This window comes from Meriones unguiculatus, chromosome 5 (genome assembly GCF_030254825.1).
Source record: "Meriones unguiculatus strain TT.TT164.6M chromosome 5, Bangor_MerUng_6.1, whole genome shotgun sequence".
NCBI lineage: Eukaryota > Metazoa > Chordata > Mammalia > Rodentia > Muridae > Meriones > Meriones unguiculatus.
The window spans coordinates 3,264,280-3,408,458 of record NC_083353.1 but is presented as its reverse complement, the minus strand read 5'-3'; the positions used below and the strand labels follow the sequence as shown (position 1 = coordinate 3,408,458).

Here is a 144,179-nt window from a genome sequence, read left to right as displayed (position 1 = left end):
AAAGCAGCGGCTGCACCTGCACCAAAGGAATGACTCCTAAAATCTGACCACATTCAGTTTAAAACTCGGTGTCACCCTGCCCCTCCACAGCCCACCCTCCACCAGGCGCAGGGGATCCTTTCAGGCCTCTCCCAACTCATTCCACACTGCAGCTCATTCCCGCCCCACAGAGCACAAAATCCAAAATCATTACCAGGATCAGTAGGCGCCAACTTAACCAGACCCCAGGCCCCTGGGGCTCTGTTGTTCTGGAGTGGGCCCTACCCCAGGGTTTGTGTCTCAGCCCTTGCTGCACTTGAATCTCTTCTCCATGGTCACCTTCTCAAGGAAGCTTGCTGCCCAGAATCTGATGTATCTATGTGTCACTTTCTTTCTCTCTCTCTCTCTCTCTCTCTCTCTCTCTCTCTCTCTCTCTCTTTCTCTCTCTCTCTCTTATCTTCTTTGTTTCTTTTATCTGATGCTGAGGACCAAACCCAGGGCATTGAATTTGCTGGGCAAGAAATCACCACTGAACTAAATTTCCAACCCATCAATTTGGTTTTTTGCCATGGACTTCTCATGAAAAAAAAAAAAAAAAAAAAAAAAAAAGACTTTGGTCTTTGTATTGCCAATGCCAAGAACTGTGCTTTCTAGACCCAGGCTAAACTGGAGTCTCAGCCAAGGAGGGCCTGAAACTCCAGATCCTCCTGCCTTCACCTCCTGAATCCTAGAGTCACTGGCATGCAGAAGCACACTCAACTTATGTAGGGCCAGAGATTGAACCCAAGACTATGCATGGTAGTCTTGGAACTGCGAACCAACTCCAGCATTTCACATTTGAAATAAAGAAATGGCTGCACGCAAAAATTCAGTGAGTGAATTCCAGGCAACCATAGTCAACAGTAAATCCAGTGATTAAAAAAAGTTTGAATCAGAAATGGCCCCCAGAGGGGCTCAGAGGTTAAGAGCACTGGCTGTTCTTCCAGAGGATACGGGTTCAATTCCCAGCACCCATATGGCAGCTCACAACTGTCTGTACTACAGTTCCAGGGGATCTGACAGTCTCACATAGACACACAAGCAGGCAAAATACTAATGCATGTAAAATAAAAATAAATGAATCATTAAAAAATAAAAAGAACTGCCCCCCAGAGGACATGTATGTGAACACGAGGTCCCCAGAGGGTGGCATTGTGTGAGAAGGCTATAGAAGCACAAAGGGTGGAGATGTGTAAGGGAGGCCTATCACAGCAGTAGAAGTTGGGGGTTTGTAGCCTGGTCCCACCTGCCATGCTCTCTGCTTCATGTGTGTGGATGAAATGTGGTCACTCTGCTTCCTAACTGCCAGGTCTGCCCGTAGTCCTGCTAGCACACTTTCCCCTCTGTGACAAACTCTTGTCTGGAACTGTCCTCCAAAATAAGCCTTCTCTCCCTCAGCTGCTTTTGTTAGAATGTTTTATCACAGTAACAGAAAAGTAATGAATACACAGCCTTACTTCAAGCTGTTGCAGTGCACCCCAGCCAACCAGAGGAAGATCTGGTTCCTCAGCTACTCACATCTCATTCTAATGACTCCCAGCAACCAGGGACCACCGGTCCTGTGGTGAATGCCTGGAGGAAGCAAAATACAGGGAGATAACTTGGAGAAGTTATATGATATATAATTGGCTAAGTCATTGCCAAGGAGCAATGCTGAGTGAGAATTATTCAAATGAAGCCTGCAACTCAGGTTGACAGAGCTCCAGTCTCTGTACTATTGGTATGTCCTGTTGTTCTCAGACTATCCTCTGGACTCCAGAGTTCCCAGAATATGACAAATGTGACATTTGGTATCTTGTTCCATAGCATCTTCAACTTTCTACCTGGAATCACCTGTTTCCCTAGGCATGCTAGGACTCTGAAGTTTCCTGTGCAAGAACGACCAGTGTACCTAGGGAATTCATGTAGGCTGTCTCCATGGAGATAGTTTCTGGATGTCAGGCAGGTACGGATGGTCCCCATTGTCACAGACAACATAATTGTGACCCAGCAGAGAACAAAAAGGAAAAGGAACAGATTGGAGAAGAGGGTTAGTGGATGGAGAATATGCTAAGTGTGGGAGTTTGTAGGACACGGGTGGGCTATGAGAATCACAGCAAGTGCACACAGTGAAAATACAGATGAATGGAGGGGGGAGGGTGAAAACGGTGCCGGGCACATGAAGCAGTTTGAAAGCCAGTCTGAGGATGGGGGGACTTGGAAGGAGATTTTGATGCAAGCTAGTGATGCAGGCACTGATCTGAAAGGGCTGGTCTGTCTTTCACATGAAGGAAATACTTCACAGTCAGCAATGCAGGAAGTGCAACCACTTAGCACACACCAGATAATTTAGAAACCAGGTGTGGAGAATCCAAAGTTCAAGGACATCCTCAGCTATATACCAAGTTCAATCCTATCTCACATAAGAAAGAGGGTGGGGAGGAGAAAGGGAAGGAAGAAGAAAGGGAGGAAGAGAAAAGGAAATGGGAGAAAAGAGAAAGGAAAGGAAAGAGGAAAGAGACATATTTTATAAGAAACTGCTCATGCTGCAGATCCTGGAGGCTGAAAGAAGGGAAGGGTGGAAGGAGAGAATGGTTTTACATCTCTGCTTTGGGAATCATGCAGATGGTGATGCTATGTATAAAGATTAGCTGCATACATAGCACTCATAAGCATACATACATACATACGTGCAAATGCATGCAATACGCATATGTGCACATATATTCACACACACCAAACTCAACTCGCCCACACTTACCCACAAAAAAATTAATGTTAGACTAAACTATTGAAATCCTTGCATTTATTCCAATTTTGACTTCCCATGTGGTACTGTAGAATGATGACTCACAGAATCAAAGACCAACCCAATCAAAGAGAAAAGTCTCTTTTTCTAAGTGATGGTGTGACCTTGAAGTGACCTTGCCCTTCTGAGACTCCATACCTCTACCTGCAGAGACGGAGCGCTGAGCTGGATCGGGGTACTGAGGCTGCTTTGCACACTGCACTCTAAAAGTGTCCAAGGCAGGGACCAAGATCATCAAGAACACCTTGCACTAAACTGGCAATGATGGCGCAGGCAGGAAGATGGGAATGCTCATCATTTGCCATTTCTGAACTTCTGAGCTACAACACCCCTTGGCTTGGTAAGTGCATTATCGCCCTGCACACGTCACAACTTTGGCCCAGTAAAATATTCTGTAACCGTGCTTACCCCTCATTGAGTCAGAGCCCCATTATCTTTACCTACGGAAATGGGATCTGGCATCACTTCTGTGGTTTTCTTTTCAAACACAAGGCTGTTCATCTCTGTTTATCTCTCTAATAAGGCTCCACGTGAGTCGGTTATAAAACAACTGGTTATAAAAAGGATCTTCACATATTTGGATATACATTATTTAATGGCTACATCAGGACTACACTGTCCAAAATCTAACCTGGGGCAGGACTTTTATTTTTTAATATAGTATTTTTATTTATTCCTTGAAAATTTCATGCATGCGTAGAATGTATTTTGAGCATATTCACCCCTGTTTCTTCCCTTCACTCCCCCCCCCAGAGCCAACCCCTTCCCAACTTTGTCTTTTCTTAATAACCGTCCAGTTTGTTCTGCCCATACACATATGGATGTGGGGCCACCCAGTGGAGTACGGTTGACTTAAGAGAGGCCACACATCAACTTTCAGAAGTACCTCAGGTAGGAACGGGGACTCTGAATCGCCTCTCCCCTCTATGCTGGAATATTGACTGGCTTGTCTCAGGCAGGTCTCGTGTGGGCAACCACAGCTACTCATGTCCACGCGTGCAGTGGTCCTGTCGTGGTCAGTGAACACACTCTGGCGCTCCTCAGCCTCTGCTTTTCACGGTCTTTCTACTCCCTTGAACTCATTTTCAAGCCATGTACATTGCTTGTTTTGCTGAACCCGTGTACGTACCTACAGCATCTCTAACCCCAAAACCCATCCAGTAGTCAGTGTCTACTGCTACCCAGGCTCCACCACAGATATGTCCACCAGCCACTCCAACCCCGGTACCCCGACTGCGCTTACAGTCTCCAAGGCTCTTCTTTTCTAATTGGTTTCCATAAATATGGTGCTGTGCCCCCTGACCCTTACCTTAACATGTGGCGTGTCTACCTCAACCTAGCGCTGCACATCTGCACATAGCGCTGCTCAGACGCTCAAATAAAATAAAACTAAAAGCCCTCTGTGAAGGCATTATCCGTGTGCCTGGAAACGCTATTGTTGCTATTTTTAATCTCCTCACTAGCATAGAGGACTTAAATAGAGAAAGGTGAGGCCATTTTATGATCACAGATGAGACTAACACAAGGTCAAGGGACCAGAAAAAGAATCCATGAGACTTTAAGCAAAACACCTTCAGTCTAACTCACAAAAATCAGGGCCAGGTGGATGGCTTAGTGGGAAGGAGCACTTTCTGCACAAACATGAGGGTGTGAATTTGATATTCCCAGCACCCACATAAAAATCTGTGCACGGACAACGTTATTAACCCCACAACTTAGTTATGTTTCTATGGTTGTGATAAGACATTAAGACTAAAGGCAGCTTGGGGAGGAAAGGGCTTATTTCAGCTTATAACTCTCAGGTCTCACACACACACCGTCACTGAGAAACATCTGGGCAGAAACCTGGAGTCAGGCACTGAAGCAGAGGCCATGGAGGAGTGCTCCTGACTGGCTTGCTCCTCGTGGCTTGCTAAGCCTGGTTTATTATATAATTCAGGACCACGTGCCAGGGCATGGCACTGCCCACAGCCACATAGGCCCTCAGTTGATGCTCCCTCTCCTCAAATGACTCCAGTCTGTGTCAAGTTGGCAAAAAGCTAACCAGGACCCCCACCCCATGGCATTCTGGGTGGAGGATGGAGACAGGAGAATTGCTGAGGCTTGCTGCCTGCCCATTTAGCTCTGGGTTCAATAGGAGACCCTGCCTGAAGGGAGAAAGGTGGAAGCCACAGAGCAGAACACAGAGCATCCTCCCCTGGCTTCTTAATGTTGCACATAGTATGTGCACCCAGGACACATGTTCATACACAACACAGAGATACCAAAGTCACACATGCACACAAAGAAAGAATATCAAATGTTTTCTTCCACATGTGGTCTAAGTTAGTTTTTATTACTATGAAGATATCATGACCAAACTTATAGGAGAGACAGCTTCTAGGGGCTCGCAGGTCCAAGAGGAAGGTCCATGATCGTCATGGCAGGGAGCCTGGCAGCAGGCAGGAAGGAATGGTGCTGGAGCAGTGGCTGAGAGCTTACATCTTATGCACAGGGAAAAGGCAAGGAGAGCTAAACAGGCTTTTTGAAACCTTGAAGCCTGCCCCCAGCGACACATACCCTCCAACCAGGCCACGCTTCCTGATCCTTTCCAAATAGTTCCACCAACTGAAGAACAAGCGCTCAAACATCTGTGCCTATCGGGGCCATGCTCGTTCAGACACACACATGTTGAACCTGATGTGGTAGGAATTATTTTACGTAAATCAGACATAAAACCATACGTGTCTATGACACGGAAGAGGAAGCAAGGTTATCTGAGGGAAAGAAAGGGCCTAGGGAGAAGGAGGAAAGAAGAAAGGGAGGGCATGGAAAACAATATGGTAAAGATACCTGATGCAGAAAGAAAATGGACAACTGGAAATGCCCCCATGTAGCCATCATTGCACAACAACAAAAAACAGAAAGCTTTCAAATTCCCAAGGTTTTCAGCCAGTGAGCTTTGCCGTGAATATCCATCATATTAGTGGCAAGCATTTTTATTTTCCAGGAGAGGTTTGCTTAATGTGAGATCTTTGCCCCACCCCCTGCCTCTGTCCCCCCACTCCCTTTGTACCCCCTCTGCCATGTGCCTATCCTTCTGGTACTGGTCTGTTGGCTGGAGGCTGTTGGTGCTTTCTGAGGCTTGCACAAGCCTGCCTACCCCACCCCTACCCAGAGCCGCTCACTAACACCTCCCTGCCACTCCTATTTCTATGTCATTGCCTTCTGCACGCAGACTCTCTCAAACTCCTTCTCCACATGACTGATGCAATTCTTTACAGATTCTGCTGAGCTTCTTACTCCTAATACACTTTAGAGATTGCCAATTCATTTCTTTTATTTCAAAGCCATCATGCTAGTTTCCATGTGGCTTCTTTGTATTTTTGATGTTTCCAGGAAGCAAGCTTCGTCTTGCTACTTATTGTCTTATCCTATCTTCAATCTCATGTTTCCTAGAATCCAGGCTTAGCTGCCTCTGACTGGAAGGGCAAGCTGATGCTGCTTTCAGTCACTTGTGCTTCCTGCAGTCAGTCTCTGCCTCCTGTGTCGGTGCCCCTCCTCCCACAAGCACTGTTCTTTAGAGCCTCAGATTTTTTTTCATGGGCCCCACACTGATGCAAGTGGGTTTTTCCTACAGCTACTCATCTTCAAAAATGAGAATTCTAGATAGTCCTGAAAACCCCACCAAGAAATGGGTATAATGAGAAGCTAAAATGATATTGTTTTTAGCTTTGACAAAAGTTTCCAGTTTAATAAGGACAACCAGGACACCTGCATGGACAGGGGCCAGAGTGAAAATCCAGGGCCAGGGACTTGTTTCAGACTTTTTACTGTCCAAGATGGTGAGAAGAAAGAATTGATACACTCTAGGGATCTTCTGGGTGAGGAGCCCTGTGAACCTGAGAACATAGCATGTCCACCAGGTACCCAAAAGTCAGTGAGAGAGCCCCCTCCGCCACAGCGGGAGGCTGGGCCACACAGCTTGACTTGTAGCAATAGGTACAGAATATTTTCTAATCTTTCCCTATCTCCCCACTGTGTTAGTTGCTCTTATCATATCCAAATAAAAACATCTGACAGACACAGTCTGCATCCTGGAGAGTTTCCATTGGCTCACCGTTGCCCAAAGGCGTTGGTCCACCCTGAGAGGAATGGTGTGTGGCTGTGCCGAGAAGGTGCTGACTGTAAGCAGACCAGGAACAGCAGAGTCCTTCAAAGATCCCCTCCCCAGTGATGGCCTTCCCCAACCAGGCCTCACCTCCTAAAGGCTCCAAAGCCTTCAATATAGCACCACCATCCAGGGAACTTCAGGACATGAGCTTGGGATGGCATTTCCGTACAATTCATAACATTCAACCCAAAGGTCTGAAATATTGAGGCTGAGGGGGCAAAATAGAGAGCTGGAAGTCGAGGAATTTCTCCGGAGTGGTGGTTACAGCCCTCTCTTCAGAAGACATGGCTTAGGGGAAGACTTTTACTTGGGGGGGAGGGGGCTCTAAGCATAGACAGTGTAGGAGCAGCCTATTGTCTTTCAGAGACACCCAGGTAAGTGCTCCCAGAGGGAACTCTCAGGGGGTGAGCTGAAGCACCCCAGGAAAGATCTCAGATGGGCTTCAGATGCCCATCAGATGGAAAGGGTACCCTGATTATATGGAAGTGGAAAATTATAGAGAAACAGAGCTAAGGAAGACGCAAGAGAAGAAGAGACTGAAGGAAAAGAAAAGAAGAGCCAGACTAACGAGGTGGCTCAGTGGGGAGAGGTGCTTGCCTCCAGGCCTAAGGAATTGGGTGCCATCCTGGCGCTCACAAGGATAGCACAGAACTGACTCCCACAAGTTCTTCTCTGACTGCCACACACGCGCACATGCATGTGCTCAGGCAAATACACACACACACATTAAAGTGTAACAGAAATGAAGAGCCTCTAAAACAATTTACAGTGAAGAGTTTAAGAGCTTCTTCTTGTTGTTGTTATTTTACTCAAGATGTTTGAAATCAAGAATCCCAGGGACAAATATTTACATTAATAGAGAAGACTGTTCATGGTTTGTTAGAAGGAAAGAATGGAAGAGAGAGAGATGGGTAAGGAGAGTAAGAAGGGGGAGGGAGAAGACAGGTAAGCCAACCACTTCTCACGTTTCTGAAGAGTGATGCACCCAAGAGGAGTCTCAGCCATCCTGGCAGAAGCTGCTGCTCTGTGCATTTCCCACTCCCGACACCTTTCATTGAGGCACGGGCTAGAGGCAGGATACGGTGGAACTGATGACCTTGACTCCACAGAGGTGCAGCCAAATGTGTCTGTGTTTTAGTTGTTAGCAAAATAGCTCTAAAAATTAAAAACTGAAACTCAACAGCCTCGTCAGAGTGAGGTTATGAAAACAGGATTTCTGTATGTCTGCTCCCTGTGTGTGTTAAGCTCAGCATTATTACAACACTCAAAGGGTTGACTGAGTTATTCAGATATTTCAATAAGGGCTGGAGAAATGGCTCACTGGATGAGCACTCGCCATGTAAACATAAGGTCCAGAGTTTGGATCCCAGAAACCAGTCCAAAGACCCAGCAGGTGTGTGGCACGCCCGTCACTCTGGCCTTTGGGGGCAGAGGCAGGAGATCCCCAGAGCCAGCTGACTAGCTAGCGAGCACTAGTGAGCTCTGAGTGAGACTGAGGCCCTGCCTCGAAAGGCAGGTGGAAGAGCAATCAAGACGGCTCCCAGCATCAGCCTGGGGCCTCCACGTGTGCCTGCACATACTCACACACACCTGAGCCTACACAAACGCAGACATGCGTACACACACATGTGCTCACCACACACACACACACACACACACACACACACACACACATGAAAATGGAATGAGCGAGAGTGAGCTAAGGCTACTTTTTACTGAAGAAATGAAAGCACCGTGTAGTGGTGCCTCCTAAGCATACAGTGTCTGTGAACTCCAGCCCTTCATCGTTCAGCAGTCCGTGGAGGGTCACCAGAGCAACGTCCCCTCCTGCCGGCCTCCGCTGGCTTTACTCTTTGCCTTTTATAGCACGTTTTTAGTCTATCTTTCCTGTTAACACACAAATAGTCAGTGTTGTGTTCCGACTGCCAGCCACGGCAGCACAGTGAAGTGTTGTACAGGTTTGTGACCCGCAAGCAGCACGCGAGGCCCACCTATCCTGGGTATGAAGTAAGCTAGACCATCCAGGCGCTGTAAGTGTGGTACGTTCGCACAATGCCGACATCACCTGGCAGTACATTTCTCTGAAGGCATCTCGCTCTCTCAACAGTGCACGGCTGTGCTTGAGAGCAGCTCAGGGCCAGGGAGTTCCCAGCTGCCAAGAGGAAGAAGGGTGTCCTGAACACAGTCGCTTTGGTTCTGGGCCTCGTCAATGCCTACCTGTTAAATGCACGTTGTGTGGAACCAGGAAATCCCTAAGTGAATGTGGGCCGTTTGACACAGGTGGGGCCATGTCAAGGAGCAATGCCTCAGACCCATACGAGGAGGAATGACAAAGATGTCCCCATTTGAGTCAGCTGGGAATGGTAAAGCCATGTACCCTGATCTGAGTATGTGCGTGGGGACAATTGACTAGTGTGTGCACAGTCCAGCACTGCTGCTTCCTCCTCCCAGATGTTCACGGATGTGAGACTGCTCACCCACAGAGACCTCTCCCCAAGACTGGCTAACCCCTCCATCTGTGCTGTACCTAATAAAGGCGCTGAGGATCCAGATTACTGTGGCAGTTGATGGCGCTCCATCAGAGTGCACACAACACACCTGACCCCAGCTTTTCTGTCAGTCTGTCTGTCTGTCTAGCTGTCACTTCTTCCTTCCCTCAATGCCTCAATCTGGGTTCAGGGACCCAAGCTGTGCCAATCACAATGCTGCAGGGTTTGTGGGTCTTCTCAGCTGCCTCTTGTTTACTGGACAGAGGATCCTTCTTGAGCCTTAAGATTGTCTACCACTGACTGAGATCCAGCTCCAAAGAGAGCAGGGGGCATAATAAACCTCATGTACTCCTCAGTCTGGGGTAGCTTCAGGATTGATGCTAAACCAAGGAAGACATCCAGTGGCCAACTCAGGAGACATTCCCAGCTTGCCATAGTACTGTTCAGCCTACCAAACCAAACCGACCATCACCCATCCCTGAGTCTCAGGAGTCCACAGGCTTAGGAAGCAATGCCCACAACAGCCCACTTCAGCAAAAGCTTCCTCTGATTCTGTCACGGAAAATCTTGATGGAAGTATGTGGGTGTCCAAAGAGTTTAGCTGTTGAAACGGCACACCACTACAGAATGCCCACATAAGGTGACTGTTTTCAACTTTTGTGTGCATTTTCTTGAGCAAAAAGTGTCTGCCACATCCTGCCCCTCAACCCACTCTACTGTTCATCCCAGTCCCTTCTGCTCTGAGGTAGAGCCACAGTGATAGATGACTTGATTGTCAGCTTGAAAGGATCTAGAATCACTTGGGAGACAAGCCTCTGATACCCTAGACTACCTGAAAAAGAGAAAGTAAGGTGAGCACCGTCATTAATCTCTTCCTGCTTCCTGACTGAAAATAGAACGTGACCAGATACCTCAAGCTCTTGGCACAATGGAGCAGACTCTGAAACTCTGAGGCATGATATTTACACACACACACACACACACACACACACACACACCAAAACAACCTTCTTTCTTTAAGTTGCTTTTGCCAAAATATTTTATGTATGGCCATTAATGAACTGGTTTAAACTATTGGATCCCAGCCCTGGCTACAAATAAAATGGAGGGGTTAGGGTAGCTTTTTTTACATTTATTTATTTTACTGGAGAGAACACATGCCATGATGTGCATGAAGGGGCCATAGGATAACTTGTGGAAGTCAATTCTCTCCTTCTGCCAACTTGCAAATACCAAACTCAGGTCTTCAGGCTTGGTACTGTCTGAGCCACCTTAGCAGCCCTGGGGAATGTTTAAACACCAGTGACTAGGAAAGCCCAGAACCAGACACCACAAAACAGCTGGGGAGGGAGGCTAAGGCATCGGCGTTCACATTACTCTCTAGGCAATTTCAATGTGCAGCCAGGGTGACACAGGCAATTCCACTTTTGGTTCAGTTCAGTGTCATGTTGCAGAAACCCCTCATAGCCTTTGGCATGTGGGTGACAATGTTTCCCATTTTTCAGTGCTGACACGAGCGGGTTTTTCATATTATTATATTGAGATCAATTCACATTTGTCTGCAATGCAAGAAAGACTCTTCCAACTGTCAGTGTTAGGAAATAACTGTCTAACTGAAGGGAAATATGAAATCTTTCTCCTTGGAGCTTGTAAAAACAAGCTAAAGCCATCTTATTTTCTGCAGCTGTTTATATGGACAGAGCCTGGGCTCTGGCCTGTTTACTGCTGTGGGTCCACACCAGAATCCTAATCAATCATGAAAGAGTTTTTCATCATTAAACATTCTCCATGGTTGATCCTTTCTTAGCAACAGAGCAGAAATGAAAGGTTGTCCCTGTGAACGATAAATAAACAAATCCAAACATCTTTGTGATCCAAATCCCGAAATCCCTCCAGAGTCAAAATACCTCATTGATTTTTTTAATTTGAAAAAATGCATTGTTTATTATGAAAGGTAGACTCAAGACTGTCAGAAACTTTTCACAGAGAACTAAAGCCGATCATGATGTCTGTCCTCTAAACATTTTAGCATGCAAAAATCACAAAATGTATTTGAGCAATTTTCTGTGTCCCAGTTATCTTTGTCCATGATCTTAATGTCAGCAGTTATCATCACTATTTTTTAATGAGAGTTCTCTCTTGTTTACCCCTATGTGGTGTGTGTGTGTGTGTGTGAGTGTGTGTGTGTGTCCAGGAACATATCTCATGACATATGTGGTGGTCAAAGGGCAACCTTTGGGAAATGTTTCTCTCCTTCCAACTTGTTTTTATTGGAGTCTCCTTTACTATTTCAGATGCTCTGTTCCTCTGCCTCCCGCCTCCTTGAATTACAGATGCACAGCACAAATCCAGCTTTTCATGTGGGCTGCGGGAATCAAACTTACAGCATTCAGCTTGTGAAAGTAGGCTGTGCCATCTTGCTGGCCCCATTTGTCTACTGCTTTAGTGACCAAACACGTGTTCCCTGCAGAGTTTCGCTCACCCCTGTTTGCCATCAGAGTTTACGTGGGAATGGCATGCACCGTTCAACCTATCTGTACACTGCAGCCCTTCCATCTCCCAGTGCAGCAAGCAGATGGCTGTGCTCTGGCCCCATCCCGAGCCAGCACACAATCCAGGTGCTGAGCACAAGAGGCATTGAATAAATGATGAGACCAAGTTTTAGCTGAGAGCTGGCTGTGTCCTATTTGCATAGGCATAATGTCAGATTCATTATTCATGAGCATATGCTATAATGGCCCTCCCCTTACAGCTCAGTCCTCTGCTGCCTCTGAGTCTCCGGTGTGCAAGATAAACCATCTCTCCTGCAGCTTGCAGCAATTTCTCCTTTCTGGGTACACAGCAGAGTGACGGCTCTATTTTTTATGCAAGTGTGCCTCCTTAGATGCATAACATTTACAACCTCCCATAAAATAAACGGAAGGTTTTGATAGTGAATGTTGAAAGCATATTGGGTCAACAACAACAAAAAAAAAAATTAAAGAGAAGCCAACAACTCCCCATAGAACTCTGCTGCAGGAAAGAACTTGTCTACCCATGGACAGAAGAGGTAAAATAGGAAGGTGTGTTGGAGGTCTGTTGGAGGTCATGTTGCAAAGCTTTGCCTAAATAAAAATCTCTCTGGCTGGGAGCTGGTAAGATGGCTCAGCAAGCAAAGGTCCTTGTCACCAGGCCTGAAGACCGACTTAATTCCCAGGGACCTACGTGGGGGAAAGTAAGAACAGACCGAAAGTTGTTCTCTGACACACACACACACATAAAACATTTTTAAAATCTTCTCTAATTAGAGATGATGGTTTCTTTTATGTATCAATGTGACTGGGCTAAGTAATGCCCAGTATCTGATACAGCATTGTTTCTGGATGTTACGGTTTATCCCCAAATGTCCCCCATTAACTCAGAATTTGTCCTCCCCTTGCTGTGTTATTTTGGAATCCGTGGAGCCTTTAAAAGATGGGGTCTGCCTGATAGAAGAACGTGACTCGGGGCTTTCCTGCTTCCTGCTATATCACCACGTGCTCCTGCCGTCATGAGTCCCCATCGTGTACCGCGCTGCAGGGCCTCACTTTCCCACCATGATGAACCGAACCTCCAACAACATGAGCCAAAATAAATCCCTCTTCCTTCAAGTTGCTTCTGTTAGGTGTTTTGTCAAAGCAAAGAGAAGAGTGACTAATATCCTGGGTAGGCCATGCAGATGATTCCAGAAAAGACTGTCATTTGAATTGATGAACTAAATGAAGGAGAAAAACCTCCTCAAATTTGTTGGGCAGGATTCGATCTATTAAAGATACAAAAATAACAAAGGAGCAGAAAAAGAGTAAATTTTCTCCATCTACTCATCGAAGGATGACGTTGAGCAGGGGCTAGAATACATGTATGGCACACACAAGACCCTAGTTCCAGTCTCTGCACGAGAAACAGGGACAGACAGAGAGAGACTGCTTCTACACTTCCTTGAGTCTCAGTGTGTCTTGGGACTTCTCTCCGCAGTGAAATGAATGGAAATGAAACAGTGACTTCTACCACAGAGAAAGCCTGGAGGCTTCTACCCCGGCTTCTTGGAGCACTTGCTCCTGTGATAATCCCTCTGTGGAAACCCAGCTGGCCAACTGACAGAAGCCCAGGGCGCAGGGCACAGCCCTGGGTATGTTTTACAGTCTGCAGGGCTGCTGAGATCTGAGCTAAGCTAGCAGAGAATAGATAGCCATCGAGTGCCAGCCGAACGAATGAGCCATCTCAGAGGCCCAGCCCCCCGGCCATCGGGAGACGCAGCTTCCAACACCTGACAGTGCTCCTGGGCGAGACCTCAAGTGAAGGCCACCCTGCTGAACCTAGTCACACCACAGAACTTCGACAGGCAACTAGAAGTTGTTTCAAGCCACTGAGTTATGCAATGTCTGTAGAGTTGACTTTAGGTTGGAAACGGCCATCGCCACCTGGGAGTAGAGCGGCTGTGACAACTGGCAGGAGAGCTTCATGAGATTGGCTCTTCATGGAGGGAGGGAGAGGTCATGAGGCTTGTAAGACCCCTGTCTCAAGATTACCTAAATAGTGACAACTGTCTGGGTTGGCCCTCTTGAATGGTGTAGCCTGTGAGTTACCCATGCTCCTGTAACCCTTAATCATCTCTGTTGCTCACTGGTCCTTCACAGGCTCCTCTCTGAGTAAATAGATTTCCCTTTGTCTCTTCCAAAGAAATTACATGCAAACCAGTCACTGAGAAGGACCCTATAGTCAGACTCTTGCCCCAGACCCATCAGTCCTCTGCCTGGTCTAGAGTAGCACGGAGACCCTGCTCCCTTGAAGTACGTACAGTTTGCTGGCTCTAAGTACCTCGATACACTTCTCTGGACCTGAGTCCCCCTTTGCCACAGCTAACGACACTGTACATGAAATACAGTCCAACTTACCTCGCATTTAGAAATTAGGTAATCTTTCTGCATGAGGAAAATCTCAACTCCGTTTCCCCAGTTTTCCTTGCATATTGTACTCATTTATGAAACTTTGTAAAATTACGTGGCTCTTGGTTCTTGCAGCCATTCTCAACTGAGCTTTCTAGAAGATGGTTACTCCGTCATGAGGGGCTGTCCACTGTGTTACAGGGTGCTTGGCAATCTGGTTTCTATGTTCCATAGATCAGTAGCACTCTTACAACTATGAAAATCAAATTGTCTGCAGATATTACCAAATTTCCACTGGGGTGGGAGGGGATGACTCCCAAATGAGTACCAGTGGTCTAGCCAGGGCTAGCTTGGATACTTGAAGACTCACCAGCTGATTCTAAAATCAACAAGGGAGATGGCTGATGATTTTTAAAGACGTGTGTCTCCTACGTAAGGAAGCAAGTGGACCACTTCAATGACCTGGACCTCATCACGCCCAGACCTAGTTTCTGCATTTCTGACGGGCTTCCAGTTGCACTGCTATGGCTCTCAGTACACTAACTAAATGATAGCAAGACAGGAGACTCATTTATTTGCCTCAGGCCTGTACTGACACCTAGAACCTCTATCTGGGTACCCCAAGTACCCTCTGCTAACCCCCACCCCTCCAGAGGAAAACAGCTACTGGTGACTGTCAAAATATATATATTCTCCATGACTGGCCAATATGCCTGAAAACACGGTAGCAGGGAAATTACTCCAAGTAAATTATTCACTTCTTAGGGATCAGTGTGCCGCAGACTGCATCTTGCACTGCAGTAAGGCAGAAGTGCCAACAGATTAAGGGAAAACTTCCCTACAGTTTGCTGCAAGCTGTTGCCAAGGTAGAAAGCCAAACAATGCCGTGAGCTTCCAGCCTTTTCCAACAATGTGCTTCCTGCTGCCAGCCGAGAGAAGCTGCAAGTGGGACCTGGAACTCTCCCTGCCTGGCTCAGCCACCTTCAGCGTCGGAAAGTCCACACTTCCACCATATGTGGTAGGGGTTAAACAAATGAGCCAAGGGAGCACATTTTCAGTTTGAGGAGGGATTTCTGGGAGTCAATTCTTGTCCCTGCAGGACGGAGGTCAAGCTGCAGCGCCGTCAAGATAGACTAGCCTTCTGGAATTTACACAGAACTGTGGAAAGGTTACTGCTGCCCCCACTCATGACTTGGGAGCACAGAGATTTGTATGACTCGGTTTTGCTCTGGCTTTCCTCCAAGAAAAATGTTCTTGTTTCACTGTGCTGGTATTTGTCTGCACTGAAACACTTCCAAAGGCTGTCCACTCCCACCTGCAGATTTTGTCAGAAATTGGAAGCGGATGGTGGCTACGGAGTCTTTGGGACATGTTACTTACATCCTACTGGTTCCAAAAGAGACAGAAGGTGCCAGGCTATGTGGGAATCAACAATGAACTGTGGATGTGTCAGTGTCCCTGACTATCCAGAGAAACTGTTTTACTTACAAGAATGCCTCAAACGTAGAAATGTATGACAGACATCTCCATCAGTCCTTAAGAGCAAATTCCATGAACCTACACACTAACTCTGAGCAGATTTTCTTCTGTGAAGTCCCTATGTGCTCATTACAGAATAGGAGGCTGATAACGAGGAAGACTGGCTGGCCTTTACTTCTTCCCGAGGCTTCCGAGTGCTCCCCGCTTGGATATGCCAGGGCTCTTCTCTGTAATTTAACTGAGGCCAATAGTGGCTCTGGAGACACTAATCAATGCCTGTATAGACACCAGCCATCATCAGCCCACGGTGCCACTAACATGCCATGGATGGAGCCCAAGGCTGCCCCTAGATGCCCTAAAAAGATGAAACTATTCCCATGATGAAGCATGCTCTGGCTCAAGAACATGCCCCTTTGTTGAGAAGCTCAAAAGTTAGCTTCAACCCGTAGTTGCTGGAGATTGCAGGCCTGGTCACATAAAAATCGAATATATCATAAAAGATGAATATAAAAAGAGAAAGAATACCACCTACGAGTGATTCCTTTCTCTTTCAAATTAAGCAGAGGCTCATGCCTGCACCTGTTGTGGTTGGAGTGTGAAGTGTCCCTCAGAGGCCTGTGTTTTTGAAAACTTGGTCCCTGACTGCTGGCTCTGATTTAGGAGATGAAGCCTTGTTGGAGAACGTGTCCCTGGAGGCTGTGTAGCCCCACCCTACCTCCCACTCACTCCTTTCTTCCTGAGTGCAGATTCGAGACAGCCAGGCACCTTGCACGCTTTCCCTCACCACGCTTTCTCCACCACAATGGGCTGGCGTCCCCAACTGTGAGCCTCAACAATCCCTTCCACCCCCAGCTGCTTTCTCTCAGGTGTTTTCTCACACCATGGGGAAGGAAACTAGGAAACTCTCAGCCCAGAGGGAAGCAGTGACAGACCCACAGGGGGACTTCAATAAACACTTACTAGGGCAGGAAACGGCGACTGTGCTTGCAGTCTCAACACTTCAGGCTATAGCATGAAGATCCTAAGTTCTAGGACACCCTGTGATATATTGTGAGTTCCACAAACCCTGTCTGAAAAAAAAAAAAAAAGGAAATCAAAGAACTGCCTAAGTCTCAGTTCTCAGTTGAGCAATGCCCTTATACAGGAAAGAAGGAAAAAGAAAGAACAACAGAACAACAGTAGCTTTGAAATTAGCTCTCTGTGGCCAGCCTAGACCACATAATATTAATGAGCACGTGAGTAGCCTGGAGATCTTGCTAAAATTTCAGATTTGAATTCACTGGCTATAGGAGGAAGCACAAGAGCCTGTGCACCTGGCTTCCAGATGAAGCTGGCACAAACCACACAGCTGGAACAATTGTAATCTCAGTGGCAGGAGGCTGAAATGGGAGGTTCCCTGGGGCTCATCAACCAGCCCGGTGACCTGGAGATGAGCTCCAGGACATCGAGAGAGACAGTCTCAAAAACCGTGTGAATGACTGCTGAAGAATGACACTCAGTGCTGACCTCCAGCTGCCTTCCACATGCATAGCACGTCTGTGCACACACACACACACACACACACACACAGGGAAGTGGAGAGAGGAGGAGAGACAGACAGACAGAGAGAAATTGTGTCTGGATTTGATCAGAACACTACCCAGGTATCTTAGCCTCCATGGCCTGCTGTAGAAAACAGCCAAATATCACAGCTATGCCCACATCAAAAACCATCAGGATAAATAAGTAAGAAATTAAATTTTAATTATGCCCTCACAGGACTTTATCAAGGATTTCAGATATCATATCAACTAACTTATTTGTGTTTAAAGAAAAAAAAATGCTCAGAGATTTTTTTGTTTTATTAAATTTTTTCATTTTTATTTTTATTAATTACAGTTTATTTACTTTTTATTCCTCCTGTAGTTCCCTCCCTCCTCCTTCTCCACCTATGTCCCTCCCCAAGTCCACTGATAGGGGAGGTCCTTCTCCCCTTCCTTCTGATTCTACTCTATCAGGTCTCATCAGGAGTAGCTGCATTGTCATCCTCTGTGGCCTGGTAAGGCTGCTCCTCCCTCAGGGGGAGATGATCAAAGAGCAGGCCAATCAGTTTATGTCAGAGACAGTCCCTGTTCCCATTGGACACTGAGCTGCCATGGGCTACCTCTGTGCAGGGGTTCTAGGTTATCTCCATGCATGGTCCACTCTCCCAAGATCTTGCTGATGATTGATTGGCTATGGAGGCTGGACCAAATCCCTCCTCCTGCCCGGCCATACAGCATCTCTCCCCGCATTCTTCTGGCTGCACAGCCTGCCTGGTAAGCAGCACTGCGAGTCGGGATGCTGTGTTCTTGGCTGTGCTTTTCCACAGTACTCTTGCATAAGGCCTGGCTCAAAATGAGGCCTCCATTCCTCCAACTTCACCTGCCACTCCATCACGGATTGGCCACATCCAGTCAGAACAGTTCTCCGGTGCCACGGCCCTGAAATCAACTGCGACACCAGACTGGCTTCTCCGATATGTGAGAGAACAGAAGCAAAATAAATGAGAGAGGGGAAGAGAAAGAGAGGGAGAGGGCAAGAGAGAGAGCCAGCCAACAGAGCAGACACAAAGCTGGGACTGAAACACATTTGGATTCCCTGTGCACATTCCAAAGCCTTTCAGACAGAGCACAGCCCTTCACGATTTGCCAGACCCTCATTAGCCCAGCAGCCTGTTGTCTTAATACCAAAATCCTGCTCAACGATAGCAATTTAGATGAAGGAAAATTATATTTAAAGACGAATATCCTATCATTTATAGGTTCCGTTTAAGAATCCTGCCCTTCAATAGTTTTGGAATGATCTCGAGGCTGTTATTATTTTTATTTTTTTCCTACCAGTATATAACACTGCTCTGAGACTCAAAGTTGGATCCCTATCCTGGGTCTTCTTGGCTCCCAGCTGAGGTTTCCCTTGGTCTTACGGATTTTAAGTGCCATCTAGCGGTGAAGCTTCAAACGTCAAGACTAACTTGAAGTTTACTTTAACAAGGAAAGGGTGTGGCTAATCAAGAGCTAATCTCGTTACCAGAGAATCACTGTGGACCACTCACATGCAGATTACAAATATACAGAAATTATAAATACAGTTTTACAGTTAATCCCAAATAACAACATGAGCAACACCCAGCGACGTCTCAATCAAAACTGTGAAGAATCTTTACGAGGACTTTTTCTGCTGTGTGTTAGGGAAACAAGTTTCTACATAGTATTTCTAATGGAAAGAATCTTAGCACTTGTGTTTCCCACCTGCTTTTCCATTTGCTTTGACAGTTCTACCCATTTTTTCCACTACGGGGAAGAACAAGGACTCCACGGGTTCCTCAGCTACGTGTCAAACCATCTATAGATGAAAACCGCATTGTTTACTAAACATGTATATGTTTTCCTGTGCCATTATTTTCTAAACAATTTAGTATAACCACTTACATAGTAGTTACAATGAGTTAGGAGTTATAAACACTATAAAGCTGATTAAAGTCTATGAAAGAGGTTGTGCACCTGTTGTAAGCTAATGCTGTGCCAGTCTGCATACAGGACTTGAGAATTCTTAGAATGGGGTACCAGAGAGCTTCCTGAAGCCTGTCCCCACAGATGCTAAGAAATGACTGTGTTTATGACTCACTCCTTAGAACGGAAGGCAAGTGGACGCACTGGCCCTCCCTCCTCCCCAGCCCCACACAGAAGCCATCAGTATCATTTCTTCTTGGGTTTGAAATCTCACAGCCCCATAACTGAACTTGGGTGAAGCCCACTGAATGGTTTTATGATTTGTTTCTCTGTCTTTGTTCTGTAGAAGAGCAGATATACCTAGAGGAACAGAGATGAGGGAAGGTGTCTGCAGAACCATCACCAGATCCTAAAAGATTGCAGTTCCAGACAGAGACTTGTGGATGAATGCTCTGGCCTCAAGATCAAAGGTGAGTCAGGGCAGAACTGCTTTTACAAAAGCTGGCTCCGTACAGTCTGAGAAAACAGATACAAATGAAAGGCTGTCAGGAGGTGCTGAAACACATAGTCCTCCTACTGCACAAATGAGGAGTTCCACAGCAGCGGTCATTTAAAGTGGTTAGCTGTCCTTGAGCTGAAGCTGCCATTAAATCCTACCTCACTACAACTTACTGGATTTTGATTTTGATAATATTTATTTCCTGAACAAAAATGTTAACAATAAACACACAGACAGAAGCTTTCATCCATTTATCCCCTTTGGATATTTTTCCCTGTATGTGCCAGAAAATAAAAGGATAGAGATTGGGATAATAAATATGTGAGGTTTGTTAACCTGACTTTTTTACCTAATATGTGCACCTCCTCATGCCATTCAGCTCACGAATATATCTTGTGTACCATAATTAAGTGAAAAAATTATTTTGAAAGGCATTAAATCATTTCTAAATGATTGTCCTTATAACTAAATGATTATGAGATTAGAACTCTTCAAACAAACAAGATAACATAAATATTTACAGGTGGGTTTGGGGGTCTCGAATTACTGCTCTGGTTGCAAATGTGTTTAAGTTTTGTGGTGCACAACAAACTGACAGTAAAAATGTAGCCACTGATCAACACTCTTGCCAACACCCTTCAAGAGTCCAGCGGTGACATGCTCTTTGAGGAGAGAGGCTGCCATCTACCTTTCCTCTCCTCAGCTCTTTAGGGCACAGAGTCATAGTAAGAGAGAAAGGCTCAGCTTCTTGATCTTACAACGTGAGGGTGTGACCCCTTTGACCATCAAAGCTGAGTGAACATCTTCAGAATCCACCCAAGGCCCTCTCACACAGGGTCTGAGCAACCCCAAGGACAACTGCCAGTCTCTCAGGCAACTTGGAAAAGTTGGTCTGTCTTCTACTTTTAAAAGTAAATTGTGTAAAGTTCTGTCTGGACTTTGCAATCCCTTTCTCACTTTCTTACTGTTGTAGAGTAATTTCCACAAAAGCTTGCTATGACCCAGCAATTTCTAAAGGAAGCTTGGCAAAATTTGGGATATTCTAAGGAGAAATAGGAAATAAACAAACCAGGAGTCTCAAGAAGTCCCTGAAATTGACCCGAGTCACAAGCCCCTCCATCCTTAAGGTTACATAATAGTAAAGGCTGCTGAGGAGACAGAGGCCGGCCCAAGGTGTCTGGAAGCGGCAGATGCTGCCTAGAAGACAACGTCCAGTCTGTCAAGTGAGTCTTTCAGTGATCTCTAGGCTCCCAGCTTTCCGAAGCTATCGCCCATGCCTTTGGGTCATTCTTGCACCTGTAAGTGACCCTTTAAAGCTGGACTTTGGTGTATCTATACTTTGTTCTATCATCTGTTCCCTATCCTACAGAAATTTGTTCATGTTTGCCTGGGAATAGCATCACCCAACACTTACACACATTACTCTGATAAATACCCAACCCTAAAATTATACTCCCTTCTTACTTCCATCTGGGTACAAAAGAGCTGGTGCAACTGCTCAGTTTCCCTAACAACCTCCTGAAAATACTTGCATCCCACAAACCAGAGTTTCTGTGGGCTCAGCCACCTGGAAACAATAGTATTTTGTTTGGGGCTTGCAGTTTTGTGGGGGGGGGGTCATTGTTTTCTCCTTTATAGGGTTGCACTTCCCTGTGGCTTCATGCATGCTAAGCAGCTCGGCAGGTGCATCACCCCTGAGCTATAGGCCCAGGCCCTGCCTGGGGAGTAACAGAGGAAAGAGACGTGGTTCTGCGACATTACGTCTGAACTCACTGAACAGACCATTCCATGACTGACAGCTTTTAAAACCATAATTAGGTTTCCCAGCTTCCTACAACATTCTTATTTTCTGCATAATATATACAGACCTTTCATTCTCTTTAATAAAAGAAAAATGGAGCTGGCAAGGTATGTCCATGGGTAGAGTTGCTTGCCACAGGAGCCTGGTTACCTAAATTTGAGCCCTAGACCCTACGGTAGAAAGAAAAAAAGGCCCTCAAAAGTTGTTCTCCAACCTGCACACATCCCCATGACACAGAAACGTATCACATGCCTGTGTGTGCACATGTATGCATACACAGACACACACAGCAGTAGTAGTAAATAAAATGATATTTAAAAGGGAAAAAAGTTGAAATGTGTCAAATCATGTACCAAAATAATTACAACTGATAAATTTTGTCCTTAAATTACAAGCTAAACAACAAGGAAAACAGATGGCTTCCGTGTGAAAATTTCTGTTCCTCCTGTGGTAGTTTTTTTCAAAAGCAGGAAGCTTTGTTTGTCTGCTAATCTGTGTCGGCTCTAAACTCCTTCTCTTCTCCACAACACTGTCTAACACACAACACTTGAGAATGCTCGAATCCAATTCTACTTAGGATGACTGCTATGAAGTGCTCAGCATTTGGCTGTTTTTTATTTAGATGGAAAAGGACAATTTCATAGGCTATAAGCCAATAAAGCAACCTAAAATTGCCAAACCCCAGATAGACAGTGAACAGCCAACTCTTAACATCTACCTCAGTGTTCTCCGGGAGTGGACACATTGAGTGGCAACATGGGGCATCCACTCCAGCCCCACCCATCCTCCCTCCACCATCCTCACTTCCTGTGTCTGTTACAAAATACCTAGAATGAGATCAAAGAAGACTGCCCTTCATGACAGACAACCCTAGAAAGGAGAAGCTTCCTGAACCCCACCCTCCATTCCTACCCACCTGTCACCAAGAACAGAAAGCTTCCTACACCTCTTCTCCTCTACCCCAGGAAAGGCACTGGGAGACTCGCGAAGAGAAGCAGCTTCGTTCGGCTTTGGCTGGGCACCGCAGGAAGCGTGGACAGTATCTCATAACGAAGTGAAGTAGACCTTATTGTAAGCTCCTTCGTGCCTCCTTGAGTTCCAGATGTGAACCTCAGAGGGGTGCAGGATAAAGTGGTCCCTGGAGGAAAACCTGTGGATTCCTCACCCAAGGCAGAGGTGGGTCAGTTTCACTTTTACTCGTAGGCACAAATACAAGGTGGCTGACAAAACAAAGAGAATCCAGCAAGACAGGAGGTGGAAACTAGGCAGTGAAAAATGGAGAAGCCAGTCACATTGCCAATTGAGGCAACTATTCAGCCTAGAGGCCTTCTAGCAAGGGTCCTGGAAGAACCCATAGGATGCCGAAAGAGAAAAGCATCTAAACACACAGACACCACACACAACCATAGCGTGTCAGGAAGAATTACACTGACAAGAAAATGAGTGCAAAGGCCTGTGTTCTCTGCACACTGTTCTAACAAGAGTGGGTGGGAGAAGTGAAAACACTGCACCCACCACCTCCCGCTACGAGTCGACCTAGATGCAGAGCAGCTTGCTACGTTAGACTTGGGCTGGATTGAGTTTCGGCATCTCCACATGCACAAGATATAGTCAAGAGTGAAAACCAAGCTGGGCGTGGTGGCACACGCCTTTAATCCCAGTACTCAGGGAGACAGAGGCAGGTGGAGCTCTGTGAGTAGGAGGGCAGCCTGGTCTACAGCCATGACTGCACAGAGAAACCCTGTCTCAAAAAAAAAAAAAAGAAGAGAGAGAAAAGAATCAAAACCAGAGCATAGATGACAATGTATGGAGAAACGGGTTTCTCTGCTGGGCACCAAGCACGGACCCCATGGCGAGCCAGTCACACTGTACCTGGACTGATGAGCTAAGTAGAGTTTCTGGATCTTGCTAGCTTCATCTGCCACAGTTCAGCTTTTACGGGATAATTGAGTTCAAAAACAAGTAATCACTCGTTTCGATTGTAATGGAGAGGAAGAAGAACTTTCATCTGGAAAGAGAGCATGTCAAATTAAACTATAATATAATTTGCAGTTTTGTTTCAGCTCATCCCTGTCAAATAGAATGGCTAAGAGCAAAAACAACACAATCCAAACAGCATTATCAACAGCACCAAAAACACATTTGGTTTATTTGATTGCTGGGGTGTAGAAATGTGAATATAAGCCCAGTTGGAAAGATGAGTCACTTGGTAGGAAGCTTGCTATGCAGACATAAAGATGTGATTGCCTTCAGATCTCAGAACCTACAGAAAGAAAGAAAGGAAGAAAGAAAGAAGAGAGAGAGAGAGAGAGAGAAAGAAAGAAAGAAAGAAAGAAAGAAAGAAAGAAAGAAAGAGAGGCACACAGACAGACAGACGGACCCTTGTGGCTGTGCATGCCTCCAGGGCTCTGTGAGGTAGGAACAGGATTCCTGAGACTTTCTGGCCACCAGTCAACCTTGCTCCAGGACAGCGATAAAGCAGGACACCCTATGGCTTCTTCTGACCTCTTGCTGCTATGCCTTGGCTACTCCATGTTTGGCCCGAGCCTCTGGAACTGTGAGACAAAATAAACCCTTTGCTTTGATCAGAATAGTCTATCACAGCAACAAAAGAGAACTAAGAGAGTTACCATTCAGAATTGCATTCCGTGAGATTGCAGAAACTGAAGCCAAATATAATAAGGCTACTTCACACTGCAATTCTCCAAGGTTGTAAAAGATTTGAACTGCTTTGCAGATTTTTGGCAGAACCTAGCCACACCACAAGGTAAAAGTCAAAGGACATTATTTACTTGTTAGGAGAGACGTGTCTTTTGTTAGAATCATTAAACCCAAATATTATTCTCTCTGGGTCATTAATTTGGAAATTTTCTTATGAATGTTAATAATCTACTTAGCTTCCTGTGAGACCTTATAACTACATCAGTTATTTTACTTTCTTTGCCTTAAGCATTTAGGATCTCAGAGTCTAATATCTCTGGAAATTTACGAAGCTTGTCTAAAGAGATGGCCATAGTGGTTTAACTTAAGTGTTAAATAGAAATGACATTATGGCTAATTTTTCATTTCTGTAGAACTTCTTGAACTTCAAACTGCCACATATCTACCAATCTTCTATGAGAAATCCCTGCTTTCCCAACACTTGAAGCAATGGTGCTTCTTCAAAGCAGTTTTAAAGTTCAAATACCACACATTTATAACCATCTGCTCCTACAAAACTCCAGTGGATATTTCAAACATTAGCACATTCTTCTGTCTCCTATAGCTAGAAGCAATGTCTGCATGTCCTTTGCATTAGGTAAGGCTTCTAGGTATTCAGCGACATAGAAGTAACAAATATATAAGAAAGGCATGGAATTTATGAACTGTTTCAGAGATAGAATTTATAATTCTGTTCCTTGAAACTCAACATTTTCATCATATTCTGTATGTTGCTTCTCTGATATTGTGGTAAAATACTGTGACTGAGGCAACTCATAGTAGGAAGAGTTTATTAGGCTTAAGATTCTAGAGGGATTAGAGCGCACCATGGCAGAGGGCGTAGCAGCAAGAGGCAAGCATGACAGTAGAAACAGGATGCTGAGCGCCCTCAACAACTAGCACAAAGCAAAGAGAGGGAACTGGGTACAGAGTAAGGCTATATGCTCTCAAAACCCACTCCTAGTGAGGCCACACTTCTTAAACCTCCCCAACGGTCACCACCAACTGGGGGCCAGGTTTCCAAATTCCTCAGCTGGTGGGGAAACCTTTCTCAATCTAACTCCACAGTATCTCATAATATGCTAAAACTCAACTTTGAAGAAACCAAACACAGGTCGGAGCAATGGCTTAGCAGTAAAGACCACTCGCTGCTCTTTCAGAGGAGCCAGGTTCAGTTCCCAGCATCCTTATGGTGACTCACGGTCACTGAACTCCAGCTTCAGGGAATCTAATGCCCTTTCTGGCTCCTTGGCACCTATGGGCACATGGTACACAGACATATATGTAAGCAAAACACTTATACACCTAAAACTAAAAAACAAATGATCTCTTAAAAACATAAAATATTTATCACTGCTGTAAGCCTCAGAGCTCCTCATTGCTGTGACCAAATGCCTACTAGCAGCGATCTAAGGGAGAAGGGAAATTTTAGATTCACGGCTCCAGAGGGCTCAGCCTCTTCTTGCTTGGCCCCAGACACAAAGAAAGACCATCATGGCTGCGGGAACAGGTGGTGGAAAACTTTCCTCATCTCAAGATGGACGGGAAGGGCAAGACAGGCCTTGCAAAGACACCCCACAGTGGCCTGCTTCCTCCAGCTAGGTCCAACTCCCAACATTTCCACCATCTTTCAGAACAACTCCTTTCATTTACAACCAAATTTTCAACATGTGAGACTTTGGAGGACAGTTTATATTCAGACCATCCCACTTTCCCTTTGGGACACGCAGTCCTCTGGGGTGCTGCAGCTGAAGACTGTGAACCCAGCATTTGGTGTTCTTGGGGCACTCTGCCTAGACAGAACAGACTGCGTGTATTCTGTCATTCTCTGTGCAAGCTTCAATTAATAAGATTTTCTATGAATGATCTCTAATTATAGCCTTTCAGTAATCTAATTCAAATGCATTTCTCCTATATTAAGTACAAAATAGCTGCATTTTACTCTGTGTTGTGATCAAAGTAAGGTACAACCTATTTCCAGAACCAAAGTTTGTGGAACTGAACTGACCTGAGCCTTCTCTATGGCCTGAGGTGTGAAGCCTGAAAAATTATGCTTTCCTCAGGCCACATTTGAAAGCAAGAAGGAATTCTCTCTGAAGAATCAATGAGAAGCATGTCCTAGGCAGAGAGTTAGGGCCCAATGACAAGGTATCAAGTGTCAAACAAGAAAAAGAAACCACTTGGTTCCTGGAAATGAAGTCTGTGTGTGTGTGTGTGTGTGTGTGTGTGTGTGTGTGCGCGCCTGTGTCTTTGTGTCTGTGTGTGTGCACGCGTGCATATGTGCCTATGTATATTCTTGTGCGAGCCTGTGTCTATCTGTGTATGAATGTTTATGCTCATGTGTCTGTGTGTACCCCCGAGTGTGTGTGCCTCTTCAGCATCAATAAGGCTCATTATTTGCGGCTCCGTATTGTGCTCCAGATTTTTTTCATGCCCTGTAGTTATTTAATTGGCAGAGAAAACAAACCCAAAAGAGGCCCCTAAGTAATAACATTTGACCTCCTTGCCACCCAATAAATAACACCTCCTCTCCTCTCCTTCCTACAGATTCCTCCAAAATCTACTGTAAACTCAGAATGAAAATTTAAGTTCTCCCCCTAGCCCCTGGCTTGTCAGGTGACTTCATGAGAATGCACCGTTTGCTTCTGTCAGAATATGAACTACCCCTGCCTACAGCCCCCGATGGGGAGGAGTGTGCGGCCACTGGCCTGGTGACAGGTTAGCCTGTCCCTGGTTCATCCTGAATGTGCTTTTAGCGTGGCAAATGGATGGAGGAAATGGGTCATGCGGGTATGCCTTTCCAGGGTCTTATCTCGACCCTCCCTGTTCTTTCTCTCCACTCTCCGCCCCACCACTTGACAGTTTCTTGTTGTCTTGATTGGATGCAGAAAGCCCAGGGCATTCATGAGCGACACACAGCCTTAGGTGTACCTGTGAGAGCATTTCCAGAAATGATTAGCTGGGGGAGAAGAACACCCGGAATATGAACAGCACCATTCCACAAGCCAGCTTCCAAAACGGAAGAGAGGCAGAAGAAGAAAAAAGCTGTGTGACTGCCTCATCTCCCTCCTGATCTGTGGAGATGTGAACCGCCAGGCTTACTACGCTCTCACCATCAAGGAGCCACCTGCCATGCCTTCCCAGGCAGGACAGACTTTATCACCTCAAATCATGAGCCAAAATAAATACTTCTTCCCTGAAGTTTATTAATCACGGAGACCAAAAAAAGAGGAAGACCTGAGGTAGACGTTTCTCCTCGCCACCCCTCACACTGATCCTTCTGTTTGCCGGTGGCCTAAAAGGCATGGGGCCGGCTGGCCTCAGAGCAAATCTCTGAAGTGTAAGCCAAAACAACTCTCTCCTCCTTTCATTTGACTTTCTGTCACTGTGAGAGAAAGTGAAGACGCCTGTTCATGGCGCAGGGAGCACGGGCTAAGCACCCTAAGTGCTCAGTGCGCAGAAGGGCTGCGTGTTCTGAAGAGGGAGCCAGTCTAGCTGTTGACCGTAATTTTAATGATCTACTGGCCACAGAGCGGGCCAGCCTCTTTCTGAGTCCCCAAACCTTTCTTCTGAGCCAGTGGGAGATATCCATTGTCACTGCAGATTTTTTAAGTTTCACCACTGCTATTTTAAAAAGATTTATTTTATTCACTGTACATGTTTGTTTGTGCATTACACATGTATGGAAATACCCACAGAAACCAGGGAGGCAGATTCCTGGAGCTGGGATTATAGGCGGTTGTGAGCTGCCCAATCATGTTATCGGAACCAAACTCAGGTCCTCCAACCTGAGAGTGCTCTCCAGCAGTGAGACATCTGTCCAGCCCTGACATCTCTCCAACTACTGCTTTAAAGCCATTTCTTTTCACAGTTCATCTTTAGTCCATTCTACTAATATTTATTCGGTACCTGTTACCATAGCAGGCGCAGTATTAGACACAGGATACAATTTTACTACCCACACAGGATTCATAGCCTCATGGAGGACAGAAGAAAACTTATAAACACAAATACATAAATATGTGCTGAGAAGAACGTGGGCTAAGTTGCAGTAATGTACCGGGAGGTGAAGGGCTGGTGAGACAGACAGTGTTTAGGGACGGACCTTCGTCGTCTAGTTAAGACTGACCCCTGCCGTGAGGGACAAACTACGTGATATCAGTGACTTAACACGAGGAGAACGATTTCTCACTCACATATTGCCCAAGCTATTGTTGAGTCAGCAGCTTCCACAGAGTGATGCAGGCCCCCGGGGGCCTCTGCCCGTGAGTCACTCATGTCCTGGAACCTCCATGCCCTTTGTCTGCAGCCAGTAGAAATAGAAAGCTCAGGTGACAACCCTCCCTCGCCCCAGTTCCCGGAGCAAAGATAGGTGGGAAATACCATGTTTGACGAGCAGCCTCTTCCTAGAAATAATTACATAGTTGCGTGAGAATACAAATATTGGTGGAGACTTGGCGGTCTCTGCTGCTGATTCTCTTGGAAGAAAAGGCAACAAAGTAGGAATCTGAAGGGAAAAAGTCATGTGTGAAGCTATAAGGGAGTAGGTATCTAACCAAGAGGAATTGGATGTAGGAAAACTAACCCGAAAACAGGAAAAAAAAAAAACAAAACTGAAATGTCTGAAGGACAGAAGAAGAAACCATAGTGGACAAGGAAAAATAGTGTGATGATGGAGAGGTTAAAAAAAAAAGATTTGAGAATTATTGTTAAACACATTAAAGAGTTTAGGTACTTTTTTGTTTGTTTTTGTTTTTGTTTTTCCAGACAGGGTTTCTCTGTAGCCTTGTCTGTCCTGGAACTCACTTTGTAGACCAGGCTGGCCTTGAACTCACAAAGATCTGCCTACCTCTGCCTACCTCTGCCTACCAATTGCACCACTGTGCCCGGCTTATTTTTATTATTTCAAAAAGCTTTAACAACATAATAATATGTGGTCCAATTTGTGAGTAATATCTACATATATTTCTATATAACATATATATGTTGCCTTTTTCAATAAATTTGAAAAACCATTTATTTCATAATCTTTAACGATGTCACACTCGATGACTGGGCCATCCTCCTCAAACTTGGCCGGAAGCTCTTGGTTGGTACAGGTGGGACTGATGCTGCCCCAGTAACTTGGCTGAAGCTTTGCTCTTATTCTTGCTGGCTTCCACATTGACCTTCACTCCGTGCAGCTTATAGTGGTCCAGGCTGAGAATGGCCTCCTCAGCGGCCGTCTTCTCCTCTGAAAAGTCACATTCCAGCACCTGCCCGTACTGCTGGCACAGTGAGCGATCCCCTGCTCTGTGGCCTCCCGGGGCAGATGAATGGCTTCACCATCTCCACACAGCCACACTAAGTCGAGGACAGAGGTGCGTGTAGGCCGGAGCCCCACTCTGCCAGCCCTGATGCACAAGGGAGTCAGTTGAGTTTTAACAGAACAAAGGACCCAGAGGAAGAACTCGGAGTCTCTCCCCACATGGAAATCCGAAGGTGCTCCTCCTTGGCGGTGGGGACGGTTCCGACAAAGTGCTAAAATGGCGGCCAATATATATGTTTCTAAATATTTATTTGAACACATGGGGCTCTAATCTTTTGACAGAGTAACAGAACCTTATCTACAACGTGCTGGGCTACATTCATAACTATTCTAGAACCTGTGTAGCCCATATGCCGTAGATTGAATGCGCCTACTTAAAAAGCCGAGAAGCTTTGCAAGAGGGGAGAGACAAAATCAAGAGATGAAAAAAATAATGCTAATTTATTTTCTAAGCCTAAGACTGTTTTGCACTGAAGACCTGAGGAGTCAGTGGAAACAGAATGAACAGAACCTGATGACCCTGAGAAGCAATGGATCATTTGTTGACCATATGTATACACATCCTGCTTGTTGGGTGGAAGGTGGCGGGCCATGTCTAGAAGAGCTGGGATTCTGATGGCTAGGAAAAGAGGCTGTGAAATAATCTGGGAATTACAGAAACGCTGAAGGAGCAAACAGTAACCGGTGTTCATGTTTAGGGTGAGTCCTGGATGAGTGGGGGTTCCATATGTTAAATCTAATAACATACAATGAGGAAACAGACAGGTGACGCCTTTCACGGCTGTGGATAGGATGCAGATATCCAGGGCAGCCTTATTAAACCTTCCTGTCAGGCTTAGGCATTGGAATGGCTTCTCTTCATCCAGGCTGCTAGAAGACTGCTCTGGGCAAGAATTTAACATGCCTTTTGGTCAAGAGAAACGTAGCCCTTTGGGGTTCAGGACTTGGGTTTAGAAAAACATTAAAACACCAAAAGAGAGAAACCTGATCCTCAAAGGACCTGAAAAAAGGTGAGCGTAATTCTAAATTTAAGAAAGAAGAGTGTTGATGTGCCCACGTGAAAAACAGTGTGCATGAACGTTTGCATATGCGCTTGTGGAGGCCGGAGGTCAGGGTCCGCACTGAGTGCCTTCGTCACTTGCTGCACTCCTCATTGGGACAGCCTCTCTCACTGAGCCCAAACTCGGTAACCAGAACCTGCCTGCCTCTGCCCACCAGCACTGCGATTGCAGATGCGCCACCCTAGCTTTTATAAGGTCGCTGCTCATCCACACTCCCATCTTATGCGTGCAGGGCAGGTATTTTACCAACTGAGCTGGCCCCCTGACCCACAATCCCAAACGCTAAAGGCTCCGTGGAAAGGGCTTGTTTCACACAACTCAGTGTGTAGGACTCACAAGTTACTGGAAAGATTATCTGCAGGTTTAGCTGCTCCTGGTGACGATTCAAGAAATAAAAATAAAAACCCCAGCACCCTCCAGAAGCCCACAGGTAAACGTTCTCCACTGTTCCGTCCAGTTCTGATGTTCCAAGTAAGCCAAGATTCCACACGCCGGGTGCACATTGTTTTGCAAGAACATAGGAGATGTGTTTCTACCTTAAAGGGCTAAAGTATAGGCAGTGTGTCAAAGGTCTGCCTACTTGAGGTAAGCTGCGTGGAAATGGTAGAATCGAAAGATAACAGAGCTTTACCCAAGGCGGCAGCTGGCTGTCTAACACAGGAGCTATCCCACACACAGCCCTGGGAATAATGACAGAAAGAAAAAGAGCCCAACATTGTGCAGAAGGAAAAATAATCGTAATTTACAAAAATGCAGCTCACCAAGAAATGAGAGAGGATAAGCTCTCTGTGGACATTCTGGTAGGCGCACTCACTTAATTAATGATGTGAGCCCTTCAAGGAATTCCCTGGTAATTTTCATTAGCGCTTTTGAAGAGGATCAAAGCCATCCTTGTATGGACACGAGTACCCTCTGATTAAAAAGAATGTTAAATCTGCTTTTTTCCCCCCACAGCTTTTTGGCTTACAAGGGCTTCAGTCATTTTTTGCAAGAACCTTTGTTGAGCTGTTTTGGGAACAGACTGACTTGCCAAGTACAATTAACAACTGTGAAGGGCTGTAAAACACAGACATTTCCTTGCTGCAGTTTCCAAACTCCAAGCATAACGCAAAGACACTTAACAAAGAGAAATAAAGTCAACCTCCTCCTCCTCCTGCTCCTCCTCCTCCTCCTGCTCCTCCCCTCTCTCCCCCTCCTCCTCCTCCTCTACTCCGCCCCCACCTCTGGGGAAGGCTGCACCGCGTTCTCAACCTTGGCCCTTGAATTAGATGCCGCTATGTTGTGAGTGTTCCCTCCAGAACTCACACCGAAATCTCAGCGCCTTCGTGTGGTGGTCAGAGAAGGGTGACCAGGTCCTGCAGGCTCTCCTTCCTGAACAGATCAGCAGCAGCATCTCAAATTGTGCCATTTAGCGTAGAAGTGAACTAGTGAAATCCTGCTTTAAGATAACTTGAAGCCGATTTTCTCTGTGTTTCCATGGGTGGTCTTTTTGCCATGTTAAGGCATGTTGTATTAACTTTTTCTGGAAAGACGTGAAGAAATGTATACTCATCACCTCCCCATAAAGTACTGACAACAGACCAAAAGAATGTCTTTGTGAACCAAGGAGTTTGGGGGATTATTTACAGGAGCATGGCTGAGGGGTGTACTCACAGGAACAGCTTCATCAGCCCACTACAATGAGGAGTTCTCCAGAGCTTCATAAATGGAGTTCCCCCTTCTACTTTCTGGGTACTCTCGCACTTCCCTAGACCATGTGTGGTTGGGCGGGATTTTATCCACTGAGAGAATGGCTGGAACCCTAAATGAGGGTCTAATTGCCCTTCCCACAAGCCTTTTGTTAAAGCAGCAATAAAGGCCCATTAATGGAAAATTCCTAGTCAAGAGAATAGAACCTCCAGCCTGGGTGAAGCCTCACATTCAGAAGAGCAGGGTCACTGACCGGCTAAAGACCCGTCATTAGGAGGCAAGACCACCCCTAAGAGGGTGGGTCCACCCTTAGCAGAGTTAAGAAGATAGACAGGATAATTAATCCTTTAATGAGGTATTGCCCTTCCCAGGACCGCCCACAGCACAGTCCCAAAGAAGCCCAGCCAGCATGGGGTTCCTGAGGCTCTGCCTTCTGTTCTGAGGCTTGTCAGAGAAGCCCAACTTTCCCTTCACCTTCTTTGTCCCTTTGCTTTGAATATTAAGAAGAACCTAAGTATGACTTTCTTGAGATTGTTGGCTTCCTTCTAAAGCTTTCCTTCTAAAGCACCCACCACGTGGCTCCTTGTCTGTCCTTCCTGCCTGTTTCCCTAAGGCCATTCTTACCTTCACTGCTCCATTGTCTGCCTCTGGACGGTGACTGAGAGTCACAGCTTTCCTGTTCTGGAGTGTTTTTCTTATGAACTCTAATAAAATTCTTCCTGTGCTTCCGCTCGAGTTTGCTCTTAAATACTTTTATTAATGAGACTAAGAACCCCGGAAGAGGGTATCCTGATTCCCCCAATATCATTTTCTCCTAGGAGTGTTCCCAATTGGCCCAACCTGGATAAAAGTCTCTTGTGGGTTAGCACAGGTGCTCTGATTACAATGGCAATCGCTGATGCCCTCAGAAGACAGCATTCCACAATGTGGAGCAGAGGCATTCAGCAGATGCCAGGGCAGTGTTTCTGGAGGCCCAGCCTGTCTCAGATTACTCAGCATGTGGTAGCTGTCACAGCAGAGAACAGGCTCCTGCCAGCCCGAAGCAGGCAGGTGATTGTGGCGGAACACTTCCTCCTCTGAGCTGCACTGTCCCCAGACCAAAGGGAGGGCATTCCAACAGATGACCACTAAGCTGATCCTGTTCCGAGGTGGAGCCTCTCGGGCACAGTCATGGACTGGAAAGCCTCATGTTGAGTAGACAGGGCAACAGAAAGCACTGTTTAGGGTGTCCTTTGAAGACCCCAGCAGGCTTGGAGGTTTCCTCTGCATTTTGCCAGTGGCAGAGCCACAAGCCAAGCTTTGAGTTTCCATTCCAAGTCTCCACCTGCAGGTTGAAGCTATCAACAGTTCAGAGTTCTGTCCGACATCAGTAGAACTGTGTGCTCACATCAACAGCGCTGCCTGGGCTTCGGGGCCCTCCAGCATGAAGCCGAAAGGGAGACTGAGGCTGTGAGTTAAAACTTACCTTTTGAATGAGCCAAATTTGAATTGAGAAGGGATTTTTAAGAACACCTACTTGTATTGTCTCCCCGAGAGCACTTGTGCCTAAGAGAGGGAAATAAGATTCTGAGGATCCTTGGTTTGAGTGATCTCTCAAAACGATGATCTTGGGGAACGGAAGACTGCTAGTGTTTCTACGCTCGTGTGTGGCCTGTATCATCGCAAGATAATAAACAGGGATGTGAGGAAAGAGGAGAAAATGCAGAATCATTTTAAGGAATCATTTGTTCCTTCTTGTCTCCAGAGAGCATTTATAGCATTCGTCATACCCAGCACAGAGCTTTCCAAATGTCACTCGTGGAATTTCAACTGCCTCTGCCGTTCCTAATAGAAATTAGTTTGGTGATCAGCAAGACATCATCATTGTACAGTGCCCGCTGTGGGTTCGGGGGATGGCTCAGTGGGAGAGACTGCTTGTCGTACAAGCGCCGCGAAGACCTGAGTTCAAATCCCCAGCACCCACATAAAAAGCTGGTCATGGCTTCCTGTGCCTGTATCCGTGTGCTGGGAGTGTGAGGGTGGATACAGGAGGCTTGTGGAGCTTGCTGACTGATAATCCAGGTTCAGTGAGAGACCTTGTCTCAAGGGTGTAAGGTAGAAAATGACAGGGCAGAATGCTTGGTATCTTCCCCTGGCCTCTGCAAACACATATGGACATATATTCCCGTATATATAAGGCACACGCTATGTGCTTACAATACACAAAACAACAATAAAAAACACACAGTACACCAAATGTAGTGTGAAAAACTGAGGCATGCAGAACATTCCTAAATATTTTAGAGCCTTCTGGGGTGTGGTGCACCTTTAAATAGATAATGGAAAACATACAGAACACAACATGGAACTAGAAGATGCTAAATGACATTACTAGTTTATCTGATTCTCCAAGAAAGACTGTACTCAATCCCTAGCTTTTTAAATATCCCTTTGGGTACAGGAGTCATGGCAACTATCATTTACGAAGAATATCCCCATTCAGGATAAATTTTAAATATCTCATCTGTTCAACAAATGGTTGCTGATGACTTGCCTGGCACAGTGTGAGATACACAGCACAGCGTGTTAAGAACCCTCGCCACCTACACCCTCGGGGGCTCGGCATCCCAGCAGGGCAGGCTGGTGGCAGATAAACAAACTCATACGATATTACCAACTGTGAACCGCAGGGGTTTTTTTTAATGTTAAGAATATCTGAAAAGGAAATAAAACTAGACTTCTCTGAAGAGAAACTCTCCCTGAGTCAGTGTCCTGTGAGGCAAGACCTCGGAGTTTCTCATCCCAAAGAAGAGTTTTACAGTGAGGCACAAAAGCAAGGTGAGGGCTTTCTTGGCCCTCACACAGAAAGGATAAACGGAAGCTGAGGCTAACTCAGGGGAAGCGCAGCTAGTCACTGGCATGCTCGTTATTTTTCCCACCCTTGTGACCGACAAGCTGACGAGAAACAACTTCACTGCCACACCGCATGCTTCAGGCGGAATGCTTCTCCTCTGGGGGTGTTGCTTTTGAATGTGAAGTGAAGCTTTGGCTGTTTGACCATTTGGCTCAGCTCACAGTGCTGTTTGGGAGGTCTGTGGGTCTGTGGAACTTTTAGGAGATGGCGTCTCATTGCAAGAAGACTCACTGCAAGGTGAACCTTGAAGCGTTCTTTATCACAGCCTACTTTCTATTCACTGCGATTCACAGTGCAGATGCAAAGGGACCAGCCAGCCTCCTCCTGCTCCTGCACCATGTCATCCCTGCCTGCTGCTCTGTCCTCACCATGATGCATTCCCACCGAACTGTAAGGCAAAATCCGTCCTTAATGCTTTAAGTTGCTTTTGTCAGGGTATATTATCACAGCAAGGGCAATGGAACTAAGGCAGAGGTGTCAGAAAGAAAAAAAATAGAAAAGGAAAAAAGGGAAGGGAGGGGAAGTAAAAGGAAGAGAGAGGAAGTAAGAGGAAGGGAAATGGAGGGGAAGTAGAGGGAAGGGAAGGGAAAGGAAAGGATGAAAGGGAAGGGAAAGAAAAGAAAAAGGAAAGGAAAGGAGAAGAAAGGAAAGGAAAATAATCTATGATAATCTCCCCACATCAGGTAGACCATCTTACAACGCCTGGGAAAATCACTGTCGCATTATTCTGATGACTTGGCTCTCTCCAAAACTGCAGGCTTTGGAGCACAGCCAGTGGCAGGACACACGAGGTTCACTGAGCCAGAGGAACCATACCATAAATCTCAATGCCATTTTAAGAACAGTAAAAAGCAAACAACCCATAACGTTATAGAGCAAGAAGATGAACAAATATCACCTTCCTCCTGGATACGAGAATAAAGTGCATTAGGTAAATAAAAGGCTGACCATCAAATATAAAGGACGTTGAGAACTAGTGATAGAAAGCCAGGGAAGAAAATTAAATCCACTCTTGACTGGATAAACCAGGTTACACAGTAATGATAAGGTCTCAGGCATGCTAACCTCAAATATGCAGCCTGTCATATTGAATATTTTAAGAGGAAGGAATTTGAGAGTCAGCATGTGTGGAAAGGTTTCTCTGACCTTCCCCTGTCCGATGCTGGTCATCAGAAGCTTGTGTGAGAGGTGCCCTCTTATATCCAAGAAAAGGACCTTCCTTATGTCTAAGACAAAGAATTCCAAGAGGAGCCCTGAGCAAGCAGGCATTGGTTTTCTTACAGTGAACACATGTGTGTGCTTCTACCTGTGTACATAAGCTTGTGGTCAGGTGCACATGTACATTGGAGGCCAGAGGCCAATGCCAGGTGTCCTCAGGGCACAAGGAAGCTGAGGATGTTTATTTTATTTCCCCCTTGCTTTACATAAGACAAAGGCTGGCAGCCTTATTAAACCATTTCTTCAGCCCCTGGTTATAACTATGCTCACTGACAAGTCAGACCCTTACAGAGCTATACCGTTTCTGAGACAGCCCAAGGGAACGTTAGACACATTATCACATAGCTGCTTGAACATTCATCTTTATTATTGGACTAGTCACAACAGCCAAATGTGGAATTAGTCTAGAAGACCAGCAGCGGATGAATGCCAGAAATGGGTAGGGAATGGGAAGGTGGCTTAGCAGTTAGGAACACATACCTCTCTTGAAGAGGATGAGAGATCAGCTCCCAGAACCTGTTAGGCAGCTCTCACAACACCTGGAACTCTGTACTCAGGCGATCTGACTCCCTCTTCTGGCCTCTTTGGATACATACATACATTCAACTCACATGCACATACTCACCACAGACACACATGCATACAAGCATTTTAAAATAAAATAAATATTTTAAATGAGGTACATAGACACAATGAAGTTTTATCCATCCACAGAGAAGAATTAAATTACATAATCTGCAGGAAAATGAATGTAACTGGAGATGACCAAGTGAAATGAAATAAGCTAAATTCAGAAAGACAAACATAGTATTTTCTCTCTCCTAGATTTAAATATAGATGTGAGGCATATAGGGGTGTTTGGGAGGGTGAACTATGAGAGGAGAGAAAGAGAGAGAAGGGAGAAGAATGGGTGGATGAGAGATAGTAACGGGAGATAATGCCAAAATGTCACATGATTTCTCTATACGCAGAACCTAAACGTAACAGTAATATTAGCCACTTAACAATATATGACAGTATATGTGAATGTGACGTGCAATAAGAAGATGGATTATCTGGGGGAACCAGGAAACCAGTGAGGGAGAAGCGGGATGTCAGTAGGTTGTGGGGGCAGTATGAGCAAGATATCATGACATATCTGTATAACAATGTCATAATGACATCCTCTATTTTGCATACTAACTAAAATCCTCAACGTAGAAAAGAAGTTGGTGTAAACAGAATGAACAGAGCAAGGTACTAGGAAGAGGCAAGAAGACGCTCCAAATGGAGATGTTCCAGGCCAGTCTCCTCAAACTCTCAGGCTCTGGAAAAGGTGGATAAGATCAAACCCCAGATCGGTGTGGGATCTTAATCAAGTTTCTTACACTCTTCATGTTTTGTAAAGCAGAGACAACAGGAGTCCTGACTTCTCTTCTCTTCTCTTGTAGCTATGGCACGCAGATTACACAAAGCAGCACAAAGCATCTTTGAGACTCTCTGCAGGCCTGGCGTAAACATATACCTCCCAGGACTCGTGTCTCAGGAATCACAGTTGACTGTCAGTCCCCACCATGAGCCCTCTGGAGCCTCCACTGGATTTGTCCTGGGGTCACGCTGCGGGTGGCATTGCATTTTGTGGATAGCAGTGCCAGCCTACTTCTATGGCACAAAAGGCTCCTTTAATGTATGCCTTCACCCTTGGAGCCGCCATGCTGGCTATGGCTTTCTCAGAATTGTACTTAGTCTGAGATTCTCTCTTCTCTGTCTTCCTTCTTCCCGCCCTCCTCTTCTGCCTGAACCTGCTTCTCCTTCTTTTTGGGTTTCCCTCAGAGATCTCTTTCTGACATCTGCTTCCTGGAGAAGCTTAACTGGTATGTCTGGCTCCCAAAGGCCGCCCACGGACTCCTTTACTCAGAAATACCCTGTGAGACCACACTCCACTCTGGAAAATATTAGAACCTACCATTGCTCAGCATACCTAGAAGGCAAGGATTTTTTTCCATTTTATTTAGCGTTCACCCTGTAGGTTACCGGGGATCAAACTCAAGTTGGCAAGATTGGCATTAAGCCATCTCTCCAGCACACTAGTCACATTTTTAAAAAGTTTGTTACAGAGAAGAGGAAATGAAAGCAGAAAGTCTTCAGGATAATCCATACTCAAATTACACACTAACCAACCAACAAGGCTGTATCTGACATAGTAAACACAGTTTGCTGGCATTTGGAGACATGAGGTAATCTATGAGGCTCTCAGCCCTCCTCTGACCACGACAGTGACTTTTGCCAGGGAATCTACCTGGAACCCTCCCTGGCTGCCTTAAAGGGACATATCCAATCAATTTCTTCTGGGTATTGTGTGTGCTCAATTCCATGCTTTGCTGTCTGTCTGCCTGTCTGTGTCTCTACCTATCTTGCTATTTACTATTTTACTTTGTTGTGCTGTTTATTAGGTATGTTGTGCATACCTAATAAACACTCTCAGTCAAAGTCAAAAAATAAAAAAAGACTGAATTCATATCAGCTGATAACCTGAATTGCCTTGGTGAGCCTGAAACAAAGTGGGGAGTGGGGAAGGCGTGGACCACGTGATGCCAGTCCAGGCATCCAGCCATTCACTGGTTCTTTGCCCCATTCCTTCATCAGTAAGCAAGGGCTGGGCTCCTTCTCTGCACTGCCTTAATTTTTCAGCTGCTGAGGATCAAGCAGAGCTAGGCATGGAAATCATCTCAACAGTGTGAAAAGGCTGAACTACAGAAGAATTGCATAGTAGTTCTACAGAAGAACTGAGGGAAAAAGAACCAGTTCTGGCCGACGCAGGAGACTTTCAGCAGGACAGTGAGGTACATTCCAGGAGGAGAACACCTGATGCTCTGATTAGGCGTGGGAAGGAAAGAGCTGACATTGATCATAACAGAAAGAATCAGTTTGTGATGGACATAAAGTGTAGACAGAGAGAGCGCAGAGCCCAGCGAGCACGGCACAGAACACGGGAGCTACAGGCCAGTCGGACCTGAGGGCCTGATTTTGATCCACAGTAACAAATACAAAAACCAGACGTGGAGACACATGATTGTTTTCCCACCACTGGGAAAGTAGAGACAGGAGGATGCCTGGAACTCTATGGCCAAACAATCTAGTCAGCGTGGAGAACTCCAGGCCACTGAGAGAACCTGTTTCAAAACCAAGGTGGATTGTGGAGGTGAATATTATCACAATGCAAAATATATATATAGATATATGTGTGTGTGTATGATAATGTCATAATGAAATCTAAGATTGTTTAATTAATAAATAATATATGCTAACAGATAACACATGCTAATCTAAATTTTAAAACCAGGTGGGTGGGGCCTGAGGAATGACACCAAAAGTTGGTGCACACATGTATCCACATACTCACACACAAACACATTCCTGTTCGGGTTGAGCCCCAGCTCCGCAAGAGGAGAGCTGGGGGTCTCTCAACAGCGGGATTAGCCCAAACTATTGGTTGCAGAATCCTGATGGTTGCAAACGAAGATGCATTAATCAGATAACAAGCACACAAAATTATCCACAGCAATATTTGTTTTGTCCCTAGAAGAAAATAAGCCTGTTGCATTAAAAAATTATCAATACAGAACTGGTTTGAAGTACACATGAGTAACAGAAACACACACTTTCTTTTGTGACTTTATAATAAATTTAAAAAATACAATTTCAAAGAGAGCTGAGATTTCAGGGGTGGGGAAATTTTCTCACCAAGTCCCAGAATTAACTTTATTTCTCTACAAGAAGCGCAAAGCTCCAGATCTGAAGAATAGAATTGCAGGGCTCCTGTGCCATGTGACTGTTCTTCGTGCCCTCATTTCGCTCTGCACTTGATATTTTTTAAGTCCTCATTTTTTAAGGACCCATGCATATTTTATGAATTGAGCCTAAATGTCTCATCATCACACATCCCAGAGACTCTCTGCTCAGGATCTGATCATTAGTGAATTCATTTTGTATGCTAGTGGTTGTCAAAGGCCGTTCTGGAGGTGTTACATTGAGTTTTGACATTAATTGATGAACACTTAAGCTCATCATAACTCTGCTGAGATTCGGAGCAGCAGAAATTAGAAAGATGAATCTCAGGAGATGAATCCATTGAAAAGAAATGTGACTCCAGAGTAATTACTGCTGAATGCCTGTGACTTCGTGACAGCCTCGCAGAATACAGTAAGGGTTTCCAGCTGCTGCAGGGCTGAAGTCTCTTGTGGGGAGAAAAAAAAAGAGTTATTCTCCTCCTTGGAGAGGAGCTGTTGGCAGATAACCATTGCTGGGGGAGGAGGAGAGATTTTGTTCAGTGGTGTAGCCACTGGTAGGGAGTCTAGGTTTCTTACTCAGGCTCCCTTAAAGAACCCCAACCAAACTCATTGGGTTACCGAAACAGGCTGGCATCAAAATGGGAGGGAGTCCAGTAGGGAGAGGAAGGAGATAAGCAGAAATGCAGGTGACGAGAGAGGAGAATGAGGGGGATATGACCAAACTCTTTCATGCACAGGATGTAGAATGCCCATTGAGATGCTGGAAAGATGGCTCCATCTCCATGCTGTAGAGAGGTAAAGCGCGCTTCCTGCTCTTGCAGAGGACCTGAGTTCAGTTCCCGACCTCTAGGCTTCAGTGACACTCACAGCTTCCTGAAAGTCCAGCTCCAGAGAGAGCTGACATCCATTTCTGGCCTCCATAGACACCTGCACTCACATGGACACGCCTCAATACAGACACACGTTCATACACATAACTTAAAATTAAATTCAGTTTTCTTAAAGAGGAAAAATGCCAGATAAAACCCATTACCAAAAGCTAATAAAAATGCATGCTTTTATATTCTGCGTGTATCAAACAGAGCTGGCAAAAATCAGCAGTCCAATGTCACTGTCCTGCACTCTGGCATACCAGAGAACTAAGTTTACCTTCTTCCATTAACTGCTTAAAGATGCTCATCTCCAGGACAGGGGAAAACAATTTAGGTGGAAACCGTAAAGAGTTCTTATTTCTATTACTTCCAAAGGATTTGTAGAAATGGGACCTGTCACTCTTAAGCCAGCAGACAGGAGTCAGGGTCGTAGACTCCCATCAGCTTTGACAAGCAAGTATTAAGTAAAGACACTGAACGGAGAAAGAAATAACCGCCGTTTTCTGTGGCAGCGGTGACACCAAATGCGACTGAGTTTTGCTCAACCATTTGTATTTTGGGTGCTCGGGAAAGTTCTGGATTTTACAGAACCTTCTAAAAACAGGAGGGAAATGTAAAATAATGACTAAACAGATTCAAACTCCACGCTTATTCAAACTCTACAAATGAAAAATCTCAACTCAGGTCCACATTTCTGTGGGTCACACGACATCGCTGGAGACGAACTTGCGTCAACAGCGCTCTCAGGTTCCTTTCCCTTATGACTTAGAATCTCACGTGGAAATCCTAGGGTGGTTTACCCTTCTTCCTTTTGCTTTAACCGACAGCGTTTCGACGCTCAAAGGGTTCAGGGAAACACGGAGCGTTGGTGAAGATCTATCTCGGGGAAAGCAAGAAAGCAATTAGCTAAGCCTTGCCCAAACTGACTTCATTAAAATAATTAACAGCTATCCCTCCACCGGGCCTGACACAGGTTTGGCCTCTACACACTTTCCTTTCCCACGACTGCGGCAAGAGGAAACGATATAATTATCCCTAATTTACAAATGAATAAGCTGGGGCTTGAAAACGTCCTTTGAATTTTCGAAGTCATTTAGCTCGAAAATTGTGGCCCCGGGTCTCCATCCTAAGAAAGTCAGCACAGGTGCCAGTGCGCCAGCTAGAGAGACCCTGCTCACTCACCTGCGAGGTCACCGAGGACATGGGATGAGCCTTCGGGATGAGGGCGGAAAGTAAGTGTTCGCAGGCAGGCCGGCGGTGCGGCTGCAGTGCGCCCTTGATGGGTGAACGCGCGCTCCGCCGCTGGCACCCTGGACGCAGGCTGCGAGGGTTTGCGCGTGGGACCCACGTCCTTTCACTCTCCTCTTCTTGAGCAGGGATGTACTCTGGTTTGGGTGTTTTGTTGTTGTTTCTCACTGTTTCCTATGCAGGTTGCATTCACCTAACTGAAGCTCACGCCGAGAGGTGAATGCAACCTGCCCCTAGACATTTTATATCACTTTCAAACTGTCCATGATCTGAACGATGGATCTGCCGTGTTCCCTTCGGTGGTGGCGGTAGGGAAAGAAGCCAGCCCTTGAGCAAGCTAAGCACAGACGCTGGCCCGAGCAGTCTCCTCCAACACAGAGCGTCTCCACTGACCTGTGCCGCGGTCTTTATTACACAGCCATGGTCGTTTCATGACCATGTTCCTCACAGGAACTTCGCGGCCTTCCCCAGGGAGCCATTTGTCTACCCTCCCGGTAGGAAACTGAGTCAGCCTGACTGCTGGATTTGACTGTTGCGTTTACATGAATCCCTTGATACTGTGGTGGCTGGTTCCTTCAGCACAACCCAGCCCCTACACACAGAGTCACACGTGTGACAGTGCCCCTCTAGAATTTGTTCTTTGTCGATATCTCCTTGCATATTTTACTTACAACTGAAACCATTATTCAGCTTGGGCTCTTAAGACGGAGTCTCGGGAAGCCTACACCGGCCTCAGACTCACTGGGTAGCTAGATGGCCCTTGCTTGGATTTCTGACCCTCCTGCCGCCCTGTCCAACTGAGGGATTACAGGTGTGAGGCCCCATCAGCTGCTGTGTATTTTTTATAAGGACAAAGTCTAAAATCTTTCAAAAAGTATGCATTTCTTCTCTAAGCGGTTAAATTTTTTTGCTAAATAGAAATAAGATTTTAAAATTGTATGTGTCTTTTTTGGTTCTTTTGAGTTTTGTATTTTACTTTAATTCTTTTCCAAGCAACATTTCCTCCAACATTTTTTTTTCTGGATCATGATAATCCCATTTTACATATTCAAAGAGAAAGAAAAACTTTTTCCCTCGTTCTTGGGCTTCGCAAGTACTCCAGGCTGGCTTCAAACTGCTGATCCTCCTGCATCTACCTCCCAAGTGCAGGGGCTACAGGTGTGTGCCACCACATGTGGCCAAAGCAAATCAAAAAGTGATGCTTGAAAATATGAATAGATACAGTCGATGAAATATAACAATGTTAGGATCCCACTCAATGACAAGTACTAAAGAGTTAATCCCAAGAGTCATCAGTCAGTACTTTTCCTGTAGAGAAATATAAATTTTAGTGAATGAACACTTTGTATAATAAGGTTACACTTATTTTGCTTCACAAAATATTGTGATTCTATTTTTTTTATTTTATCATGTGAATACACCAAATGTGACTGCTTCCTGCTTTTACTAATTTAGGGACTCAAAGTTGGTGCCAACATTGGGCTACTGAAAGTGACAGTATAGTGTGGCCTGTCCTTCTCTGAACACATCAGTAAGGATGTCCAGATTCTAATGTCAACTGCTGTGCACATTACTTCTTCAGATGTTCCGTTTGTCTCCAGAAATGCTGAGTCCACGCATCTGTTCCAGATCCCATTCTATGACACTCTCTCCAATGTAGACATTGTCTTTGTTGCTATTTTACTGTATGTCTGTGTGTGCTTTGCCAGCATGTATGTAGATATACCACCAATGGGCCTGATACCCACAAAGGCCAGGTGACAGCCTCAGGTGATCCCCTGAATTAAAGTTACTGTCAGTTGCTGGGAATCGAACCTGAGTCCTTAGGAAGAATAGTCAGTGCTCTTAACCACTGAGCCATCTTTCCAGCCCCTAGACATTTTATTTTTAATTTTAAGGATATCATGACCCAGTTAAAATCAGAATTTTCCTCTAAATATTTTATTAAGGAAGCTGATCAATTTTCCATAGCATATTTGTTGAGAAACACGTTTTATAATAAACTACCAGCTTGTGTATTCTGTCATTTTTAATCCAAATGTTTCTTCACTGTGGGTGTGCCATGCCTTCTGAAACCATACTTACCCAGTGCATCGTAGAGACTTCAGGTCAATCCCTCATCCTTTCTCTTTTGTTTCATGTTTTAAAAACATACAAAATTATTTATGTGGTCATGTTTGTCACTCTCTTCCTACAACTAGTTTATTTTATTACTAGAGTACCTTGCAGAGAGATATTCTCCTTTCTGAGCTAAATCACTCCTTCCCTCGTCTTTAAGTCCTTCTGGTATTTTCCCTTGCCTGATGAACAGAATGACAACTTCCACTCCTCTGGCTTCTCCTGACTAAAGGCAATCTGATACCACCTTGGTCTCACCCTCTTGCTTCTAGGACCACAACTAACCCAGAACTAAAATAACAACTAAGTGGGTACCTCATGTTATTATAAAATTTAGAATCATGGTTGCTATGGAGAAGATCCACCTTTCTCTTGGCTAACTGAAAGTCATGAAGCTGACCAGTGTAGTCCCACACCGGAGAGAGGAGAGGAACTGTCTCATTGGTGCCATCTCCAGACTTGCGGTGTTCACGGCCCCACCACAAATCCCTGGAAAAGGTTTATAGAAGTAGTGTGTCTCTAGAGAACTAGGGCCCACCACAGGGCAGATAGGAGGGAGGACTGGGAAGGTCCTGGCTCACAGGCTACATTCGGTTTTTTGGCGAGCATCAGGTCATCTGTGACCCAAGTTCTTGTTGACTGATCGGTCCTCAGCAGACAGTGCCAAGGGCACAACTTGATCACTCACTGTTTCTGGTGATAGCAACATCTGGTCAGTTGCTCTTCTAAAAGCCTCTCTGCCTCCAAAATGGATGGTTACCTGATTTTGTATCCTTCCTTAGGATGGTTGATATCGATTGCCAATTTGATGTCTTGGCATGTCTGTAAGAAGGTTTCTAAATCAAGCTGACTAAATTAGGAAGACCCATGCTAATGGTGGACCATTCTTAGGAGCTGGTTCATGGCTCAACAGAAAGAGAAAAGAGGCTGAAAACCAGCATTCATCTCTCTCTGCTTTCTGTTTCAGTGCACAATATGGCCAGCTGCTTCCCATTTATGCTGTCATGACCTCCTGCCATGATGTACTAAAACCTTGAGCTATGAGATACAGCAAACATTTTCTTCTTTAAGTGCTTCTTCACATACAATAACTGATCTACACCTCACACAATCCACAGATACCCAACAGATGCTGATGGCTGACTGTACTTTTCAAAGGATTACTTCATGAATGCAAAGTCCATAAAGCAGGGGGTTCAAACATTTGATGAACCTGCTTGCATTAACAAAATGTTTGACCACTTATCACTAGTATTTCTTTAATACTGCTAAATCATATGTTTCTCTACACAAACTTTTTTCTGGTTTGATATATGACTGGGGTGTGCTCATTTGTTTGAACACTGGCATGTTAGAAGCAGGGAGAGAAAGGTAAGAAAAGAGGAAGGAAGGAGGAAAGAGGCCAGAGAGCCGGAGGATGTGTAATAGTGAGTCAACAGCTGAATCCTGAGGAGTAGGGACACAGGGCAGGAGAAAGTAATATGTCAGATGCCTGCTTCAACCTACAGCCACAAAATACAGAAACATTTCTTCAGTGTTGCCTATACCATGTTTACAAATCTGACATAATATCCCACGAAACATTTCTTTAAACTCATCTGGGAACTGCTGTAAGAATCTTGAAAGTCAAACCTGGACCTTGACAACCTTCCCTAATTGATACCTCCCGTTATGGTCGCCTGGCAACCTGTGTGTTCAAGGCTTGTGTGGAGCTGGGGCTAAAGAGATAGCTCAATGGTCAAGAGTACATACTCGCTCTTTCTGGTCTTGGCTCCAAGATGACCAAAAAAGGAAGAAACAACGGTCATGCCCAAAAGAGCTACGGCCATGTGCAGTCAGTTCACTGCATGAACCGTGCCTGGCATGTGCCCAAGGACAGACCATTAACAAGTTTGTCATTCGGAACATTGTAGAGGCCGCTGCTCTCAGGGATATATCTGAGGCAAGTGTCTGCGATGCCTATGTGCTTCCTAAGCTCTGTGTCAAGCCGTATTCGGTGTGAGCTGCCATTCATAGCAAGGTATGATGCAGGAAGGCCTGGGCATCCCCACCATGACTCAGACCTGCTCATGCTGCGCCACGACCGCCACCAAGGCCCCTGCAAAGACAAAGGCACTGGTGACAGAAGGACGAGAATAACAAAACACTCTGGACAAATCGAATGGAAGATACACTTAAAAAGAAAAAAGAAAAAGTGCATACTCCCCTTGCAGAGGACCTGAGCTGGGTTTCCAGCTCCCACATTGGGTGGCTCCTCGCTGGATGTAACTTCAGCTCAAGGGAGAACTCATAATCTGGCCTCTGCATTTATGGGTACAGTCACAAAGACACACAAAATAGTAATAGTAATAGTAGCAACATAATCTTCAGAAACACAGAGGTAGAGCTGGGGAAAAGATACGTCACCAAAGGGGCGCCCTTAAAGAGGACATTACAGGGCCAGTTCTTCACCTCCCTCTTTTCTTTCTGGCTGCCATGAGGTGAGAAGCTTCGCGCCATCTCGCCCTCTGTCATGAAGGACAGCCTCACTACAGTCTCAAAAATGACAGAGCCCACCAACCATGGGCCAAAATCTCTGAACTATGAGTCAAAGCAAGCCTTCGTTTATCTTATTTTGGACACTCTGTCATGGTGGTTGGTGTAGCTTCCTTGCGGCTTACATTAAACCATAGCACGTCCTGTCATGAGGAGCCCCAGTCGCAGTACAGGCCCTTCCCCCAGCTGAATTTTACAGTGTGTGATTGCTCGTTTTGAAAAAGGAGGACTCTGGCTTCCACCCCTGACTGACTTCATTCTCTCCTTTGTCTTGCTTTAGAGTTATTCCAGAAATATTATTATGACTTGCATTCATCATCTCAGAATGCCTCATTTGTGTAAATTTTTGGTCTCCTGATCTTGTCCCAGTAACATATCTCATGTCTAATTAGTTTGGGATATTTCAATAGAGGATGATAGTCTGGCTCAGACTAATTATGGCTGTTAATGCAAGATAATGATAGAGTGGTAATAAAAAGAGCGCATCCCTTTTCATATCTGGAGTTTACTATAAGCTCCTCTGGAGCTCAAAGAGGATCATGTTTTCATTGCTCATCCCTGTGACTAAAGGAAATGTCAGAAATCACATTTCAGTACACCATTAATATACTTTGCCCAGCTGGCTGTGTGGGCTTTCAGATTGCAAATCTAATCTGCTCTGCAAGCTTTTCTACTTAATTCTTGACTTTATCCCCAGATTAAATACTGAATGCTGTTTTAGTGTCTAATTTCTTTGGACAGACCAAAAGTATTGCAAAGTACAGGCAATGTTTTTTTCTTATTGGGGGCTTCAAAGGCCTTACTATTGTTTACAGTAAGGTAGGTAGGGGATTTTTATAATTAAAGTCTCCCCAATGTGCATGGGTATTTCCAAAGCTTGGAGACACATAAATTGAGCAGTAAACAGACGAATAGCTTGGCTACATTATGAGAAGGGGCAAAAAGATTGTTACTTATTTTTGTTGTTGTTTCAATTTTAATTTGTGCATGTGCAAGTACCTGTGCACATGTGTATAAAGGCCAGAAGTCAACGTTGGAAGTTTTCTATCATTCTCTACCTTGGGTTTGTTTTCCGGTTTTTGTTTTGTTTGAGGCACAGTCTCTCATTGGACTCAGAGCTTACCAGTGGCTAGGTTGGCTAGCCAGGGAGCTCTGGCAGTCTGTCTGCTCTACCAGCGCTGGAATACAAACTCAGCTTCTCATGTCTGCACAACAGGCCTGCTTGTGAGTGATGGAGACATCTTCTTAGCTCTAAGGTTAGGAATCCTTTAGCATTAAACTTAAAAACGAAAAGATGAACAAAATCAATCTCTAAAACCCCTACACCCGGGGCAGTTTGAATAAGATGGCCAAGTTTCTGGAAAATGTTCAACTGTGGTCACACTCAAGAGGCTGACTGGAGAGCAGAGAAGGTGACTGTCCACCCAGATTACAGTGTCCCCACAGTATAAAACAGGCTTACTATAGTTCTGAGATGATATGCAAATGGAAAAGAATGCCAAGGTTTAAAATAGTCTGTTGTTATGGTTTCTTATGAGAAATAAAGACTGAGAAATGAGAACTGAATTTAGCAAACTAAAAATGGAAAAAAATCACCAAGACTTTAAATAAGTGAGATCCAGGCCCCACTGCCACACACATCACCCATGTAGCTCTGGAAGAAGGAAAAACAAAGACCCTAAGAATGTAATGTAAAGAATTATTAAAAGCTATATCTGGGGACTGAGAATATATCTCCATGGGTAAAAGCTATGCAACTATAAGGAACTGGGTTCTAATCCCAAGCACCATGTATAAAAACTGGGCACAATTACATGTACCTGTAATCCCAGCATTAGGAGACAGACAGTTCATGAAGCTCACTGGCCAGCCAGTCTAGCCTTAGCAGCAAGCGCCAGTTCAAGCTCCAGTTCAAGCTCCAAAACTAAGACACCAGGATCCTTCCCTGGCATGTGGCATGGGTACATACCTGTACTCTCATGGGCATGCAACACACACACACACATGCACACAGGCACAAACACATACACACACACACACACACACACACACACATACAGAAGTAGAAGTAGAAAGGACCTTATTGTGCCATCAGGGTGCCTTAAGTTTAGAACTTCAGAATTCAAGAGACTGAGGTAAGAAATCTGTAAGTTCCATACCCGCATTACACATTCTCAACATAAGGAGGTCTATGACAATTACTAAGTGAAACCCTGTTGCGTGCCCCTATATTATTTTAAACAAGAACCGCTTCCAGCTTCTAACTCTAAATCCAGGCCTGTGACTCTCTAACCTGAACTCTAAACTTAACTCTAATCATAGGCTGAAAAAAGAAAAAAGGTAAAAGAAGTTTTTAAGTTACTGCTGAGGCTCTGTTCTTAGGAGCGCCGGCCCTTGTTAAACAGTTGCACGAACAAGCCAGCGTCTTTGGTGACTTGGCTGGCGGTCTCAGTGAAGCTAACCTAACCTGGTTAGGTTCTTACCAGCTAACCTTCCTGTCACAGTTACTGCTCTGTTGCCATGACGAGACACCGCAACCAGAACAGTGTCTAGAAGAAGCATCTAACTGGGAACCTGGTTACAGCTTCAGAGCGTTAGTCCGCTGTCATCGTGGCAGAGAGAATGGTGGCAGCCATGGCACTGCAGTAGATGAAAGCTCACCCCTGCTCCAATGTTGCAGACAGAGATAGAGTGATTTGGGCCTGGCAAGGGTTTTTTAAAGCTCAAAGCCTATCCTCAGTGATGCTCTTTCTCCAACAAGGCCACACCTCCTAATCTTTCCCAAGCAGTTCCGGTGAGGACCAACCATTCAAACATATGGGCCTCTGAGGGCCGCCGTCACACTCTCCTTCTGTCTCTGCATGTTCACGTGTGTGCTTGGATTACAGTGGGATGGAGACTGAGGTGAATTACCAGAGGTAAGCTGCCAGGTGCCATCCCAGACCACTCTCCACCTCATGTTTTTATTATTATTTCACCTGTGTGTGCATGTAGGCATGTGTGCCTCTGTACGGGGAGGAGGCTCACAATTGTTACAGCACACGTGTGTTCTTGTGGGAGTCACTCTCTCCTTCTACCATCTGGTCCTCGGGATCAAGGCTTGACACAAGCCCTTTATCCACTGAGCCAAGACACCAGGGCATTTGACACAGGGCATTCTTGCTGAACCTAGAGCTCACTGATTCAACAGGGCCCGCTGGCCAACAAGCTCCCATGATCCTCCTGCCTCTACCTTCTCAACAAGCAGAATTGAACTTAGGGCCTCACGTTTGCCTGACAATCACTTTACTAACTGATCTCTCTCCCCAGCCCACTGAGCTTTCATTCCTTTGAGGGGTTGGTTTCCTTTATTTTATTTTATTTTATTTTATTTTATTACATTGCAGAGTACAATAAAACCAAAGAGAAGCCAGCTTGCCATTCTGCAGGCCGTCCTCCATGACTACTGTCCAAAACATGGTCTTACCAGCAGCTGAACGCTCGGCATCCCGCTGGCCTGTCACTCTATGCCTCTCCACCAAGCATCTGCCCAGGGCTGCAAAGCAACAGCTCAAGGACATCCAGTTCAAGCCAATCAATAGTTCTTCTGCCCTCCTCCTAAAGCCAGAACCTCACAAGTGCTTTTTACCTCTGGGTCTCTTGAGTCACAATAATTGTGTATCCTGAAACTAATCTGAAAGGTAAAATATTTCTGCACAGACTTCACTTCTCCATCCCCCCACTTCCCCATCTGGACAATCACACTTGTGAAGTGTAGAAAACACAATTGGTACGGAGGTGGTGTAAATGAGCAAAGGAAATGACCCTGACTCTCCCAGGTTAGGGCAGAGCTTTATCTGTGAACTAATGAACAGCACCTGTTTTTGTTTTCATTGCACGTGGCTTGTTTGATAGAGAAACTGTAAGTTCAAGGAAGGATACAGTGTGGTTTGGGTCAGAATCTTCACAAGTCTCTCCATGATAGGTGTGGGCTCCCTTTTCCATCTCCAAGGGGAATAATTACACGAGTTTTGCTTTCTGCTCACCTGCCTCCCCCTGTCAGATTTGGCATCTCTATTGCAAGATAATTGCCTCCTGGAATATTCAATTAGCTTTTAATTAAATATTGCTCATTAATATAACTGCAAGACAATAAAACATATGTCATTTGATTAGCCAAAAATTCAAATATAAATTACATTCATTTTTATGCCAACATGCACTTTAGCTAATGACACATTTGTCACCCTGCTATAAAAAGATTGTGTGTGATCTTATTTTCTTTTAAAGATGTTTTTTAATAAGCCTACAAGCCAAGTTTTAAAATTAACCTGACAGTTCCTATTCTTTTCCTTATCTCTATAATCACTGTTTAGAGACAAAAGTTAAACACAACAGAACTTCTTCATAACAGCACGCGTTTAGATGTTGCCTTGGTCATCAACATTATTTCTTTTCTGTAACTTTAATATAAAATCTTGCAAATTAAAACCATCATCATACACTGAAACTAACTGGGCTCCAAGTCAGTATATATCAATGGACTTCCATAGAGTTAAGACCAGACACTCTGAAACTGTAGATCTACGTTGAATTTTTCACTTTCACGGCCTGGGATATTTTATGCGTTCAGTTTTAGATGATGTTATTTTGTGTACCAAATTTGTCTTTTTATCATATATATTGGGTGACAGTTATTTTGTAACATTTTTCTAAATAGAAAAGTAATACATAGCTCTTTAGAAATCTTTGAAAATACACAAGTAACAATTTGCTGTTGTATTTCAGCCCAGTTCTCTTTTCCTGAGAACCTTTTACTTTTTCTTGAGCTCTTACAAACTAAAATTATAGCGTATGTGGTCAGAGTTAATCCCGCTTTTTGTTTCGTTTACAATTCTATTGTAGCCATACTCCTGTCATTAACTATTTGGCAAATTTTAAAATCTAAAACGCTATATACTACATCTCACATGATCATTTCAGTCTTGATTTGAGGACATTGGGTTTCCCTCCGTTTGTTACTAGGACAGGGAAAAGGGAAACCCGTTGATGCAGAGGTCTTGACCACATCTCTGATTACTGCCTTCAGGCTGATTTGTAGGAAAAGAATCACTGCATGAGACGCACAGAGAGAACACTTCTACCCTCCGGTATCTGTGTCCTCACAGGGCAGGACTAGCCGGCCACAAATTATCAAAGGGTCTCTAAAGTCCCCTGATGGAGCGGGGCGATTGCTGTGGCCAAGCTCTAGTCTCCAGCGCGGTCTGTGAACCACGGCCACCTAGGCTCACGTGGCTCTGGATCACTGGGACAGTTCCTGAGGCACTGCCAACACACATACCCCAAAAAGCAAGGGCTGCTGCAGAAAGCCTCTCCACCTACAAGTAGTTTGGTGGGCAGGCGCGCTCCCGGCTCCCACCCGCAGAGGCTGCCCATCTCAGAGACAAAGCCACTTCGGGGAACAATGTGCCTTACCTCCTTCTGCGATTTCTTCTCACCTGTTCGCAGCCTGCTGCTCAAACTTAACCTCACTGTAGGCACAATAGCCGCCTTTGTGTTCTATGAAAATATCAGGGAGAGCTGCTGGCCTCCCCGCTGAGGGCTCTGCCTTGTGCCTTCCCCCGGGGGCTCTGCATTGTGCCCTCTGTAAGGATGTGGAGGAAAGCCTGCTGGCCCTCTCAGGAGCCTTGCTCCAACATCCTCTTCCCTCCCTTGCAAATCTGCTCACCGCCCCCCTGCCCCTCGTTCCACCTTCTGCTTTGCTTTTCCACCATGGCACCCAACTCACCGCTACTACAGACGGACAGCTTTCTGCTCGAATCTATGCTGCACAAAGCACGGATGTTTATGTCTTCTTCCCTGGCGTATCACCACACCTAACCCAGATTCCGGGGGCTAGAGGCAGTGTTTGGGGCCAGGCACTGTCTGTGGACCAGCTCCCTGGAAACCAGAGAGAAACAAGACCAAATTTCATACATCTCACCTTGTTTCTCTGACATATGCAGCCTTAACTAACATGTCCAGTTTCCATGCACAGGTCTGAGCATGAAGCTTGTTATTCACAAGCACCCTGCCTCTCCTGAACCAGTGAAATTCATCTCCAGCTATCTGTTAAGAGAAAGAATAGTGTGGAACCTGAAATTCTAAATGAAAAGAAACAGACTGTTAAATGAACAACTATAGGAGCCAGCTCCCCTCACACCCTCCGTGACGGGAACTTTAAAGGATGCTTTCAAAGAAGAGTGGGTCCACAGAGGTTTCACAGGGGACAGAGAGAACGGCAGTACAGAAATTAACAGAGTGCTTTGTCAAACATGGCTAACTGTCCAACATAAAACTCCAAAAGAAAAGAATGGGTTTTTAACTGTTTGCCAATTGCCTTCCTTCCCCCTCCTCATCCTTTTCCCCTCTCATTTTTTCCTTTCATTTGTCTGTTTGAGGCAGGGTCTCACTTTGACACCAGGCTGCTCTGGACATTAATATGTAAGCCAGGCTGGCCTAAACTGACAGGACTCCTTTGGACTGCTGGAATTGCATTCAGTGTGTGTGTGTGTGTGTGTGTGTGTCTGTGTGTGTGTGTGGCTGGGGATTAATCTAGGGTAGCAAACACTCTACTCCTTAGCCCAAATTAAATTTTTAATATTTAAAATTATGACTCTATAGCTCCAAAAAACAAAAATGGAAGCATTCCCTGACAAACATTATTATTATTCTTGTCCTAGTTAAAAAGTAGATGTTGTCTCCATTTCTTTTCCTGTCATTTTGAGTAAAAGCAAACAAACAAACAGAAACTGACAAAGTATGTGAAGAGATGGCTCAGGGGTTAGGAGAGCATACTGCTTTTGCGGAGATCCAAATCTAGCCCCAATACTCACGGCTACCTCTATCTGCAGGGCTAGAGGTGCCCTCTTCCTTAACTGGTAGTGACATTACGTTTTAAATCCAGTTTAGTGTATAAAACGCATGCCTATGTGAGAAGACAGAGAGCTGAATGGCAGCTGTGGGGGAGGGTCAGACGGTGACAAATGGGACTGTGGAGATGGCTGAGAGAAGAGAACATGCTATGCCAAAAACTGAGTTCAAATCCTCCAACTGGATGCAGAAACCTGTGTGTGGCCCTGAAATCCCAGCACTGTGGGGGCAGAGGTAAGAGAATGGGATTTCCTGGCCTTCTAGCTTCAAGTTCAGAAAGAGACTGTTTCAAGAGAACAAGGCAAAGGGGTAGTAGAGTAGGGAGCTCCCCTGACCTCTGGCCTCTGTGCGCATTCACGGACATGGGTACACATACACACATGTTCCCACACACCACACATCCTCACAGACACCCCAAAATAACTCCAAAGCGGCAAACTGAGCATATGAATTTGTTTATGCTCTATTTTTAAATCCCTATGAAAATGGCAGTTAGCGTTTTAAAGGTCTAAACATACGAAAGATGACGATAAAGAGACGTTGGCTGTGACATTTTGAAAGCTGTACAAAAGTGGATTCTTGGAACTGACTTGGATGGTAGGAGAGAGTCCAGAGAGAAGCAGGCCTTGCCCCACTGGAATCAGAGGGCTCAGAGCCGGCGGCACTGGGGATCGCTGGTGTGGGGTAGGGTAAGCTAATGAAAACTACAGACAAATAGAAAGAATTGCAGAACACGCTTAAGAAGCCTTCCCAGGTCACTCGGCGGGGCTGTCTGGAAGATTTTATGAGTGAACCATGTAAGGCCCGCTGAAGTGCGGGGCTAACTAAGGACTCTGTGCATTTGCTATGACTCCACAGTAGGAAGCTCATACGTAACTCTAGTTAGGTTTGGGGATTTCTTCTTTGGATGTGGAGGGCTGGGAAGATGGCTTGGTTGGTAAGTTTTTGGCCACATAAGCACGAAGCCCTGAGTTTGGATCCCTAGCGCCCACATTAAAGAAAAAACAAAAACAAAACAAAAATCAGTCATGGCAGCACACGGCTGGGTACAACGCTGTGACCCAGAGCTGGAGAGGAAGAGAGAAACAAAGCCACCTTTCTTCCCTGCAGCTCCCTGATGAGGCCGCCTGGCCAAGTCAACGAGAGTCTTGAAAAGTAAGCTGAAAAGCGGTTGAGGAAGACCCCCGCTGTGGGTCTGTGGCCTCCCACACAGGCACACCCACGTGGACACACGCAATGGAGGGTAAGCATAAACATACCGTAGAGATGGAGATTAGTAGTAAAAATTGTCCGAAATAACTTAAGCTTGTTTCGTATGGGTAAGGGTGGGTTACTTTTTTAAATAAGAAGTTCTATAGAATAATTGATTCCATGACTTTAATAAAAATAAAAACCTGAAGAGGGTAAAAGGCAGGGGAGCCAGCAGGTCTCCCGTGGAGTAACGGGAAGAAAGCGGGCTCTGTGGCGCCCACGTGTTCCTGCTCACACTAACCCCAGACCACCGTCTGTATGTTTTCTCCTCTCAGTTCTTAGAAAACCATCCGGGTGGTCTCCTGTTAAAGCAACCACATCACCAACACCCAGAGTCAGCAGGGACCCTACAGGCTTACAGGCCTGCCTCATGGCATGGCTCCAATCTCAGATGAAAGTCCCAAGTTCATTCACCATTGTGCAACTTTTCCTGAGGAGATGTGAGCAAAAGTCACCTCAGATCTGGCTCTAACAGCAGACCAAAGACTGCCTGAGCCCGGCTTAGAGCAGCAGTGAGTCCAGTGAGGCTTCTTAGAGGAGCGTGGGTCAAGGCTCCTTACTACAATGTGAATTCCTCACTCCTACCTAGTGAAAACTCCAAGAATTTCTTCCAAACAAACCCATGCTCCATGTGTAGCGGCTCCACCGAAGAGTCTCCAGGGCGATTGTTACTACTTCTATAACCTTGGGGAAAGGCTGCAAAAACTGTGCAACTCTGAGCTTCCCAAGACCTCGGGTGCACTGGCTTCCGAGATCTTCCGAGCGCCCCAAAGGAGAAAACGTTTCAATTCAGGAAAAGTAGTTATGTAACAGCTACCCCACACTTCTGAACATGCAGCTTTCAAGTCAGGGGCCCCATCTCGCCCTCCTTGCTTTCCAGAATTATCTATAAGCTAAGAAAATACTTTCCTGGCTTTTTCTGAAAAATTAGAACTCAGAAAGAGCCACATGAACAAACCTGTTTATATCTAACACATGGTACCCACATACATGATCTCTCTCTAGTCAAAGAGCTTCATGTAATGGAAGAAGAAAAGCTGTCCTGTCTAGGTCATGAGGATTTAAAACCCTGAAACTAGGCATGAATAGCCCGAGAAAAAAAATGTGTAGGTGAATTTCAACACATAAATGGAAGAATTTAAAATAAAGTCTTGCATGAAATACATAGGCAAAGCTCAAGGTAGAGAATAGTCAAGACACAGAGGTGTGGGGGTGCACGCCTGTAATCTAGCACTGGAGCGGTTAAGGCAAAAGGGCCATAAGTTCGAGACCAGCCTCGGCTGCACTACAGGACTCTATCTAAAACGTACGAGACAAAACAGAGAAGGACATCCAAATAATGTCAATGGGAAAGAGACAGACTGGTTTTTCAGTGAGGTAGCTGCTGGCAAGGGCCCCAAGCCCTCATCCGTGCTTCGGAAACCCTGTGAGACTCCCTGAATCCTAACGGAGACCATAAAAGCAAAAAGGGACTAGTTAGGCATTTGGGAAGAAGGGGGTCAGCAGGAGTGGGGGAATGGGAAGGTAACGGAGACAAATATGACCAAAACACATTATATGCAGATCTGAGAAGAACAGACTAAAACCTAGTATTGTAGAAGCAATATCCAAAAAAAAATTGAAAAAAATGAGAGATCCTAACTTGCTCTATCAATTTTTAAAACTTATGCTAGGGAGGGAAACTGAGATAAAAACAACCAAAATACATAATATACATGTACGAACTTATAGAGGAATACAGAAGTTAAGTTTTAAAAGCCTATTTAATCCTATGTTATTAGGCTTGAGAGATGCTGGTGCAGAACAGGCTAACAGACTCAATGCTTCAGAAAGTGTATGAGGTGAAATCACACCTCAAAGCAGCAGGCACAGGTGCCCTGCTCAGTTGATGATGTAGGCATAAGCTTATCATGTAATTCAAATGTTGATTTCTGTGCCCCACAAATCTGGTTGCAACCCTTGTTCCGAGAATCTCAGTGTTATCTAAACACTGCTCCCTAATTGTCCCCCGATATGCCAATAACGAAGCTGACAGCCAATCGCTGAACAGGGAAAGGAATAGGGCTGAACTTTCTGCTAGCCAGCAGAGAAGGAATTAGAAGAAGAAGAGGCAATTCAGCCATGGGAGAGGTCCAGGAGATATCAGGAGAGAGGAGGTGATTAGAGAGGGCTACAAAGGACAAGTATCTCTGGGATGTTTGCTGGGGGGGAACCAGATTAGCTTACAGGGTTAAGAATAGAGTAGTAACTGCTCAGTTATTGTGTTGTGAAGCTTATTATTAAACAAATATAAAAGAGTCTCAATTATTTGTGATAGCTGTGTTAAGAGAGAAACTGAGAAACACAGTTTTATACAAATAACTTTAACATGATGGTGAAAAGACCATGCTTGCATGCCCATTCTTTTAGCTGAATCACATTTCCACTTGATACCTACCCAAAAGTACACTCCAAGTTGCCAAAAAAAAAGCAAATACAGAAAACAAAGTTTTAAAGTCATGTAAAAAAATATTACTTTGTACTAGGGTTTCTTAAACGGTATTTTTTATTTTAATTTTTTTTTGAGGCAAGTTCTTGATAAGTTGCCCAGGCGAGGGAAGGATTTTCGGGCCTGTGCACCTGGGAGACGTGTGTCCAGACTGGTTGGAATTACAAGTATGAGCCACCGCGTCCAGCTGAAACAAGGGTGTGTGGGCATGTATATATGATATTCAATATGAGTGCACGTACGTATGGGTGCTGGATTCCAACTTCAGACGGCTTTCTTGACTGAGCGCCACTTTATTTCCACAGGGTCCCTTGAACCTTGTGCCTACCTTTCCATATCACTGGCTTGACAGCAAGCTTCAGGGATCTAACCTGTGATTATGGTGGTCAAAACACAAATCTGGCTCGTCTTGTTGCTCAACAAGCACTTTACCAACTGTCCCATCTCCCCAGCCCCGTTTAAAAAAAAAATCTTAAACAAAATTCTAAAAGCCACAAGCAAACCGATTGAAGTAAATATTGATAAATTTTGCTACCATGAAATGTAAAGCATAACACATCACATAAAATTTAAAAATACTTCCAGCCTGGGAGAAGATAGCTGTGGTGATAAAGCTTAACAAAAACATAGATGTGGGAAACATAAAATACCAAAAAATTGGCTTTGAAAAAACCCAGCAGAAAACAAAAATAATAATAATAATATAAAGAGAAAAAATAATAATGTATCCAGACCAGAAAGATCAATCATTGGGTTACAAGTTCTTGCTACACAGTTATGGTGATGAGAAATGAGATCTCAGCAGCCAGCCTGCCAAGCTGGGTGTCCCACACGGACCTGTAATGGGAACAAGCGGGCATAGACAGGGGGATCACGGTGGATTGATTGTTGGCTTCCAAACTGGCTGAGCAAACAAGGGCCCCGGTCAGAGAGAGACCCTGTCCTGAAGGGTTAGGCCGGAAGTAACAGAGGAGCACGCCTGGAGCCCTCTTACGGCCTCCACGGGCACATGCATTGGCACAAACATATGAGCATACACGCACACAAACACATACACATGATAATTAATCAATTTTTAAAGTACACACAAGAAAACAAAAGTGGCTATCGAGCCTGTGAATCAGCATTTGTCCTTACCAGTGATTACACAAGCACAAATGACAACAACGGTGACATCCATGTTCCGACCTGGAGAGCTTAGTTGGGTGACCGCAGGCATCAGGGGGAATATGGAACAATGGCTTAAATACCGCAGGTGGGACTGAGAGTCCGAGCAACCGCTTCGGAAGGCAGTTTATTAGCACCAGAAAGTGTGGGTATTCCCACCACCCAGCGGTGGTGCTCCTAGATAAACACCCTAGCCGTTCTCCATTCGGCGGGGGCCTGGATCTCAGCCCCGGCGGAACCCAGCTTCCAGGTGGAAAACGGGAGTTCCGTTTCTCTCAGGGGCAGCTAGAGAGCTCTAGAGTATGGCCCGTGGGCTAGGCTGGGGTGTGGAAAGGTTTCCACAGTGTTACAGTTTAGCTCTTTTGCCATGAGATCACTGGTGGCAATGGAAGCTGGGGCGATCCAAAGTCTGTGGTGATACCAAAGCGTTACAGCTAGCTCTTCGTCGAGCTGCTGTGCTAAGCATGGCAGGGGCGTGGGAGGGAGGTGTGGCCTTGCAGCCAAGTCACAGGCCTGGGAGGCCCAGGCCCAGCAGGAGGTGAATGACCAAGCTCAGGTGGTCATGGTGGAAGGCTAATGGTACCAGGCAGCCAGTAAGCACATTTATTTGAAATCAGAGATTTCTAAATCTTGGGCAGTGGGAGGGATTTCGGGTGTGAATATGTTTGATCCAACGGGATCAGGGGGTCAGGGATACTTGATATACAGGTAATGGTACAGTCCTATCACTAGAAGGAAAATACAGTCCTTAATTATCCTGGGGGTAAGGGGAGACTCTCCATGTACAGCTGAAGGTCACTGCTTAAGGCTAAGATCTCCTTAGCAGGGTGGGGCATTTCTAGGGATAGATAGTTAGCTGAACTGGTTTCCCTATCAAGAAAGACTCCGGTCTGTAATCTACCCTGAGGACTATGTGACTCCTTACAAGACTTGGGGTCACCCATATGGGGGGGAGCAGGGCTTTGCTGAGACACAGGAGCGCTCCATGGTAGACCATGTGCAAACAAATGGCTATCCAGAGGTGCCCGACTTCACCCTAACCCAGGGAAGCCGCATTTGTTAGGTGGCCCAGTTTAGCTCTCTTCTGCTCTGCTCCCTTGACCCTTCTAGAAAAGGCAAAGGAAACTCCAGTTTCTTAATTCCAAAAACTCGTCAAGGTAGCTTACAGTATTTCTTATATAAATAGAAAAGTGCGTACCCGGAAGTTGAGTCATTGCCCTACAGGACAAGTAGCTGTGTTTTAAAGTGACATTGTAGCAAACTTTTACTAACATTGTAACATTGTAACTACCATTTACTAACCAAACACAAATTTTGCTGCGGTGAGAAGGCACTGTTGGGGCCAGCAAGCTGGATAAAGGCTCTAGCCACCAAACCTGATCACTTAAGTTCAAGCCCCAGGACCTGCGTGCTAGAAGGAGAAAACCATTCCTCCAAGTCATGCTACTGTGCATTTTGCACACACACACACACACACACACACACACACACACACACAGGATAAATGTGAAAAAATAAATAAAAACCATATTGTCAAAAAAACATGTAAGTCATCTTTGAGTCCAACTATATTTACAAAAATGTACTAAATCCTTAACGGGGTCTGCAAGATCATCTCTCTGCATCCTCATGTCGGCCCACCCTCCTGCAGCTCTCTCCCTTCCTGCCACAGGAGGCAGCACCTAACATCTTTCCCTGCACAGTCCAGCAGGGGCTTTCACTGTCCCCTCTGCCTGAGAGCTCTCCTTCGGCCTCTGTCTTGCTAAGTCTCCCTCTGCTGGACAGCTCTTCCCTAGCCTCTGTCTCGCTAACTCTCCCTCTGCTGGACAGCTCTCCCTCAGCCTCTGTCTTGCTAACTCATCATCCACTTGGAAATAGCATTTCCCGGCAAACACTAAGTACTTGGTAAATATTTTTTTGTCTGACACAGACTGCTGAAATCCTCACATGATTTGTCTCTTTGACTTCGGGAGCTGAATGTACTGGGATGATGTGCAAAATCAGGCCACAGACAAGTTGCTGAACGCATTCCCAAGGGGACTGGCAGTGGCAAGGCAGAGCACCGGCTGCTTATCAGGATGCCAGTAGGAACAGGCACCGGATCAATACTGTGTGCCACCTCTGAACAAATGTTCATCACCCAAAAGCATGAGAGGAACGGGAACATGAAAGGGATATGCTGCCAAGGGGGGACCGTCAGAAAGGCACAGGGTGGTCCTTTCACAACAGGAGTCTTATTCTTAGCCCCGCAGCAAATGGCTTTTTAAAAGTGACTTTTTTAAATGACACACAAGCAAAAACAAACCAGACATCATTTGGATCATCTTTAGGGACTTGGCTGCCAGGTACCAAGATGGCACCGTCAGAATGTCTGGGCAAGGTGCCTAAGGGTAAGGCAGTCTCGCACCTCTGCGGCAAGATCGCCTATGCATTCCTCGCTGACCACTTTGCCAAGCACAGCCCTGATGCTCAGAACTATGTCACTGTGTGGGCCTGGCAAGCCTCAGACTGCTTGGACCAGAGAGCTCTCTGGGCCGTCTCTCCCTGCTTCAGTCCTCTGCTCTTTAGAGGCCAGGATCTAAGGACTCAGCTGGCTCTCAGTTGTCAGGTAAAAGATAAACTGTTCCAGTGACTCCAGGCCCTGTGTCTCCCGGATGGCTGTGACAAGCTTCGGTGATCTTCACGTTTTTACTGTGGCATGTCAGGCCTCCTCAAGGCAGGCTTCGTGCAGCCTGGGCACCAGAAACTGATACCTCCAGAGAGAACTGATTTCAGATGTGGCCAGATGTATGAAAATTTGGCACATGTGTCTGCAGAAAAAAAAAAAAAGTATGGTGCCTGGGTTGTTCATTGTTTCATTCTGAAAACACAAGCCTGCCCCATGAATTTCACAAAGCAATGTACTAGCAGATACTGGTTGTCAACCACACAGGACCAAGTCTCACGTAGGAGAAAATGCTGAGCATGTCTGTGAGGAATTTTCTGGTTTGTGTTAACTGAAGATCCACACTGAATGCACACAGCACCATTCCATGGGCTCAGGTCCCTGACTGCAGAAAAGATATTAGTATTCATCTCTGCTCCCCGACTTCACATGTGCTGGGACTGCCCACCTTCCATGCCTCCTGTCATGCCTGGACCTTGTACCTGGAGTGGGAACTAACCCTTCCTGCCTCGTGTCACTTTAGTCAGGTATTTCACCCCTGCAATGAGAAGAGTAACTGCGGTACATCTTTTCCTGTGACCAGAACAAGGGACCCAGTAGACTCTCTGGAGACTTCGCTTCTGCCAGGGGGGGGGAGGAGGAGCAGCCACCACAGATCCAGCCCATAGAGGGAATGGCACGTGGGTCACCATGAGCCCCAGTCCGAGGACAGCAGCCGGAGAGTGAAGGACAGGTTCCAGGGGTGTCTGATTATTTGCATTGAATGTCTCTATTCCAAAATCTTCCCGCCTCAAACCCTGGTGGCACTTCAGCCAGTGCGCCTTGACCCTGCTCATAGAGAAGCCCTGTTAGAGTCTGTGTCCAGGAGCTGAGCATCCTGTGACTGTACAGATTGCCTGGACCAAGCTGAAGGTCCGGGTTGTGTTAAAGAAGCAAACCAGAACTGAAAGCGAGGTGTTACTGATTTCTTCATTACCGGGCTTCAGCTTCCATGAAAACAAAAACAAAAACAAACCTGCTGCCTGCCATCTCCAGGCGCAGTGGAGTTAAGCAGGTCTAGTCAGCAAAATGAGAAAGTTCTCACAGAGCAGAGACGAACAAAGGCAGGGTCAATAGTGCCCCCGTGTGGGCAAATCATGTAAAAACTGCAAACTGCCTTGAATGGCCAAGCTGAGAGTGCATTCTTCACAGGCACGAGGTGAATCACACACTCACTTTCCAGGTACCAAGATGCCCGAGAAGCCAAATGCTACACAAGAAGCACTGCGTACAAAGGACAGATATTATTTTATCACATAAAATTCAAACTCACATTTGCTTCTGTGGTGTGGCCACTGTCATATCATATATACCCCAGTTACAACACACACATACAGAGTGCTCATGCAAGCAACCCTAATTAAACTCAGCGGGTCGTCAAAACACAAAACAAAACAAAAAAACAAAACAAAGGGAAAATAGGAGCAGACTCTGTAAAAAGAGTTTCAGCAGAAGTGGGAAGGGAACAAGGAGGGTAAGAGGGAATTGAAAGAGTCATCCACAAAGAATAAGAGTTTGTTAATGAAGTGAGCAAACTGGTCACTCAGATGCCCAGCCACACCCTCCTGGCCCATCTTGTTCCTCCAGGAACCAGGAAGGTGCTCGTCTTCCGTGCCACTGTAGGTGTGTTGCCGCTTCTAAAAATGCAAATACATCAGCATTGTCTCTGTGTGGCCTCCACACCAAGCGAAGCTATAGTGACTAAGTCTGTTTGTTGTTGTTCTGCTGAGTGGCCCTGTGCTTACAACAGTGCTCCCTCGTTCACACACTGATCACGTCTGTATCACTTTCTCAGTTGTCTAAAGTGAAGACGGCATTAATGGTCCTGTGAAAGACCCAGAAAGAGGCAGCCAGATTGCGTGCTTGCTGTGTTTACTTTTTAAGTAAAACAAGTATTTAACATTTTTTAAAAAATGTTTGGGCTGAAGAGATGGCTAGGCAGATGCGCAGCTCGCTATGGAAGGCAGAGCACTTGTGCTCCAGCCCGGAGCCCTCGTAAAGGTGGAAGGAGAGAACTGACTCCTCGAAAGTGTCCTCTGACCTCCACATGCACACGTAGACACACCATGCGCTCACACACACATTGTGCACACACATGCACATCACACACATGCTCACACACACACACACATGCACACCACACACACATGCTCATCACACACATTCTCACACACACATGCTCATCACACACACATGCTCATCACACACACATGCAAATCACACACATGCTCATCACACACACACATGCACACCACACACACATGCTCATCACACACACGCTCATCACACACATGCTCATCACACACACGCTCATCACACACATGCTCATCACACACATGCACACCACACACACACATGCTCATCACACACATTCTCACACACACACATGCTCATCACACACACACATGCACACCACACACACATGCTCATCACACACACATGCACATCACACACATGCTCACACACACACACATGCACACCACACACACATGCTCATCACACACACGCTCATCACACACATGCTCATCACACACACGCTCATCACACACATGCTCATCACACACATGCACACCACACACACACATGCTCATCACACACATTCTCACACACACACACGCTCATCACACACACACATGCACACCACACACACATGCTCATCACACACACATGCTCATCACACACATGCTCACACACACACACATGCACACCACACACACATGCTCATCACACACACGCTCATCACACACATGCTCATCACACACACGCTCATCACACACATGCTCATCACACACATGCACACCACACACACACATGCTCATCACACACATTCTCACACACACACACGCTCATCACACACACACATGCACACCACACACACACGCTCATCACACACACGCTCATCACACACATGCTCATCACACACACACATGCACACCACACACACACGCTCATCACACACACGCTCATCACACACACACACTCATCACACACACTCATCACACACATGCACATCACATTCACACACATGGGCATCACACACACACTCATCACACACATGCACATCACATCCACACACATGGGCATCACACACACTATTTTTTGGTTTGACTGTTTTTTGTTTGCTTATTTGAACTGTGAGGGAGTGAGCGTGCGGCACTCATGCACCATGATTTGCATATGGAGGTCAGAGGACAAGTTTCAGAGGGTTCTCTCTGCTGCCGTGCGGATCAGACTCAGGTCCTCAAATTTGGTGTTGGTGCCCACTGAACCATCTCACCAGCACTCTTCCTTTTGACACGGGCCCCACTGTTTATCCCTAGCTGGCCTGGAACTCACTGTGTAGACCAGGCTGGCCTGGAACTCACTGTGTAGACCAGGCTGGCCTGGAACTCACTGTGTAGATCAGGCTGGCCTGGAACTCACAGAGACACAGCTGCCTCTGCTTCCCAAGTACTTAAGTTAGGGACAAGTGCCACCACCTCTGGCTTTATCACTAATATTTTTATGTAATCTATAACTATTATTGTTATGTCATTATTGTCATTGTAATTATTATTGCTATTATATATAATAATTTTATTATTGCACCATTATTGTTATTATTGCTAAAATATTTCAACTCAAACACTTGTCTTCAAAACCAACCAACTCATTTTTAACACAAACAAAAGAAACCATGGCTTCTAATTACTAATTGGAAAAAAATCTTCCCATGTCGTTTCACAAAACAAAGACAAATTTTAAAAAGCAAAGGTAGTTGGAAGTCATGGCTAACTCTACTCTCCCTGGGGATTTCTTAATTCCACTGAACCCAAAGGCAAAACTACCCCGGGAAGACCGGCAGGTCCAGGTCTTTTGGTTTGGCTGTGTTCCGGGGTGGGCAGCAACCGTCCCTGAACAGGGACACCTGTCAGATCTCTGCTCTGTACCCTGAGCGTGGAGCAAAACTTTACCTGCAGCACAGGAGGGAGGGCTGCCTGGAGAACAAAGACAAAAAGAGGGCTGAGCTCCCGTATCCAGAATCCCACCCTGCTCTCCAGTCACTCAGCCAAGACAGGTGCGGGCCTTGTCAGACACGTGGGACAATGGTGTCTGAAAACCTACAAAGCCAGACTCTTCTCCTGGAGGGCCACAGTGTTAAATGATCTCCAGCACCCCGCTGCCCCCATTCTGGCGACGGCGCTCTGTACGTGAGCACGTAGGGGACAGAGGTCAGTTCTGGTGTTGCTCCTCAGGCACACTTTACCTTGTTTTTTGATGCAGGGTGTCTCACTGGCCTGGCACCTGCCGAGTAGTCTACCCTAGCCAGCCAGTGAGCTTCCGGCAGTGAGCATTTGCCTCTTCCTCCCCAGTGCTCAGGTTACAAGGCACACGCCACGCTTAGCTTTCTACGTGGGTGTGGGGAATCCAACTCAGGTGTTCCTGCTGGCGCGCTGAGCCCTTTCTCTACGGAGCCATCTCCCCGGGCCCTACGGTGCCTTTCCTTACCCAGTTTCATCTTGTTCCTGCTAAGCTTGCTCCTCACCACCACCACCGTTCCTCTCTCCTGTCCTGTGTGCTCTGCATGGGAACTTCTCCAAACCTCCCTTCCTCTCTCTCTCTAGTCAAACAGTCTGCGCAGCTGCTGCTTGTGTGCATAAAACCTAGCCTTGCCCAGCCTAAAATTCCACAGCCAGGAATGTATCAAATCAATGCCTTCTTCTCCCATCTGTTGATATCAAAGCCTTGCCACAAGCAATCTAATAGCCCGATGTGTAAGTCCTTTCAATCCGTGGGATGCAGCTCTATAGTTGACTTCATGTTTCAAGCTGACCAACTAAAATGCCCATTAAAGTAAAAATCAAGAGGACATGAAATTGGGAGGGATGCAGGATGGGGACAGCGGGAGAACGGTTGGGGGAGGGTTACGGTGGATGGACATGATCAGTACACATTGATAACTGTGTGAACCACAGAGAATATAAATGATTTAAAATGAATTAAAATAAACCTACTTATCCTAAAGTTGTATATTCCCTCCCCAAATGCCTTCTGTGTGTAGCATTGCCTCCCACTTCAAGAGGAAGCATTAAAATAGACATACGACAGAACGGTTCTCTCTGCTTCCTGATGACCAGCCAGCCACGCATTCGTGCTAACGCCGTCTCACCACCCTCAGGCTAACTGAGGGATTACACTCTTCATTGTTGAGACAGCTGCACTTGAACTCCTTGCTTTGGTTTGCTTGGTTTTATTGCTGTGTGGTCCTGGGGATAAAACCTCGGGCCTTGTTTGTGTCAGGCAAGCGTTCCACTGCAGAGTACATCACCAGCCCTTGGTTTTGTTGAGTCTTGGACTCAACTATGGCTGTGCGGCTCTAACCCGGAACGCTCTATGTGGCACAAGTTGACCTTGAATTCATAGTCCTCCTGCCTCTGCCTCTGCCTCCTGATAGAGTTATATACAAGATACACTCTGTTGAATGTTGTATATATAATCTATATGTGTGTACATATGTATATATTATGTTGTTTAATATGCAAATATTATACATGCTGTGTGTATAATATATGTAATAATATATTTTGTGGGTATATGTATACATTATGCATGTTATATTTATAAAATATGTAATATAGTATATATGGTACTATGACCTCATGGGCTCAGTTTGCATTAAATTATTACTTAATACAGTTGTAATCTTTGTGTTTGGGGCCTCTAGTGTACTTGGTTATATTTCATTACTGACAAACACCATGACCGAGAACAACTTTTACTTTGGTTTATGGTTTCAGAGGGTTCGTGTCCATCTGCTTTCTGTTACTGTGATGAGCACCTCAAAGAAAAGGGTTGTTTCCACACGACAGTTTGTGGTATATTACACAGCAAACTCAGGGCAGGAAGCTGGAGTGGGAACTGATGCAAGGACCATGAAAGAGTGCTTTCTCCTCTTGGCTTGCTCAGTCTGCTCTTGCACTCAGGACCCAGGGAAGCCCAGGCTGGTACCGCCCACAGTGGTCTGGGACCTCCCACATTAGTCACTAATTAAGAAAACGCCCCCAGGGCGCTGACTACAGTTTAATCTTATGGAGCCATTTTCTCAGTTGAGTTCCATTTTCTCAGATGACTCTAGTTTGTGTCACACACTATAAACCTTGCACAACTGCAAATACTTTTAGGGTATTTACTAATTGCTGCAAGCCATTTCCACAATTGTATTTATCACTCCTTCCCCAAAATAATCTGTGTATCCATTAACTCAGCCCTCTTTCCTTTCCGTACAGCCTTTGGAAAACGCCTTTAACTCTCTGTCTTTTTAGATCCCCCTTCTGAACATTCATATGTAGAGTGTACTCCATATTCTTCAGTGACTGGCTTATTTCACCGACCATCACATTCTGAGGTTTAGCTCAAACTGTCCTCAGAACAAGGTCTGGAGCGCTAGCTTCACCATGAACACCAGCTTTACAGCGAGAATATTGTTTTGTTTGTTTTATTTGAATGACTGATCCACGCGAAGCCACGGCCAAGCCACTATGTGCAGACAGAGGGGAGCTTCATTTCTTGATCTCTTCCTCCTTGGACAGAGTCTTGATGATCCTTCTTGGCCTGGCGGTACCTCTCCCGTGATTGCTTGGTCTTAGACCCATGAGCCTCAGCCTGGTCAGCCAGGAGCCTCTTGCTGGCCTTGTCTGCCTCCTGTTTGTGGATGTGCTCCATGAGAATTGGCTTATTTTTGAACACATTCCCTTTAACCTTCAGGTACAGGTTGTGATACATATGGCGGTCAATCTTCTTAGATTCATGGTATCCCTTGAGAAGCCGCTGCAGGATCCTTCTCATCCAGGTCACCTTTTCTGGCATCTGAGTGTTGACCATACCCTTCTGCTTCCCTATGCCTATATGCCTGCCCTTCCATCAAGCCAAGGTGTTTTTCTGGCATCAAACCCGGGAATGGACCATCACAGGCTTCCGATGATCAGCCCATCTTTGATCAGCATCCTGATTTGCTGACAGATGTTGGCAATGGCAATTTCATTGGTCTCGTTGAGGTCCAACCAGACCTTCTTTTTGCCACAGCAAGGGACACTAGAGGCAAACTTTTTCCATAACCTGAGCCTACTCATGGCAGCAGCAAAAGGATAGAGGGATAAATTCTTCCCCAAGAACTTAATGCCAAGCTTTTCCATGTTTCTGGAATTCTATAAATTATTCTTGGTGGAGTATTTTCAGCTCTTATTTTAGTAACCTACTCAAGCCTATCTGTTCCAGTCTCATTGTGTTATACTAAAACACTCAGACCGAGCTAAGGAGGAAAGGATCTGCTTGCATTGCCCCTCCATTATCAGTCCACTACTGAGGGTCTTCAGTGCAGGAACCTGAAGTCAGAAACCGGAGCGTGCTGCTTGCTGGCTGAGTCACTGGCTCGTGCTCCACTAATCTTCCTTATGTGTCCCAGGCCAAGCTGCCCAGGAACGGCATTGCTCAGAGTGGGCTAGAGCCTACTACATCAATTACTCATCAACATAATCTCTTGGAGACATAGCTATAAAGACAACTACTCAGCAGAGACTCCCTTGATAATTCTAGGTGGAGTTGAATTGGCAGTTGATACTAACTGGGATACTACCCACTCACTTCCCATTCCTCTCTCTAGAGCGAATGAATTTAAAAGCTCGCCTACTGTTTCCTCTTACCTCGGAGGAACTACTGCCGCCTTGAGTCAAGAGCAGCTTAGAGCTTCTCCTAACAGTGCACTGACCCCCAGACACGTGACCCCCAGACACGCGCCCTCAAGCTCCCACGTGTTATCAAATCACATAAAATCAGCAAAGTGAAAAGCATCGACTTGCATGTCTCCCCATCCCACAGACCACCACACCAACGCCGCTAAAGCCGGTTGCTGCTGTGAGGGAGAACTCCTGCCACTCTGAACCGTGACGCGTCACTGCAGAAAGACGTCAGCAAGCATTTGGTCTGTCTTGGGTGACTGACAAGGGCAGCAGCAGGGCTTTGCTGTGGAGCTGATGCTGTCAGGAAGCAGGAGCAGTTGTATCACTGAGTATCTTAATAAGGCTCACCGTGGAGAAGAGCAGCACAGTGAAGCTGACCCCACGGCTGAAAGGGAGAAGCAATTGTGCCTGTTAGCTGGGATAAGGGCACAGCGAGTCGTACCGTGTTCTGGACAGTTTTGATGGGCATGAGTATAGAATCGGCTGGGATTCAGTCCTGCTCCATCGCACCCACCTTGTATGAATGATCTAGTATGATGTCAGTGACTGGTGGAATCATTACTAGTCTGGCATCCTAGTTGAGGATGCCAGATCAGCATTGAGCAGTCGGTGAACTCCATGCAAGGTCAGGCCTCTCCTGGGCACCAGGGCCCACTTTTCCTTTTGCAAGTCTCCTTCTGTCCAAAGGAAGGTGAGAAGCAAGATGACACAGCAGCTAAAGCTGCCTCCTCCGAGCCTGATGCCCTGAGTTCGAGCCCTGAAACCCCATGATGGAAGGAGAGAAATGATTCCTGCAAGTTGTCTTCTGACCTTCACATGTACGCCAAGGCACACGCACACTTGCATACACAAAACAATAAACATTTAAAAAGAAAATGATTACTGTGCTGGAGGGATAGTTCAGTGGTTATAAGCGCTTGCTGCTCTTGCAGAGAACCAGCATCTTGTTCCCAACACCTACCTCGGGCAGCTCACAGCCACCTGTAACTCCAGCTCCAGAGGATATAATATTCTGGACTCCAAAGCCATCTGCGCTCACATGCTCACACACACACACACACAGTCACACACATATTAAAAATAAAAGTAAGCATCATGGCCCATGTCTTTAATCACAGCACATGGATGGAAGGCAAAGGCAGGTAAGATCCCTGAATTTGAGGCCAGCCTGGCCTGCAGAGTGAGTTTTAGGACAGCCAGGGCTACTTTTGAGAAAGTCTGTCTCAAAAAAACAGAAAGAGAAAGAAAGAGAAAGGAAGGAAGGAAGGAAGGAAGGAAGGAAGGAAGGAAGGAAAAGAAAGGAAGGAAGGAAGAGAGAAAGGAAGGAAGGAGGGAGGGAGAGAAAAGAAGGGACGAAGGAAGTGAGAAAGGAAGATAAATAAAAATAATTTTCTTACAAAAATAAAAGATGAAGACAGATTTTCAGTGTTTTGGTGCTGCTGATCAGGATGAGAAGGGAGTGCAGATAACAGTCTACAGCTGGATTCAGGCCCGTGCATTCTCCTCTATCCTGGATAAGTTGTTAAGTTATCTGGAATGAACAGTGGCTGGGCAGTGACACTCAAGACTGTGGACATGGGCTGAAAGGATGGCTCAACAGGTAAGTGCTTGATTGGTCTTCCCAAGTCCCCTTCCCAACTCCAGGGGATCCAAAACATGCCTTCTTTTTCTGGCCTCTAAGAGAGAGAGTTGAGTCTACATGACCCAACTCTGCCCAAACACACACACACACACACACACACCCTCACACACACACATAGTCACGCACACACACAGAGACTTAAGACATTTTTTAATACTGTGAACATAATTTGTTAGCCAACAGAAAGAAACAAATAAATAACACAGAATATATTATTCCCTCACCTTTATAATAAGTCTCAAGACGAGAGTATAGAATATAAAACCCAGATAATGAAAACATGTCCCCAGACCCGCCTAGGTCTATTTCAGGCAGTCAGGTAGATTCTAATTGTAACTCAGTCACAGACTCCTCCGGTTGCCCTGCAGCAAGCATGTAAGCACATCAAGAGGTGGCTGCTGAAGCACAAGTTTTTCCTTGGCTTGTTAAGAAAATCTAGGAAACTATGTGACGATCCATGATAGCTACCGCAAATAAATTTAAGCTGGCTTATCAAGTATCGAGAGAATAATTTGTTATAATTGGTAAGTTTTTCTAGGTTTAAAAATAAGCCTTTGACAACATTCTTCTGTTTGTGAGTCTGTTTCTGTGTGTGCGCACAGGCATGCATTTGCTTGCTTCTTTATTATAGATGCTATAGCCCATGTAATATGCATAAAGAGGGAATTAACTTTTCCAACAGGGAATTTTCAGCTTCTTGGCATTCATTAAAAAGGAGATATACTATGCTGGTACTTTTCAAGATCGACGTTAATTGTGCATATGTGCATGTCTGGGCACAGGTATGTGCACATAAGTTCTGGTACCCTCAGAGGCCCCGAAGCTGGCTGTGCAGGGGTTTGGGAGCCACTCAGAGTGCCTTGAACTGATTCTGATCCTCTGCAAAAGCTGTATGTGCTCTTAACTGTCCAGCCATCTCTCCAGCCCCTCTGCCTGAAACTTCTAAAAGCAGAAAATCTAACATTACCCTGAACATAAATGTTAACTGAGGATGAGGCAGAGAAGTACAAATTTGATGTTTCAATAAAAGTGATACTTCAGTGGGCACAGATTGCATTAACATTGTCAATATACCTTTCATAGAGTTAATTTTGAAACAGTGTCAGGTACCCCAAACTGGTCTTGAGCTCACTATGTAACCAGATATTGTCTTGAACTCCTGACCCTACTGCTCTCTGCCAAGTCCTGGGGTTTCCGGCATGTGCCTCCATGACTTGCCAAATGTGTAAGAATCCTTTGGAGTAAGAAAGAGGCAGGTTTCTTAGAGGGCCCTAAATAGTTCTTGTAAAGCAAGTGAGTATAACTATGTCTCTATTATGGATTATCTGGGTTAAGCTCTTCCTCCTAAAAGACAAGTTCTGCTGCAATGATTTTAGAGGAAGCCAGTGCGCGTTCTCAGACAGTTAGGAATAGTGCTACCTCAAGATCCAGCTCCACCACTCCTGGGAATGTATCTGAAAGATGCGCAACCAGACAAGGATATTTGCTCAACTATGGTCATAACAGCTTTATTCAAAATAGCCAGAATCTGGAAACAACCTAGATGTCCCTCAACTGAAGAATGAATGCAGAGATTGTGGTACATTTACACAATGGAAAACTACTCAGCTATTAAAAACAAGGAAATCATGAAATTTGCAGGCAAATGGTGGGAACTAGAAAAGATCGTCTTGAGTGAGGTATCCCAGAAGGAGAAAGACACACATGGTATATACTCACTCATAAGTGGATATTAACCATATAATATAGGATAAACATACTGAAATCTATAGTTCTAATGAAGCTAAACAACAAGGATGACCCTAGGGAAGAGGCTGAAACCTCATTCAGAAGTGCAAACAGAATAGACACTGAAAGCAGGAGAAGACAAGGAAACAAGACAGGAGCCTTCCACAGGAACCTCTGAAAGACTACGCAGGAGGTTATCAAAGTAGATGCTGAGACTCATAGCCAAATGTTGGACAGAGTATAGGGAACCTTATGGAAGAAAGGGAGATAGAAAGACCTGGGGGGAGACAGGAGCTCCATAAGGAGAGAAACAGAGCCAAAAAAAAAAAAAAAACCCTGGGCCCTGGGGGACCTACAGAGACCAATACTACAACCAAGGACCATTCATGGAGAGGATCTAGACCCCCTGCTCAGATGAAACCCATAGGCTGCTCAGTTTCCAAGTGGGTTCCCTTGGGAAGAGAGCAGGGACTGTCTCTGACATGGATTCAGTGGCCTGCTCTTTAATCACCTCCCCCTGGGGGGGTCAGCCCTGCCAGGCCACAGTGGAAAATGATGCAGCCAGTCCTGATTAGACCTGATAGGCTAGGGTCAAATAGAAAGGGAGGAAGTCCTACCTTAACAGTGATGAGAGCACAGCGGCGGCCACGTTATGCTGGGCTATGGAGTTCTGTTCTTGTCCACCCTCTAACACCCCTGAGCCGTGGAGCGGGAGAAACACACATCCCACTTAGAGTTCAGTCTAACAGGCAGTTACTCAGTTTTTGATTAATATATATATATATATGATAAAAACAAAAACTAACATCAGAATCAGACAAAACAGACAAACATAAAGAAAAGAGCCTATGAGAAGACACACAAAACGAGAAACTGAGTCCCACTCGTTCACACTCTTAGGAATGCCATAAAAAACAATAAACTGAAAGCCATGATACAAAAAACATGGTGCAGACCTTTGTAAGCCTGCGTGTGCAGCCTCAGTGTCTGTGAGTTCCTGCGTACCCTGATCCTGTAGACGTAGAGGCCTCTTTTTTTCTTAGTTTTCCACCCCCTCTGACTCTGACACTCTTTCTGCCTCCTCTTCTGCAGGGTTCCCTGAGCCCTGAGGGAAAGGATTTCATGGAGACATCAAGTTTAGGGCTGAATATGTCAAGGTCTCTCTCCCTCCCTCTTCCCCCTCCCCCAGTGTCTGGCTGTTGGTCTCTGTACTTGTTCCCATCTGCTCTAGAAAGAAGCGTCTCTGATGGCTAAGTAAGGCGCTTCTATGAACATAGCAGAATGAGGCATTTGTTGCTATTTTTTTAAAAAAGAACAGTATTATCTGGTTTTCTTCTAGGTCCCTGCACTACCTAGTATCAGGTTCTTGGTCATCCAAGCAGTGTCAAAGCTGGCTTCCATCTCATGGCGTGGGCCTTAAATCAAATCAAATGTTGGTTGGTTTCTTACAAGCTTTGTGCCACCATTGCCCTAGCCCGTCTTGCAGGCAGGACACCATTGTAGATCAAAGGTTTGGTGGTTGGGTTGATATTTATGTTTCTCTCTCAGTTGGTCTGGTGTTCTATTTATACAAATTCTAAATCCTGGGCCCCAAGATCTGGTTAAAGTCTGGATGTGGTCATTATCATGTACTCAGAACAATGCTGTGTAAACTTTGCTCTCCAATTATGTCTGATAGGTTAGTATAAAAGGCTGGATAGCCTGTAACTGGAAAGAAGAGAGGTAGGTGGGGCTTCCATTTCTGGGCTTAAGGTCTCAGGTAGGGACCACCAGGAGGGAAAAAGGAAGGCAGAAAGAAGATGGAAAGAAAGGACTTGGCCTCATGTTACAGTATGAAGAACCAGCAAGAACAGCCCCCACACAGGACCAATATTGGCAAGCAACTTGGCGCGTGTGGATGAGAAGTAGCCAGACTAGCCCAGAGGGTTAACATAAAAGGACCTGCCCAGTTATTGTGCTTAAAGCTTGTTGAATAAATCAATAGGTCTCTGTCTCAACTATTTGGGAACTAGAACAGGTAAATGGACAAAAACTACAGAATTTATAAATTTTCTACAATAGCATATGAGCTCACAGAGACTAAAGCAGCAAGCACAGGGCCTACATGGGTCTACGCCAGGTCCTCTGTTTCTGTGAGTATATATGTTATAGCTATTAGCTTAGTGTTTATATGGGATTCCTGACTATGAGAATGAGTGAACCTCTGACTCTTGTGCCTGCTCTTGAGACTCTATCCACCCTGTTGAATTGCTGTGTCCAACTTCAATATGAAAGTTCCTGATTCATCTTATTATTTTTTTTTCATGTTTTGTTGTTATCTCTTAGAAGCTTTTTATTTTCTTATCCTTTAGAAGCTTAGTGAGAAAAAGAAAGGGGGTGATGAAGTGGAAGTTTCTGGTTTCTTTGAAGACTGAGTTTCGTCATATGACGTTTTGCTTCAAGCTGGGCACATGCTGCTTTGTCCAGGTTGGCTTATGAGAGAGCAGGTGATGCTTTGCTGTGAGCTCTCATGTGTGAGGGGCAAGACTTTGGCCAGCTGCAAGCATCCATGGGTTGACTCTGAGGAGAGGAGACATCACTTTTGGGTCAACATCGCTGTGTGATCTTCGTGCTTTGACACTTGACTTTGCAGAGAGAAAAGTTCCAGAGAGTTTCTCCTGGCAATCCAACTGATTCTTGTGGCTTTCACTGATTTCATGTTGCTGCTTGGTGCTGGCCTTTGGACTGGACTACTGGTATTCTGAGGACTGAGTCTGGTAATCCCTACTGGGAGAAGACAAGAGAGGGGACTATAGCAGAGATACAAAGTGAATAAATTGTAATATGTATATAATTTTTAAAAATCTAAAACCAAAAACGAACAAAAAAAGAACACAACCCATTGACCCTAATCAGCTTGAAGTAGATAAAGAGGTCTACAGCCCTTTTCCCTGCTAATCTCCTACATAAGGTTATGGGGGCATTGGAAGGGAGGTAAAGATGCTTAAGAACCCTAAATAAAGTAGGTTTGGTGAAAAATCTAAGCCTACAGAGTGGATCCAGGAGGGAGAAAACGTGGGAAGAAACTGGGAGGAGTTGAGCGGAGGGAAACTATAACCAGGACATATTGTATGAGAAAATAATTTGTTTTCAAAAGAAAAATAAGAAAGCTGAATACCGTGTTTTGACCATGTGGAGCACACTGAAGAGACCTGCTGTGACTCCCTCATGTTGAACAAGTCAGTTTGCAACAACACATGACCTGAGGCAGGAAGTCATAACCAAGTGCATGAGGAACCTGGCCTAGCTCAAGCAGCATGTGGTTCCTGGAGTGGAAAGTCTCTACTGGCATGGAAACTAATAATAGAAATTTGACCCTGCCTATCTCAAGACTCTTAAGAGCTATGATTATTATAGTTCAGAAATATATTGAATTCATATCATTTTTTCCTCTAACAATAAAGGAGATTCTGAGACAAAGATAAGGATGGGTACGTTGGGGTAGCATGAGGCTCAGAAGGACTTCTGCTCACTCTGCAGATGAAGAAGTGGAGAGAGGGGTTGGGTGGAAAGAGGCAAACAAGGAAGATGTTCAAAGAACAGAAATGGAAAAACAGTCCACTTCCTACTTTACCCTCAGTGATACTTCCTTTTTTAACTATCATGAATTGGCCATGTTATTTACTTCCATTTGGATAAACCATTTATCAACTTGGGTAATAATTATCATAAATGGCACTGATTTTACATAGTTATGTGTAAGTATTTTGTGAAGCAATTTGTCATTATTGGGAATATTTCATGAACTACTATTTAAAAAGAAACAGTATACATGAGTGAAACTACCACATAATTCAATACTAGGTAAGAAGTTTCCCCCTTTAAAAGGTATTTCAGGAGATGAGGAGATAGCTCAAATGTTAAGAGCATTTGCTAATCTTCCAGAGTTCAGCTCCCAGTACCAACATTACAACCACTTGTCACCCCAGCATCAAGGGATTTGATGCCCTCTTCTGGCCTCTGCAGGCACTGGCAACCACTATGCAGTCATACACACACACACACACATACATACACACACACACACACACACACACAACTTTTCTTTGTAAAGTATTCTGGCAGGGCAACATATCAAAACATTATTTAAAACAAAAAAAAAAGAAACAAAAAAAAAAACAAGAGCAAAACAACAACCAACAAAGGATACAGATAATAAAGTTTAAAATGATAGAATTAGGGCCTACTAGATGGCTCAGGAGGAAAAGAAGCTTATTGCCAAGCCTCACGACCTGAGTTCAATCCCTAAAACCCACATTGTGGACGGAGAGGACCCAACTCCCACAAGTTGTCCACTGCCAATCACATGGTGCTTTAGCAAGTCTACATACATGCATGTAAACACACATACACATAAGCAAACAAACATTAATGTTTGAGATGACAGGATTAGGATACCACCTGCTCTGGTCATAAGTAGTAAAGCTATACGGTATCACACACATACACACAGACACAACCAGGTATTACAAAGCTTGATGGAAAACAACAACACTTTCTAGGAGACAGCCCTGTCATAAAGTTGAGCTGGGATCTTAGCAAGCACTTACTTAGAGAAAATATAGGAGATGGAGAAATGTGATTTAAATGACATTTAAGCCAGGCATAGTGCCATTAATCCCAGCACTCAGGAGGCAGATGCAGCAGATTCTGAGTTTAAGGCCAGACTGATCTTCATAGCAAGTTCCAAGAATGCCAGGGTGATAGACAGAGACCATGTCTCAAAAAACAAAAACTGAGATGGTGGGAATACAATCAGCAAAAGCCACCTTAGAACACTTCAGAAGCTTTGAACCAATAAATTACAGGGTGGCAAGCTGAGAAAATAAGTAAAGGAGGGGAGAAATCGTTACAGGTTTAAAAAAGCCCAAGGCTGTGAAGGCCACTCAGTCAGCAGAGTGCTCATGTAGGACACCCAGATGTAAAGTCAGGTGAGGTGTGGGGCCCTGTGACTGTAATCTCAGGAGAGTAGAGGAGCAGGGCGTGCATCAGAAGTTCAAGGACAGCCCAAGCTACATGAGACCCTGTCTCAAAACAAGAAATAGAAAAAAAAAAAAGACAGTTCAAATAGAACAATGGGCAAGCGACCTGGACAGGCAATTTACAAAACAATTATGGATGGTATATACATATATATATGTATATATATATATATATATATACATATATATGTCCATGTAAGATGTAGGAATATGTATATATCCATTCTAGAGAGACGTGCATAAAAAACGTAAACGTGCCCTCACATTTATATTTAAATCAAATTTAAAGTACAAGGAAGCAGGCCGGCAAGATGGCTCGGCGGTGAAGGTGCTTGCCATCAAGCCTAAAGACCTGAGTTCAGTCCCCAGACATCACACCGTAGAAGGCAGGAAGGAACTCCCTAACGCTGGCCTGTACCCTTCACACTGTGACACACACACCCATACAGAGCACACAGACACATTACCGTATGACAAGCCTAAGAGAGCGGCCAGTACTAAGCGCTGGTGAGGACGGAGGAACCACGGAAACAGAGCGCTGCTGGCAGATGTGGCTATGGAGAGCGACCACCTCGGCTGCGGCCAGTGCCAAGATTTTCACACCTTGTGATCGATATTTTCACATATGGGTTTACACTCAACAGAACTGTGTGCAGCAACCCCAGGAGACAGGTACTGGACTATTATAACAACATTTATAGTAGAGAATAAAACTGAAGATGCCAACGTCAATAGCCCTGGGATGGACAGACATTAGCACAGTCACACAGTGAAATACCACCCAGCAGCAAAAACAGATGACAGTTGTACAGAACCTGAGGAATCAGAACATATCAATCAAAAACACATCGGGCAAAAACACAAGTAGTTCCATTCACGTAAAGTTCAGAAACAGACAAAAGTATACAACAGTGTTGAAGCTGCACACTTAGGTAGTAAAAACATACTTGAAGAAAAAATAAGGGGGTGATTACTGTAATATCCAGAATGTTTGCTGTGGGAATGGGGAGCCTGAAATGGGTCCAGGCTAGGTGCTAACAGCTGCGGTTTTGACCTGGACGGAAGTCACAGATGGATTTGCTGTGCGGCAGGCATGTGGTGTGTGCTTTGGTTTTATGCGTTTTCCCATGTGCGTGTCATTTTTTCATAGTGAAGAAAATAAAAGCTCTCTGATGATGGTCCCCAGCAGACAGACTGCAAAATTCCTGGGATCTGAGAAAACAGCTTCATTATAACAAGAGGAAAATTATAGAACTACATAAAGGACTCATGAAAGTCATTCATGATTGCCTGGGACCTGGTAAAAGTAAAAGGCTGCCTTGTTCCTCTTACCAAATCACCACTCACACTGATCATAGCTATGCTAATGCTTGTAGTTAGTTAGCACTTTACGATTTATTCCACACAAGTCCTTGCAAGCAATTCCCACGGTGAGGAGCTGAGGAGATGGCTCCCTGGATAAGAGTGCTGGCTTTCTTGCAGAGGACCCCAAATTCAGTTTCCACAAACATTGGGCAGGTCGCAAGTATCTGTAAGTCCAGTTCCTGGAGAACCAATGCCCTCTGCTGGCCTTCAGATGGCCATGGCGGAGAACCCTCCAAACACCCACTTAGGGTAGCCTTAAGGCAACCCACAACCACCTACAACTGTACGCACTCACAGCTGAATCCTTTCAGTGATGCACGGTAATGCAGGAAAAGGTTTGCCTGGCAATTTCTCATTTGCCGCTTTGCACTGTGGGCTTCGCATTCTCCTGCCCAGGTTGGCATCTATGGTGTTACCTGCTGTGCTGGTTTTAACTCTGTGATTTGGCCCTCTTCCCCAAGCCTTTCTACCCCCATTTATGTTTACTCATTAGTTACCCTAAATATGTCTCAGCTATGTAAGGCACATAAAGTTTAGAACTCTCCTACATAATTTTCACCAACCTGCAGCCCAATAGGCCATATGCGGCAGAGTATAGATACAAATGTGGCCCAGCCCCAAATCACAGATGTACAGAAAACACCATGATGGGAGAAAATTTTTGTAGGAGGCTACTAGACTGCATTCTCAAACATAAACTCCATAGATTCGTGAGATATCTGCCAAGCCCCGCAGAGAGCCACATGATAGAAGGAGAGAAGTGATCCCCACAGGTTGTCCTGACCCCCCCCACACACACACTTTTTAAAAAGGCATTTTATAAGGAATACAATATGTTCACTGCTCCTGAGAGAGAAAAGAAGTACTGTCCAAGACGCTCTGACACAAGCCTCCTGCAAGAAGCACGTTACTCACTAGAGGGAGCTCAGCACCCCCAGCCCCGTCCACAGGTTGCCAGAGCATCCTTTCTCCTGGGAAGGAAACTGCAGGAGGGGCTCTTTTTCCCATAGTTAACCCTGCAATTCCAGCTCCTATGAGGATGGAACATCACAAGTCTCAAAGCGACCATTCCTGCCACACTGTCCTCTCTAGAACCAGTGGCTTCCTCACCCTTCCTCTAGATGGGTCTAGTCTCCACATTTTGTTGTTGTTCTTGAAGTAACCTAAGATTTACCATATTTGCCTGCTTCTCTTCAAGAATGTATTTGTTTCTTTCCCCTAGAGATGTGACTTGAACAGGAACCAGTCTTCAGTTACTTCCAATGATCTAAGAAGCATCAGTTGTGCAGTGAACTTGTTGCAGATACTGGAGAACACTCTGTGATTAAGCTATGCCACAGTCTTATCAGTGTTTCTTTTGATGATATGCGCTCCTGGCTGCATTAACAGAGCAGTATTGGCATGTCATCAGATCTTCCATCATCTTCATTGTGTGTTACAAACAGCTTGTCTTCTGCTCAATAACTTTTAAGAAGCATCCCCATGAGCATTCCCAACCCTGGATCCTCCTATGCACTAAACATGTGAGTGAGCTACTGTTGAGGGTCCTGCTAGGTCTAGCAAATTTCTGGTACTGACTGTAAGAAGATCCAAATCCCACCTCAAGGAGTTTACAGGGTGAGGGGCACAAAGTGCATCTAATTCAGCCTCACTTAGTTTAAAATTTGATGGGTCAGTAAACTGACTCCACAGCTCATTTGTCTGGTAAGGGGTGATGCTAAACCTTTCTGCCTACACTTCTCCACGTAATTATTTTGACTTATTACTAACCTGGCACCTAGTTCCATACCGGGGTACACATACTACGATGACAAGGTCAACAAAAATAAAGTCAGTCGCCACATTACATTGTTATCTGGGGAGAGACTGGAAATAATTTCAGGCATCTTCAGCTTTCCTAGTTTGTGAAGATGAGGGGCTTTGCTTTGCTGCCACAAGTATCTAAAATGGATCAACAATTTACCAGAGAGGAATCAGGAGTGTCCTGAACTCCATCCCTGCCTGAGGTAACTCTAGTCCAGCTGTTTATTTCATCATGATTCTTATGGACTGTATTTAAAAACTGACCCCAGGGGCTATTACAATGCAAAATATATACACTTTTAAAATTACAAGATGCCAAGATAAAGAGTTAAAATAACAATTATTGTGGGCAGAGTTTGGGGAGTCCTGCGAAAGACAAGGAGGGAGAGGGGAAAGGCCAGGAGAACTCAGCCCATGGAATCAAGTGACCGGGAACTCCTGGGGACTCACAGAGATCAGGGAGCCTGTAGGGCTCTGTTCTTGTTCCTCTTCATATATATTATGACTGAGTAGCTTGGTGTTCTTGTGGGAATCCTAACAGAGGTAACTGGGCTGTTTCTGACTCCTTTACCTGCTTGTGGAACTCTTTCCCTGTTACTGGGCTGCCTTGACCAGCCTTGGTGTGATGGTGTGATGGTGTGTGCCTGCTCTTGTAGCTTGTTATTATGCCCTGGTAGGTCGGTTCCCTGGAAGACCTGCTCTTTTCTGAGGGGAGGCGGATGGAGGCGGGGGAGGAGGGCAGTGGATCTGGGGAAGAGGGGAGGTGGCTTGGGAAACTGGGGGGAAGGGAAAGAGGGGAAATTGTGGTCCAGATGTAAAATATGAGAACACACACACACACACACACACAGATATATGTATCATGTTTTCCACAGTGCACAGGTATCCAGTTGTAAAGACCTCTTCTGAATCTGGCCATAGTTACACCTATGTCAGTACACAAGAAGTTGGTGCAGGAGGATTTTAAAGCCATCATAGGCTACATAAACAGACTTCCTCAGATCAATAAAGCAGTAAAGATATTATGCCAAACGTGAACAATCTCCTCAGGGGGTGGGAAGTAAGTGACTTTTATTATTGCTGATAATTATCAAAACTGCAGTGAACCTACTGATTCTTTTTTTTAAATAGTCACTTGTTTCAATTTTATTTTTACTTTTTATTTTAAATTTATTTTTTTCTAATTGGTTCTTTTTTTTAAAACAGGAATATTTCACAAGTGACTCTAGAAAATATGTGCAAAGATAGAGAGGAAGATTTATTCAGACCCTAAAGAGAGCTCAGTGGGAGGAGTGGTTGCCAGGCCTGTAGCAGTAGCTGCCGCAGCCATGAGTTTCACCTCTGAGCTGAGAACCTCTGGTCTTTGGGGAACATCTCAAATAAGAAGCTTGGAGCTGGAGTTGTGGCTCCGCTGGGAGATGCTTGCCTTTCAATCACAAAGCCCTGAGTATAATCCCCAGTACGTCCTACATGTGTTGTGGTGTACATCACTATTTTGATGGTAGAAGCAGGAGGATAAGGAGTATGGGATCATCCTGGGGTACCTAGAGAATGTGGTCCAGCCTGGCTCGCATGAAGCTCTCTTTTAGTATAATATTAAAAATCAATAAACGGGTTCAATGAAGGACATTACCATTTCTTAACTATACTTCCTTCTCTCCTATTTCAGGACTACAATCATGTTACCATCCTGAACAGCCTAGTGACATCACAGATTTAAAATGAGTTGCACCCAACACACCTAAATCGGTGGGAATTTGTGTTTGCATATGTGGGGGGAGGTGTCAGTGTATAGGTTACATATGTATCATGTATGTTCATGTGTGTGTGTGTGTGTGTCTGTATGTCATGCTGAGCATGTGCTCGGAGGCCAGAGGAAGACGCTAATGTTCTAATGTTCCAGCACCACCAGCGGAGCTGACATTCAGACAGGAAAATAAGCAGGGAGCTCACACCCCCTCTGTGTTGATTTTGTTGATAGTATGTTATTTAAAAGTTAAGATGTTATTTTCTTCTACAATAAAAGTTAACTTTGTTTTCCACTCTAGAATGATATGAATGATCAGGAATCACAAACACATTAAATGAAGGGTCTGATTGCAAGCAAATGGGCTTGGAGAGGTGCTGCACAAAATGTTGTCTCAATTCACCTTTAACTAGTCAATCAGTCTTAGGAAACTCCCTGTATGTCTATAATGTTGATCATTTTTAGGCTCTGTCTTCTTCCTTATCCCTATCCATTTCCCTCTGAAACCCTTATTCTCAATATACCCCCTTCTGATGTGTTTTTAAGCAGTTATATTTGGTTGGGTGTGCACACACTCTCTTTCTCTCTCCCTCTCTCTGTGGGGGGTCAGGTCTGTAGTGTGCACATGGAAGTCAAAGGACAACGTGCAGGAGTCGTCCAGGTAGGACACAGTGATTAACTTAGCTTGTCAGGCACGGTGGCAAGCACCTTTTCCCATGGATCTCTCTCTCACATGCTCCATTGCCTATACAAAACGACAACAAAACAGAGTTTAATCAGGCCATTTGGGCATGGGCATGGGCATGGGCATGGGCAAGGCCAACAGTGGCCTTGGTGTCCATGAGCTACCTGTGTCAGGAACAGGAAAGAAGCTTCTTCAGTTGTCCTTGGTTGGCCTCTGTGTCCTCTGATTTGACCTTTTCCAAGATGGAGAATTTTTGCAGTATCAGAAGGTACTAAGGTAAGCCATGGGATTACCTTGGTAGGATGAGAAGACTCAGAGGTGACAGAAGAAGAAATACCTTATGGCTTCATGATATTTTAGGGCTAGAAGGCGGCTGATTTGTTCTTCTCTGATGTCACCGAGGCCCAGGGCAAGTAAGTAACTTGAGTAAAAGACATGATCTTGCTGGGTATGCTGGCTCAGACCTATAGCCTTGGCACTTAGAAAGCTGAGTAGACCGTTACATGACTTTCAGGCAAGCCTGGGCTACAGAGTAAGACCCTGCCTTAAAGAAAAGCCATCCAGCCAAGAGGTGACTCACCTCCAGAGGTACTGCTGGTAAGACGGCACAGCTTGCACAGGTGCTTGCTTGGAAGGCTGATGATCTGAACCAAACTCCCATCTCACATGCTGAAAGACCTGATTCCCATTAACTGTGCTCTTAACCTCAGCATAACGTATCATTGAAACACGCACACACAAATACATGTTAAAAATTAAACCTTTAAAACTCAATAGGGTGAAAAGAAACTATAAATATACGTCACTATTATAGATGACTTTTCTCGAGTCACTGTGACAGAATGCCTGGCAGAAGCAGCTGAAATGATGAGACGTTGACTTGACTCATAGTTTTGAGGGTCCCTGTAGCTGTACATTTTCTATCTATTTTATTGGGGTTCCTATACCTCTTCCCCCTTCCAAGCCCCCAACACTAGTTGGAAGAGAAGGAAGATTAGAGAGGAAAGGGGCAGTGTATGTCTCTTTAACACTTCCTGCTGTTTAGGAACATAGCTTCCTGGGGCAAGTCCAGTTTTCGTAGTCAGGATATGCAGCAGTCCAGTAGTCCAGCAAAGCCAACAAACGAAGCAGCAGGACGAACCAGCATCATCTGCCTTCTTCCTTCTAGTGCCCCAGTTCCTCTCTGGGCTCTGGAATTTATTCTCTTTCAGAATCCTTAGAATTAAACTATCTGCAGCTGGCAAACACCATGCTCCTCTCAGAGAACGAGACAATCATAATTAACAGCTGTGGACAAACTAAAGCAGCTCCATATCCCAGACCTGGGATTAAAACAATATCCTGTTTACATAACTGACTTTTTAAAGAAACCAAAGCTTCCCCTACAGGTACCTTCCATCACGCTAGGACAGGCAAGGCCAACGGCTTGGTCAGTGGTGGCAGGAATGTGTGTCAAGCTGTAACTCCCCACCTTAGCCAATCCGGAAGTGGAGCACTCTGGTCAGAGGGTGTCATCACCTGCAAGACCTACCTCTAGAGAACCACTTTTGCCATAGTCCCAAAGGTTGAATAACTGTCCCAGACAGTGCCACAACCTGGGGAGCAGGTTTTCAAAGCCATGAACCTGTGAAGAGTGTTTCTGATTTAGGTGCCAACAACTATGTTTGGTAACTGTGCACTGAGCTTTATGAAGGTAGCCGTATGAGCTGTTTTGATGGGCAATCAAAGCCCTCCTGACAAACAACAGAAGGATGCTAAGCTGGATTCTGGTTGAGGTATGGTGCAGGTGGTAAGGCCGGGAGTCAGGTGTCTAAAGCATGGAATCTGACGCTTACGGAAGCAATGCAAACCCTTAGCCACAGCTCGAGAGGCCAACTCACCTTCTGATTTTACTCTCTAGACTGTCTGGGACCCATACAGGCGTGGGTGTGAAAACACAGCTCTCACCCCAAAGGGAGTTTGAGTTTGGAGGCAAATGGGTGACCGCGGCCCTTAAACAGATTTCTGCCTTTCCAAGTTGCAGAGTCAACATGGAAAGCTTACTGACGTTTTTATAGTAACAGAAAAGTGAAGTCACAAGCCAAAGCGTTTTTAAAATACATTGCCCGAAACGCGAAGTGAACAGAGTGCTGTGACGAGATCGCAGCCACGGGTCTCAGTTGCTGTCCGAGAGCATCCTCGCTCCTCTGACTGGCAGAACCCGGCTCTCCCCTGCAGCGTTCCCTCTGCTCCCGCAGTTCTAATCAGACTTCGCAGACGCTCCCCGGAATTCTCACACACAACGCGAGCAGATCTTACTCCGTCAAGTGGAACGCGTGCTCGAAGCCTCTCCGGCTGGGCTCGAACTGGGCTCTCGGGCTGCAACAACGGAGTCCCGGAATCCCTCCCCTAGGGCTCAGGTCTCAACTCCGGTCAGATCCGAAGCCCTGTGCCCTGAGACAATGATTTTGATTGTTTCTGAGCTTATATTTACGCTTAATTCCATTGTTTATCCCCCACCCACGTGTCTGCTCGGGGTGGGGGATTGCAGGCCCCTCCCGGACCTCGGCCGTAAGAAGTTCCGAGAAGGAATGGGCTCAACCCGCCGGTGCACTCGGAAGCGGGCAGCACCCGCCGGAGCTCTCACAAGCACGCATGCGCAGCCGCGGCGAGCGCGCAGGCGCGGAAGGCCCCGTCGGGATGCGCCAGCCTTCTCCACTATGGCGCTCAGGCCTCAGAGGACCTTCCGGCGGCGCCAGGTCGAGTCCAGCGACAGCGACGGCGACGGCGCGGAGGAGCGGAGCGCTGAGGAGCCGGCGAAGGCAGGCGGAGGAGCCGAGGGAGCGGGGCGGCCGCGCGGGGCCCGCGGCGCCCGGGGCCGCGTCTGGGCGAGTTCCCGGCGCAGCCCCGGGGCCGCGTCACGCGAGGACCGCGGCGCAGGTGACCGCGGCGGGAAGGGTCCGAGCGGCAGGGCCCCAGCCCCCGGGCCCCTGTGGCCGGCCGCATCGTGCTCTGCGAAGCCGGGGCTGCTGGGAGGCTCCTGTAGATAGTGGTACCACTTGGCAGTTTGCGCCCTCGGGTGACCCACGCTGACATGCACAGCCATGATGTTCACAGTGAACACAGATCCTCAGAGAGGAGTCGAACGGTTGCTAATGCTGTTAGCTGTTAGATGTAGATGAAAGTCATGTGCCTCAGCTTTCTAAGAACATCTGCCAGTTCATTAAAAGAATAAGACACAGGGTTTGGAACGTTGTCATTTTAAAAGTTAACTATCTGAAACGACAGAAAAAAAAAGTAGATAAAAATAATGTAAAACGAGGTGTTGTGACTGAGATTGGTGACACTATGAACTGTTGCATTTGTGTGATCAAATACCAAGTCTCTTGAGGGCTGGTGAGCCCGCTCAGCAGCTAGGAGCACTGGCAGCTTTTCCAGAGGACCTGGGTTCTGTGTCCGGCACCCACTGGAGGCCCGCTCTAACTAGGGGTTTGGAAGCCCTTCTCTGACTTCGTTGGGAACCAAAGATACACGATGTACATCTGTATGTACATACAAACATGCCTGCACGGGTATATGCAGGTAGAACATTTAAAACTCCGTTAGTGTTGAAGTCCTGGCTTTCTCCCTAGTATTTTTGGCCCCATTAAAGAATATTAGTGATTTCTTATATATGCTTACTTGAAAATGAAAATAGATATACTTAATAGTGTACAAGATGACTTGAAATATGTGTACACGTTGGGTTGTTTACGTGGATCTACTTCATTTTTTTCGTGGTGGGAACACAAACTCCTCCAGCCATTTTCAAGCAGAGCGTACAGCACACGGGTACCAACTGTGGACACTGTGTCATACAACAGATAACCTAAACTTACCCTTGTAAAATTTTCTGACTTTTGCCAACATATCCCCACGCCAGCTGCCATTCCTCTCTGTCTCTATTTCCTTCAAATTGATTAGATTCTACGTGCTAATGAGAACTAAACATATTTGTCCTTCTGTGCGTAGCTTATATCACTTAATGTCTTCAAGGTTTGGCTCTGTTGGGGCACCTGTTCACGTAAAGTTTGAATGGTCTTTTGAGTTTTTAAAAAAATGTGCCAGTCATCTGGCTCACCTTGAGTAAGTATACTGAGGCCAGGACTCATCTTCCCTTCCCTTCTTGAGCAGCGATTCTGGAACTTCTTTTGCCTTTAAACTCTCTTTGTAACTCTTAAAAAGAGAGGTCCTGCTGGGTGCGGTGGTTCACAGCTGTAATCCCGGCACTCAGGGAAGCAGAGGCAGACAGATCTCTGAGTTCAGGCCTGGTCTACAAAGTGAGTCCAGATAAATAAAAATAGAGGTCCCGAATGTTTCCCTGGGTTGTTTCAATTTTGTTACCTCTATCCTTAAAAAGATACGTACTCGGTTTACTATGTAACAAAATTAATAATTTTCATCGCTTCATCAACAAATGTGAATGAAACTGGCTTCTTTTAAGTCTCCTGCTGTGTGGTGATAAAGAGTACAATAACTGTCTGCAAGCTGGTATCACTGCCTTTGTGCTGAGGCAAGAACTTTCACCCACCACATTTGTGCCTTATGTTGCATTGTCAACACAGGGGAAGGAAAAATAACATGCGTGTCAGGATTAAAGTGATTTTGATTTTACACGCTCTCTGACAAGACCCTGGGGCCTGCCAAGGATTGACCGTGCTTTGAGAGTCCCTGCTGTAGCTAACTCCACCAGAAGTAGGCATGGGTGGCCGTTAACAGCAATAGCTAAGATGTGAGCTACAGCTTTATTCCTTCCATGTTTTATTATTTTTAGTTATTTATTTAACTATGCGTGTGTGTGTCTGCATGTGTGAGTATGTGCACATGAGTGTAGTGCGACAGGCCAGAGGTGCCAGATCCCCTGGAGCTGGAGTTACAGGACGTTGTGAGCTGCCTGACACAGGTGCTGGAGCTGGACTCAGGTCTTCTGCGAGGACAGTAGGTGTTCTGGACCCCTGGTCCACCTCCCAGCATCTTTACAATGTTTCCATGCTCCAGAGCATCACGTTGAATTAAGAGGTAATCTTAGGCATTGATGTTTGTTTTAGTTATTGATTCAAATATTTTGACTTTTTTGCTTCTAATGGTGTCCTTTTAGAATCCAGAAAAGCTGATCTCTCCTCCGATGAAGAAGAAGGAACACATCCCTTACTGGAAAGTAAGGATGACCAGAGTCCATCCTCCAGTAGCTCTAGTTCTCTGGAAGAAAAGGAAGTTTCACCCATAGGTTGGTAATTTTTGTCATTTTATGTAAATAACTTAACTAACTTCCTTTTTTGAGACAGAGTCTCACTTTGTACCCCAGGCTGGTCTGCCTTTTATTCTATAGCCTAACTATATCAAAATCACCATCTGCCTTCTGAGATTATGATGTACCCCTGTGCCCAGCTCTAAAGAGTACTTTATCCACCAGTAACTCTTACTGTTGATAAAACAGTAAAAAGTATGGAGCAAATAGGTTCTTATTTATTATATGATATGCCCAAGATCAGACAGCTTTTAACAGCCCAGAAAAGGCTCAAAGCAGGGAGTTTGTTCCCCAGTGTGCTCTTAACTCCTGTGCTTTCCCAGGAAGTTCTGCCTCATAACTAGAGGCTGGTAAGATTTGTCTGTGAGAATGTTGCTGATACCAGCTATAGCATGTCCTGAAGGAGGACAATATAATATGTGTATGATACTCATAATGACTCAAAGTGGCATAATATACATGATATATTTTATATAAAATATATATTTTATTTATATATAATTTATTGTTTTTACTTATATGTTTATTATATGTGTTTCGAATATGCACATACATGTAAACATATATACTTATATGTATGTGTACGTGTGTGTATGCTCTTTTTTTTTTTTAAGAAGGATTGGTTAGTTCAGATGTTAGCACATAACCACCTCTGGGTCAAATCTCACCCAATGCTCATTAATACCCTTTCAGATATTGATTAGCTAAGTCTGCATTGGCATTCCACTAGAAAAGTTAAGAAGTTATCATGGACCTTACTTTATGGCCCATGAAGTCAAAAATGTTCATCTGGCCCTTTAACTGTAACTGCGGCATTCATAACTTGTTTTCTGCTATCTAGACTCTTTTTTCAGGCCAGTGACACTTAAGACCCTTTTGGAATGGTGTCAGCGTCATTTCCTGGTAGTGCGAGATAGTGTGTTTTATATCTGTTATATTATTATTTTTTTCTTTATTGACTAGACTTTAAGCCATTTGTTATAGTCATGTAAATCTATCTGAACAGTGAAAATTTATGGTGCCTTTTTATTGCCTTGAATGCATGGAGCATGCTCTTTACCTTAGGTTTTCTTACCTCTTCATTTGTTTCAGTTAAGATCCCCGATGCAGCTTTTATTCAGGCAGCCCGCAGAAAACGTGAGTTGGCCAGGACCCCACGTGACTATATTTCACTGGATGTAAACCATCCGTCCACCACTTCTGACAGTAAGAGAAGCAGTGAAGAGGACCCAGAGAGTGATCCTGATGACCATGAAAAGAGAATACTATTTGCTCCAAAACCTCAAACACTCAGACAAAGAATGGCTGAAGAAACATGTATGTATTTAATTTACTTACCAGTATATGAAGATGACATTTTCATTATAATAGTGAAATTTCTGTTTTGTCATTACAATGTTTTCTGTTATTTCTCAGAAAACTGATATGGGAGCTGGGGATACAGCTCAGTTGGCAGAGTCTTGCCTACCGTGCGTGAAGCCTGTGTTCAAGCCCTAGCACCACATAGACCATTTGTGATGGCTCATTCCTGTAATCCTAGCACATAGTGAGAGCCTGTATTACCCCTCCCCGCAGACACACACTCAAAGTAGCACCTAGCTGAATCCCCAACACACGTCTCGTGTTGAGCGTTCGTATTGAATTTTATTATCAATTTGGTCCACAGTGTCATGGCTTTTAAGTGGTATGAAATTATCGTATTGTTACTTCAGGGTATGTGTTGTGATGTTTTCTGTTGCTGGATCACTTCCTGGGTTTTTGATGGGTAAAAGAACTGTACAGTCTTGTGTTTGAAACATTGGAAATTATTGCAGCCTTTAGATAGTCTTTTGGGAGCATGGAAGATTCTGCAGAATTTTAGGTTTCATGTGCTAAGATCTTCCCTACTATTATGAAACTTAACTCTTTCCAGCAATGCTTAGGTTGCAAAAGGCTGTGCTCATTTGTAACATGTATGCCTTACCATAGTTTTCTGCAGAATAAAACTGATTCCTTGTACTCAGAAATTTTTGTGTGTGTCTGAGACACCATCTCATGTATCTAGGCTAGTCACAGACTTACCATGTAGCTAAAGATGACCTTGAATTTCTAGTCCTCTTACCCCTATGTCTTAAGTGCCAGAATTGTATAGGTATGTGCAACCACATGAGACTTAACGCAGTCATGGGGCTTGAACTTAGGGCTTAATGTGTGCCAGGCAAGCATTCTGCCCACTGTGCTACATTTCAAGCTTCCAGAAACTATTTTTAAATGTTCGGTTCTTGGGTGTGAATTAAGTGTTTTGTTTTATGTGTGTGTGAGCTCACACAGGTGTAGTTGTGAGTGCTTGTGTGGGCATGTGTTAGTCAGGGTGCACATGTGTGAAGGTCCAGAGGACAAATTGCAGTAGTTATTTCTCTTCCATCATGTGTTATGGGTCCTGGGTTGGAACTCAGGTCATTAAACTGATGTCAGACACCTTTAGTCGTTGGGCATCTTGCTAGCCCTCTTTTCTTATTTTGTGTTGTGTGGATGTCTGAGTGTGGGCACACGCATACCACAGTGTAAATATGGAGGTCAGAGGACAAGTTGTGGGTGTTGGCTCTTTCCTTCTACAATGTAGATTCTTTCGGATTGAACCATGTTGTCAAGCTTGATGGCAAATGTACTTGCTGAGCCATCTCAGTGGCTCACATATGCCAAACCTTTCATTTTCCCCAGCCTTTTCCTTAGGGGAAGCAGGTGGTTAGAAAGGGAAGGCTGGCCCTGGTGTCTAGTGGCTACAGTTCTCACTGCGAGACAGTGCTCTGAGCAGTTATTTAGCCCTGAGTTGGATCTCCTTTTTAAAATGAAGGTACTTGCTCCCTGGATTATTATGAAAAGGAAACAGCATTTGAGGTGTTACTCAGCAGGCATGAAATAACCCCAAATCTAAGTACTTCTGTCAGACTGGGAAAATACTGAGTTTTACTGTGTTCACTTGTTTTTATAGCAATCGGAAATGAAGAAGCAAGTGAAGAGAGTCAGGAAGATGAAAATGAAGATATTTGGGAACAGCAGCAAATGAGGAAAGCAGTTAAGATCACAGAGGTAATTATTTCTATGCTGTATTTGCTAGCATCCTGAGAGTGCTGTAACAAATTACCAAAAACCCAGTGACTTAATTTTACTTTTAAAACTTTGTCCTTTGTGTGGGTGGTGGGGCCACCCGTGCTACAGTGCATGTATGGAGGTCAGAGGACAACCTTGTAGAGTTGGTTATGTCATTCCAAGGACAAATTCTGGAGAGCAAACTTAGTCTCCTGAGCCATCTTGCTGGCCTGAAATCTGCTTGTTCTCTCCCAGTGTGGATACTGCAGGGCTGCTTCCTCTGGAGGCCCTCCATGAAAACGACTCCTTGCCTTTTCCCAGGTCTTTGTGCACTGGGTGTTCTGCAGAATGGCAGTCCCGGCCTCTGCCTCCAATGCCTTCTCTGCATCACTGCTCTGTGCTGTGTTAGCATTTGGGCTGGCCCAGAACAGCCAGTGTATTCTCATCTCTAGATCCTTAGATACAACCACGAAGACTCTGCAAGCAGGACAATTTTAAGTCCTGTGCGCTGTGGGTAGAGCTTGGAAAAGCTTGAGCTCTACCATTCAGCTCACCACATCCAGAAGTGCATGTGATTAAAACTAAAAAGTGCAGGTAAACCTGTGACCATCAGTTTGGAATTTCTAATTAGATAACTTACCAATAGACTGTTTTTATAATTATGAAAGACTTAATTTATTTCTCCTCACTTTTGGCAACATCAATGTATCAAAAATATTTTTAAAAAATACTTTGAGAAGAAATACGACCGATTCTTACTCTCCAGCTCAAGTTTCCCAATTCCCCTGTGTTTGCTGCTCTTCGTTTCATAGACTAATTGTTCTCCTGATGTATACCAGAGGTTCCAGCTTGCTTTCTCATGGGGTACGTAATAGCACAGTGCTTGTCGCGGTGCCATTAACTTCATTTAGTAAATACTGAAGTCCAAAGAATTTAATGAGATTTATGCCCTGATAACTTAAAACCATCAGGAAAAGATAATGCAGACAAATTGAAGAAATGTAAGATGGCTTATCAGGTAACAGTGTTCACCACAGAGGTCTGGTGACTTGAGCTCAAGATGAGGAGAGAATGAACTCCACCACGCTGTCCTGTGACCACACGTGATGCCCATGTGTGTGCCCATCCACATGCATGGACACACAGTAATTTCACTTTAGTAACCACCCTGCTTACTAATGACAAGTGTGCTTCTGTTGCTGCTGCCTGACTCCTCCAGCGCTGGACTCAGTTTGGACACTAGGCTAGTTTCTGTATCCATCTTCATGTGGTATATTTTCCCATAGTCTGCCTAAAAGTCAGCTCCACAAATGTGGCTTCATCAGAGCTTGCAGCTGTAGGAACTGGAGGGAGAGCTCAGTGGTTAAGAGCACTGGCTGATCTTCTTGAGGACACAGGTTCAATTCCCAGCACTCACATGGTAGTTCACAAATATCGGAAACTCTAGTCCTAGGGGATCTGATGCCCTCTGGCCTCTGTGGGCAACACATGTACTTGGTGCACACACACACAGCTAAGACACCTGTACACATAAAGTAAATCTAAAAACAAAAGTTGCAGCTGTGAATTAGAGCTTGAAGTCCAGCGATGTTGGGTATGGCTGCTAGTTTTCATAAGCATGACACAGATCGAGTCACCTAGGAAGCAAGGACCTCAGTTGGAGAATTGCTTCCGTCAAACTGGACTCTAGAGAAGCCTGTGGACATTGACTTGATTAATGACCGATATGGGAGAGACGCCATCCCCCTGTGGGCAGTGCCACCTTGGCAGGTGGACCTGGGTTGTGTAAGGAAGCAGGTGAGTGAGCTCTAGAGAACAAGCCAGAAAGCAACAGTGTTCCTCCATAGTCTCTGCTTCATTTCTTGTTCGCAGGTTCTGGCCTTGAGTCTCCTTGATGATGGACTATTGTTTGAAACTGTAGATGAAATAAACACTTTCCTCCCCAAGTTGCTTTTGGCCAGTGTTTTATCACAGCAACTAAGAAGCAAACAAGGACACCCTGTTTCTGTCTAGTTACAGGTCGTTCCAGTGATTTCTAACAATCGCGAGAGTTCGCAGATCAAAATTGACTTGACCATCCTTTTGGTGAACATTTTCAGTAGCAGTATTTACAGTGGGAATTTATTTTTCCTATTTGCAAATAAGATTGTGATGGGAGATTTAAAAAATGGTTTATTGTGACCATGATACTGCAAAGGCATGGAAACCTTACTTAGTTTCCTTTGTGTGGTAAATGAAGTGTTTTTTAAAAATAATTTTTTACATTTTTTAGGGACAAAACATAGACCTTTCCCACAGCAGTAAATCTCAAACAGTGAAGAAGTTTGATACTTCCATTTCATTTCCACCAGTAAATTTGGAAATTATAAAGAAACAATTAAATAATAGGTGAGTAATGTTTATTCTGTAATTTACATCCATCCTAACGTAAATTATATAATGTACACTATATCCTAGTAGTAAAAAAGCACTAATGTTCTTTTAATTATTATTTAGTTATTAAACAGGTTTTTAGGAAAAATTAATCTCTTATTTTACCACACAAACAGCAGATTTTTCTTATTCTTGTGGGTCTTGACAGATATTCCTTTCATACAAAACCAGTAATTACATTTTTTAACTTAATGTAACTATAGGCATTTTTCTACACTTGTGCATTTTGTCTTTAGAGACATGGTCTTGGTTTGTGGCCCAGCTGGCCCTGCCCTATCCTCTGAGTTCCTAGGCTACAGGAACCTCCATGTGCTTCCACCACATTCCATCATTCTTCTCCATGTATTAAATAGGTAACTTCTACAGTATTGAATAGGTGCAGTTCATGTGTGTCCTACAGTTAATTCATTGTAATTCTTTCTCTGTTCTAAGTCTGTCTAGGTGTTGTTATAGTAGTGGACATGTTGCTCTGTTGTTGTTCTTTGGTTTTTGAGGTTGGGTTTTACCCTGTAGTCCAGGCCAGCCTCAGACTTGACTGTGTAGCTGTGGCTGGCTTTGAACTCATGATTCTCCTACCTTAGCATCCATACTGCTGGGATTACAGGTTTTGTGCAATAGTATTGGTTGTGTGTATGTGTACGTACGTGTGTGTACACGTGTGTTTTTTTTTTTTTTAATACATTAGCAGGGGAAATTAACCATGACCAAGAGCTTGTTTTTATGATTCTTGGTGTAGTGTCTTCCTAAAGCAAAATCCTTTTTTATATATTGACAATTACCCCAAGCAGACAGTGCTAACCTAATGACTACACTTTTGCTAAAATTAAGGCATGTCCTGTCAAAAGCCATTTTGTTTGAAATATTTTATTATATAACGTATGCAGAATCTAGTGTCTGCCAGTGCCTGTGTTTATGAAATAGTTATAATGGTCAGGGTTTGATTCACCTAAGTGAAAGTCTGGTACAAGTGTGCATTCGATTCTGCTGCTTTTTAAAGAATATCTTCAATTTTTTTCCAAGGTGTATGTGCACATACATACATGGTACATGGGCGGAGTCACAGCACAGCTTTGTGGAGTTGGTTTTCTTCTTCCATCTTTACATGGTCTGGAGATTGAACCCAGGATGTCAGGCTTATGCATTATTTCTGCGCCATCTCACTAGCTCAAGATTTGTTTTTTTCTTAACTGAGGATAAATTCAAATTTTCCTTACCTAGTATCTATAAGTCAGCTTTAAAGTAATTCAGTCACATTACAGAAAATACCATTGTATATTGTTTGCTTAAAGATATTTTTTACAAAAGAGACACTTCACCATATTACAGAAAATAGATTTGAAACCTTCAGGTGTGCGGCATGTAGAGTCTATTCCGTGGGGTTGGCTGACTCCAGCCACCGTGTTTGTCAGTTGCGCTTATCACACTGCTCTGCTTGAGTGTTTAGTATGTCTTGTGGGTATGTTGGTGATATAACACAGAACTGAGTAGTTGCAAGAGCAGTTCTGTAGCTCTAAAAGCTAAGGGTACTTGTGTCTGACCTGCAGCAGAATAAAGCTTGTCCACTCCTAAGTGAGTGTTCTGAACTAGTGATACTGAGTGACATCACTTCAGCAGATTCAGCGCTATTTCCAAGGGACATTCATTATTGTTCACTGGCATTTTAATTAGCTTTCCTTAGCATAAAACAGTCTTCAAGCTATTATATTTAGAAATATAGGTACACCAGAACCCATATGGTGTTTCTTGAGGGACTTTGCTTAAGAGAATTATCTATCGTCAAAGAGTGATAGAATGCCACAGGCGGTGGGTCACTCACTGATGTAGATTAGTGTTTCAGATACTCTAAGTAAATGCTAATTTTAACTGTGTTAGATTCTGATTTCAACTAGTTTGAAAAAAAAAAAAAAACTGGTGGCAACAGTTTCCTTGGGGAAGCCAACTTTCTTTTTGGTATCATTTTGTACTGGTTTATTAAAAAAAAAAAAGACCTTTAAAAAGTATTTTCCTTTTAAAATAAACTAGTTGAAAATAGAATATAATACAGTTAAAACTAGCATTTACTAGAGTATCTGAAACATTAATCTACATTATACTTTTTTTGAGAATGGCAATTGTGATCTCCCTAGCCACACAAGTCTAATAAATCCAGGCTTATATGGTAATCACTTTCCTTGGTTGTATGTGAAAACATCTTCATTAGAGTACTGCTTAAAAGGAAAAGTATGAAAAATGAAACTTTCATTTTATCTTATTTAGATTAACATTACTACAGGAATCTCATCGGTCGCACCAGAGAGAATATGAAAAGTATGTACAAGACATCAAGAGTTCAAAGACTGCTATTCAGAACCTCGAGAACACATCAGATCAAACTCTAAACTACAAATTCTACAAAGGCATGAAAACTTACGTGGAAAATATAACTGATTGTCTAAATGAAAAGGTGTGTATAAACATGCATGAAGAGAGAACACTCCCTTATTAGTTAGCAAAGAAGAGACAGGCTGGCAACATGAGTGAAATGGTATGCAAGTGTGAGGACCTGAGTTCTGATTCCGGGAACCCACGTCAAAGAGGAAAGAATGGTGGTGTGGGTTTTCAGCAGGCTCCTACTGTATACCCCAGGGTGGCCTTGGCTCATTATTCCGCTCAGCCTCCTGAGTTCTGGGAGTACAGTTAGATATGCACCACACACATTTTAACATAGTATTGCACATTCACTTAATTAAAACACAGCTGTTAATTGATTTTTGTTTTTGTTTTGTTTTGCTGTTGTAAGTAAAAAAATTTCAGACATACATAACACAAAAGTTTCATTTTTCTGTTAAAATTTCAACTAAGACATATTACTGGAAAATAAAGTGAATTGCTAAGTATAAGTAATTTTCAGACTTATGCAACATATTGCCAACATATTCCCTAGAATGAATGATGGTTTATTATTTTGCTAGATTAATAAAAATAGATTTTGTAAAATGTCTGCTTTGAGCACAGAAAAAGTCATTTGTTTATTAGCTGACTGTGGTTTGCCTGTGAACAAGGCCCGAGTCTGGAGCCTACCCACCCAGATGGGGTTGCTACAGCTGTATTCTGGAAGCACTGGAATGAAGTGACGCTGTCTGGGACATAGGATTCCAGTTTCACCTAGTCACACATTCTGTAGCATAGCCCTCCTATCTGTCCATAGTGACTCTTCCATTTTATGAAGTTTGCTCCAGTGCCAGGGCTCAAACCCAGGGCTTAGATGTGCTTTGCAGGCATTCTACTGCTCAGCCACAGCTCAGCCCCATTCTTCAGTTTCTCATATTTCACTATCTGTCCTCCCATTTCTTCCTCTCCGTTCTCCAAGAGGGATCCTTCCTCTTACCTGTCTCTCATGCACATGCTCCTCACTCCATATCATTTGGTTTCATATTTTGTGACACTTGCCCTAATGTTGGAACTATTTATTCAGGAATTGAGTTATACATGTGATTGCAAATAAAGCCTTTTACTATTTTTGTAAGTCGTTATTGATGAACTGCCGAATGTCACTTTTGTTTTTCAGATTATCAGCATTGAAGAACTAGAATCATCTACATACACATTGCTTTTAAAACGGTCAGAAGCTCTTCTGAAACGGAGGCAAGATGAGTTAAAATGTGAATCATTGTATTTGCAACTGTTATCACGTTAGTGTTTTTTTATATTCCAGTATTATTTTTGAAGCTAACTTGCCATATGGAGAGTAAAAAAAAAAAATTTAGTTCTGTATTTTTTTAAGAAAAAGAAGAAAGCTATTTAGTTAGGGTCGCTATTGCTGTGATGAAATATCATGACCAAAAGCAAGCTGGGGAGGAAAGAGTTTATTTTACTCACAGTTTCATATAAAAGTTCATCATCGAAAGCCTTGAGGCCAGGAAGTCAAGCCGGGCAGGTCCCTGGAGGCAGGAGTTGATGCAGAGGCCGTGGAGGGGTGCTGCTTACTGGCCTGCTTTCCATGACTTGCTTAGCTTGCTTTCCTATACAGCCATGGACAAACCTACGGATAGCCCCACCCACAGTGGGCTGGGTACGCCCCATGAATCACTAATTAAGAAAACGCCCTCCAGGCCTGCCTACAGACAGAGCACCTGGGGACATTGTCTCAGCTGATTTTCCTTCTTTCTGATTACTCTAGCTTGTGTCAGGTTAACATAAAACTAGCCAGTACTAAACCTTTTTCTGTATTTTCACACTAATCCCTCACCCAGTCTTGACATTTCAAGGAGTTTCAATATACCTTGTTTAAGGTTAAAAAAATAAATACTAGAAGTTCCAGTCACTTAAGGGTTTGAAACAGGATTTTTTTATAGTGTATTTTTTAGGTATGTGTGTGTACCTGAATATATGCAGGTACATAGGGCGTGTACAGGAGTGTTCAGAGACCAAAGGGGTATAAGATCCCCTGGGTCTAGCATTACAGACACTTAACAGTCTGCCATTTGGGAACTTGGAACTGAACCCTGGTCATCTGGAAAAGCAGCCGAGCATCTCCATAGCCCCTTGTCACTGAGTGTTGATCTACCATTAGTTGAGCAGAGAGTGGAAATGATTTCCCAGGGTCCAGCTCTGTGGTTGAAGGCCTGCACAGGCTGGTCTCTGCGGAATTGGTGGGCAGTGGCCCCTCGGTTCTGCACGCCTCGCTGCAGCTGCACTAGTGTCCTAGCTTGGGGAATGAGATCCCATGTGGCTGAAGAGTGTAGGACATGCTGAAAGGAAGCAGCCCATGGAAGAAATGTTGGCAGTGTAAATCACTAGTATATGACTATGGGTTATTTGGTATAAATTGCTAGAAAAGAAAAAACAGACTGAACAAAGAAGCCTGCCGTGATAAATGGCGTACACCAGCAAGGCGTATATATTTAGACCAGCCTGCTCGATGGCTGTTAAAGCTGATAGGCAATGGACACTTAAATTCCATCACGTAGCAAAACGTATTATTTTGAGCATATTACATGTGCCTAAACACACACTCATATATTTCATGAGACTATGTATACCTGCAGGGATTCAGTGTTCTGAGACTGTAATCCAAAGCTAATTTTGTGATTTAACAGGCAAAGCAGAGCCCTCGGCAAATGGAACCTTGGCTGTAGATGAAAAGGATCAGCGGACTTTAGAAGAGCTTGAAGCTGGAAGGTACCTGTTAATATGGAGGCTGAACACACGGAGCAAAGAGACTCACTGTTTCAGTAGAATCAGCTCTAAGAGCCGGATTTTCAAGAAGGATGTAAAACCAAAGCTGAGTCCATCCAGCCTTGCTGCTTTAGAGACAGCCTTGGGGCTCAGGTAGAACTGGTGAGGTGGCCTTTGTTAGGCTGATGGCTTTGAACTAGAAACTGCTTCTAACTAGTTGCACTCCCCTCAAGAAACCTTTACATTCAGAGAATGATGTAAGCCGAACATTAGAACCAAAGAAGCTAAGGAAGCAGAAAGTGTCAGAAAATAGTCACAGAAAATGTCAATATGATGGTATATCCATTATAAAAATAACATTGTTTTACAGTCTTTTCCAGAGGAACTGTTTGCTTCTGATTTACTCTCCTTTATTGCTCAATACAGGATGCAGAGAAGACAGACAAGGGTGCTCACTGGCAGCTGTGCTCATCAGGAAGGGACATCTAGTGAGGATGAGCTGTCTCCTGCAGAGATGACTGACTTCCAAAAACGCCAAGGTCAATTGCCAACATTCTAACCTAGTCGAAGCTTTGAAATAGTGAGGAAGGCTTTGTTGAGCCTGCCTTTAAGTGCATATCACTAGACAGTTAGAAAAACTAAAGGAAAATGAGAACATTTTCTGCATAAGATTTGCTACCTCTGAAAAGGAATAAAGTGAGTGTTCTGGCTTGCTGCTGGCTCCTGGCTTATAAGTGAGCATCTTGGCAGCATTGCTTTCTTTATTTCTTACCATTTGTAATTTAAAACAACTAAAGTTAGTGAAACCACTTTTAAAAAATCACCTTATTAATGAACTCAGATTAAAAGCATCACAAAGCTAGGCTTTTAAATTAAAGCCTCAGAATCAGACATTTGCCAAGTTTCCAACTATGTATCTCGATGAACACCACAGTGAGCATAGCAGTCCTGAAGCCTTTCTGCACTCTCACCATCAGTTACATTTTGGTGTTCCAGTTTTCTGTGGGGGAAAAAAAGTTTATTAAATGTGTAGCAGCGCCTGTTGCAGAGGTTGGGAAGGACCCAGGGTGCCTGTCCTAGAGCATGCGGCCCCACACGTCCTGTGGAGTGTTCCTGGAGTAGTCTTGAAGGAGGAGGATGGTGGAGCACTAAAACTTTAGGAACAGTTTTATTTACCTATCTTCCGCATGTGTATACACACACATGCAGAGGAAAAAACTAGGACAGGACTGAAACTAGAAAGGCATGTAGCTTTGTCCTCTTTCATGACTGTGTATCCTTTATTTTTATATCCTAATATCACCTTCTTGTTCTCCTTTCTAATTGCTACACTGTGACTACACTTGACTTGTTTCCATAAAGACATGTATGTATTATAGGACGAAGACTATGAGCTACTTTTTTTCCTGAGATTAAGTGACCACTCTTAATCTTGTACATTCTAAATCCACCCATTTTCCTGCAAATTTTGTGGTTTCATTTTTTCTTTGCACTGAGTAGTAGTCCTTGTTATATATGTACCAGGTTCTCAATATCGGATCATGTGTGATGGACATCTCGGTTGCTTCCATTTCCTTACTATAGAGCATCAAAAAACAAGGCACAGATATCTCTATGATAGGGTTGGGGTTCTGTGGGTATGTGCTTAGGAGTAAAATAGCTGGGTCATTGATTTTTAATTTTTTGTGGACCCTGCAAGCTGACTGCTGTCATGGCTGTGTTAATTTTTATTCCCACCAGCAGTGAATAAGGTTCCTCTTTTCCATATACTCCAGCATCTGCTGTTGGATTTCTAGATGGCCTTTCTGACTGGGTGACGTAGAGTCACAGAGTAGTTTTAATTCGTGCTTCCCTGGTGGCTAGGGATGTTGGGCAGCTTTAAAAATTGTTCGTGGCCATTTTGGGGTTTTCTGAAACTGTTCGGTTCATTGACTCACTTGCTGACAGTCGCATTTCTGTGGTTTTTACTTTCTATGGTTCTTTGAGTTCTGGGTCTTAACCCTGTATCTGAATACAGTGGCCAAGCTTCTCTCCCATCCTGTGGACCGTCTGTGCTCCGCTGATAGGTGAAGCTACCTCTGATGACACAAGATGGCTCCGAGTGCAGCACTCGGAAGGTTCTGGGCTCTGCTGTTCACCACACCCAATGGAAAGGCACTTTTTCCTTGGCCACCTCAGTTCACCATCTTTTGCTTGCTTGTGTTGTTTAAATCAGGGGGTTATTTCTGCCTTAAAGAGAAGATGGTTATGGTAGTGAAATAAGGCAATAAATGTATGATACTTTGGCATATAGGCATATGGTAGGCTTTATTATTGTCAGTATTATCACTTTTATTACTAAAGTGACTTTTTAAATTAAATGAAATATATGAAATACAAAAGTTTCCAGCCTAGTTAAGTAGCAACTCATGACTGTTGGTAAGGAAACACACTTAAAATGTATAACATAAAGAGACTTACTTTGTTTGCAGGTGACATTTTACAAGATTGTAAGAGAGTTTTTGAAGATGTGCATGATGATTTTTGTAACGTCCAGAATATTTTATTGAAATTTCAGCAGTGGCGCGAAAAGTTTCCTGATTCCTACTATGAAGCCTTCGTTGGTTTCTGCTTACCAAAGCTTTTAAGTCCCCTCATACGAGTTCAGTTGCTTGATTGGAACCCTCTTAAGGTACTAGTGCTTCACATCTGACTGTCCTAGTCATGTCAGCTGTTTGCATGCTCTTGCTGTCAGGTTAGCCACAGAGGATCACAGCCTCAGCCTGGCAGGATGGCTCAGCAGGTAGAGGTGCTTGCTGCCAAGGCTTACGGCCTGAGTTCGGACTCTGGAACCCATGATAGGAGAGAATCAATTTCCACAAGTTGTCCTCTGGCCTTCACACATGCCATGCCTTAGCACGTGTACTCATTAAATAAAAATAAAAACAAAACCATTTACCCTTAAAGTTGTAGGTAAAATGTAGAGCCTTGAATTTAGTCCAAAATGTATACTCTATATTCTTTGGGACTCTTACATGATTGTGTGTATGTGTGTGATGTTGGAGTAAAACCCAGGGCCTAAACAATCACCAAATCATTGAGCAACATCCTCAGCCATCTTGCTTGTTCTTAAGGCATAGCAGTACCAAATAACAGTAATTCAAACACATTTTTAATACTCTTGTGTGAAAATTTCCCCAGAATTATGTAATATTAAGTTTGGTAAATTTGACTTAGAAATCTTTTCCAAGGAAATGACAAACTGAGAAGAGTTAGTGAGGAGGGCGATGTTAAGTGGGGTCTTGGGAGTATGCAGGAATTCATGAAGAGTACACTTTCTTGAAAGTGAGGCTGAAATTCCTGTTCAGGAGTGAGTATACTGGCTTTAAAACCTGGATTCAGAGCTGAGAACTACTCTTTGAAAGTAATAAGAAAAAAGATATAGGGAAGATAATGTAGGGTTGTTGTTTTTGTTTTTGTTTTTTTCCTGTGTTTTGTTTGTTGACACAATGTTTCTCTATGTAGCTTTGGCTGTCCAGAACTGGCTCTGTAGACCAGGCTGGCCTCCAACTCAAGAGATCCACCTGCCTCTGCCTCCCAAATGCTGGGAGTAAATGGGTGTCCTTAGGCCATCAGACCTGGCAGCAAGTGCCTTTACCTGCTGAGTCATGAAGTAGCTAACTTGGAATTAGGAGAAATTAAATGTAGAAGATTTTATCTAACCCACATTCAGGGCTATATAAAGGAGATGCTGGATTGTAAGCATTGTCACAAAGAATTAATAAAATGCAGAGCAGCTCCCGCCCTCCACATGGGAAGACACTCCAAGGCCCCGGTCCTGCACGCTAGAGGATGGAGCTCTACAAGGAGAACTCTCAACAGGAGCTTACAGATACATGATGGAGGGGTGTCAAGGTCTCCTCCTTGGTCGTAACTGTGTCTGCAGGCTTCCTAGGACCACACCACCTTCCCAGGCTGGAGCAGTGTCATTTCTGAGGAACTCTTAGGAAGCGTGTGGGCAGCACCTGGGGTTAGCCACTCAAGATCATTTCTTTCATCTACTCAAGTGGAAGTAGCCGTTGGCTCTTTGCTGGTCAGCCAGCAAGATAAACCACATACACATTACACATTTATTCTTAAGTGAAAGGACTGAAGTACAGTTTGCTTGGGCAGATGAGTGAATTTCATCACCAAATCTCTTGGTGATTCCAAAGGCCTAACTCATGCATTTTATTTCACTCTGCCAGAGTGCAGTCATTGCTAGTCTCTGAATATCCTGGCACACAGTGGGCCTTTGCTGTATTTTTTTTGTTGTATGGATGAATGCATGAAAAATGGTTTTTAGTTACTCCCGTCTCGGTGCTGTGTCGTCATGCCTCCTTCCATACCCTGGTGCTCTAATGGTGTATACATAGTATTGAAAGGTGGTTATTCTCTTTGAACCTTAGAAAAATTGTAGGGATTTTGGAAAAAGCTAACTTACAAAATACCACTTAAGAGTATATAACATTTATAATCTTATCTTACAGATAGACTCCATGCATCTAAACAAGATGCCCTGGTTCACAGCCATAACAGAGTTTATGGACAGCAGCACGGAAGATCCAAGAAAAGATGGTTCTGATAAAAAAATTTTGTCTGCTGTCATCAACAAAACAGTTGTTCCTCGCCTTACAGGTATTCTTAATTCTGGTATAATCACAAGGATACTTTTAGAAGTTTAGAGACAGATACTGTATACATTAAAGAGCATTTAAAAGTCACAGAAGTGACAAGTACCCAGCGAAGACCAGAGAGGATACCAGGAGGACAGTGTCCCAAAATCCAGGAACAAACAGAAAGAGAAATATGAGGTAGACATTACTTTGAGGAACTTTGGTTTAAAGGACAGAGAACAGTGGGCAGTGCTGAAGAGGGCACTACAGGGTTTTGGAACAGGGCAAATAGTGCAGTATTTAAAACTCTTGCACCCAATAGTGAAGGCCAGAACTCAGATCCTCAGAACCCACATAAAAACGTGATAGGCCTGAGAAGATAATTGCTGCCTAATGTGGAGGCTCACGTGGATGTTGAGGGGATCACTTTACTACACTTTTCTTCAAAGCTACATTTTACATGCACATCATAGACAGTGAAAAAGGTGAGTTTACCTAGGGCTATAGGTTAACCTGACAGGTATAGCAAAACCCAAGGAGGAAAAAGAAATTGAGGCTGTATGCAAAGAGGAAATGGGGATGATTAAAAATTGGGAGTATATGCAAATAGGAAATGTCATGATTAGCCATGGATTTTCACCCCAGTAAAGAGTAGAACAGGATATGCCAAATACCTTGGTTATCTGTACATGAGAAGTAAATGATCTAGTAACTTGTGTAACTGAAATGTGTTTCAGATTTTGCAGAGACCATTTGGGATCCCCTGTCAACCTCACAGACAACAAGTTTAACAGTGCACTGCAGAGTGGTTTTTGAAGAGTCTGCTTCTGAAAATGAAGTTAGTAAAAGCAAACAGGTAACAGTTTCTGCAGATTTGGGTTTAGCTCAATGACAGAGTGCTTGCCTACCACACATGGGGCCCTGAGTTCAATCCCTAGTACCAGAAAATAAATAAAATAATTTATACAAGTCCAGATTCTAGTGTGTGGAGATATTACCTAGAAAATGACCGTTCTTTTGGGTCAGAACGCAAAGTATTTAAAAGTTGGGGTAAAATAAAACTTGAGTTTTTGTTTTTGATAATTATTGACATAGGGCTCTTAAAGTATATGTCACTTATAAGTAAGTGGAAAAGGAGCAAAATTTTATTTAGTTCAATATGCTTTTATGGAAAAATACATTTGCCTAAATTGTAATTTATGGACATTATTCTTGGCATAAGATATGCAACAGCTTAATTTGTGCTACACACATACATTTTTATTGGAGGTGTAAACCAGTTTCAGTTCTCAAATATGGAGTCTTTCTGAGAGTGCTAACAACATGTCACTGTAGAAATGTTTCTGATACATGAAATATTTTCAGCTCACATCACCTCTTCATCATAGTGATTTGAAGGCTGGATTATTTTTATTCAGTCTTTATTCTCAGTTATAATCTTGTTGGATCTGAGTGTTTATATATAATAGTTGTCAGAGACATAGCTACTATTTTATCCAATGGATGAATATAATATAATGTCCTAGGTTGAATTACAAAATTAAATATTTGAATCATGTATACGTGTTGATATATAAGCCAAATGAGTTATCCAAGGGAATTTATTGTGTCAGAGGACACAGACAAGCCAACAAAGACCCACAACTACACTGTATAAAAGGCTTGTAGGAATCAGAAGAAAAGGACAGGTCCTGTCTTGGTTTGGTTTGGGTTGTTTGTTTGGTTGGTTGGTTGTTGGTTGGTTTGGTTTGGTTTTTGTTTTTGAGGCAGTTTTTCTGTGTAGACCAGGCTGGCCTCAAACTCAGATTCACGTGCTTCTGCTTTCCAAGCGCTGGGATTAGAGGTATTCGCCACCACGCCTGGCTTTTTACAGGTCCTGTTTTGAAACAAATCAAAAACAAGAAATTTAGAAACAAGGTGTAGTAGGGATGGAAGGTGTGTATCCCTGACTGGCCTGGAATCGCAGAGCTCTGCCTGCCATTGAGATTACAAGTGTGTGCCAGCATGCTTGGAAGAATGCAGAACTTTTTTATGTATATACTTCTGCATGCAGGCAGGCCTGCACACCAGAAGAGGGCACCAGATCTCTTTACAGATGGTTGGGGGCCACCATGTGGCTGCTGGAAATTGAACTCAGGACCTCTGGAAGAGCAGCCAGTGCTCTTCATCTCTAGCCCGAAAATAGCACTTTAGACCTACAAATGGGACTCCACTATTGGGTTTTGTTGTTTTGCTTTTGTTCTTGTTTTGTCTTTACTGATTAAATTTGTCCTTTGACAATTTCGTGTGTATATAGTACACTGTCTACTCTCACCCCACCTCTCTCGCCCCTCCCATCTCTGTCATCCCATCTTCCTCTCACTGGTCCCTTCCTATTTCACACCCTTTTATTTTGTTTTGCTCTGTTTTGTGATCCTCAGATTCTATCCAGGACTCTGTGTGCTCATGCCTTTGGAACTGTCTGTTGGAGCCCTATGGACTCCGATAATTGTCCTTCCCCCAGAATTCAATTGCTGGTAGTTCATCAGGGAGGCGTAGGACCCCACGACCTCCCCGGGCGGTGACTGCCTCTTGACAGGCCCAGTCCTGAATAGGCCCTCTGCTGCCCAGGTATCATGTTTGCAGTGGTTGTGCCATGTCCTGAAGATAGATAGCATTTCATATCTCTTCTCCCTGTCTTCTGCTCTACCATTCTTTCCATTCTCTCTTCCACAGCATTCCTTTGGTCTTAAAGGGGTGGTATAAATGTCCTATTTAGGACAGAGCACGTGGGTCCCTACATTCATCTCCATTTTCTGCAAAGACAAGCTTCTCTAGTTAAGTCTGAGTAGCATTTGTCTATGGTATAAACATATTTATGCTGTAGCTTGATGCCATGAAACCGCAGTGGGGAGGGTGCCCCTGGGGTCTGTGATCTCCCTATACCACCACCTTAGTATATCATTCTGTACAAGGTCATGGGCTGTATTCCAGCAGTTCCATTTCAGTGTGTATCCCTGTCAAAACTATTCCTACACACACTAAGAGATTTCTAAAGGGCATTTTATAGCACCACCAAGCACAATGGCTCCCTAACTGGAAATCCTCTAGTGTCTCGAGTGGTATTGATGCAACAAAATGCAGTATAGCAGTGAAAGTGATTTAGTGACAACCATGCGCATCTCTGAAGTTTCTTACAGTGTTATAACAGCTGCTTTTAACCGCAGACCAATTTTCACTATTAAAATTACCTGATTTGGTTATTATATTTTCAATTATGGCATGCTAATACTTTCTAAATTTTTAACAGGATTTACTTAAAGCTGTTGTTGCAAGAATGAAGAAGTCAATAGAAGATGATGTCTTTATTCCTCTATATCCAAAGAGGTCAGAGTTCTTCATTTTACACTGTTTTAAATAGCTTTTCTTTTGGCGGGTTAGGGTGGCATAAGGCACAGCCTCATGTAGCTTCAGATGACCTTGAACTTTCTACGGAGTGGAGACTGATTTTTGAACTCCTCAGTCTGAGTTCTTGCCTCCACATCCCAAATGCTGGAATTAGAGGCATGTGCCATCATGTCCAACCTTGAAAGAATACAGATTTGTTTAAGGAATTAAAGCTGAAGACACTGTAGGTGTTTCTAGACATAATGCACACACTGTTAATACTTAAAGTGAGATTTCAGCAAACATTTCTTTGACTCTCCTGTGTACCATATATGGTACTTAGCACTTGGACGTGTGTTTGAGTGTCTCTGTTTTTAAGTTTATCCTAGCATTAGGAGGTTGTAGCCTAGAGAACAGAGATTCTTAACGCCACTATTTCTAGGTTGTTTTGCATTGGGTCCTCGCTGTGTCAGTATCATCAGTACAAGGAGGCAGACATGAGTAGCTGCCCCACAGCAGGATGATGAAGACAGTGTTCAGAATGGAGCTGTGCAAAGGAAGCATTGCACTGTCGGCCTCGTGCATCTGGAAGGGCAGGACACTGCAGCTGTGAACTCTGTGTTCATCTTAGGAGACACAGACTTAGGTCATATACTTGACACCAAGGCTCTCTTAGTAGTGATGATTGTGAACTGTAACCACCCAGTGATCTCACAGGATGGCAGGGGGGAGACTTGAGCATTCTGATTTATTTGAGTCAGGAAGAGATACCTGAAAACAAAAGTTATGCCCCAGTAAGTTTTGTTTTGTACTGTCTTGGGTAACTAATATGTTCACATGGTTCAAAATATGAGTGAGACTTATTTAAGGACATCTCTTCTGAGCTTTTTGACTAAAATGAGTATATCTTTAAAATAAGAAAGGGATTTTTTTGTGGTTTTTTTTTTTTTTTTTTTAATTTATATATTGTAAGCATTTGCTGTCTGTATGTGTACCAATGTGTGCCTGGTGCCTGCAGAGGTCAGAAGAGAGCGTTGGATCCCTGGAGCTGGAATTACAGGCAGTTGTGAACCATGCTGTGGGTGCTAGGAACTATACCATGTCCTCTGCAGGAACAGCAAGTGCTCTTAAGCACTGGACTTTCTCTCCAGTCCCTGAAATGAAGCTTATTCACTCAGACTTTTGACTATGCAGATGTTACCATTTATCTTATATGCTATGATCTTATTCCCCCTCCTAAAGCAAAGGAAGTGTATTATAAGCAGGTACAGGCAGTTTTGAACCTTTTTCACTTAGTACATAGTTGAAGTCCTTTCATGTCCTTACGTAGGTTAACTGTCTTCATTTTGTTTTTTTTTTTTTTTTTTTTTTTAGGCTGCACAATATTGTCTTAGTTAAGGTTTCTGTTGCTACAACAAAACACTGTGACCAAAAAGCAAGTTAGAAAGAAAAGAGTTTACTTGTCTTACACTTCCATATCACTGAAGAAAGTCAGGACAGGAACTCAACAGGGCAGGAATCTGGAGGCAGAAGCTTATGCAGAGGCCATGGATGAGTGCTACTTACTGGCTTGCTCGGCCTACTTAGAGAACCCAGGATTACTAGCCCATGAATGGCACCACCCACAATGGGCAGAGCCCTCCCCCGTTGATCACTAACTGAGAAAATGCCTTATAGCTGGATTTCATCCAGGCATTTCCTCAACTGAAGCTCCTTCCTCTCTGATGACTTTGGCTTGTGTCAAGTTGACATACCAAAACCAGCCAGTACTGGATTGTAGCGTCCTGTAACTGAGCAGCCTGAGTGGTAATCACTTACCAACAATGAGGTTGTAAGCAACTGCAAAGGCAATCATCTTTACAAGATGCACTTGCAGAAACTCAGTGTTGGCCGAGTGAGGCTTTGTAGATACCATCAGAGTTCCTTGATTCATTTCTCATTTAGGCTGTTTAGTTGTTTTATTGAAATAAAAATAAAAAAATAAAATAAAATAAAATAAAAAAAACAGCAGAGGTTGGAGAGACTAAAAATGTTTAATGTTCTTCCAGAGGACTAGAGTTTGATTCCCTGGACGTAGGTTGGGCAGCTCATAACTCTCTGTAACTCCAGCTCCAAGGTCTCTGGTGGCCTCTTCTAGCCTCTGCACACACTGATGTGCACAGACCACCCGGAGACATACAAATATACACAGAACTCAGAATAAAAACAAACAGCAATACTATTTTTTTTGAGGTTTTATTCTGAAAGAATAATAGTCCTATACATTTCTCCTTACCTTTCCTCTTCTTCCTTTTCTCTCTGCCCCCATTTGTTTCAAATTAGTTCTGAAGAAGGAAGACTGTCACCATACTTAAAGTTTCAAGAAAGACAGTTCTGTGGAGCTCTAAAGGTAAGTCGAATACTATTTTTGAAATGTACCTATATTAATCTTTGATCTTTGCATCCAAACAGTATGTGTTGAACTGCTCAGCTCTGCTCCTGCAGTACAGAGACATGAGTAAACTATGTGAGCAAATGAGCTGTGTTTGGATAAACATTGCTTCAACAGTAAAACTTAAACGTCACAATTTTCAAACATTAAAAATATTCTGTGTTGGTTTGTTTTATTTCTTTGAGAAATTATTTCTTCCTCCTTCTGCCTCCTATGTATTGGAATTAAAGGCATGTGCCACCATGCCCAGCCTTATTCTGTTGTGCTTTGTAATATACTTAAATGTCTGTTTAAAATGTAAAAGCAGTTCTTGTCTCGTGGACTCTACAAAATAAGCCTCTGGTTGAATTTAATCTCAGGTCATAACTGGTGACAAGTTGGTCGAAAAGTTAAAGCGAAAGCCAAGTCAGTGGAGGTAGATATGATAAGGAGGTCAGTTCACGTGATGTTTAAGGTGAAGCATCAAAGGATTCCACAGCTGACTAATTACATGTGAGGAACACAAGGCTTATCATAGCCAAGTGCCAGATATTGGCACCTGGGGCTTATGTCATTCTTAGACATTGTAGGAGATGTAGGAAGAAGAGGAGGCTTGGAAGAGATTGTAAAATCTGTGTTGGATGCAGGAAAATGCACAGAACTGTGGAGAAGGAACAATACAGGTGACATATGAGTCTCGATTCCAGGGTTTAGACCAGAGCTGAGAACTCGGCATAAGTTATGCATAAGCAGCATTTGGCCATGAGTGACGGGTTCCGAGAAGACTAGGGTAGAGCCTGGGGAATGGAGTGGAGGTGGGGAGACTCCAGGTGTACCTCAGAATGAATCGTGAACCTTTGTACTTCAAGGAGTCCAAGAACAAAAATGAGTACCAAATGCCACGATAAAGGATAAAGGGGTACTGGATATGTCCGTTTTGGTTGAGAATTACAAGCACATAAATGTCCTTTTAGCAGGAGCAGTTTCAGTGAATGTGTGTCATGGCCAAGTTGGAAAGGTGCTTCAGGCGGTGCAAATGCCAAGGACAGTGCAAAGTGTAGCATGTTGCTTATGTCATTCAGCACTCAGAATACTGGGAGAAGATCCAAAATTCGCATTCTTATTCACAGAAACCACTGAATTCAGCTCTCTAAATACAGCCAGTATTTATCTGTAGATCTCACTATGGACTTTACCCCCTTTAGTAATAGACTCACATATTGTCCTGTTTTACGTAGAAGCAGAGAGAGAAAGGTTCCTGGCATTGCCTGGCTTTGTAGGACACACGTTAACACTGGCCTTGACAGTGCTTTCTGATCCTGGAAACCACAGTCTTATACTTTGCAGCCCCAGGCAGTAGGGAAGATGAGTTTACAGTGGAACATTGATCTGAAGAGGCTCCAGTAGAGTTGCATGAGGCATATTGGGGTTGGTTACCCTGAAAATGGAAATAGGATGAGCAAATACATGGAGCTGAGAACAGGGTATTTACTTGGGGATGTCTTCTCTTCCGAAGCTGACATTTACAACAGGGCCAACTAGTGAGACTGGGGTGTTTGACGAGTTCTTTACTTACTACTACAGCTTCTAGGGAGAACACACATAATTACTTGGTATTTTCTTTCAGCTCTTCCGCAATATTCTTCTTTGGAATGGACTTCTTCCAGATGATACCTTGCAGGAGCTGGGACTGGGGAAGCTGCTGAATCGCTACCTTATTATCGCTCTTGCTAATAATGCCTTCCTTGGACCAGATGTTGTTAAAAAGTGCAGCCAGGTACGTTGCATAGAAGCCAATTCTAATTATGTCACAGGTATATATAATGCTCAGTCTGGTGGGTTACATCTCTAATTCCAGCACTAGAGAAGCTGAGGTAGAGGTGTTGCAAGCTCCAGGACAACCTGGCTGCAAGGTGAGACCTATCTCAAAACAGCAACAGCAGAGATTTAGGTAGTAAGGCTGGAGAGAAGCCTCCGTCTCCGTCGCTAAGATTGCATACTGCAGATGCCCTTGCAGAAGACTGGAGTCTAGCTCACAGCTTCTAAACTAGGCAGCTCACAACCCCTATAACTTCAGCACTGATGGGGAATCCAATGCTCTTTTTTGGCCTCTTCAGAAGCTTGGACACACATGTAGAGACATGAATGAATCTGAAGGGTTTAGTTATTGAAATCCATATTGTATTACAATGAGATAATTAAAATAGTGGAGCTTTTACATAAATAACAGAGCAGAACCCAGAAGCTACTTTGATATTTAACAATCAGCATTCTGGTTTGAAACAATAGTGATGGAGAAAATAATTTAGTAAATGATGCCAGAAGATAACTGTGGTCTCAGCACTTGAGAGGCTGTAATAACACCATGACCAAAGGAGACTCAATGAAGATACAGTGATTTGAGGTTAGAGTTTCAAAGGGAGAGTCTCTAATGGAGGGGAAGGCCTGATGGAAAGAAAAGAATGCTGTAAAATCACTCTTCAGCCACAGACAGCAGAAGGAACACACTGGAAGTGGGCTATGAACTCTCAAACCCTATCCCTAGTCATGTGCTCCCACCAGGAAGGCTCTTCCTCCTCCCAAAGCAGCACTGCCAAGTGTTCACATCTTCAGATATTTATACCTAGAGTGTGATTTTTATTCCAAACACTACAACACCCAAGTGTCCCCAAAACATCTCATCTGCCCATAAAGCGTGGTAGCATACCTGTATTCCCATCATTATCGTAGTTCTTATTAAATTTAAATCATTCTCTATATAGAATGTTTTGGAGTTCACTGCAAAGATCAGCTCAAAAGCTGTGAAGGAGAATTGTGTTTACACAACTTCTCCACAGCAGGGCTTGAGAACCAGGACATAGGCCCTTCATATATGAGCAGGCTTGCTGGCTCCATGAGAGCTTCCAGGCACGTGTGAGATAGCAAAGCAGGAAAACAGGTACAAATGAGTAATTCCAAGCATGTCAAAACTGGTTCTATAATTTTGGGAAACAGATATGGTTTGCCAAGCAAATCTTCCATGCTTCTGCCTTACCCATGTCTGCATTCTTTTCCTCAATAATTAAAGAAACACAGTAAGTCTTTTTTCCCTGGCTTTCATCTACTGTGTATTGCTTTTGTTGATGGTGCCGCTGCTGTTGAGTCAGACTTGAGGCCTCACATGCTTAGACACCTGTTCTGCCCCCTACACATTCAGAACACCCAGCCCTATTGTTTCTGAGAGGGCTCCCGCTGTGCTGCCTAGGCTGGCTGGCTGGCTGGCATCCAGATCCCTGTCTGTCCCAAGGCCTCTCAGCTGCTGAAATTAGATACCAACCACCATACCCTGGACACACCCTCTACCGACATTTTGTACAACTCTTTGGAAGGCTGGCACCAGATTTACTTCTTACCAGAACTTGTACTCTTTTACAGTGCGTGTTCAGTGCTTTTGCTTTCTCCTTCTGATCTCAGATGCTGGTCTGAATTTTACCAGCAATAGCATGGCCTGTGTGACTGTTGAAGAACTCTGTTGTCCTCTCCTCCTTGCATCCTTTCCCTTCTTGACTTCTCTGCAATTCTTATTTTGAGAGGAGGACGTTTCTGTTTTTGTCTCTCTGAAAAATAGCTGCCTGCACTGTATTGATGTGTCTGGCCTCAGTGGATAGACAGATACTGGATAAACTGCCGTTCACTTTCTTCCGTTCAACATATTTAGCCACCTGTCGTCTCCTCCTCTCAGACGTGTGTGTAGATTGTGGAATTGTAGGCATTGCTAATGAATGCACAGCACATTCTATCTGCTTTAAGCTTTTAGCGATGAAGATTTCTTTTTTAGTTACTGTATAGTTGTGGGTTCTGTGCTTGTGTCTGTGCTGTGTGAATGCAGTACCTGCAGAGGCCAGAAGGGGACATCAAATCCCTCGGAACTGAATGGAAATACAGATGTTTGTGGGCTGTCATGTGGACTATGGGACTCAAACCTGGATCCTCTGGAAGAGCAGCCAGTGCTGGTAACCACTGAGCTATTTCTCCAGCCCCTGAAGAGTGATCCCAAATGCTGTTACCTTTGGCACAGGAAAGAGAATCTCAAACTTCCCTTGCTCTTGTAACCTGCCATGTGCCTCTCTGACAGATAGCAGCATGTCTACCGGAAAAATGGTTTGAGAACTCTGCTATGAGGACATCAATTCCCCAGCTAGAAAACTTTGTTCAGTTTTTGCTGCAGTCCGCACGTAAATTATCTACAGGTGAATTCAGGTAATGCTCATTTAATTTTTCACTTCCAAAGCATAGGATAAGGATTTTGAATGCTGTCAGCAATTTTAAGGAAGATTTGCGGTTTTACTATTTAAAATCTGGGTCTGGGGATGTAGCTAGTCTAGCAGAGTATTTGCCTAGCACCACAGGGCTGTGGGTTCAATCCAAACACTCATAAACCAGGCATTGTGGCACATGCCTAGACTCCTTCTATAAAGTTGAAGTCTCGGTGTGACTGCTCCCACTCGTTGGCAGCATAGCAGCTGTAGTAGCTGACAGCACACGGCTGTGGAGACCCTGATGACGGCCTTGCTCTGTTGTTTGTTGCCATTCCATTCAGATTTTCCAGAATACTCTGAATCGGACTTTGCAGTTATAATCATGAGGTGTGTGAACCTGGGGTCGTTTTAGGAAATACATCATTGGGCTGTTTTATGTCGGTGCACGCTGCCACCTATGCGCTGGCATGTGTCTGTATAATGCAAAAGTGAACAATGCGGTCAACAGTACGCAGGGTTGTGTAACATGCACAGCTGTATGTGCTTTGCTCTCATAGGACTATCTGCCCGTGTGTGCTCACACCAGCAGCTCCATAGCGTGTTTCCTTGTGGCCTGACAGCTAGTGTCACTGCCTTAGGGAATGACCAGCACTTCACCTTTAACTGCAGCATGGATGTGCATGGATGAGGTGTTACAGGACAGAATCCAGGTATTGTGTGGCTCCAGAGACTGGCTTAGGTCCTGATCACCACTGGGACTCCCTTCACACCTGTCATAGTACTTTGTTGTTAGTTCTCTCTTTTCTTCCAGTGATTTTATTTCATCTTGTGTTTCCCGCTAAGGACCGAACTGGGCCCACTGCATAAAGACTTTCTACCTCACACCCCTCACCTAACTGCACTGAAGCTGAGCAAATGCTTTTTGGGTTTGTTTTTCAGGAATGAAGTCAATGAAATAATTCTCATCCTGGTAAAGGTAAAAGCTTTGAATCAAGCCGAATCCTTCATAGAGGAGCACCACCTGGATCCCCTCACGCCCCCAATTACAGGTGTTTGAGTGCGCTATACGGAGGTGCTGAGAGTCATGGATGAGGTACTCAGGGCCTTTGCTTGTGCACAGCTGTAGTCTCTTGGCTTCCTCTGTGCCCTGAAAAGCTCTCCTTTCTGGTGCGGTGTCTGAGGGGATTATATGCAGAGCAGCAATTAAGAGTTCCACATGTTTCTCTTTAATTCTCTGAATCTGAGAAGGAAAGGAAGACATCTCACCACAGAAGCAAGTCCAGAGTCAAAATAAACTTCAGCTTGGACATTCTTAAAACTTAAACTGTTGACAAATCGCTCATGAGGAAGTCTTCAAGTGAATTACTTGTTAAATGGTTGACATTTTTTATTACAGATTGTCCTTCCAAAATCTGTACTGATTTATTGTATGAACTCAGTGAAAGAGGGCCAGTGGGTCTCCAGATTTTTAATTCGTTGTCAATTTGTTAAGAAAAAAAAAAAATCTTATAAAAAATATGTACCTGTTTTTATATGTGTGGTCATGTTTGCACCTGGGTGGGTTAGCAGCACGACCATGCGGGGACAGGAAGGCACCTGATCCCCTGGAACTACAGTCCAGGAGACTGTGGGCCACCTGATGCAGGTGCTCAGAAGATACTGTGACCACTGAGCCGCTCCTCCAGGCCCTGCTGAAAAATAGAGATGTGTTGGTTTGGGCCAGCTGTAATTCTTTTTGGAATGTCCACCTTTTTTTACAGGCTTATAAGGCTTTTATATTAAAAACAATACTGATTTTTTTTTTTTTTTTTTTTTGTCTGTGCTCTGGCAAACAGTTTTTCAAAAACTTAAACTTAACTATTTTTCTTTTAATTTTGTGTAAATGCTTTTGGTAATGGAGTCATGAGCTGACAAAAAGTCAGGCTTTTGTGCTTTGTGTGGTTAATGGGAGGACTGAGAAGGCTACTGCTATTTTAAATACAGAAATGAAAGTACTTGTCTGATTGAGGAAGCCTGAGGCAAGGTAATTAAGTTTTATTTGTTAAGCGCTCAATGAAGACCCTACTTGTCATCATGTATACGTGTGTATACATATATATGATATATTATATATATATATATATATATATATATATATATATATATATATATATATATAATCTGCAACATATATATATAAATTGTTGCCCAAAAGACAACTGGAAAATGCGGTTATATTGTAAGATCTGTGCCCATGGCCTGTTACATACTTGAAAGCTCTGTGTAGAAGACCGCATGTAAGGTGAGTAGCTGACATGTTGCCACTGTGGCAGGGAAGGTGGTTCTCTCCTGTGCAGACCCAAGGCTGTTATCACATACACCCATCCACACTCCGCAGAGGGCTCGTTTTAATGCTGTCAGTTAGACCTTGTTCGTTACAAACGCACGGATACGTGCACAGATCGTTTTGCTTTTGTATATACATGACAGAGACTTTATTACATACAAACTTTCTAAAGGTTTTACTGTTAAAGTGCACTTTTGAAAACTGTTCTCTGTGCATTTAGAGATGGACATGTGGGTGATATGCTCTCCTTCGTCTCAACTGGACAGATGCTTGTTTTTTACAGGATGCAAAATAGGAAGCTGTTTTCAAATTTATGTGTGGAATGTGAACTTCTGAGTGTCTTTGAAACATGTGAAACATGCTAACCATGCCTCCACTGGAAAATTCTTATTCTTTATCCTGTGAAATGGATGAACTGACAAAGCACATGCAAACACGCACCTGGTGATTCATCTCAGGCTCAGTGAGCTACGGTCCAGCTGCGGCTACATGAGGCCCCGACAGAAAACTTATGGCCAGCTCTGAGTGAACTCAGTGGCAGGCCCTCTGATCACCTCCCCCTGCATCCCCCTGGGGTGCGGCCTTGACAGACCACAGAGGAAGACAACGCAGCCAGTCCTGATGAGACCTGATAGGCTAGGGTCATAGGGAAGGGGAGGAGGGCCTCCCCTATCAGTGTACTGGGGGAGGAGCATGGGAGAAGAGGGATGGAGGACTAGATTGGAAGGGTATGAGGGAGGGAGCTGAGATACAAAGTGAATAAATTATAAAAAACAAAACCAAAAAAACCTTAAAACCCAGAAACAAAAATCCTTTCACTCTTTTTTTTTTTTTTTTTTCAATGCAGTTTATTCAGGAACATTGAACAATCCTTGGACCCCGGGGAAAGCCAGCCCACAGCTTAAATAGCCTCTGGGTAGCCAACCCAGGCGTGCCACGGGGGCAATGCAGATAGGTCCACCTACATGGAAGCAAGCCAGATCCTCGGCCTTAGCCAAATGTGGAGTTGTTCGTGACAGAGAGCACTCGCCATTGGGAAGGTGGAATGCGGAAACCAGCTCCATCTTTAAGGCATAGCATTCCGCAGCTCTCTACAGTTCCCCCTTTTTGTTTTAGACGCATCAGGCAAGAGTAGAGGTCTGATCTCTGATATTAGAAATAAATTGGGACTTTGTACAGATGTTCATTTAGGTGTCATCCACCCAAAGAGCATCAGACCCGTCCGATACCTTTTTCTCAGAGGCGGGACCTGGGGCATCAACCCGCATGCAATCAGACATGCTCTTCTCTGGGTCCAAAGCGGCTGACCCTGAGTGCAGTGCTTAGCCTCGCATCCTGAGCGTATCATTTTAGCTTTTTATGGTATCCAACCATGCTTGGGGAGAATGTCCTGCTTCAATGGCTGTAAAGGCCTGAATGATCATGGCTGCATCACACTGTTGTGAGACTCTAATCTTGCATATATACCACAGGCAAACCACGGAGACCAACACCAGAAGGCCTGCTAACACTCCCATGCCCGCCCATTCCTTCAGATGATTCATGGCTGCAGCAATCCATGATGATAATCCTGTGGCTAGTCCTGCATCCACTCCGGTAGAATTTACTGTGACAATGGCCACTCTCAGCTGCTCGATCGTAGTATCGAATTCTCCAGTCCAATTACCTAAAATATAGCTCGACAATTGTTTATACAGATTTGCAGCGCAGGAAAAATTCTCATGTTGTATGCTAGTGACACAAAGTCCAGCATACTTTCATTGACAGCCAGGTTGAGCGATTTGCCATAGGGTATCAATTTGCTCCTGCAAGAGGTCAATCCTCTGATTGACCACCATCAAGCTTCTTTTTAGTTGAGCATTAATTCCTTTATGTACAACTAAGGCATGAGCTACATTGGCTAAATGATTATTCAGGGTCTGAGCAGTCTGCCCAGTATGACTCATGGCTAATGCCCTGGTGGTAGCTCCAACAGCCGTCAATGAGATGGTAGTAACAATGGTGGCTGTAGTTCCAAGAACCCTTTTCTGTCTGAAGAGAGTCATAGCGTGAGGGGCATCAATGGGCACAGGCACCCAGTGAGGCATGCGAGTAACCAGGGTATACCTAACTTTACTAGCATTCCAGCATTGGGCAAAAAAGCAAGTATCATTACCACAATTACTTGGCTCTATCTGGCTAATAATGAATAAAAATGGGGGATATAGACAAACAGGTGTGGGCTTATAGGAAATATTATGAGAAGCCTTAACCCCTCGTTGGAACATCCTGCGTCAGTTCTAGAACTAGCAGTGGTGGTGTCCGAGGTCTGAGTAGGTTCAGGAGACCATTGCCCCCAGGGGCGAGACGTGCTCCATGCCAATTGACTAACTCCATGTTTTCCTCCAATTTTGAAAGTCATTTAAGGTTCTTAAATTATTTTTTTCCCTTTTTTCTTAAATTTTTCATCAATTACACTTTATTCATTCTGCATCCCCCCATAAGCCCCTCCCTCCTCCCATCCCAATCCCACCCTCCCTCCTCCCTCTGCTTGCATGCCACTCCCCAAGTCCACTAATAGGGGAGGTTCTCCTCTCCTTTCTGATCTTAGTCTGTCAGTTCACATCAAAAGTGGCTGCATTGTCCTCTACTATGGCCTGGTAAGGCTGCTCCCCACCCCCAGAGGGAGGTGATCAAAGAGCAGGCCAATCAGATTATGTCAGAGGCTGTCCCCCTTCACATTACTATGTAACCCAATTGGACTCTGAACTGCCATGGGCTACATCTGTGCAGGGGTTCTGGGTTATCTCCATGAATAGTCCTTGGTTGGAGTATGAGTCTCTGGGAAGTTCCCTATGTTCAAATTTTCTTGTTCTGTTGCTCTCCTTGTGGAGACCCTGTCCTCTCCAGCTCTTACTATTTCCCAGTTCTTACCTAAAATTCCGTTCACCTACCCAACAGTTGCCCATCCGGCTCAGCATCTGCTTTGATAGTCTGAAGGGCAGAGGCTTTCAGAGGCCCTCTGTGGTAGGTTCCTAGCTTGTTTCCTGTTTTCTTCTTCTTCTGATGTCCATCCTCTTTGCCTTTCTGGATGGGGATTGGACGTTTTAGTTAGGGTCCTCTCTCTTACTTAGTTTCTTTAGATGCACAGGTTTTAGTGGGTTTGTCCTATGTTGTATGTCTATATGAGTGAGTATATACCATGTGTGTCTTTTTGCTTCTGAGACAACTCACTCAGGATGATCCTTTCCAGATCCCACCATTTACCTGCAAATTTCATGATTTCCTTATTTTTCATTGCTGAGTAATATTCCATTGTGTAGATGTACCACAATTTCTGCATCCATTCTTCAGTTGAGGGGCATCTGGGTTGTTTCCAGCTTCTGGCTATTACAAATAAAGCTGCTACAAACATGGTTGAGCAAATGTCCTTTTTGTGTACTTGAGCCTCTTTTGGATATATGCCCAGTAGTGGTATGGCTGGATCTTGAGGAAGCGCTACTCCTAGTTGTCTGAGAAAGCGCCAGATTGATTTCCAGAGTGGTTGTACAAGTTTACATTCCCACCAGCAGTGGAGAAGGGTTCCCCTTTCTCCACAACCTCTCCAGCATGTGTTGTCACTTGAGTTTTTGATCTTGGCCATTCTCATGGGTGTAAGGTGAAATCTCAGGGTTGTTTTGATTTGCATTTCCCTAATGGCTAGTGAGGTTGAGCATTTCTTTAAGTGCTTCTCTGCCATTCGGTATTCCTCTACAGAGAATTCTCTGTTTAGCTCTGTTCCCCATTTTTTAAGTGGATTACTTGGTTTGCTGCTTTTCAGCTTCTTTAGTTCTTTATATATACTGGATATGAGTCCTCTGTCAGATAAAGGGTTGGTGAAGATTCTTTCCCAATCTGTAGGTGGTCGCTTTGTTTTGATGACGGTGTCCTTTGCTTTACAGAAGCTTTTCAATTTCATGAGGTCCCATTTATTGGTTGTTGCTCTTAGAGCCTGTGCTGTTGGTGTTCTGTTCAGGAAGTTTCCCCCTGTACCAATGGGTTCTAGGGTATTTCCCACTTTTTTTTCAAGCCGATTTAATGTGTCTGGTTTTATGTTGAGGTCTTTGATCCACTTGGACTTCAGTTTTGTGCAGGGTGACAAGTATGGATCTATTTTCATTTTTCTACATGTAGACATCCAGTTAGACCAGCACCATTTGTTGAAGATGCTATCTTTTTTCCATTGTATGGTTTTGGCGTCTTTGTCAAAGATCAGGTGTCCATAAGTGTGTGGGTTTATTTCTGGGTCCTCTGTTCGGTTCCATTGATCCACCATTCTGTTTCTATGCCAGTACCATGCAGTTTTTAAAACTGTTGCTCTATAGTACAACTTAAGATCAGGGATGGAGATACCTCCAGAAGATCTTTTATTGTAGAGGATTGTTTTAGCAATTCTGGGTTTCTTGTTATTCCATATGAAGTTGAGAATTTTCCTTTCCAGGTCTGTAAAGAATTGTGTTGGTAATTTGATGGGCATTGCATTGAATCTGCAGATTGCTTTTGGTAAGATGGCCATTTTTACTATGTTAATCCTACCAAGCCATGAGCATGGGAGATCTTTCCATCTTCTCATATCTTCTTCTAATTCTTTCTTCAGAGATTTGAAATTTTTTTCATACAAGTCTTTGACTTCCTTGGTTAGGCTTACTCCGAGGTACCTTATGTCATTTGTGGCTATTGTGAAGGGTGTTGTTTCCTTAATTTCTTTCTCAGCCCTTTTGTCTTTTGTATACAGGAGGGCTACTGATTTTTTTGAGTTAATTTTGTATCCTGCCACTTTGCTGAAGGTGTTTATCAGCTGTAGGAGTTCCCTGGTAGAGTTTTTGGGGTCACTCATGTATACTATCGTATCATCTGCAAATAGTGATAATTTGACTTCTTCCTTTCCAATTTGTATCCCCTTGATCTCCTTCAACTGTCTTATTGCTCTAGCAAGGACTTCCAACACTATGTTGAAGAGATATGGAGAGAGTGGGCAGCCTTGTCTTGTCCCTGATTTCAGTGGGATTGCTTTAAGTTTCTCTCCATTCAGTTTGATGTTGGCTATAGGCTTGCTGTATATCGCCTTTACTATGTTTAGATATGTGCCTTGTATCCCTGATCTCTCCAATACTTTGAACATGAATGGATGTTGGATTTTGTCAAAGGCTTTTTCAGCATCTAGGGAGATTATCATGTGGTTTTTTTTCTTTCAGTTTGTTAATATGGTGGATCACATTGATGGATTTCTGTACAATGAACCACCCCTGCATACCTGGGATGAAGCCTACTTGGTCATAGTGGATAATATCTTTGATGTGTTCTTGGATTCGGTTTGCAAGTATTTTATTAAGTATTTTTGCATCAATGTTCATAAGGGAGATTGGCCTGAAATTCTCTTTCTTTGTTGAGTCTTTGTGAGGTTTAGGTACCAAGGTGACTGTGGCTTCATAGAATGAATTTGGTAATATTCCTTCTGTTTCTATTTTGTGGAATAGTTTGAAGAGAATTGGTGTTAGCTCTTCTTTGAAGGTCTGGTAGAATTCTGCGCTGAAGCCATCTGGTCCTGGGCTTTTTTTGGATGGGAGACTTTTGATGACCGCTTCTATTTCTTTGGGGGATATAGGTCTATTTAGTTGATTTACCTGGTCCTGGTTCAGCTTTGGTAAGTCAAATCGATCAAGAAAATTGTCCATTTCATTTAGATTTTCAAATTTTGTGGCATATAGACTTTTGAAGTAAGTCCTAATGATTGTTTGGATTTCCTCAGTGTCTGTAGTTATATCCCCCTTTTCATTTCTGATTTTGTTGATTTGGGTGGTGTCTCTCTGCCTTTTAGTTAGCCTGGCTAAGGGTTTGTCGATCTTGTTGATTTTCTCAAAGAACCAGCTCTTGGTTTCATTGATTCTTTGAATTGTTTTATTTGTTTCCAATTGATTGATTTCAGCCCTGACTTTGATTATTTTCAGCCATCTACTCCTTCTTGGTGTGTCTGCTTCTTCTTTTTCTAGGGTTTTTAAGTGAGCCTTTAGGGTGCTTGAATGAGCTGTCTCGAATTTCTTCTTGAAGGCACTTAGTGCTATGAACTTCCCCTTAGCACTGCTTTCATTGTGTCCCACAAGTTCGGGTATGTTGTGTCTTCATTTTCATTGATTTCTAGAAAGACTTTAATTTCTTTCTTTATTTCTTCCCTGACCCAGCTGTCATTTAGTAACAAGTTGTTCAGTTTCCATGTGTGTGTAGGCTTTTTGTTATTTCTGTTATTGTTGAGGGCCAGCTTTATTCCATGGTGATCAGACAAGATACATGGGATTATTTCAATCTTCTTGTATCTGTTGAGGCTCGCTTTGTGACCCACTATGTGGTCTATTTTGGAGAAGGTTCCATGAGGTGCTGAGAAGAAGGTAAATTCTTTTGTGTTTAGGTGTAAAGTTCTGTAAATGTCTGTTAGGTCCATTTGATTCATGACCTCTGTCAGAGACATTGTTTCTTTGTTTAATTTGTTTGGTTGACCTGTCCTTTGTTGAGAGTGGGGTGTTGAAGTCTCCCACTATTAATGTGTGTGGATCTATATGTGCTTTAAATTTTATCAATGTTTCTTTCACAAATGTGGGTGCCCTTGTATTTGGGGCATAGATGTTCAGGATTGTGATGTCTTCCTGGTGGAATTTTCCCTTGATGAGTATGAAGTGTCCTTCCCCATCTCTTTTGATTAATTTTGGTTGAAAGTCTATTTTATCAGATATTAGAATGGCTACTCCTGCTTGCTTCTTGGGTCCGTTTGCTTGGAAAGTCGTCTTCCAACCCTTTACCCTCAGGTAATGTCTATCTTTGTGTCTTAGGTTTGTTTCTTGTATGCAACAGATTGCTGGGTTTTGTTTACGTATCCATTCTGTTAATCTGTGTCTTTTTATTGGAGAGTTGAGTCCATTGATGTTGAGAGAGATTAATGACCAGTGGCTGTTAGATCTCTTGATTTTGATGTTGGCTGTGGTCATCAGGTTGTGTGCTTGGTTGCTTTTTGTTTTACTGAAGTGAGGTTATTTATTTCCTGTGTTTTCTTGAATGTAGCTAGCTTTCTTGGGTTGTATTTTCCCTTCCAGTGTCTTCTGTAATGCTGGATTTGTTTGTAGGTATTGTTGAAATTTGTTTTTGTCATTGAATATCTTGTTTTCTCCATCTATGAGGACTGAGAGTTTTGCTGGGTATAGTAGCCTGGGCTGACATCTGTGTTCTCTTAGGGTCTGCATGATATCCGTCCAAGCCCGTCTGGCTTTCATAGTCTCTGTTGAAAAGTCAGGTGTGATTCTAATGGGTTTGCCATTATATGTTACTTGGCCTTTTTCCCTTGCAGCTTTTAGTATTTTTTCTTTGTTCTGTATACTTACTGTTTTGATTATTATGTGGCGGGAGGATTTTCTTTTCTGGTCAAATTTGTTGGGTGTTCTGTAGGCCTCATGTATTCTAATTGGCCTCTCCTTTAGCTTGGGGAAATTTTCTTCAATGATTTTGTTGAAAATATTTTCTGGGCCTTGGAGAAGGGAGTCTTCTTTTTCCTCTATACCTATTATTCTTACGTTTTGTCTTTTCATATTGTCTTGCATTTCTTGGACGGTCTGTGTCAGGAATTTTTCGGATTTAACATTTTCTTTGACAGATACATCGATTTCTTCCATTGTATCTTCTACACCTGAGATTCTTTCTTCCATCTCTTTTAGTCTGTTGGTTATGCTTACCTCTGTAGTTCCTGTTTTCTTCCCTAGATTCTTCCTTTCCATTATTTCTTCCATTTGTGTTTTCTTTAATTTTTCCAATTCTATCTTCAGGTCTTGAGTTGTTTTGTTTACTTCCTTCACCTGTCTGATTGTACTTTCCTGTTTTTCTTTTAGTTCCTTCAACTCTGTTTCTATCATTTCATTCAGTGTTTTAAGCATTTCCTTTCTAAAGGCCATAAACTGTTTGGCTGCAGCTTCCTCTATTTCTTTACAGATGGCAATATTCTGTTTGGAGTTTATCTTCCTCTATGTCTTTACGAATCTTATTTGTTTCCTCTGTTATCTTCATGAGCATACTTGTTAGGTCATCTTCTTGGATTTCAGTTATGGTGGGGTGTCCAGGGCTACTTGCCCCTGGGTAACTGGGTTCTGGAGATGCCATATTGCTCTGTCTTTTGTTGCTTGAGCTTTTACCCTGGCCTCTACCCATTGTGTTATCTTAGGAGTTTGGGGTTATTTTCTGGTGGTTCCTGGGGATCCTGTGGTGGAGAGAATCCCCTTTGCAGAAAGCTGGATTTTCCTGATGGATGTCTTCTCAGCTTTTTGGGTATAGTCCCTGGATGGCTGGTGTTTTTTTAGGAGTTGCTCACCTCAGGGATATAGACCTGAGTGGTAACTGTGGTCTTTGTTAGTCGAGAGGGTTCTCCTCTCACCCAGGGAAGTCCTGAGGGCAGCTGCCCTGTTTCTGGGTTTCTTGTTGCAAATTTAATGATCAGCTGCTGTGACCCAGTTGGACATCAGGCGCGCCTCAACTGTTTGTGCTTGTGTCTGGAGCACAGCTGAGTGCTGGCGCCTCGGCCCCACTAGACTGCTAGACTTTTTCTAGGGAAGGATTGGGTGATTTAGATCAGTACAGTTTCCTTCCTTCCCCGTGGATTCTCTGGAGACACGGACTCCTAGTGTCTTTTTTTGCCCTGGTGCACACTGCTCAGTGTCCGCCAGCTGGCTGGCCACAGAAATTTGCCTGTGCCTGGAGCACAGCTGTGTGATGGCGGCTCAGTCTCTGCCAGCTGTCTGGTGCGCAGAAACTGCCTGTGTCTGCCTTTGCGGCTTTTGGGAGTCTGAGTGGCTCCCTAAGCTGGGTAATTTTCCGGGGACCTTTTCAGGTTGGGGGTGAGCTGAGTGCTCTGAGATCAGACCCGCCGTTTCTATCTCTGGCGGCGAATCAGGCACGCAGGCAGGCAGGGCTCTGTGCCGGAACCTGGGTCCCCGGCTCTGGCTCCGGGCTGGCTCCTGGGGTGCCCGTGGAACCCGCCCGAGTCTTTTCCAGGGGATGTCTGGGTGACCTAAGGCCGGTCCCAATCGTTTCCTGTACCCTGGGGTTATCTCTCGACTGAAAATTCCAGTCTTTGATAGTGTGGTGCCCAAGGTTCAGTCTGGGACCGTGACCAGAGACACTGGCTTGTGGCTCTGGGCTGGGGCTGGGGTGGCGGCCGGCAGCCAAGCGTCTGGCGGAACCGGGATCTCTTCCGCGGTTTAGCCGGGTGAGTTAAAAGCTGATTGAATCCCCCACCGTGGGGTATCCTCTCACCTGGGAAACACAATGACTGTGTTTTATGGCCGAGAGTTCTGATTGCTGTTCACTGTGCTGATCCTGCTGTGCTGCTGCTCAGAATGAGAGTCCTCCCGGCGCCGCCATCTTGCCCCTCCCCAAAATAATCAATCCTTTCACTCTTTCTCTCTACTGGTTTCCTTTGTTTTATTCTTTTTTGGAGACTGGGTCTCAAATAAGTGTAAGTGACATTGATCTTGGGAATGCCCTTCTGCCTCCCAAGTCCTAGGATTACAGCCCTGGGTCATTACAGCTGACTAGAAAAACTTAAAACACCTAAATGGAGAGCGAATTAGAAAAGTAATTTTGGATGAGCTTTTCTTCTCCTTCAACTGACTTGTAAATTTAGTGCCAACACTGAAACAGGTTCAGGAAATAAACGTACAGGAGAGCAACGCAGGGCCATGTTGCTCAGTGGGGGTCCACAGACGGGCACTGATAGAACTAGGTATCTGTGCAAGCCGTAGTTCCATCTCATTTTTCTACCAATCCAAAACACCCAGACAGACACGTCCCAGATCCAACTGGAAACTCCAAATCCTACTCAGAAAAACCAGGAGCAAAGCCGTCTCTCAGAGGCAGACTGGAGAGGATCAGTGGAGTCCATTCCTAGCACCTGCACCAGGTGGCTCACAACCACCTGTGACTCTCTGATCCACAGTAACACAGGTTTACACTTATATAAGACAAGGGTTACCAACCTCCAAATAATGGAGAAAGACTAGCAGAGGAGAGAAAATGAACAAGAGCCAAATTTCCCAGAACCTGAGCCACTGCACTGAAAGGCTCACCAAAGCCCTCAACCATGGACACAAATGTACTTGCTGTGAAGACTATGAACTACACACTTGAGTCAGAAATAAGAAGCAGAGAGCACTAAAACTATCACCAGTAGAATCTGACACGGAAACTGCAAAGCACAGTGACAGTCTCTCTGTCACTGTAAAATGGGCCAGTGTGAGGACTCATCCTGCTAAGAGGCATTTGTGTCCCTGGCGGTCTGAACACCAGTAAAATTATGTTCTATCTAAAGGAGTTGTTGGTAGCCAGAAACAGGAGAACAAGACATGCGGAGAGCAGCTAGACTGTGACGGTACAGGTGGGATAGCCTTTACTATGTGGGGCATCCCAGCCTCCCAACCCACGGTCAGCTGCATGGATTACCAGATGCACTCCTGTCCCCACAGAGGGACTGTTGACGCCCAAGAGCTGAAGCTTCAGTCATGTGGAAGACAAGAAAATGCACTCTCTGACCACCTTCTACACTGTGGCCCTCCCAGGTACCCTGGTGTGTCTTTGCTTAGCAGAGTGCACACATCACTTTACCATCCAATTCCCCACGAGCAGGGAAATGAAGCCAGATGCCAACTCACACTGCCACAGTTTTGAAACTTTCATACAGCAAAACAGCATCCTTCTCTACATGCTAATGGAATGAGCCTGTCAAAACAAGACATTTAACACTGTAAGGCTGCAGCGATAGCTAGAGATTAAGAGCACAGAATGCTCTTCCAGAGGACCTGGGTTCAATTCCCAGCACCCATGTCAGCTAGGGCATAAGCACTGCAACTCCAGTTCCAGGCAATCTGATACTGTCTGGTCTCTGAACACCCATGTGCACATACAAACCTGGGTGCTGGGACCTGAACTCATGTCCTAGGCCAGAGCAGCAAGTGCTCTTAACTACAGAGCTCTACCGTCTTAACTCACACACTGCTGTGTACTTGTGATTATTTCCCAATCTGTTCCTCTGTTCAAATCCCAGGATATCTCATTCTGGTGATGCTGACACTGGGCTGCAAAAAGGAAATGTCAGGTGATTTCCGTTCTGGAGCAATAAGCTGGTGTGCAGACTTTATGCTAGGTACTAAAGGGTAAGGGATGCTTGTTCATTTACTAGCTGTGGTCTAACAAAGAAAACTTAATGGCTTTCAAACCAAATCCAGGGAGCTAATACAATTAACCAAACGCATTCTCAGAAAAAGGGCTTCAAAGAAAAATATTTTTATGTTTGTAAACGCAGGTCTAATGCTAGGGGGTGGATATAAAAGGCAAAGGGCAACTTTCAGCAGTCAGTTCTGTCCTTCCACCCCAGGTTCCAGAGTCAAACTCAGGCCATCCCGCCTGAGCAGCAAGCATGTTTACCTGCTGAGCCATTCACCCGTCCCACATCAAGACTTCTTTGATGCTTCTATCTCCTCCCACAATGCAGCTTCGATTTTTGAAGTGTCGTATTCTCTCATCATATCAAACTCAAGCCATGGCTGGCTCCACTTCTGGGCTTCTTTCATTTGCTCTTCAGTTAAAGCGAGGTCAAACCTGATTCCTTTAATGTTGAACTTTGGACGTTCCCAGCGTTTGGACCACGGCTTTGGCTTCATTTTAACTTTCAGCTAAGAAAAACAAAAATAGAAATTGTGGGCTGGTGAGATGCACACAAAGTGCCCCCCAAGTTTTCCGCAGGGTGCTTCTTTCTTCACTGCTTGCAGCTGAGCAAATGTACGCGTGCTACCTTGTTAACAGGCACTTCCTGGCCGGGCTGCAGAGGTTCGGGCTTCATAGTCACATCAAAGGTGCTGAACTCGGGGAGGGCGTCCCGTAAGTACAGCAGGCTGTCGTCCAGGCGCTTCTCCAGCTTCACCACCTGGATCTCGTGGATTCGGGGGTTATACAGTTCAAAGCAAATCTCCACACCTAAAAAGAGGACATGCTACCACCTCAGCCTAGACTCCCGCAGTATTCACAGTACAATAAAAAAGAAGCTAGCAAATGGGATATGGAACACGGGACTTTTAAAGATCAAAATTATTAAAGCAAAACCAACTAAACCCCATTTAAATGTAATAGTGAGAAACCGATTAGTGTGCTGGAAGAAGCCTATGGAGACATCACCATCTCTTCAGCTATGATAACGCCCATTAGCCTGGGAGGAGGAAGCTGCGGCTGAGAACTGTGGATCAGACTGGCCTGTGGGTATGTCAGTGGGGCACTGCCCTAATGGCCTAGTCCGCTGTGGGACGTGCCTTCCCTGGACAGGTGGGCCTAAGCTGTCTGAAGAGTGGGCTAACCAAAAGCCTAGGAGTGAGCCAGCAAACAGCATTCTGCCACGGCTTGTACCTCAGTTCAACCATGACCACGACCTGAAGATGTGTAAATTAAAATAAACTTCCCCGCAAGTCACTTTTTGGCAGAATGCTTTATCACAGCAACCAAAATGAAACTAGTAAGTACACCAGGGAACCAGTTCCTTGACAATCAAGATGCTGTTTTTATTGTGACCCTCCAAAATTCACCTTAAAGGCCTGCTCTTGTGGTGGCAGTTTCTCTGAAGATGAAACTTCACCGGTGAGAACCCTGAAGTGCACTCCTAAGTGTGAACTCTTATTTGCCATTTCTCTTCTTCATCTTTCTAGAAGTTAACCATTTGTTCCTCTGTTATGTTAGTCCTGGTGTGCGTGACTGCTTCAGAATCCACAGTACAGCAGTAACTGCATGACTACGTCCTAACATAAAGCAAAGCAGGAGCCTTCCTCTTAGGAGCCAAACTCCTAAGGATACTATCCTGTCTGTCTTGAGGTTACTTGCTCAGAAAAGGATGATCCTGCTGAATGTGAAGGCTCATATTCTCTAATCCTCTACCCTGTACTCAGGAGGCAGAGGCTGGAGGACTGGTTCAAGTCTGAGGTCAACCAGCTCATACAGCAAGCCTCTGGCCAGTCATAGCCTAGGTAGGAAGACCCTGTCTCAAAAACACTACTCCCCAGAACGGAATCTTCCCTCACTGCTTTATACACCCCCTCCACTCCTGAAGGTGCCATGTTTGTTTAGGCAGGGTCTCACTATGTAGTCCAACCTTGTTTTGGTTGGTTGGTTGGTTTTTCAAGACAGGTTTCTCTGTGTAGCCTTGGCTGACCTGGACTTGCTTTGTAGACCAGGCTGGCCTCGAACTCATAGAGATCCATCTGCTTCTGCCCCCAACCCCCAAATGCTGGGATTACAGGCATGTGCCACTGTGCCCAGCTCCAGCCTGGTTATAAACTAAAAACATCCTTCTGCCTCAGCATGTCCTTGTGCTAGGGTAACTGACATGTGCTACCATGCCCAGCCCAGGAAGTCTAGTCCTAATGGGTGGTGCCCATATAATAAACGCCTGCAAAAGAAAGCAGGCACACACACATCCCTCCCCAGCAACGGCATATTTAGCACGGAATACAAATCTCTATCTACTGCATAGCATATGTTATCTCTTGGGGAAAACCCATTTTCACACTCTTGAAACTCAAGAAAAAACATACCTTGTCCTTCAATCGTGTTCCTGAGGGTGAAAGTGGCCCCAAGCCCATTTCCTGATCGCTGGATGCAAATCCCCAGGAACTGGCTGGTTTTTCCACTGGCGTAAGGGTCGGCTGTGGTAACACGAAGTATGCTTCCTACAGTGCAGAAAAGGAGCAAGCTCTGACATGAGATGCAGAAATGAACAAGTAAGGTATGTCAGAAATAAATAACAGCCAAACCCAGACATCTGAAGAAGAATCTCCATGCAAAGAACACTACCCCCAGCACCTGCTGGCCCGCGCCTGCTGGCCCGCGCCTGCTGGCCCACGCCTGCTGGCCCACGCCTGCTGGCACTCACCAACATAGAACTCTGGAATGTGAAGCACCTTCCTCCTCTCTAGCATATCTTTCCTTTCTAGCTGAAATTTCAGAGGGTTTGTTCTTCCCCTTGGAGGGATAAATTCAGGACTCAGGAACCTAGAAAGAAAGACATTTTAGAAATGAAAAGGTAATTTGGGCCAATATAAGAAAACAAAAAGCTGGTTTACAAAGAAATGAAAGGGTGTGATGTTGATGTATTTCACTCTTTAAATAGGAAATCAATGTCATTTCTAAACCATGGCTTCCAGAAACCACTGTTCATGCTCATGAGAGCTGTCAGCACTCCTGAGTACTCAGCAGGCATTTTGTTTACATGCTTATCAAACATCTCAGCAGCGCTTAAGGTCTGGACCTTAACTGTCCAAGAAGGCCCAGGTGCTAAGGGTTTAGCTGTCAGCCGGAACAGCTACCAGAGTTTCACCCAGTACAGGAAACAGGCCACTGGGCAGGCCTGAGACAGGCCCTTTCTGCTTCTCCTTCTGCTCTACCTAGCTGATGCCTCCTGCCACGCAGTGCTGTATCACTGCAGGGCCAAAGTGACCTGGCCAGGACCAAGCAAAGTTAACTAAATCTGTCTAAGCCTTGAGCTCATTATCTCAGTGTTTTGTCACAGTGCAGGAAAGCTGGCGGACATAGGAGCACAAATTAATCTTCAGAGCACTTAGATGGCTTTGCTGTCATCTTTTTATTAAAAAGCAAAACAAAACTGGAGCTTAAATATGGCACCACTGACACATTTCAATTACTATTTGTTACAACTTTGTAACCAATTAATGCATTTCTCTCCATCTGCAAAGCCTATGAGCGCAGGTCTCTCACTGAGCTAAAATTATGGAAAAAATAAAATAAAACCACCTGCTAAGTGACTTTAAAGGAAACCTTCCACCAAGCACAGTAGTGCCCACTGTTGATCTTAACAGCCAGTAGGCAGAAGCAGGCAGATCTTTGTGAGCTCAAGGTAAGCTCGAACCCAGCCTGGTCTACAAACCGAGACACATGTGCAATATATGTAGGTATTGTGAATTGGGGTTGGGGCACACCCGTAGCGTCCACACAGTCTTTGAAGAAATTCTGGAATAGGGTTTCTCCTTCCAGTGTGCGTTCAACAAATGGACCTGGCTTGCTCAAGAGACAGCGTTCCCACGGAACCACCCTGCTGGTCCGTTCTGTGTTTGAAGATTTCCTTTTTCTTTTTTAAATGTGTATGACTCTTCACCTGCATTTATGTACGTGCATCACATGCTCGGCTTGTTTCCCTCAGAGACGAAGAAGAGGGTGCTGAATCCACCAGGGCTGGACTTAAGATGGTTGAGGGCCACTCTGAGCTTGAGGTCCTCGGCAAGTGCACCAAGTGCAAAAAGCCTTTTCCCACCTCAATGGGGCAATGCGGTTGTAGGAAAACGTTTTTCTAAATCAGATTCCTAAATCCAAGCCGATTTCAATTTAGGAGTACACGACACTTACACTATGTGTTCAAGCTCAGACAATACACTCAGCACCCTACACCCCTTTTAAAGAGCCTATAATCGCACCAAGTTCTTCCTATGAAAACTCGGGTTTGTTTTGGTTATGAGTGTTCTGAAACACGATCTAACTATGTAAACCTAGGGACCTTAGAAATCCTCCACGGGGAGCGTTGGCCAACAGATTCCACCCAGGAGGAAGGGTTTGGGGAGGTCAGGTGCAACTAAGAGGAGCCACGGAGGAAAAGTTTAGGACAAACAGAACTGAGGAAAGGGCGTCCAAGCCTGCGCCCTTCGGGATCTAGAGAGGAGCAGACGAGGAACTCGACACTGTGCAGCCCAGCTACAGGGGAAGCCGGTATCCAAGCGTGCACAGGGCCACACGGCTCCCGGGGCTGCAAACTCCCGTGCTCAGCCACGCGGCCCCCGGGGCTGCAAACCCCCGCGCACACCCACGCGGCTCCCGGGGCTGCAAACCCCCGTGCTCAGCCACGCGGACCCCGGAGCTGCAAACCCCGGCAGCTCCCGGGGCTGCAAACTCCCGTGCTCAGCCACGCGGCCCCCGGAGCTGCAACCCCCCGCGCACACCCACGCGGCCCCCGGAGCTGCAAACCCCCGCAGCTCCCGGGGCTGCAAACCCCCGTGCTCAGCCACGCGGACCCCGGAGCTGCAAACCCCCGCGCACACCCACGCGGCCCCCGGAGCTGCAAACTCCCGTGTTCAGCCACCCGCCTCACCTCTGCTCCTCCCGGCCTCGGCGCCGGTCCACGATGACAGGTTTCGGCGGCGGCTTGAACCCACCGGGGTCGGAAGTCTCGGTGCTCTGAAACCGGCTCGGGCCCGTGCGGACATGGCAGGCGTCAGGCGCAAGAGCGGCGAGCCGCGACCTGGGCGTTCGGAAGCCCAGGGCCAAGTACAGGAACGCCCGACAGCCTCCTGCCATGGAGGCCGCCATGTTTACACGCGCAATGCGGGACTACAGCTCCCAGAAGTCAGAGCGGCGAGCTGTGGCCGGACGGTGGCTCCTATGGGACTAAACCCGCTTCCCTGTGGACCACCGCTACTCTGCGGCGGATGGGGGTTATATTGGCAAAAGTATGTAATTTCCCTCTACTTCATAATTTTCAACGTTACCTTCTTCCACGGCGCTGGCAAGCTTGTACTTTTCACTAGGTACTGTGGTCTCATTTACATTGAGGAAGAGAGAGCGTTTGTGTGTGTGTGTGTGTGTGTGTGTCTGTGTGTGTGTCTGTGTGTGTTTGGAGGTTCCCCCGGAGGGGAGGGAATCTCCTGGAGCTGGAGTTACAGGCAGTGGCAAGGTACTCTGTGTGGATGCTGGGAATCGAACCTGGGTCCTCCGAAAGATAGTAAGTGTCCTAACTGCTGGGTCACCTCTCCAGCTTCCTCATTTGCACTTTTTATTTGCTTGGGCCTACATAATAAACAAGACTGTCCTGTCAAAGGGGAAAAGAGAGTTTATTCTGGAGTCAAGTATGCATGACCATGGCTCAGGAACACAAAACTAGGGCTCCACAAATCTATGCAGGAATAGAACAACAATTTTATAGTCTCCTGGTTTTCCTAGTATCAGAACAAAGAAAACCATGGAACATTCCTTAAGTACATTGCTGAGTACATCAGCTCAGGCGTGCTATAACAAAGAGGAGGCGGCTCTGCTAGAGCCTTAGATGGTATCTGATGGCATTCTCAGCTTTCATGCTGATGGACGCGAATTTACTGATAGTCACAAGGCTGCTGGTTCACAAGCAGCTTGGTAATAAATTACGATCCAGGGACTAACAGTTCAAGATAGTTTGGCACTAGATCCACAACATCCCAATATCTCAAGTCACTGAAGTTCTAATCAGTTCACCAGCACTGTAGAATGTTGCTTCTTTGGGGAAATTTCGGTTCACCTCTTGTATAATTATTATATTAGTATTTAGTTCCTCTGTCATGATTCCATGGAGAAAAATGAGTATCTTCTTTTACTTACGTTCTGTCTTACTGCTCAGCACCACCTGTCTCTCACTGACTCCAAACAGAGTATGCTGAGTGGTTTTGTTATCAGAGAGGAGGGAACCCCGACTGATAAAATACCTCCACAACGCAGGGCTGTGGGCAGGCGTGTAGAGCATTTTCTTAATTAGCGATGGATGGGGGAGGGCCCTGCCCATGGTGGGTTGGTGCCATCCCTGGGCTGCTGATCCTGGGTTCTATAAGAAAGCAGTCTGAGCAAGCCAGGGGGAGCAAGCCAGTAAGCAGCGCTCCTCCATGGCCTCTGCTGCAGCTCCTGCCTCGAGGTTCCTGCCATGTCTGAGTTCCTGTCCTGACGTTCTTTGATAATGAATGGTGATGTAGAAGTGTAAGCCAAAGGAACCCTTTCCTCCTCAATTTGCTTTGGTTATGGTGTTTCACCACAGCAACAGAAGCCCTAACGAGGACAAAACATAAGCATCATTTTTAGCAAACAGCCCACTCAGAATCCCTGAGCTCACAGAAAGCATTCCTGGTTCAGGAACTAAACCTGAGTTTGCCTCAGGCACCTGGGAGGCTTACAAGCTAATAGGTCCATCGCAAATCTTAAATTGAGAGGGGCTAGAGAGACAGAGACAGCCCCATGCTTAAGAACACTTACAGCTCTTGTAGAGGAACCGGTTGAGTTCCCAGAACCCACACCAGGTGCCTCACGAGTGCTTGTAGCCCCAGGTCCAGGGGAGCGAAGGGACACTGTGCCCCTTGAGCACCAGTACATATGCCACACACGTAGACTCATTCAAGCACACACACATAAAAGTTAGTTTTAAATGTTTAAAGTAATGGAGGGAAGATGTGGGCTGGGGCATGTGTGGCTTAGTATGTGCAAAGGCCATGAATTCCAGTGTCTTATCATCAATACCAAAAAGAGAAAGAATGACGAAAGAAAGGAAGGAGGGAGGGAGGAAGAAAGGGAAAAAGAGACAAGCAGACTGGTTCATGCTCTTGGGGATGGTGAGTTGTTGCAAGTATTTAACGTGTAAAATGGGATTATTGGTTACCCCAATTGAATTAATGCACCAATGCTACCTTAAACTCCTCATGAACATACAGAACTTATCCACCTTAGGCACCTCCAGACTTCTCCACATGGGCTATTTCAAAGGCTCCTATGTTTGTTCAGTAGCTCCTTCCAAATTCTCAGTGCCATTGCTGATTGTTCCCAGCCTCTCGGTAAAACATTTCTAAAGCCAAACCTGGAGCAGTCAAGCATCTTTTACTTCTTTCTCTGACTCCAGTCCAGGCGTCCATCCTCTCTTCTTCACATCGCTGTAATTTACTGCAGCTGCCGTGCTGTTGGTCATGCTGTGTCTAGGTACCTCCAGCTCTCCACACTGCAAGCATCAGCAAAAGAGAGGGTTCACAAGTATGTTACCCTGGAGCTAGAGGCAGCTAAATGGTTGCTTAAGAGCACTTACTGTTCGTGCAGAGAGCCTGGGTGCAGTTCTCAGCACCCACATGGTGGCAGTACAGTGGATCTGACACCCTCCTCTGGTTCCCTCTAACACATACACATATATAATTCATCATTTCCTCCCATATTTCTGCTGACCAAACTCCACAAGGACACTCTACCTCCATCCTAGTATTAAAAATAAAATGTAGTTTTAATTATTTCACTAAATAACTTCATGGAGAAAAATCAAGGAGCACAGTATTGGCTGATCCATGCATTGATTACAGGAGGAGAACTTGAATTATTTACATGTTTGTGTAATACACATAGGAAAAAAAACCAGGAACATCCGTCACAAGGTCTGCAGCCAAAGAAATCCAGCTATTCCAGCAAAGCTCCTGTTGGATCTCAAAGAAACCTGTGACAAATCTCAGTACCAGTGGCTCCTTCCAGCTCTTCTCAGGCTAAATTAACCCTCTCCAGCCCAGGCTGTGGGATTCCCTTTCCTGCGACTCTTATCTCTACATCTTAAGCCATTGGTTTTCTTGGCTCCTGGCTGGCTGCACTCCTGGATCTCTCTTGGTCCACTTGTCCCCCGTTCTTCTCTCTTGGTCCTCCACCAACCAAACAACCAAGCCTTTAGCACACATCTTAGGGAATATTTTTAAGATTTATTTATTTTATCTTATGTGTGTGTGTGCGCGTATGTGTGTATTTTGCCTGCATGTATGTCTCTACACCACACACATGCCTGGTTCCCTTGGAAGTCAGAAGTGCGCATTGGAGCAACTGAATTAATGTAGTAATGTACAGATTAACTTTAAAAGTCCCCGATGTCTTTAAAAATTCCAGCACTTGGTGTTGCAGGATATTTCATCCACTGCAAACCCTGAGATGGTGAGCTGTAAGAACCTGTTCCTTGTTTGCTGTGGCTCAACCCTAACACACACCTTTAACCCCAGAGCTCTCTGTTTGCTGTAAACAAGTACTTGTGATTTTTGGCTCAGCCCTAGCACACACCTTTAATCCAAGAGCTTTCTGTAAACATGATTAAATAAAGTTAACCCTAGGTCAAGAGGTAGAGCAAGAAGCCAGCTGACAGGGAGTAAACAGAAAGGAGAGACTTCAAGAGAAAGGGAGTTAAGAGAGTGTGGAGAAGGAGAAAGGGATTTTGTTGTTTTCCTTCTGGTACTTGAGCTGAGGAAAAAGGGATTTTTCCTTTTGGGATGTCAGCTGAGTTGAAAGGTCAGCTGGGTGCGTTTTCTGCCTCTTTGGTTTTCACCCCCGGCATCTGGCTCCTGAGTCTTCATTAGTAAAATCAAACAACTGAGATTTTGTTTTTAAAACAACTTGGATCTGAAGAGGTGACTCAGTGGTTAAAAGTATGTACTGCTTTTCCAGAGGGCCTAAGTTTGGTTCTTAGCACACATATCAGGCAGCTTACAGCTCTCAGAAACTCCATCTCCATGGAATCCAACACTATCTTCTGGACTCTATTGGCAAACACCCACACATACACATGTAAAAGTAGCTTTTATTCCTGCCTTTGCCTGCTAACCTAGGCCTTGTCCTGGAAGCTTCTAGCCTCCGTACAATCTAATCTAAACCAAGAATGTTTGCATCCCCTGAGACTCACTGCTGAATAGGCTCACCCTTTCTTCTCTCTGTACTCTAGCTGGCTGGTTCAACTCAACTGTTCTGGATCAAACTCCTCTCCAAGCTGACTGATTCAAACTGGCTTCTTTCTTCACCTATCAACTGCTTTGCTTAGCCTCAAACTAACTCCAGCAATCTTTTCTAATATCCTGTCTCCTCATTCTCTGGCTCATTCTATCTTCCCCTGTGTCTAGCTTGTTCTTTCTTCAACCCATCTCTGTAAAACTCTCCTGGTAAAACTGCCTCCCTCTCTCTCATTCTCTTGCTGTTCCCTTCAGTAGCTTCCCTTTCCTCTGTCTTGTGAAAGTTGGCCTTATCCCAACTGTCTGTCAAATCTTTTTCTGATTCATCACTTTTTCTGCTACTCAATTAGACATCACTTTCAAATATGGGTTCTTCCTTCTACAAGCTAACTTTACCTTTATTGTTTGGGATTAAAGGCATGTACCACCACACCTAGACCTAAACTTTCTTTACTTGACCCTTGCTCTATATCAGTCTGGCCTTGAACTCAGAGATATGCCTGCCTCTGTCTCCTGGATTTAAAGGCATGTCTGTATTCCATCCCAATCACATAGACCTGGAAGGTCTTTGGATGTGATCTCTTGACAGAGCAGCCATGTTCTGAATTTAAAATCCTCTATATATGCACTCATAGACATATATACATCATTAAAAATAAAATAAAACCGCAACATTTTAAATGCCCAAAGTCTATTTACTGTGAGCTCATACAAAAGGTCCTCTGAGACCAGGGTTCTCTTCAAATTTGCAGCCTATCTCTCCATCCATTCTGGCACCCCACATTCCAAGCCATATCATCCTGCAAGGTATCCATGTAATTTCCTTGAGTAATCAATCTGGTATAGTCTGGTGAAGAGGGTAGGAGGATCTGCTTTCATTTTTGCATCTGTAATGCCAGGTTCAGGGGACCCTCAGAGACCACCAGGAGACAACTCGATGCAATAGCAAGAGAGCTTTATTACTAGAGCGATTGAACTCAGGACTCAAGTCTCACTGACACAGCAGTAGAGAAGTGGGACCTCAAGCTCTGAGTAAACAGAGTTTTCAAAGGAAAAGTCAATGAGCAGGGGGTTTCCATGGCAGCAAGCAGGGTGGCACATGTTTCCATGACAGCAAGTGGGGCATATCTTGACATTTCAGGATTAGGTAAAAGTTAGAGGGGCGAGGTGACCTTCTCTGGGGCACAAAGGCCTATGCTTCTCTGAGGCACAATGGCTATTCTTCTAAACTATACCTGAAACATTGGGGAGAATTTTCCCAACCGATTCTCATTGATTATTGCCAGGGAGATTATCTCTATTTTCTATGAAGTATTTATTCTGTGATATTTCCTGGAGCCTGTTGCTAGGAGAGTTAACTTTGTTTTCTGCCAGGTGCACATGTTGTGATATTTCCTGGTATCTGAATTCATCTCCCACTCAAGATGGCTCTTTATTTAAAAAATGGAGTTATACCCAGGCTAACTATACGTAGGCTAACTTAAACTCTTTGCATCTACATTTTATGTTACAACTCTATTTTGGTTGTATAATGGAAAGACAATTCTCAGAGTTTTAAAAACACAAATGCACAGACTATGTATGGTTTTTTTTTTTCTCTTTTTTGCAGTTTTCTCCACAAAACAAATTAAAAAGTAGCATTGGTCTCTATTGAGCTAATATTTCCAATGACAGAAAATGGTGTGACTTACCCCTATCTCCCCCCCCCCCCCGCCAAAAATACAGTGCAATATGTCTGTAATAGTCAAGGGATAAGATAATGTGCTGTATAAAGATTTTCATCCAAATTCTGGAAGGGAACACGAGTGGGCCGGCCCCTATGGAAATAGTATGCAGCAAGGCTGAGCCTTGGAGAGCCAGTCCAACTTTGTAAAGGGTCTCTTCAGTGGATGTGTTTGTTGTGAGTGTGTGTGTTTGTGTGTGTTGTTATTTATTTGCTTGCTTATTGAGACAGTCTCTCTGACTGTCTTGGAACTCACTGTGTAGGCCAGGGTTGGCCTCAAAATTCACAGATTCACCTGCCTCCCAAGTGCTGGGATTAAAGATTGAGCACCACCACACCCAGCTATGCTTTTGTCTTTTTATAATCGAATGTCTGATAGCCTCAGTTTCAGACATTAAAAGCTGATCCTGCCATGCAGAACTTTTAACCTACTGTTTTAATGGGGGTTTATAAGTGTACACGTGTGAGCATGCCCGAACACCAGAGGCCAATAGTAGCTGTTTCTGTCCGTCACTTTCAGCCTGTTTGCTGAGACAGGTTTCCTCCCTGGACATGGAACTCACTGACACACAGAGCTAGGCTGGCAGGTCCGAGGGCCCAGGGACCAAGCTGTCTCTGCCTCCGCAGTTGCAGAGTTACTGCCACACCTGGCTTTTTCTGGGAATCTGAACTCAGGTTCACGGGGCAAGCACTACACTCGCTGAGGCATCTCCCAAGTCCGTTGTCTCAGGCCCTCGTGTTCTTTGTTTGTGGGGTTTTGTTGTTGCTTGTTTGTTTCTCAGGTGAGCCTCAAACACACTATGTATCCCAAGCCAGCCTTGAATTCTTTAAAACTTTTAATTACTCACTGTGTATGTGTGCAGGTCTCTGTTGTGACACAGTTGTGGAGGTCAGAGGACAACTTTCAAGAGTCAGTTCTCTCCTTCCACCAAGAGGATCCTAGTGATCAAATTCAGGCCCTCAGGCTTGGTGCCAGACACCTCTGCCCACTGAGTCACCTCTCTGGTTCTGGCCTTGAACTCTTCATCTTTACACCTCTGCTTCCCAAGTACTGGGACTACAGGTCTGGCCTCCACAGGTTGGCAGTCTACCTATTCTTAATCATCTGGATGGATTCCTCTGGAATGATGAGAAAACTGGATGTGAGGGCTTGGGTCGGAAGTGGCCAAGGAAGGTTCATATGTTGAAATCCTGGTCCCCACGTGGAGGTACTGTTGAGAGGCCACAGCTCCATCATGAATGTGGACAATGGGCTGCTAGGATGCCAGGCCTACTTGAAGGAAATGGGTCACTTGGATGACTCAGAGGGTTTCCCTTGCCCCAGGCCCCTTCTTTCCACTCTCTTTTTGCTTCCACAAAGTCAGCAGCATTCTGCCTGGGTCACACCCCACAGCTGTCTCCCCTCTGGCCAAAATCAACGGAGCATGCCCACTGTAAACCGAAGGCACCTCCAAAGCTGACAGGCAAAATAAACGAACAAAACTAAATGTCCCTCTCGACTCATTTAAGTCACGATAAGGAGAAGTGTGAACATCCTGAAGTTCACAGTGAGAGTCAAAAATTACACAGGGACCCAGGGAGATGGCTCACACCATAAGACCCTCAAACACAACGATCTGGGCTTAACATCCCCAGCACCCACAGAAACGCCTGGCATTTTATCAACCTTCACACACTCGTACTAGTGTGCCCACATCCTAACACGTGTTCAAAGACAAAAGAATAAAAATATGTAAAACTAATCTTTCACAGAGGTCACATGGTTCATCTGTTGAATGTTTCAATAGATCAACAGGTAAATGCCATGTACCCTCTATGGTTTACTCGAAAGAAGGCACTGTGGCCCAGAAGGGCCATGGGATGGGAAGAGCATATGGGGATGCATCTCCTCCAACCAACAAAACCAAGAAAGCTTCCAGAAGGAAGGAGACCTGAAGCGAACCTCAAAGAGCTGCTGAGTGAGGCCAGTCAGAAGAGATTAGGATTAATCAGAAGAGATCAGACAATGCTAATCCTCTGAAAGGGGTAGACTTGATTGTCGACTTGATAGGAGCTAAAGTCACCAAAGAGACAAGCCTGTGGATACACCTGAGGGGTTATCTAGATTAGATTAATTGACTGTGTTAGAGAAAGGGAAGAAAGTGACAGAAGGACTATGTGTGTGCATTGATTATATAGACATATATATTAATAATACACATATATACTGTGTGTGTGTGTGTGTGTGTGTGTGTGTGTGTACATACCAAAAGGAGATTTATTAGGCCGGTTTACAGTATATGGTTCAGGTAATCTAACAATGACTCCCTCACAATTAAACGGCTGATAATGTGGTAGTTGTTCAGTCTAGATGTCTCTGTAGTCCCAGTCTGGTGCTGCAGTCCTGGGGATTCTTGGAGGGCTGCTGGTCTTCAGTCTACACTGGGATCCCAAAGAAGTTGGATTTACTGCCCGCTGCCACAGCAGCATAGGTAAACATGCCCATGAGGGTGAGGGCAAGCAGGCAAAAGGAAAAGCATCCTTCCACGTCATTCTGTCTTGGCTGTCACCAAGGGGGGTGGCCCAGATTTGAAGTGGGTCTTCCTGCTTGGAATAAGTTAACTAAGAAAACTCCTCACCAGAGTGTCCACCAGCTTGGGTTTCAGTTGATTACATGGAGTGGAGTTGACAGCAGGTGGGAAGACCCACCATGCATGTAAGCAGTGCCATTCCATGGGCTGGGGTCCCACTTGGTGCAGAGGGAGAGAGAGTAAACTGAGCTCAGCATTCACCCTGGACTGTGGCTGTCATGTGCCCTGCTTCAAGCTTCTGCTGCCAGGATGAACTATACCCTTGAACTGTGAGCTAAAATAAGGCCTTCTTTCTTTAAGTGGCCTTTGTCAAGTATTTCGTTGGAGCTATAAGAAAAGGAATTGATTTGTCTGCTAAACCTAGCCCAGAACATCATGCTTAGAAGCCAGATGTAGAATACCACACCCAACCTTTGACAGTTCCAGAGTCCTTTTTATACTAGACAACAACTTTTCCAGCTACTGCTTTGAGCAGTAAATTTATATTTCAAAACAGCAACAAATACTTGAAAATGTATTCCAGAGAGACCTGATTCCCAATGGAGCCTGCTACTCTTCCTTAGATGCTTCATCTTCTCCTGGTTCTCAGTCTCTGAATTAGCAGGGCCACCGGGATCTCCTCTCTCGTGGAGACCCAGTCGCTCTGTCTTTGTGTGGAATGACTAGAGAGACAGTCACTTCCGGCACATGGAACCCTTTTATAACCCTCATCTGCTTCCTGAGTCCTGAAATCAAGAGCTGGCTTCTCCATTCATTTCTTCCTAGGACGGAAAACAATGGAGAGGAGGGCTGGTGCTGTGGAACGCTGTCCTTGGGGCACGGCCCTGCCACCACCCCTTTGAACTCACGCTGTGATTGTCCACGGGAGAGCTGCACAGAACTGGGCCCATTAACTGTCATGGGTGGATGGGTGGGACCCTCATGCACCCCTGCCTCTCCCTAAGGATTAGATAGCTAAGCTTTGCTGGGAGGGAGAGATTTCTCTTCATGGCACAGACACAAGCATATTGTCCTTGCTTCTCTAAGGAACTGTTCGCCCTCACTTTTTGGAGAAACTCCACCTCAGCTCACTGCCTGGCCAAGCTACACTTGGCTGGAAATCCAAGAAGACAGTGACGCAGGTTGTGTTCTGTGCCCGTCACTTGTCCAAAGCCTGAAGAGACAGTCAGTCGGAGACTGCCCAGCTGCTGTGCTCAGTGTTACAGGGAGGGATGGTGGGAATGGCTTGTGTGGAAGAATGGTCTGTCAAGCGGCAGGAAGCGAAAGAGCAAACCGAAACAGAAGGCAATGAACACTACCCTCTAGCCTTCCTCCGGCAGAGAGGGGGGAGCACCTTCCGAAGGGTCTCAGCACCCTGCTAGCCAGGGAGCACTTCGGGTGGAGGCCACATTCTAGACATGAGTGAGAACGCCACCCTTCCCAAAGAGCATAGTTTAATAGCCCATCTGAGGTCACATTTGGTATGTATCTGTCTGGTGTGTGTGTGTGTGTGTGTGTGTGTGTGTGTGTGTGTGTGTGTATGGTGTGTATGCGTGTGAGTATATAACTTTTGGGAATCAGTTCTCTCCATCAATCATGTGGGGCCCTGGGGATTGAACTCAGATCCGCAGGCTTCTCAGCAAGTGCCTTTACCCACTGAGCTCTCCCACTGGCCGTGAAGGGATACGTTTGCTGGAGAGAGAGAGAGAGAAAAGAGCAAATGATGGAGAGTCCTGCTTCTCAGATGTCTTGAGACTGTGTTCAGTAAGGCACGTGGCAATGTCCGTCAGCAATGTTTGCAGCCCTGCAATGTGGCTCTCAAATCTCAAGCGCTTCAGAATCAGCTCCAGTGTTGGCTCACCCTAGATCGTCCTAAAAGGTTAGATGGAGTGACGCCGGTATGAAGACCGTGAATTTGCAGTTTTCCCCGTGCCCAGGAAAACTGGCAGCTGTGGAAGAAACTGAGTCCAGGCACTGTGAAAATGAAAAGTGGCAGACAGCGGCCTGGTGTCACCGCGTCATCAGCAGTGAGCCCCCACCTTCGGAAGCCCTTCCTGGAGGGCCAGCCAAGTCGTTTGTCTTAAATTGTGGGTCTCTTCCTTGTTTTGAGGTTGGAGAGAGTCATTCCTGACAGGGGAAGGAGACAGGAGACCCGGGACCCAATGCCCGGCTTCACTCAGGTGGCTTTTTTAGAGGGGACTCGAGAGAAGCAACCAGAGGGCATCTTAACACCGGCAGAAAGGAAACCTGAGGGAAGAAACAGGCAGAGAAATAAGCCTGCAGAGTGGTGGCGGGCTCGCACTCAGGAGCCAAAGTGACAATGGTTGACATTGACATATAGGAGACAAACCTCTCAGTGTGCCTGTGAGGAAGTTTCTAGATGTTTCAGCTAAGGAAGAAGATCCGCCTGAGATGTAGGTGGCGCCATTTCATGGGCTAGGGAAAGGAGAAAGTGAAAAAATGAAAAGAAATAAGACTGAAGCGTAACCATCATCCCTGGACTCCTGCTGGCATACTGCCCAGTCCCCACCCGCGGGACTGTGTCCTTGGATTTTAAACTGAAATAGGTGCTTTCCTATTTATATTGCTTTTTGTCAGGTTGTCTGGTCAAAGCAGTGGACAAAAGTAACTCATAAAAAGATGCAGGGTCCCTTTCTTATCTGTAAGACACAGCCTGGCGGCCAAGCAGCCCCTGTCTAGGGGTCACCTGGTCCTTCCATTTAAGAGCAATGATGTGAGGATGCCCCGTTGCCCACACAGACAACACACCCCTGAAAAGTGACAGGCAGTGCCTCCAGGAAGCCGTGAGGGTGGGATTAAGGCGCTCCTGAGCTTTGAAGCGGGAGGATTGAGAGCAGCAATCCCTAGGGTGGGGAGCCCAGTGGGGCTTTCCACAGCACTGCTGCAAAATGCTGCCCACATCTTTAATCCCCAATGGCAATGAGAGGCAGCTCTCCAGCACTGTGCACGCTGCAGCCCTGACGCTTCTCCCAGCAGAGTCAGGCTGTGCCGCTTCAAGTCTGCAAACGGTCTGCATCAGTTCCACACCAGGGCAGACCCACAGGAGCCTGAGAGATGCCCCTGCAGACTCCAGGTCCTTGCCAGACCCTGCCAACGGGGAACCCTCAAGGACTCTGGACGGCCTTGTAGGGGAGCTGTAGTTGGTGTAGGAGGACAGTGACACAGACACACACACACAGAGCAGAGGCAGGACTGGGAAAGCTGAACTCCTG

At 44.8% G+C, this 144,179-nt stretch overlaps 2 protein-coding genes and 2 pseudogenes across 10 annotated transcripts; 1 reads left to right on the top strand and 3 right to left on the bottom strand.

The window, feature by feature from the left end:
- Positions 1–25,699: 25,699 nt before the first annotated feature.
- LOC132654348 (RNA-binding protein 4B-like) lies at positions 25,700–33,784 on the bottom strand (annotated as a pseudogene).
- Positions 33,785–68,053: 34,269 nt separating this feature from the next.
- On the bottom strand, positions 68,054–68,623 carry LOC110563208 (large ribosomal subunit protein eL19-like; annotated as a pseudogene).
- Positions 68,624–85,855: 17,232 nt separating this feature from the next.
- Gcfc2 (GC-rich sequence DNA-binding factor 2) lies at positions 85,856–115,325 on the top strand. Of its 9 annotated transcripts, XR_009591817.1 has the most exons (18): positions 85,865–86,139; positions 88,337–88,465; positions 89,579–89,803; positions 91,458–91,555; positions 93,828–93,943; positions 96,245–96,431; positions 97,536–97,659; positions 99,067–99,148; positions 99,572–99,684; positions 101,617–101,816; positions 103,654–103,801; positions 104,517–104,635; positions 107,069–107,145; positions 109,468–109,534; positions 111,183–111,332; positions 113,670–113,794; positions 114,351–114,503; positions 114,733–115,325. XR_009591817.1 is itself a non-coding variant. In XM_060383508.1 (17 exons), the coding sequence occupies exons 1-17, from the start codon at positions 85,920–85,922 to the stop codon at positions 114,388–114,390; spliced, it is 2,220 nt and encodes a 739-aa protein (XP_060239491.1). In that variant the 5' UTR covers positions 85,865–85,919; the 3' UTR covers positions 114,391–114,725. The 9 variants fall into 9 exon arrangements, 5 of the variants coding, with proteins under 5 accessions (XP_060239494.1, XP_060239492.1, XP_060239491.1 ...); XM_060383508.1 differs by lacking the exon at positions 114,733–115,325 and having other exon boundaries at positions 114,351–114,725; XM_060383507.1 differs by lacking the exon at positions 114,351–114,503 and having other exon boundaries at positions 85,866–86,139; positions 97,536–97,629.
- Positions 115,326–127,431: 12,106 nt separating this feature from the next.
- Mrpl19 (mitochondrial ribosomal protein L19) lies at positions 127,432–132,533 on the bottom strand. Its single transcript, XM_021660198.2, has 5 exons — positions 132,300–132,533; positions 130,077–130,195; positions 129,739–129,873; positions 127,956–128,137; positions 127,432–127,836 (listed from the first exon to the last, which is right to left on the bottom strand). The coding sequence occupies exons 1-5, from the start codon at positions 132,515–132,517 to the stop codon at positions 127,615–127,617; spliced, it is 876 nt and encodes a 291-aa protein (XP_021515873.1). The 5' UTR covers positions 132,518–132,533; the 3' UTR covers positions 127,432–127,614.
- Positions 132,534–144,179: the final 11,646 nt, after the last annotated feature.

What these genes read in the sequence shown, in the direction of transcription:
- Mrpl19 (XM_021660198.2), bottom strand. Translation starts at nt 132,517, where the DNA reads ATGGCGGCCTCCATGGCAGGAGGCTGTCGGGCGTTCCTGTACTTGGCC. An exon ending in CGAGGCCGGGAGGAGCAGAG is followed by an intron (nt 130,196 to 132,299) that starts GTGAGGCGGGTG and finishes CTTTCTTTCTAG; the next exon opens with GTTCCTGAGTCCTGAATTTA. An exon ending in GAACACGATTGAAGGACAAG is followed by an intron (nt 128,138 to 129,738) that starts GTATGTTTTTTC and finishes TCCTCTTTTTAG; the next exon opens with GTGTGGAGATTTGCTTTGAA.
- Gcfc2 (XM_021660199.2), top strand. Translation starts at nt 85,920, where the DNA reads ATGGCGCTCAGGCCTCAGAGGACCTTCCGGCGGCGCCAGGTCGAGTCC. An exon ending in ACGCGAGGACCGCGGCGCAG is followed by an intron (nt 86,140 to 88,336) that starts GTGACCGCGGCG and finishes GTGTCCTTTTAG; the next exon opens with AATCCAGAAAAGCTGATCTC. An exon ending in GAAGAGCTTGAAGCTGGAAG is followed by an intron (nt 99,149 to 99,571) that starts GTACCTGTTAAT and finishes TGCTCAATACAG; the next exon opens with GATGCAGAGAAGACAGACAA.